Source organism: Eucyclogobius newberryi, unplaced genomic scaffold (genome assembly GCF_026437365.1).
Source record: "Eucyclogobius newberryi isolate DKJ021-1_F unplaced genomic scaffold, fEucNew1.0.hap1 SCAF_9, whole genome shotgun sequence".
In the NCBI taxonomy this organism is placed as follows: domain Eukaryota; kingdom Metazoa; phylum Chordata; class Actinopteri; order Gobiiformes; family Gobiidae; genus Eucyclogobius; species Eucyclogobius newberryi.
The window spans coordinates 28,960,596-29,104,774 of record NW_027316532.1 but is presented as its reverse complement, the minus strand read 5'-3'; the positions used below and the strand labels follow the sequence as shown (position 1 = coordinate 29,104,774).

The 144,179-nt window shown below is 40.8% G+C and overlaps 5 protein-coding genes across 16 annotated transcripts; 4 read left to right on the top strand and 1 right to left on the bottom strand.

The window, feature by feature from the left end:
• Nucleotides 1–38,867: 38,867 nt before the first annotated feature.
• Nucleotides 38,868–40,715, bottom strand: fam43a (family with sequence similarity 43 member A). Its single transcript, XM_072438361.1, has one exon. The coding sequence runs from the start codon at nt 40,523–40,525 to the stop codon at nt 39,482–39,484; it is 1,044 nt and encodes a 347-aa protein (XP_072294462.1). The 5' UTR covers nt 40,526–40,715; the 3' UTR covers nt 38,868–39,481.
• Nucleotides 40,716–41,706: 991 nt separating this feature from the next.
• Nucleotides 41,707–45,303, top strand: lsg1 (large 60S subunit nuclear export GTPase 1). Its single transcript, XM_072438599.1, has 14 exons — nt 41,707–41,908; nt 42,081–42,207; nt 42,287–42,407; nt 42,482–42,568; nt 42,674–42,760; nt 43,245–43,305; nt 43,430–43,606; nt 43,698–44,018; nt 44,086–44,187; nt 44,262–44,414; nt 44,498–44,612; nt 44,676–44,755; nt 44,849–45,022; nt 45,097–45,303. The coding sequence occupies exons 1-14, from the start codon at nt 41,810–41,812 to the stop codon at nt 45,274–45,276; spliced, it is 1,884 nt and encodes a 627-aa protein (XP_072294700.1). The 5' UTR covers nt 41,707–41,809; the 3' UTR covers nt 45,277–45,303.
• A 533-nt stretch (nt 45,304–45,836) lies between these two features.
• On the top strand, nt 45,837–51,880 carry tmem44 (transmembrane protein 44). Of its 3 annotated transcripts, none has more exons than XM_072438719.1 (10): nt 45,837–46,200; nt 46,269–46,395; nt 46,462–46,552; nt 46,625–46,776; nt 47,517–47,603; nt 47,684–47,848; nt 48,711–48,845; nt 48,915–48,974; nt 49,055–49,204; nt 51,728–51,880. In XM_072438719.1, exons 1-10 carry the CDS (start codon nt 46,073–46,075, stop codon nt 51,863–51,865), a joined length of 1,233 nt encoding a protein of 410 aa, XP_072294820.1. In that variant the 5' UTR covers nt 45,837–46,072; the 3' UTR covers nt 51,866–51,880. The 3 variants fall into 3 exon arrangements, with proteins under 3 accessions (XP_072294820.1, XP_072294819.1, XP_072294821.1); XM_072438718.1 differs by having other exon boundaries at nt 48,912–48,974; XM_072438720.1 differs by lacking the exon at nt 48,711–48,845 and having other exon boundaries at nt 45,838–46,200.
• Nucleotides 51,881–53,092: 1,212 nt separating this feature from the next.
• On the top strand, nt 53,093–72,080 carry atp13a3 (ATPase 13A3). The gene is made up of 34 exons (XM_072437863.1): nt 53,093–53,272; nt 57,472–57,548; nt 59,725–59,809; nt 59,897–60,070; nt 61,141–61,374; nt 61,474–61,544; nt 61,645–61,728; nt 61,799–61,868; nt 61,942–62,076; nt 62,151–62,223; nt 62,371–62,502; nt 62,578–62,760; nt 63,259–63,416; nt 63,532–63,720; nt 63,853–63,914; nt 64,043–64,193; nt 64,318–64,437; nt 64,518–64,535; nt 64,637–64,790; nt 64,865–64,985; nt 65,105–65,229; nt 65,597–65,757; nt 65,832–65,954; nt 66,027–66,106; nt 66,223–66,265; nt 66,596–66,705; nt 66,790–66,886; nt 66,963–67,035; nt 67,123–67,300; nt 67,389–67,561; nt 67,645–67,733; nt 67,803–67,883; nt 68,443–68,535; nt 69,507–72,080. Exons 3-34 carry the CDS (start codon nt 59,759–59,761, stop codon nt 69,702–69,704), a joined length of 3,804 nt encoding a protein of 1,267 aa, XP_072293964.1. The 5' UTR covers nt 53,093–53,272; nt 57,472–57,548; nt 59,725–59,758; the 3' UTR covers nt 69,705–72,080.
• A 1,679-nt stretch (nt 72,081–73,759) lies between these two features.
• Nucleotides 73,760–97,956, top strand: opa1 (OPA1 mitochondrial dynamin like GTPase). 10 transcript variants are annotated; one of them, XM_072437999.1, is made up of 31 exons: nt 73,760–73,956; nt 74,342–74,666; nt 75,753–75,849; nt 75,922–76,029; nt 76,507–76,560; nt 77,289–77,371; nt 78,279–78,434; nt 79,504–79,557; nt 79,635–79,739; nt 79,828–79,914; nt 79,980–80,093; nt 80,380–80,460; nt 80,540–80,614; nt 80,692–80,763; nt 80,842–80,941; nt 81,021–81,151; nt 81,255–81,327; nt 81,416–81,488; nt 81,583–81,698; nt 82,073–82,137; nt 82,225–82,301; nt 82,989–83,154; nt 83,381–83,533; nt 84,024–84,132; nt 84,233–84,312; nt 84,532–84,672; nt 84,965–85,081; nt 85,153–85,246; nt 85,321–85,431; nt 96,123–96,200; nt 96,282–97,956. In XM_072437999.1, exons 1-30 carry the CDS (start codon nt 73,928–73,930, stop codon nt 96,185–96,187), a joined length of 3,111 nt encoding a protein of 1,036 aa, XP_072294100.1. In that variant the 5' UTR covers nt 73,760–73,927; the 3' UTR covers nt 96,188–96,200; nt 96,282–97,956. The 10 variants fall into 10 exon arrangements, with proteins under 10 accessions (XP_072294100.1, XP_072294101.1, XP_072294097.1 ...); XM_072438000.1 differs by having other exon boundaries at nt 81,416–81,492; nt 81,587–81,698; XM_072437996.1 differs by having other exon boundaries at nt 78,276–78,434.
• Nucleotides 97,957–144,179: the final 46,223 nt, after the last annotated feature.

The following is a 144,179-nucleotide window of genomic DNA, read 5'->3' as shown; positions in this document are numbered from 1 at the left end:
GTGTCAACCCTGGTCTTCATGTATGCTTGCTTGATAAGTCCAAAGCCACAATCAGGGGAGAATTTCGTGTGGCCAGCAATGAGGAAGTGGATGTCCATTGTGTGGTGAAGCTTGTGTCCAACACGCCAGGCAGCATACCACAACATGAAATTGTTTTTGTTTTGGCCACTGCAGTTGTCACAATGAAGATCCACGTATTTTTCTCCAACCCCGAAGTTGTTGAAGAAATGATGCATGTAGCTTATGACTTCATTGCTTCCCTTACTTGACGACATGCCTTCGTCAATCAGGAAATTGACCTGCTTCTGCATCCCTTCACAGGAGACACCAAAAAGGCCACATTTTCGTGGAGTCAGGAAATACATTGGCCCCGGCTGCAGAGGGTTTGAGGGAAAGTGTATCTGTAGTTGACAGAGAGAGAGAAAGGAGATTAGATTAATACATATGACATTTGATTAAGACGTATATGTCTCTATAATTGCTATTCTGCATTTGCACTATTAGTAGTACCTGCTGTGCAAAGTCGAAGCTGTAATGCATCCTGATGTCTTTGCTTGCTGGCGGTGAGGGTCCGAAAGACAGCACATTAGATTCTGTTGTCTGTCTGCAGGCAGCAATCAAAGTGTTGTAAAAAGTCCTCTCACTTTGCACAAGGGCAAGATGATGCACTTGCTTCTGGACAACTTCAGATTTTCTTTCATCTGGGACATTTGCACTTCGTATCAGCTGCTCGTTGTTGCTCTGACACTGCCAACAGAGATCTGTGCGTGGCCTGCAGCTTCTGATGCTGAACTATTACAGCATATTATGCTGTAATAGTTTGAATCACATGTGTAAGATCAGGTATTGACATGGTCAGTATATTCTTTACTATTCTTTCTAACAAACAATGTCAAAGAGTGGGAGAGTAAATGAGATTGAATACTAGTTTTAACACAAAAGCTACAACAAAAGCAGCACATTTCTCTTTGGTGGACAAAACACAGACCAAAGCAGATTTTGGAAATGCAAGACAAATTCAACAGTGAAGTAATTTGTTAAACACTGAAAATCATACATATTTGTATGTAATAGTTCATAGATAAGTTTAGTCTTATTTGCACTTTTGATTCAACTAAGCAAATACAGTACGGTATGAGCCTCCTACTGGAGAACTGCTGCATGTGATGATCTTTCAGCTGCAACACGGTATTTAAACCCAACTGATGCAGTAAGTGGCTTCTCATTTCTGAAACAACCATGTAAAAGACAAATCCCGTGGTCATGAAAAAGATGTCAGTGTGTTAGAAAAGGGTCAATTCATTGGCATCAAGCAGAGAAAACATCTAGGGAGAAGCAGAAACTAATCTACTTCAGGTTTGACCCCCAATGAGAGTGTTTGGGACGAGCTGGAGAAGGCTTTTTGCAGTGGTGAAGAATAATGCAACACTGGATGGAATAAATCTTTTAATATTGCAGAATCTTATTGAAACTATGCCACAGTGAATGTGCTGAAGGCGGTCCTACCAAATATTAGGGCCAATGTCCCTATTTTTCTGAGGCTACTTTTTTTTTTTAACATGATATATATATATATATATATATATATATATATATATATATATATATATATATATATATATCACTGCTCTGAATGTCCTATGGTAAATTCAGTTCTGTTGCCTATTGATTGATTGTTTTTTATGACAATATACCAAAGCATTAACACATTTGCCCATTGTTACAGTATTTCAACTCATAAAGATTGCATTTCCTCTTTATTCTGTGAGTTGCTGACTGCTCTGTAAATTGAACACATTCATGTTATCAATGGAAGAAAATGACATCATGAAAAAAGAAAGAAAAAAGACATTTTGTTAATGGGCACATGTGATGCACATAGTCCCGGAGACATGCCCCTCTCATGGTCAAAACATTCAACCTACATGCCCCCGGTGAGTGAGAGAGGAGGGGCTGCCCTTTTACCATTGCACCGTTCTGCCATTTCAGGTCGTCACGTGCACCAGACACGTGAAAGATTCTCGAGACAATTTGTCATCGGGCACCCCTCAATTTTGACTCTGCTGGTTTTATATATATATATATATATATCATAGATCCTTTTTTTAAGCACCAAAGCTACACTTTTCCCTTCAAACGTATCTATTATTAGAATTTATGAATGATTTTCTCTTGCGGCACCTACAACTGCAACGAGGAGGTAGTGTCTAAAGATAGGAGCCGCAATTGTGTTTGAGTAATGAGGTATTCTGAGTCTCATCCAGAATAGAAGCGGGCACATTCCTACAAAGCAGTGGGGCAGAATCCAGGGGACATAGAATGTACTCTTGACCTGGAAACATGAGCTATTTTGTGCGCTATTCCCAAAAGGTAGAGCAGTCCGTCTTTACCTTCACCAGTCTTAACCAGTCTTCTGAATAACAACACTGAATGCTGCATATTGTAGAACATGAGATTTGTTTAGAGCTTTGATTGTCTGTGTGGTTTTACCTTTTTTGTTTTTTGCTGGAAATGTCCTCAAAGCGCAGGCAGGTTACATATGGGATACATTTTTCGACACAGCAGGAAGTGAACAGATCAGTAAAAAGTAATCACAAGACCTGCAGCGAGGGCCTGACACGTGCACCAGCACACCTCACTCAAACCTCATGCTTTCCGGGAAACATCAGAAAAGAACAGAGGCTTTTCGGGCAGCGGACCAAAAAGTGCACCACTTTTTTGGTTATATTTCTGTAGAGATTTACTTGCCTGGCCAGCTAAACTCATGGTCTCTGTGTTTTCCAATAGATGGATACATGGTGCTTCCAGACTACTGAGCAGGGAATTTACTTTTTTCTTCCTTATCCACGAAGCAAGAACCATATACAGTATTTTGGGGAAATGTAATAACACTAACCCGAACCACAAAGGACAAAACACAAGGGTAAAGTAATACCTGATCAGATTACTTGTTGGTTAGTATTATTTTTTCAATCTTTATTTATTTCCTTCTTTATCCATCCATCCAGCCATCTTCTTCCGCTAATCCAGGGCCGGGCCACAGAGGCAGACGTCTGAGCAGGGACTCCAAGACTTCCCACACCACAGACACCTCCCCAGGGACACGTCCAGGAGGGTACAGACGCCACTTCAGCTGGCTCCTCTCAACATGGAGGAGCAGCGGCTCTACTCTGAGCTCATGCAGTGTGACTGAGCTCTTCAACCTGTCTCTAAGTGAGCACCCTGTGGAGGAAACTCATTTCGACCGCTTGTATCCGCGATCTTGTCCTTTCGGTTACTACCCAAAGCTCATGACCATAGGTGAGGGTAGGAACGTAGACCGACCGGTAAATCAAGAGCTTTGCCTTTCGACTCAGCTCCTTCTTCACCACAACAGTCCGATGCAGCGACTGCATTACTGCAGACACTGCACCGATCCAACTGTCAATCCCTCTCTCACTTGTGAACAAGAACTTTATTTATTTATTTATTTATTTATTTATCTATTTATTTATTTACATACTTATCTGGGTATTGGGGCATTCCTAAAAAGCAAATGTACATTTTGCGTACAATTGCATTTTCCTAAAAGGCAAATTATACATATAAATGCATGAATTAAAATATTAAATAAATGATAAATAAAATTATCCATCTGTGTCCTGAGATGAAAGAAGAAATGTTGCTCTTAAAAATTTAAATAGTACAAGACTTCCTACATCCAATCATTCGCTCACGTTCAGGACACACTGTCAGCAAGGATCAGTGTGTTGTTAACATGTTCACTTCCACTACCACCTCTGTACTTCTTATCTTTACCTGCTTGATGAAAACAAAAAAACTGTGTATCATTTAGATTTGAGCAGAAATATAAGTTCCCTTGGCGTTACTTTTGATGTGAAAATTTTAACAAACGGTAGAAAAATAGCCCCTGTTGCCAACATGGACATCACACTTACTAAGACAATAAAAATAAAAAATAAAAAAGCAATATATATTTGTAAGGGACTTTTTAGTATCTAAAACAGTCTGATCCATACCAGAGGGACAAAAACAGTAGAACTGAGCTACATTAATCCCTTTTGCTTGACTCACGTTCTTCCAATTACTTTCAGAATGCATTTAGAAACTGTTGAAGTAGTTGAAATATTGTGATGTTTTGACTGTTTCCATTCAATAACAGTGTGGCGCTGGAATTGCATAAGTGATCTATGAAACCCCTGTAAAGGTTGTGCATTCTAATCTCTGAAATGCGTGACTTGTAGATGGCGGCCCAGACTAGATTCAGGATTCTTCTTTGATTAGTTCTGGCTTTCCCCCCCATGTTTCCATTGTTTATACGTGAGTCCAGCTGTGTGTTTGGATACAGGTCATCAAATTGTCTACGTCTGACCGTGTTGGGAGCACAATCAAGAATGTCGACATGCATGGCCATTAAGGGACTGCTAAAATGTAATCATATCTTATTTTTGGATGTATAAACACTCACTAAATTGCAGCCACACCACATCACAAGTATTTGTTTCCACTGTATTATATACTCTTTGGCAGCTGAAACGAGCACGCTTTCGACATCTTATACACACTGAATAAGCATATGTTAATGTCATGCATTTCTGGAGCCCCTGACAGCAGGTGTAACAGCTTCAGTGGGCCTGGATAATAGGCAGTTAGTCACCTGACTGATACACACCCAAACATTATTCCTCACATTGATTCGCTTGAGGCAATTTGCACTTAACAGCTTGCAAACAATAAGCTTGTGGGAAGATAAAATAGCTGGCCGCGGTGCAGAATGCAACTATAATATGTGTTATATTAATTTTATTTACCCAGCACCTGGTTAAAATGTAACGGGAATCAGTGCAATATGAATCAGTGCAAAAGGGTCCAAAACAGATTAATTGGATCCTAATTGTTCTTTGCCACTCTTGTTGAATGTTGAAACAACCTTTTTGTCACCCAATCGTCAACAGTATGTGTATATGTTTTATTGTTCTGTAGCATTTACCTTCCAGGGTAAAGAAGATTATCCCAAAACTATAATCCAATACATTACATCAGTTTAAACGTTCTTGAAAATACATAATTTCCCCTTTTTCTCAAACTTTTTATTTTTTATAACATTTTACTTTTTCCAGCTATTTAGCATTAAACTGCATCATCATTAGTTTGCATAATTTTGCATTGTTCATTGTAAACTGCAATATTGATCTAAAACGGCTTAGCAATAAAAACGGTTGCTGTTCAAAACGCTTCATAATGACATTTAAACGTAGCAAGACAAGAGTCCAGCTGCAGACACTAACCCAATAATGCATGAATTAATCAAAATATAACTTTGAGTTATTTAAAGTTCATAAAAGGTGATCTTACATAATCATGCTCATTCTTTGCTCTTATTTTGTCCTCCAAAAACACATATAGAGAAAACACAATGGTATATTTAATTTTAACACATTATTGCACAATGTGTTCTAATCTTGTTGAACTGTATTATGAGTAAATGATTCATGAGACCAGCAGTTTCTTTTGTTCTCGTATCCTGAGCTGCTGCTTCTGCTCCAGTCGAGTCTGACGCCTGTTGATTTCAGACGATTGCATCAGTCACTGCAAGTACATTTATTTTGTTTGGTTTTATTGAGTGTAGCCGGAATAGATCGAGGCAATAAGAATACATACCTGAAGTACACATTTTCAGGCCCATTTCCTCTGTAAAATGCCTGATGAAAACTTTTTATACGTCTTTGTTTGGTGTAGGCTGTTTCATTTTGGATAGCTGTTCCATGTGGACAGAAAAACATCATAATAAAGTCAGCTGGATGGCAAAAAGATGTGACACACTATTTGTAGAATTATATATATTTTTCTAACTTAAAGGGCCATGTGGAATCACAGCTGAAACAGATAAATTGTGTGAGTTAATTGGGACGGTCCAGGGAATGATAATTACTCAAAGCCTTGGGGCGTTGAACTTTGAGTGTGACACAAAATAAATAGGCATTTTATCGCCACAAAAAGTAATAACTCATAAAGTAGTGTCCCAACATTTCAAACTTGATTTTGAAAAGGCTTGAAACTCAATACTGATTTTGATAGCACAGTGAAAAAAATATTGTAGTTGCTTTGGTTCTTTAGTGAGTCCATTGATAGTATCAGAGTTTTGATGTTTTTTTTACACTTTTATGCTTTACACATTTAAATATTTAATAAAAACATGTGATTAATATATCACTAGCCAGTCATAAAGCTAAGGATTGATTCATGCATTACATTTATAACCATTTTTAGCATTTTGGAAGCATTTTTAGCTTTAACCATGTTGTCAACTCACTTTTAAAACTTATTTTCATATTGATAATGTCAGTACGCCCCAAAAAGTAAAAATGTTCTTTCGTTCGTTGTCGTGAATCATGAATACGGCTTGTCTAAATATGTGTGTTTGTTGTCATTTCGTCACGATATTGTCACTGCTCTGGGAACCGTCATGCACTTCCAGTCACAGGACAAACACACTTTGACTGTGGGCGCGCTGTGCTCACCTCCTGCAGGCAACAGAGACGGGGTTCTGGCTGGAATAAAACTCAATGTCAACTACAATTAGTGCGTCTGGGCAGCAAAAATGTTTTGTGGGGGCAGTGAGTTGATTGCCGGCGTGTTGGACCATTGTTTACAACAGGGGTTCTCTAATTTTTTGACGCAAGCCCCTAAGGACCCCTTATCGTTCTCTAAAATGGGGGTTCTAATCGTTCTTCTAACCATGTTCAAAACCAAATTTGGATGAAAGATTAATTTTCTCAAGGTTCTTATTTTATCAAAAAATATTGTGTTTTTGAAACTGTAGTATTCAAGTAATGATTAATTATGTTAATATTTATCAAAGTCAGCTATTCTGTAACAGCAACACTAGTTTTTTGAACCACTCTACAAGAGTAGTTCAAAAATAATGATTTTATATTAGAAGATAACTTTTAAAGGCGACAGGATATGCAAAATCAACTTTAATGAGATTTTGACCATTAGTTTACTCAAAGTTGTAGATTGGTTCATACATGTGTAGGTTTTATACTAGTACAAGTACTGTATGAATGTCCACCCACTTTTGAAGGAGGGGGGGCATTCAAGGTTGATATTGATTAAAGAATTGTCCAAGAATTCAAACATAACACACTGCATAAGTGTGGGTAAGTTTGAATCGTATTTTTAACAGTAGAATGGGGCACCAGCCGGATAATCGGCATTTTTAACAACTATAATCAGATATCTAAATTAATTAATTAATTAGAAATTAATTTGCTCGTTGATCTAAAGGTTTGAGAACGTAACCGTGACATTGACCTCTTTTCTGGAAATGAATGAACACTTTACCAAATGTGGGTTATGAAGATTTAATGACCAAATAATTAAACAGATAAATATGAAGCAGGAATATGCAAATGAGTCGATAACAGATGGAAAACACTAGACATAATGGTTCTAGATCTATCTAGTTGTGTGTTACGAGTTAAGTCTAAGATGATATAATCAGCCAGCCTGTGAAGTGCATTCATACGAACGGAACCAGAAGCTGTGATCCTGAGACGGGCCTGCGTGGGGTCCAAGGGCCTGCGTGTCGTTCGTGTCGCCTCCAGGGCCTGCGTGGGGTCCAAGAGCCTGCGTGGGGTCCAAGAGCCTGCGTGTCGTTGGTGTCGCCTCCAGGCTTCACTCAAGGGGTCACGCTGCAGCTCAGTCCATACGCTGGCCAGAGCAGGGCTGCTCTGGAGATCGGCTCTGACGTTGTCTGGCCAAAGAAGGACTGGATCAGGTTCTGCGATCTGCGTTCTCCTTGGTTCTGAGGCGTTCCCAAATGAAAAGGCCGTCGTGCTGCTCCACCGATGTAGCTGATCTAAAAGGCTGTGGACTTGAAAAGTTGCAAAAGGTCCTTGCTTAATTTTGCATGATGCAGTATCTATCACGTTTTTAAAAAGAGGCACAGGTTTCTTAGTTCCGGGAGGGAACATTAGCTTCTGTCTCTTAGAAAAGTCTTTGTCCCGGAGCTTAGCATTGCTCACACGAGCTAGGCCCGAGGCCTGCTCCCAAGGCCCGGTGTCATGGACCTTGCTGGTGGGACCCTGAAGGGAAGGTGATTGTCTGCTAAAACCGCATAGTCTGTTTAGCGTTTTAGCTTTTGTCTTGGAGAGATAATTACTCTCTGTAATCCAAAAGGATTTGATGAAAAGTTATTTTCAAAGTTCAGAGCGTCTCTGTTGTCGCTATCATGTCCTCCGCTCTCGAGGGCTGTAAAACTCCACACGGACAGCTGATAACACCTTTAGCCCGCATTCCTGTCACCATGGCAACAGGGGGAGGACATCTGCATATCCTACACATGCTGACTAATCCTTTAACTGAGGCTTGATTCCTGTCTTCACCTACCCCATATTGGGACCCATATATTATTTGTCTAAGGACATTGTTAATATGTTCTTACAGTCGGTAACCGCTGTTTTGATTTTGGGCGTTACAAAAATAAATTGAATTGAATTGAAATACCCGGCCTGTCCTTAAAGAAAAATGAAGAGTGATTCATGTAGAGATTTAATGGTTGTCATCCTCACTCTCCAGGTGCAATTCTTGGGGTGGCATTGTTGGTTGTTTTATTTTTATATTTAAGCTTAAATTTCATGTGATTACCATTGCTGTTAACCCTTGATTTACCTATAACATTACTATTAAATACACACCAAATTACTTAGACATTATAGCCATTTTTGTTTATGCTGTTGCAAATAATTACATCAAAGTAAGACAATAAGTGGTGTTACTTTCTCATCGGGGACAATTTTGGTACCCATTTCCCTGAAAGAATTTCTATTAAACCTGATGAGTCAGACAACCTCAGATATTACTCAAATCTAACACAGGATGCACACTGAGCTCAAATGAAACAGGAAATAAGTTGGAAACGAACACTGATTTCTTCACTGACACGTTCAGTCTATTCGACTTTGGTTTCTTGGACATGGTGTGTATGTGTTCTGTCATGAGTCGCTTAGTAGCAAAGAAACATAAGAAAGAGCATTTATTTACATTCATCTGTTTCATCAATGTATTTTATCTCCTTAACACATTGCACAGTATAATCTTCCATAGGTATATGGGCACAACTCTAATACCCATCAAAAATTATGCAACCACATTTTTTTCTCAGCGTGGCAATGATTTGCCAACACTGCCTCAAGTCACTTTTGTTCCCATTTCATCCTAAAACAGTTACACCCAACCCTATGAGTAATCACTTTCTGTGAGCTGCACATTTTCTAAGAAACAAAAGTTGTTTTAAAGGCAATGCAAGGCAAGGGCAAGGCAATTTTATTTGTTTATTTATTTGCACAATTCATACACAAGGCAATTCAAAGTGCTTCACACAACAGGGGAAAAAATGCATTTAAATCACAAAACCTTCATTTCTATTCATTCAATTTAACAATTTTGCTGGCATGAATCATACATTTTGTCCGTGCTTAGAGATCCGCCAGATGGAAAACCAAATCTATTGGACCACACTGGCAGACACTCCAGACACTCTTTCCCATATTTATTTGACATTGCTAGCATGCTAGTATGACAGGTGTCTACGGCAGGGGTCCCCAACCACCGGGCCGGGGACCGGTACTGGTCCGCAACGCGTTTGCTACCGGGCAAATAATAATCTATCAGTGACAGCATCTTCTCCGACGTAACTTTGGCCTGTTCCTCATGACACACTAATAAGCTTGTCTGTGGATATATAATGAAAAGCCTTATAGGAAATTGCCAATGAAATCCATTAAATATAATGGCAAGTATATTATATCTCTGCTCTTGTCCTGCGTGATAACATAACTGATAAGTGCATTATACATGATACGTCATCGCGGATGTGTCGCATCAAACACGCTGCCCAAAAGCAGACCAGCGAAAATGAGTGAAAAACAAAAGAGAATTTTTGCAAAGGGGAAAAGGCCAAGTGAGGACCAGTCGAGGAGCCAGCGGGGATTTGGGAGGACACGTCTCCTGGGCCAGCATTCTGCAACTTTTTACTTTTACAAGAGTCTGAGCGCTACTTCCAGTGTCGTGACAGTAACAAGACAGAATCACGGAGCAGACTGGACTCAAACACACTGCAGGTGTCATTGTCTCCCATCACTCCTAGATGGGACCATCTCATTGCACACAAACACGCGCAGGGCTCCCACTGATTCAGCCTGTGGTGAGTTGTAATTTTTATGCACTTATTTTTGCCATATTTATCTGATGAGCTTCCACCAGTCAGAAGAACAGTGTTACTCCAATTCGGATCTCGCGTCTTTTGAGAACATTTCGCCTTCTGAGCTGAATTGAATGGAAGCATAAGCCCCGCCCACTTCCGTGCAAGTTAACCTGACAGCGACATAACCATAACCTGGCACACCGGTCCGTGAAAATAAAACCTACATTATTCCGGTCCGTGGTGCAAAAATGGTTGGGGACCCCTGGTCTACGGGATGTGCACATCGCTTTTAAATTGATTCTTGACCGTCCCTAGACGTCAACGCTGCCTCTGCACATGTCTGTGCTGACAGTATATATCTTTTACGACCACTCTCCCGTCGACGCCTCCATCTTTTGTGTGGCGCTTTTGTATCTTTAACGAAGGACCCGGTCTGGTCTGCCATCGCCCTAGATTTAGCTTTCACTAAACTAATTCACCCTGGAGAGACACAGAGACCACGAGAAAGGACTGTTTAGCAAGCTTTATTACGTGAGTCATTTGGCGCTCAGACCCCGGCAGAAGACGTTGCGATCATGGGCACTCCATGATCTATTTGTGTTAGATGTCTCCCCCCGGAGCCTGGAGACAGGTGGTGGTAGATGTGAAGAGAAGGTAGAGGATGAGGGGAATGCAGAGGAGGAGCTGGGGAGGTGGTGGGTCGCAGTACGGTTTGAGCGGTCGAGCCATCTGCCTGAGGGCTTAAATGTGACCGCCTGGTGCTGATTGGGAGCGGGGGAGGAGCGACTTGAGAGCGTTGATTGGGGATGAGGAGCAGGTGCTAGGGCCATGGTACAGACGCCCCCTCACCTTTCACCCTCCTTCTTGGCCGGGAAAAACTGCATAACCTCTTTGGGATAAGCGCAGAAACCTGGGAGAGTCCATGGTGAAGTGAGGGATCTGACTCTCACAGACGGAAAGGCGGACGCCGCTTGAGTGCGATGATGGCGCTGGGGAGAGGGTGGCCTTGACGTAGATGGGTGGAGTTAGGTCTTCCAGGCTGAATTTACGCAGGCTTCATTTGTCCTAGACAAAACTCGACCAAAGCTTTTAGTATTAAAACTTGCTCTTGATCTGTTGCCAACTGACAAACAATGCAAAAACATAATAAAAACAATAGTTACCAGTAAGTTAAGTTAAATAAGTGGGATAAAACACTATAGTGCAGCAGCCTTGATTGAGGAAAAAAGCTAAGGCATTTACCTTAAAATGTATTTAAAAGACCAAAGACAGGGGAGTGGCTTTAACATCTCCTCCATTTAACCACACCCCTTCACAAGTCCATTCAAATGAGTCAAATTTTTTAGGTTTAGCATATTAAACCAGTTGACAAAAGATATTGAGAGGACTGAACATGACCAATCTGTGTCCCCTGAAATGAGCTAACCATGTTCAAATCAAATACAGCATTGGCAGATTTATTTTTATTTTCGAAAGTATTTTGGTTCTCAAGACAATTATCCAAATAGAAAGCAGAAAGAGCCTCACGTGAGCCGATCATTTGAGTTGTTAGTCCTTAAGATTTAACCTACCTAAGCCAAGAACCTGCAGCCAAACATGTTAGGGTTACCCAGGTTTAGTTGTGATTGTAGTTTATTTTCCTCTGAGGGCCATATTCAAATCCAGGCAAGTAGCGGAGGGCCGGCCCGCGATCATTGGGGTGAAAAAATAATAATAATAAAATATATATTTTCTGTCAAATATAGGCTATTGAATCTATTATTTAATTAATTTCATGTCAAGGATACAAGTGCAAACAGATGTTACAGTTAAAAAATTGAAACTAAAATCTTTCTAGGGGCCGGATTAAAACATGCCGAGGGCCACATGCCCCTGGGGCTACAAATGCTAAGGGCAAAAAAAAAAAAACATTTAATTTTTTTTTTTTAATATTACTTGGCGGGCCGGATTACAAAGACAATCGGGCTGTATCTAGCCCACGGGCCGTGGTTTGCCCACCCCTGTTGTAGTTCCTTTTTTTAAACCAGTAAGAGCGCAGGATACACACAATTCCTTTAAGAATCACATTTTGGCATGGCAGCCAATTTGTACAATATTTTGACCTGAATCGCAAGTTACACAAATAAAGCTATTTCACAATACATTCCAGAGGGCTGTCTCAGCACACGTGTTGCAAAAGGCAGATTGCCCACTCAAACAGCCTCCAAACCCACAGATCTGACACACATTTGAAAGTGTTAGAGAAATACTCTATATATACATATATTTATAAATAAATGAGCAAATATGAGCAGCTGTGATTCAGTCTCCCCTGTAACTTATGCAGTGTATCTGTGTTTGAGAAGACAAACAGGTGAGAAATTACAGGTGTGAAATCCAATTGCTGGTGCTTTGAGGTGCTTTGAGGTTGGTTTCAGGTCAACGTCTTGTGGTCATGATCTTTCTGAGTCTTTATTCCTGGAGCGGTGTGAAAGTCAGGGCTGGGCTAAAAATAACACACCTGCTTCAACTGCGGTGGCTCAGTGCGGTCAAGATTAGACTCCCTGCAAGGACGCACTCTGGACAGTGAATGTGATTGGAAATAATCTGGAGAGGGTGATTAGTGGAGCTGGTGCATAAGCTTTCACTTTCTCTTTTTACATAATGTAGAAATGTAGCTCATGGGCCTTAAAGTACACTGTGTAACTTTTCGGGGGAGGCTCTACTAGCGTTTGATCTCCACAAACTTGCAGGAGGGTGCGGCTTCTTGGGTGTGCACGTGCCATCTAAATGACACATTCTGCACATACGGCACATTCTAATTGGTTTTGTCACTGTCAATAACCACAGCAAAAAATGGGCAATCCTTATTGAGTCATACAAATTACTTAGTCAGTCTTTTATGACGATAGTGTGTTGTTAATCTACGTGCCAAAAATAATTTATCATTGTCCTTTACCAAAAAAATGTATAAAGCAGTGTTTAATTGACGTATAACATTGCTACGAATGAAGTGTCCAGATGAATGCTGCAGTCCAGTCCTTTTTGGCAAACTCTCTGCAAGATTTCTACAGTGTTGGTTGTTTCTGTAAATTCACTCATACTTTCAAACAGCAGTAAATAGTATATATATATATGCAGGTACAGAGAACACTTTGCACATGAAATAAAAGTTGTTGTGTTTCTTTTGGCATTAACTTGATTTTTAAGTTAATGCCAACCCCTTGTCCCCGCCCACAGCTCTGTACTTTGATGTGATTTTTTTCAGACATACCCATCAAAAAAACAAACAGATTGCTGGCTACAGTGAACTGTATACAGACTGGGACAGACAGTGCTAATGATGCCTGACTTCCACCGCTCAGAACCTCGTCTGCTCATCTGTGTGTTAAGTGAACAACGCTCTTTCTTGGATCGCTGTCAGTGATTCAAAGTAAACACAGGACTCCACTTCCCCTGCTGGCTCCGCTCCATCATCTGTTCTCGCTTCTCCAGTTCATGCAAATATTATCAAAGGTGTTCCTTGAATTAATCCCGGCCCATCAGTCAATTATATTCAAGGGGTATTGTTTAACTTGCACAAAAGTGGACTTTTTGGAAAGTTTGGGTGAAAGCGGCGCCTTTGTGGACTGGTCTGTGTCTGGGTCAGCTGATCTGGACAGCATTCAGTGGGGCAAAACTGTTATTCAGTCATGAATAATAACCAATGAGACGTGTGGAGATAAGAAACAAATGGAAGGTCAGATGGAGTCGCAGAAACAGGCACTGGCCCAGAGCAGACTTCTGTGTTGGACTTCCTGTTTACAGCCCTGGAAAAGCTATTTTTGTCCCTGATGTTTGAAGCAGGCCTTCAACTGAACAATAGGACAAAGCAAAAAGCACGAGACTCTGAGGGATTGATGCACCAGTTACTGAGAGCTGGTGTTAAAGAAGACATATTACGCTTTTGTCTTCTATGGTAATTTTCTGAATCCTAATTTTATATTTTTGACATTTGAACTCAAAATATTTATCTAAAATGACTTGACAAGTCAGCTGACTCCCATTTGAAAACCACAGCTACAGTTCTTTCTTTTTTTTGAGTCAAACCTTGTGTATTACCCATTGAGTGGGTGAATGAGAAGGGAACACACAAGACCTTGATTTTTGCCATTGATTCTTTTGTCATTTCAGTCAGTGGTCAGATAATTTACATAATGATTGATTTTTTTCGCTATGCTGCAGAATACTATGTGTGTCCCTGATTAGGATAAAATAAAATGGCAGAACAAACTAAGTAAAGAGCAGTGGGTGTGTTTTGGGCATCAGTGAAATGAGGGTTGGGAAGTAAAGGCATAAGTTGGAAGATCAATCATATGTTTGTACAGTTCGTACATGTTCGGGAATTCAGTTTGTGGGAATCTTTGTACTATTAAATGTATTTATTATTTCTTAAGAAATAATATGTGTTATTTATAAAGTTATTCTGCAATAAAGAATCCCCAAAACATGGAACTGACCACAAAGCCGCATCCAGCCTTGTTCCCACTGCACACACAGCTCCTCCTGCTCTGGATTCTGCCGACTGTATTTTTAACCAGCGTTTTGTGATGTATGTTTTCAAAGCTGAGCAGCGGCTTCTCCAACACAAATGCAGCAAAAGCCTGTTTCTGTTTCCAGCCGCTCAGATAAGACAGGTGTTTGAGCAGGAGCCTTGTGCGAAACAACAATGAGGCCCAGGCAGCTAAAGACATGACAACATTCTCACTGGTGTTTTATTATGTAGGTTTTGACATACCGTTCAATATAGAAATGCAATCAAGTGGTACTTTTACACAAATAATGGCATTTGGGATATGGGTTTTTGTTTTATATACATTTAATGGTTCTTGTTTTTTCATGGTATCTATATGTTATGCCATGATATTCTAGAAGCTGAAGTTCACATTCATTTATCAATGATACAGATTTGGTGATCTCACACAGCTCAGCTGAAATGATAACCTTTCGGTCATTAAATGAGAAGTTTGTGTGTCTGTTTGTTGAGGGAAATACTTATGAGGTGAGGTGAGGTGAGGGAAGGCAAGGCAAGGCAAGGCAAGTTTATTTGTAGAGCACACTTCATACGCAATGCAATTCAAAGTGCTTCACACAACAGGAAAAATGCATTCAAATCACAAAGAAATTACAGAAATCACAAAACAGTTTAAGAAATAAATGAGAAGAGTGCAAAGAAGAAAAATCCTTCCAGTCATTTGCACAGCTAAACAAAACTGATTTTAGCTTAGATTTGAACATTGTCAGAGTAGAAGTCTGTCTCACATCTTCAGGAAGACTGTTCCAGATTTTAGCTGTATAAAACTGAAACACAGATTCCCCGTGTTTAGTCCTGACTCTGGCACCAGCAGGAGGCCGGTCCCTGATAATTGTGATAGGACAGATTTTCGTTGCGTATCAGCTGACCAATCGGCAGCATGTAGAGGTTGAACAGAAGGGGTCCCAGGACTGACCCTTGGGGCACCCCACAGGTCAGGAGCATGTGGTCTGAGACACAGCTACCAATTTCACTGAAGTACTTCCTGTCTTCCAGATAGGACCTTACCCAGATTAGGGCAGTGCCAGTGATGCCCACCCAGTCCTCTAGTCTCTGTAAGAGGATCCCATGATTGACAGTGTCAAAAGCAGCACTCAGATCTAACAGAATTAGGACTGAGGTTTTGCCCGTGAGTTGATCTGTATAATGTTAATTTGAGCAAAACAACACATGACGAAAAATAGGCAAAAAAAAACACTATTTCTGCCCATAATTCTGCCACTCAATCTGAACTTTGAGGAGCATTTTTCAGTGTCAGGTCAAGTGTTTCCTTCTTGCCTTGATCTGAATCTTGATTGACGTCATGGACATATTTCTGGTCACCTGGGTAAAAGTAATTATAATATTGAACATAAATAAGGCTACTAAGGCTGCTTATGCATCAACATACACTCATGCAACTGTGTGCACATAAGTAGCTGCACAAGAAAATACTCAAGAGGGCATTGCCCGTCCAACATATCACTGTCCCACATCCCAAGTGCACTCAAGAGTTTGTTCTCAAGGACTAAAGCTCCTCATTGTGTGTTTGCCTTCACCATCCTAATTCTCATAGGCAGCTCTCGACGCACACAAACGCTCCTGACCTACTTTTGTCTTCTATATTTCCCTGCTTTCATTCATCATCAGGTCTCATTCAAAGCTTCTGCATGTTCAAGTGGACTCAGACTTTATTCAACAATCTAGCTAGTGTTATTATATGTGTCTGAAACCTTCTATGCTTCATGAAGATGTTTTTTTTCCTGGATTTTTTGCAAAGAATGTAACAAAAAATCAGGTGACCCAGTTTTTATAACTTTTGTATTATAACTGTAAATTGAATGAAATATACAATTGAAGGAAATATACAGGCCATGTTTATATCATGCAGGGGGACATTCCAGGCAAAGCATTTCAAGAGACAATTAAGCAGATGACTGACTGTCCTTACACAGCCCACCTTTAAGCAGGCTGTGTATTCTTGTATAATTGTATTGTCATCTTTCATTGTTTTTATGTATTGTGGGGAATCTATAACGTTCCCCTTGCATTAAATTGCCCCTTGCTTGGTGTGGATAATATCTGAGAAAAATTTGCTTCTCATGTATCGTTACCCTTTCCAGAGAAATGCTATTGATGTCAGTCTCATTCATCAGGCAAAATACCTACTTTCTTCTTCAAACGTCACCTTGAAACTATTTGATGTTGTGTATATTCTAATTTTTCTTGCATTAAATGTCAGCCACATCACAGTGAACATGCAGGCACTGTGCAAATGACTTCCAGTGAGAATAGTTAGGCATAAAATCCTCAGATTAAAAGAGGACGATATCCATTTAATTAATTCAGGTTAATTTAAGAATAACAAAAAGCTTACACTGACTTTATTCACCCTGAAAAGACTCAGAGGAAGACAATATCTGTTAGAAGTTAATGAAACATAAAGAATTGTAATTGATGATATGAAATAAGTTTGGCACTTCGACCCAGGCGGGGAATGGTGAGTGATGTGCAGGAGGTGCAGAGCAGGATGTGAGATGGAGCTCATCAGTGACCGGAAGTACATTTTCCATTCATTTTTCCCATAAGGGTTCCAAGTCCAAAACAAATACGGCAATATATAATGTTTGAACGTTTGTTTGGGGCTCGTCAGCTCTTGTGGTGTGACGAGCAAAAGATCTATCATTTTAAAAATTTGTTTCTGAAACCTTATTATAGTTATTAAAACATTTTGCCACATAGCTGGTTAGCCTCCGTTGTGCCCTTAATGCTTTAACAATGTGTTTTACTTTTTACTCTTGCAGACCATTTTTAAACCAGTACTTCCAAACTACTTTTATTTCAGTAACAAAATTTACAACTGCGTGTTTATTGGCAGAGATGAGGGAACGAGCCTCCATTGTGCCCTCAATGCTTTAACAATGTATTTTACTTTTTACTCTTACAGACCATTTTTAAACCGGTACTTCCAAACTACTTTTATTTAGTAACAAAATTGACAACTGCGTGTTGATTGGCAGAGATGAGGGAACGTAGCTTAAGCAGGTGAATCGTTCTTGGCTGGAACGCCGCTATAGCTTCATACAAACAAACAGCGAATTTTGTTACGTTAATTTGATTTATTCATTGAAAATAGTACAAATACTTGCCGTTCATATGGAGGAAGATGTATGAAAACAACTAATGCAGTGAGAAAAGCATTGTGGTGACTATGGCTAGCATACGTAAACATCCTTTCAGATCTATAGCATCACAAGGGTTTATCATAGAAACGTCTGATGCTCTGCCAGATATGAAGAGCCTGACCATAGGAATGTTTCAAAAATCTAAACAGGCGACTTCAATCGAGCTGAACCTGTTTGAACACAATGATGCATACTTCCTTACTCCCTTATTCTCGACATTATAAAGAACTTCAGAGGGATGCAGGTAGGAGAATTTAATCTCTGTCAGCTCTGTCAGCAGTGGGGACCAATTATTTAGACCTGTAGTGGTCAATAAAAACAGAGCTATACTGTATCAAATGTATCTCCATCAAATTGTACTGTAAAGCTAGAAAATTGTTAACTTTAATTGTGCTTCGGTCCAGGCCTAAAGGGGCCCTCGACACCCGCGACACCTGAAGGGGATTGATGACGATTATGAGTTGCTGGAATGAAGTTTTATCTGACTACCTTTCTTTGCACCGGCCGCTCCTCTCACTCTTGTCTTTGAAGTACCTGTACTGGAGACGTGTCAGTTCCTCACAGGGCCGAGGCGGTTGGCTGGACCGGCTGGGAGGTGGTTGCATGTGAATATTTTAAGAGGCTTTGGCTTTGCCGGGGCAGCCAAGAGTTTTTTTTTTTTATTATACTTTACAAAGACGTTTGGATCTGGAACCATATCCTGTCCCCAGAATTTATGATGAGTACGATTTCAGGTGGGTTCAGCAATCAGAGAAATGCATGTTCTGTTTGTTTTAAAACAAACACATGGGTTCTCGAAAACTAAATAATAACACAGAGGATTCAGAAACAGAATAAACAAGCAAAGCACTAAACCATTTTTTTTTTTAATGTTGGGGTGCACGGTGGCAAAGGCGGTTAGCGCTCTTGCCCCCCAAGAAGGAGATCGTGGGTTCGATTCCCGGACCAGACCTACATCACATGATCTCTCTGGGTGGAGTCTGCATGTCCTCCCCGTGTTACTGTGGGTTCTCTCCGGGCTCTCCGGCTTCCTCCAAAGACATGCATGTGTTAGGTAAAAATTGGTGACTCTAAATTGGCCCTAGTGAATGAATGTGAGAGTGAACTGTCTGTAATGTCTATGTCTCTGTGTTAAACCTGCGACAAGTTGGCCACTGTCCAGGGTGTACCCCGCCTAAGGCCCGAAGTCACTGGGATAGGCTCCAGTCACCCGCGACCCCGAAAGGGAACAAGCGGTAGAAAATGGATGTTGAATCAAGTTATGCATTTTGTTTTGAACGATACGAGAATATTTGAGAGGGTCTTCTGCATTTGAGAGACACATTCTGCAAATTAGTAGCTGTCTTGATCGTCTCAAATAAGGACAGTTGTTTGACGCACTACAGAAAGTAGGGATGACTGGTGAGGTGAGGTTTGGCTGCAGAAATTCACATGGTCTTTGCCACAGGCTTCACCAGGATGCACCTGAAACGACATGCCCTTGACTTGTATTAACATTAGGGCTGTCAAAGTTAACACATTTACTCACGCAATTAATCATAGAAACAATAATCAGGTTTGTCTGCAGTCACTGTAGGCAACAAGATCAAATAACCTTTTAACCCTGCCTCCTCCGTGGCATCCCAGCAAACTCTAGTTCCCACATCGTTCTGAACATTGAGTTTCTCCAAAGTTGCATGAGAGAAGGATAATTATATTGTACTTTGTATTGTGTATTGCGTCAGTTGGATCGCAAACAAGGGGTGAAGTCAGGGGACAGTTGACAGGTTACATCCTTGAGCATTTATTTGCATAGTATAATTCGTTGATAATACTGCAAAGCTAATAACATTCACGCTAGCAATATGCTATGGCATATTTATGGCATAGTGCACTCCCTTATGCCTTTGGAGTTTATTCTAGCAGTTTAATACAGTTTATGAGGAAGAATTACACCGTAGGAACTGCAAAACCCATAGAAACGTCTTTGTGTTGTATCTTTATTTACTTTATCATCTAGGAGCTATTTTTGCCAAGTGAGCACAGGTATTGTGTAAACAAACGGTTCAAATAATTTTCTGAAAAATGCACAGTTGCAGTAACTTTTTCCAAATCATATCTGCACCAAAAACACATAACACATCTTACATTATTGTTTTGTAGTTTGTACCCGATCACACATAACGAAACATGCATCGTAACGTCTGAGGCTGAATGAACAACAGAAAAACCTCGAATACCGGTGAAACCAGCATCGTCTATTTCTGTTGACACATAAACAAGACGATCAGTGGTGACTTTGGTGGAGCACAACCGGATCCAGGAGGCGTCAGTTGAGCTCAGGGCAAACAAGCACCAGCTGAATCCAGTCACTCTCACCAACCTGCTGCACTTGCCCAACTGCATTTCTCTGTGTGAACTGTGCAGCGCTGAGTCAACTACTGTCTAAATGAGATCAGCGTGTAAATATGCATGCATGATTTAAGTTTATAGAGACAGAAACAACCGCCAAAGGATAGTTACTGTAGGTTAATTTGAAACTGGGATTGATCGTTGTTGTGTACACTTTTTACATGGGCAGGAATTTGTCGTTTCCAATGTGAAATAGACTCAAGTGACAAGAATTGAAGACTGAATGACTCAACCCGCTGCATCTTTGAAGAAGTGTAACTCTTTGTTTGCAGACACACCTGTATTTGTTTGTTTTGTGTGTGTTTTCAGGTGCAGAAACAGAGCAGAACAGGAGATTGGGAATACAGAAGAGGAAACAGGAAGGAAATGACGGCGGTTTCCCTGAACCGCTAAACTGTTACTCTCTCTCCTCTGTGTCCGGGATGGAAAATCACACACACACACACGCACATGCACACGCACGCACACACACACACACACACACACACACTCACAGGCCTGCGGTGTTGTTGTGGCTGAAAAACAGGATTGGAGACACAGGAAGGTCCCTCTCAATACAGCTGGTCAATTGAAAAAAATAGGAAGCAAGTGGGTTGGCTGGATAATGAGTGTTTGACAAATACTGATCAACTTAAATCAACTAAGTGTTCCAATATAATGCTTCATCTCTTGTCCGAGACGTGTAATAATGCAAGACTCATCTTCTCCGTGTGAAGCTTGGGGGGGAAGTATATTGCGTTTCAAAAGCTTATTGTTCGGTTTTGTTACATGTTAACAATAATACTTTTTGTTCCATTTGTGTTTTATTTCATTCTCATACAAAATATTCATTGCTAATATTTGTTTTATATATAACTGTTCTAGTACGTTTGATTATTACTGACAAATGTATTTTGATCTCTACGTTGCCTGTCATTGTCATGGAAAACAACAAAATGAGGTTTAGAGCATCAGTCACAGCATTCAGCTAAGGTTTAGGTAACACTTTATTGTCTCTTTATTGTAGAGAAATGTTCCCTCTGTGTCTCTCCATCTACAGAAATGGAACTAGAAATGATAGTCATTAGTTGCAGAAATGACTTATTACTTTTTCTGTGATTTGTGTAACTTCTAGGTTTATCAAGTTAGTATCAAAGTATGTGGAATATGACCGAAACGTCTATGACAACCAATTAAAGTTACTCCACCTCAGTAATTAATTTATGGCTCTGTAATTTCACTTTTGTTCCAGTTGGTAACCTCTCCCTCTCAATAATTTTTTTTTTAGATTCTCTCCTTCTAAAACTGCAGTATCAGAGCATTTTTTTACACAGTGAACAAGAGGAGAGTAAAATATGTGGAGCAGGAGGAAGTCAGTCCTTCCACACTGATAACCCACAGGGCAGCGAGCTGGAGAGTGTCGACACAAACACCGCCGCGGACGCCAAAACATGACGTGATTAGATCAAGCAAACCTCTGTCACGTTTTCTATTGTTTTGACTCATCAGCTTTTTCAAATTATTGTTATATTTTTACATTTCAGGAGCTGTGGTGCAAACACGATTAAGTGGATGCAAAAACATAGGAGAGGAATGTCCCAGGAAGGTCAGAGGTCAGGTTAAGAATGTCACTGGCATGTTTGTTATCACATATTTGCAGCTGCTTATCTCCAGAGCATTTATGAATGTGTTTTTTTTTAAAAGTAGGTACTAAAATCTTTCCTTTGTAAGGACAATTCATAAAATTCTAATATAGCATTTGACACATTTTTAAAACAATTTTAAGTGGTGAAATGTAAATTTAAATATATTTTTTATGACAATGTAATAAATGTGTAATTGTCTGGACTGCTCATTACCTCAATACTCCCCCCAAAACTTTTTTCTGCTGTTTGCAGTCTCATCAGAACTTTTTAAAGATGAGATGCTGCAGACAAATATCTAAATATATAATATAAATATGAAACGTTTTTGATTCAACTCAAGGGCAACAAGCATGTACTGGTATTATGTATTACTTTGAACATATTCCAAGCCTGGATGAATCTTAATTTGCTCTAAAAAACTACAAATGGAAAACAGTTGGTTTGTTATTTGAATTGTCCTACATTGGGTACATTTAATTGGTCAAAATAAAAAAAAATAAAAACTGTTCCAGATTTTAACTGAAAGAAAATGAAAAACAGATTCCCCAATTCCCCATGTTTAGTCCTGACTCTGGGGCACCAGCAGGAGGTCGGTCCATGTTTAGTCCTGACTCTGGGGCACCAGCAGGAGGTCGGTCCATGTTTAGTCCTGACTCTGGCACCAGCAGGAGGTCGGTCCATGTTTAGTCCTGACTCTGGGGCACCAGCAGGAGGTCGGTCCATGTTTAGTCCTGACTCTGAGCACCAGCAGGAGGTCGGTCCATGTTTAGTCCTGACACTGGCACCAGCAGGAGGCCGGCCCATGTTTAGTCCTGACACTGGCACCAGCAGGAGGCCGGTCCATGTTTAGTCCTGACACTGGCACCAGCAGGAGGCCGGTCCATGTTTAGTCCTGACTCTGAGCACCAGCAGGAGGCCGGTCCATGTTTAGTCCTGACACTGGCACCAGCAGGAGGCCGGCCCATGTTTAGTCCTGACACTGGCACCAGCAGGAGGCCGGTCCATGTTTAGTCCTGACTCTGAGCACCAGCAGGAGGCCGGTCCATGTTTAGTCCTGACTCTGACACCAGCAGGAGGCCGATCCATGTTTAGTCCTGACACTGGCACCAGCAGGAGGTCGGCCCATGTTTAGTCCTGACTCTGACACCAGCAGGAGGCCGGTCCATGTTTAGTCCTGACTCTGGGGCACCAGCAGGAGGCCGGCCCATGTTTAGTCCTGACTCTGGCTCCAGCAGGAGGTTGGTCCCTGAGGTCCTCAGAGTCTGAGATGGTTCATATGGCACTAACATGTCCGAGATGTACTTTGGTGCTAGGCCATGGAGAGACTTGTACACAAGCAGAGCTGCTTTAAAGTCTATTCTCTGAGCCACAGGAGCCAGTGCAGAGACCTGAGAACAGGACTAATGTGATCGCACTTCCTGGTTGTGGTTAGGACTCGAGCAGCAGCGTTCTGGATGAACTGCTCAAAACCTTTACGGAGTCTGTCACAATGAATGTGCTCAAAAATAAGACCTGGAACAACGCAAAAAAAAACTTTTGACTCTTCAGCCTTTTTCAAAAATAGTGAAGTAAAAGTATGTTTGTGTGTTACTGGTCACCGCTGGCTGTGAATAATAGGAAGTAACCTTACATTGTCAGAACATTATTGCCTTACAGCGCAGAGGTCATAAAAACACTGAGGGCAGGATCAACTTCAGTCATGGTGCAGGATGACACACTAATTCCATGGTGACAACGAAAAGGGGGCGGAGTCTGGGATTAGCGCGTGGCAGCGGCAGAGGCAGTCGTCGAGGCACGTTGCTGTTTCGTGCACTTGTGCCTTAAGAGGCTTTGGAAGGGGATGAGCCTCCATCTGGACCGGTTCAGAGCAAACAGTGAGCATAAGAAAGGAATAACGATGTGATGCCGCAATAAGGAGCTAATGGAGGATCAGTGTATGGTGTCTGGGGTTTGCTTTGGAAATACTCAGCTGGAAGCACAAGAAAACAACAACAACAACATCACAGACCCTGTCCAAACTATGCTGCCACTTTATGATCACAAAATACGACAGGGCAATGAGCCAATGAGCTGGTCTGTTTCGCACGTGTCATGGAAATAAACTAATCTGATTGAACGATTCTGTTTTAGGTGACCGGACTCACTGTTCGTAAAGAATCGAAGAAGTCGCCTTCTTTCCCTTCATGGCGATGTTAATGCTTCGCTTAGTGTTCCACGGTATCTAGCTCCATGGAGACAAGCAGGTGGCACCACTAGGCCAAGTCACAGGTCAGATCTATGGAGAGAGAGGTGTTTTTTTCAAAGCAATATAATCACTGAATAAATCCAATAGATGTTCATTGTCATACTGTCGACATTCCAAAGCAGTAACACAGAGACAAGCTGATGGAACTCCCACTAGAAAAGTCACACAATGTACCTTATAAAATATGAGGAAATTAAAAAAATAACTTGCAATTCTAGGCTTGATTCTGATATACTGTTATGTCAACATCATTTCCACATTCTTAACATATTGTACTGATGCTGATACTGACCACACCTTTTGCAGAAGAGTGATCTGACCTGTCTTACTGTTACTTTGTATTGACAGCTCATATACAGATGAAATACCTGCACACACTCCATTGTGAATTATAGCACGTGTTGTCTGACAGAGCAGACGCCTTGTCACTGGTCTCACGGTGATAACATACAGCGCTCACCCACACGCAACTGCAAGAGAAACTGTTGCAACATAATAGTGCAAAAGTTATCTATGCTTTTGTGATTTTTATTTACAGTTTCAGTTTATTCTTTTGTATAGTCTTTTGCTAGATTTGTATGGTGAGTGTGTTGGAGAGTACGGCAGTGGCAGAGGAGTTATTTGAGTCACTTTTTCACACAATTGTACTTTCATTAATTTGAACGAACGTTTCAGTTACTTTTCCCACTGTAAGTAAATCTACAAGTGGCAAAAACGTCCTGTAAACAATATTGAATCCTTTGAACATTTGTGTTTCTTGCATCACTCCTTCATATATGACTTAAAGGCGGTATGGACGATTTTTCGGCGATTTGAGAACGCAGGCAGAAGTGCGCATGCGCACTCCCCCGTGTGGACTGATACAACACACACATGCGTTTGTTTATTAGCGCAACGGAGCGCATCGCATCGCTCGTCTCCCGTAGATTTCTGTCCACTTCTGCGTCAGCTCGAACTGTCTTTCTCCGTCTTCATTTTGCCCCGTACACTGAGGGAACTATATTATGATAGATCCATGCGCTTAGGCACGCGGAAACGTGGGTACGAACCGCACGCGGCTGCAGGTGAGCGGTAGGTGCGTTTTATGATTGATACGTGGCAGGGCAAATGATTTATCCACGCCACGAGGAAATATGATGAAAAATTTTGCTGAAAAAAAACGTCCATTCCACCTTTAACATTAAACATTATTGCTGATTATTTCATGTTTTGTCCTTTCAATTACATCAATTTCAACTTATAATTCTTATGTGTTACGCTTCCTCAAATGTGTTTCACTCTTACTCTCACTCTTGAGTAATTTCTTGGATCACTACTTTATACTTCTTCATGAGTATTTTTGAAGTTACTTTTATCTTCTTTGATTACAGTCAATAGTGATACCTGATTAAGAACGAGGCCGGAAGACTGTTTGAATGTCAATTACTCAATCAGTACTACTTTTAGTCAATTGTATTTCAACATCAACCTATCCGGGCACTGATTTTTACTAAAACCTAGTACATGGCATATATGATTTTAAGGTTAAAATTTGTGCATTGTACCTGATCAAAATTAATAAATCCAAACATTGAATTTGAGTATGATACAACCATTATATTGTTTACCGCAGCAGAAACTTGCATTAAACACCCTCTGTAAAAATGTGAAGGGCTCAAGGTGAAGAGCTGACATCAGAGGAGCCTCAAATACCTCCAGACGGTTTCACAGTTCTCTGATGGTACTGGATCTACTGCTACACTCATGCTCATCTGTTTATTAAGACTTTAAATCTTTGCATTTTCAGGGCCATGAGGAAAAAATACTTTGATAATAAACTGATGGTGGTAGCAATTGGGAGAAACAGCACAGCCCTATAGTTTCATGACTATTTTGGACATTTCAGAAGCAAAAATACTAGTTCAGTGACTCCTAATTAGTGGCTTCACAGTGACGTAATTTCAGTCCATACCTCTCAATGGGCGATTCTTTGTTTTTGAAAGAAATAATCAAACAGTCAGTGCCTTCTTGCCAGCCAATTATTGTACCTGCCAATTATGCCACTATATTTTAACATTATTGGTAAAAACATAAAGACATTGAATTTCATTTCAGTTTACGCCCACTAATTACATCAATATTTGCCAAAACTTGTGCATTCTTACGGTTCAAAGGCATGTTCTCTACCATAGAATTATCAACCGTTGCTCAGCTCAATTTGAAAATAGTTTAGAATGTTGTAAACGACACGCAAACACAATTCGTTCACGTTCGTCCACATCCACAATGACATTATTCATAGAAGTGTCTTTTCAGGAGTAACTTGACCTCAGCTACATATCGACTGTCAAAGCAGTGTGCATTGATCTGATATTCATACGAGTCACGGCTCTGATCTCTGTAACGGTCGATAGGGCAGTGCCAGGCCTGGACACAATACACTGCAACACATCGATTTGAAGAGAACGTTTGAATATTGTGATGAACAGCAACAAGTTCAGGTTCGAATGGGGCCACCACCAATGGAAATGTTCTTTATTTAAATAGGCACGACACTGAGTTTTGTAAGGAAGTGAATGAGCTGTGCACCGTGGATGTAAATTGCAAAACGTAGCAATAAAAATGTATGTTTTCTTGAATTTTTACAGGTTCTTACAATGACGTTCAATGCTATACATCTTTGAGGCGCTCTAGTTTTCCATAGCGCACAAGTAAGATGCAAATTCAACTGTAATGTCAGCTATATTTAGGCTTTGGTTCAGACTCAAGAACTTACACGAAATGTCTTTGAACTAAGCCACGATTAATGAGCATAGGCACTACTGCGTGACTGAAAAATACAGAGCGGTTATACCAGTTCAAAGTATTTATTTTTGTACTATTATTCTCATGACAGTATTCAGACAAATGTACATGCCATCCATCAGAAATGTGCTGAAATGTGCCTGTACACGTCTATGTGTTTGGGACATCACATTGTAATTGTCATTTTTTGAGCTTGCAGTTCAAATTTTCCCACTTCACCAATGTATAAATGTGGTTGTGTGTTTGTTGTTTATAGAGTTTGTGTACTTAATCACCTCCATCCAAATGTTACTGAGAGTATCCTCTTGAAAAAACTCAATTATGTTACCTCAAATGACCACACGCGCGAGGAAATACAAACAAAACTCTGCCCCATTTGCGCCATAAGTCACAGTGTTTTCTGCATTCTCTTTCCTTCTCGTTATTATTACATTTCCTCCCCTTGAACGGAAAAGACCGAAATAACCCCGCTGAAGTCTATGGCTCTCCGGGGGCAGGGCTTTTGTGTCAGTGCAAGTGCAAAACAAGAGCGGCGCTGGTTCTGAATGGGGCCTCGGTCGCAGCTCCAATTTCCCGGCCTCACGCTCCGCGGACACACAGCTCATTACACGGGGCAGAGTGTGTGGAGGTGCTGGAGACGGAACTCAGGGAGAGCTAGAGACCGGACCCCTCCTGTCTCCTGTCTCCTGTCTGTGAGTGATGAGGACAGTGATGAAATATCCCGCAACTTCACCTGGAACAGAGAGAGAAACTTGCTGCGCTGCATCAATTTATGTCGGGTTTAAAGGTGCACTACGTGTATCTTTCCCCCTACATGAAGATGTTATTGCATTTCCTGGGATAAATCGGGGTAATCCCTCATTCAGCAGGGAGCTTACAATTCTACCGTTTTCTACCGTTTGCCTGGAATGTGCCGCGGTATGGCATTTAAACGTCCATCGCCGCGTGAACAGGTGACGTCATCATCGGGGTCAAGTTGAAGGTCACATCTGTGGAGCCGCTCACGTTGAGATTTCATGTTTTTTTCCCCACAGTTGGCAGTAATTGAATCGATGACAAGTTTAATGCCATACTGTGGAACATTCCAGGCAAATCTATGACTCGTCACCATGCACAGGCCGGCTTTACACAGAGAGTTCCATGAGGAATTTGGGATGTAGTTTATTCCAGTCCATCCACCATAAACAAATGACTTTTTCTGTACTTAAAGTGCACAGTGTCTTCATGTCTTTCTAATTATTACGTTGCTTGGTGAGGAAGAATGTGCGGTAAAGATACGTCGTAGTTTAAGTCAGTCGAGTGGATTTTTGTAAACAACCGTTGAACTTAAAGAAAATTAAAGAAAGAAGAGCTGAGTTCTAAAACAGAATCATCAATGCGCGATATTACATATAAAATGCAGGGACAATTTACACACAACTTTTCTGACAAGTTAATAAATCATTTAAAAAAATAAATGTATTATTATTTGTCAACTCATAACTATTGTGTAAATTATATGTATTTCGAGCCTTGTTTAGGTTACGGTTGCTAGGTAACAGTTATGGAATTACCGTCTATGTTACATCTGCAGCCCATGTTCAACCAGGAAGTGACATTATAAACTTCACCAAAATGGTCAAATTGGGAAAAAAAATGTTTTTTTTAATCTTAAATATAATCATGTTCACCATGTTTAAGTGAAATGTGTAACATGCTGTTACATTGTGTGCTGAATATATGTATTGTGATGTAGGGTCATATTGTTTGTGTCTGATACATTATTTTTTTCTATCAGATTTATTTATTTGATTTTAACCTTTTTACAATGGGCTGCCACTGTCTTCCTTATACGTGGCGGTCTATACTCTGGAATAATAACAGTTTATCTAATTAAAGCTTGTATTTCTTATGATTGAAGACTTGCTTAATAACACAGCTGAATGTTATAATGATGTACGTCTCCACCTGCCTAAGCACAGTCTCCAGTGATCCCAGGGCCTGTAACAGCACGTCCATGCTATTCCTAGAGTCACCTGTGTGTCATAGGCTTTTCAAGGGAAACACACTCTGATTTAGCATATCCAGTGGTGTAATCAGATCCAAGGCTAGTCCGCTTGTCTGGTGCTCCCTCATCCATTATGGACAAAGAGATTTAGTAGCATAGTTGCTGCAGTGATGCTGTTCAGGAAGTGCCAACAAGAGGATCATTGGAAAACTGTTAAGATAAGATAAGATATTCCTTTATTGTCCCACATGGGGAAATTTCATAAAGTTTTCTATAAACACTCTTTTCTATAAACACAAGTTTCTCTTCTGCAGTTTGCAAACCAATAATGTTTTGAAACTGCTTGAATGTGGGTTATTATGGCTGTCCAGAGATGCTAATAGTACAACCAACTTCAAAATGTTCAATGGACAACCTTTTTTCCACCAAATTCTGCAATGACTTGTACTTTTATTGGCTCGAGCCATTCCATGGAATGGAATGCGACGAGTCTTTGTTATTGCCTGGTTTCTTATTATTATTATTATTCATGGTTTTGCCACAACTCGGGCATTTTGATGAATGTCAAACATGGGGGCATAGACGCGATCGGCTCGGCCGGAACTTGAATGAAATGGAGGTTGCGAGAACGCCCGTCGCAACAGTGCCGACTAGTTCAAAAAAGAAAAACATGAAACGCTTAATCTTTGGCCTAGGCACATGAGACTTGGGACAGTGATAGAGCTACCTTTGACCTCTGACCTTTGACGAGTAAAACACACCTGGCAGCATCGCTGTATGATAAACAGGAAGTCAGCCATGTCGAATCAAAATGGCACCGCCACGCTTGACTTTTCCCCCCCAAAATCTTACTTCTCACGCCTATTGGAATTGATCTACAGAGCTCATATTTCACTCACTAATGCATTTTTAGGGTCTGATTGGAAATAATTAATACCCATGCAACAAATTGACTCTATTGTGTGAAAAACTCAACATTGTCTGATTTGTTTGAAACTCATGGATTATATTCACCTCGAGACGCCATGAAAAAAGTGCATTGCAGATATTGTGTATTTTCACAATTGGCCAGCAGGGATGCAATTAATGCCTTCACTTCCTCTTCCTCTTTTATTTTGAAGGAACATTTCCTCTCGTGCCGTGGTCTTAGCATTAGCGTTAGCATCAGCATGTTGTTGTTGTTGTTGTTGTTGTTGTTTTATGGCGGTTGGCATCCAATTGTTGCATTACCGCCAGACTTTATTTCTCAGACTTTGTCGTAGTCCTCAGACTCTGTCGTAGTCCGTAAAAGTACTCCTTCCATTGCTTTGGTGTTACAAAGCCCATGAGGTCATGATATGTCTTTGTGACTAGAATAGTTGTTGTTGTTTCAGAGACCAACCGGCTTTATTCCAGGGAGACTCTTCTTCATCTTCCTCTCCTTCTTTGACGTTCGGTGCTTCCACCGTACAGCTTTATTCTTTAGGCTTCATTCTATAGGCTTTAATATTTCCACTGATGTCGCTGCTTGGTAGCCGTGCGTCAGCATGTTGTTGTTGTTGTTGTTGTTGTTGTTTTATGGCGGTTGGCATCCAAGTGTTGCATTACCGCCAGACTTTATTCCTCAGACTTTGTCGTAGTCCTCAGACTCTGTCGTAGTCCGTAAAAGTACTCCTTCGTCTTTGTTGTTTTACAAAGCCCATGAGGTCATGGGACGTCTTTGTCGTTTTATCCTTTAGAAGTCCTTCTTCCATCACTTTGGCGTTTCTAGGCCCATGAAGTCCAAGCGCGTTAGAACATCCTCTTGCTCCTCATCCTCGGCTCAGTCTCCAACACCCCCCACCTCTATAAACGTTTACCCAGCCCTGTGCTACTTAAGTAAGCAACCACAGCCTGACACAAACCCTGTGACCATTAGCGGCAGGTCTCAATTGCTATGTTGTTGTTGTTGTTGTTGTTTTATGGCGGTTGGCATCCAAGTTGTTGTTGTTGTTGTTGTTGTTTTATGGCGGTTGACATCCGAGTGTTGCATTACCGCCAGACTTTATTCCTTAGACTTTGTCGTAGTCCTAAAAGTTGTTGTTGTTGTTGTTTTATGGCGGTTGGCATCCGAGTGTTGCATTACCGCCAGACTTTATTCCTTAGACTGTTGTTGCTGTTGTTATTCCTCAGACTCTGTCGTAGTCCGTAAAAGTACTCCTTCCATTGCTTTGGTGTTACAAAGCCCATGAGGTCATGATATGTCTTTGTGACCGGCTTTATTCCAGGGAGACTCTTCTTCACCTTCCTCTCCTTCTTTGACGTTCGGTGCTTCCACCGTACAGCTTTATTCTTCAGGCTTCATTCTATAGGCTTTAATATGTCCACTGACGTCGCCGCTTGGTAGCCGTGCGTCTACGAGACTGGGCGAGGACAGGAGACCACCCCCACCCCCATCTCGTCACTCTGATCACTCTGACTCCCCACAAGCAGACCCCCATCACTCCGACTCCCATTTAGCGCCTTTAGCCTGTTTTCTATATCTGCCCAATCAAGCTCCTTTGTTCCAAGGAATCTCCCTGCAGCTTTAGCAATGATCCTGATCCTTTCAGTTCTGCTTTGAGTCTGAGCAGCACAGTTTACAACATCCACCATAAAGAGTACAAAATCCTCTCTATCCACAACCAGGGTATTCTCACTAATTCTGGAACCTGCACACTTGGGACCTCCACTCTTGAAACCTTCACACTTCTTGGGAGCCACGCTGGCCTCTCTCATTTCGCCCTGGCTGGGAGCAGCGCTGGCTCCTCTCTCTGTATTTACTCTAAACTCGTTACTTGAAACTTTCTTGACTGCATCTGCATAGGATATACCTTGAGAGACCTTTATTTTCTGCACCTCAGCAGCTCTTTTGCTAAACCTGCATCCCCCGTAGGCAGAGCTATGTTCTTCCCCACAGTTACAGCACTTCAGTTTTGCACCCACGTCACACTTCCCATACTCATGATCTCCTGCACATTTACCACACCTTTGCCTCCCTCTACAGACCGCTGCAATATGCCCAAAGCGCTGGCACTTAAAGCAACGCAGGGGCGGCGGAACATATGGCCTGACGCTATAGCACATGTACCCAATGAACACCTTACTAGGCAGGCACCTCCCTTCAAGTGTTACCATTACCGACAAGCTGTCACATCTTACCCCAAACCGGGTCACCTTCAAACGCCTAGCGTCCACCACCGTAACTCCCGTCAAATTCTCCTTAACTTCATCCACAGACGTCGCCGTAGGGACACCTACGATAACTCCTCTGACCGTGTTTCTTTCAGCATTAGACACAAGAATGTCCTTTCCACCCAGACGTTTAGTTCCAATCGCCTTCCGTTGCTGAGCCGCGTCCTTGCACACGACCAGCAGCGAGCCATCTCTAAGGACACTCGCACTCTTGATCACTCCCACAGCTACAGTTAGGCTCTTTGACAATGCCACTGAATTCCACTCCTTAAAGCATCCAAGTGTTGCATTACCGCCAGACTTTATTCCTCAGACTTTTCGTAGTCCTCAGACTGTCGTAGTCCGTAAAAGAACTCCTTCCATTGCTTTGGTGTTACAAAGCCCATGAGGTCATGATATGTCTTTGTGACTAGAATAGTTGTTGTTGTTTCAGAGACCAACCGGCTTTATTCCAGGGAGACTCTTCTTCATCTTCCTCTCCTTCTTTGACGTTCGGTTTGTTGTTTGTTGTTTTAGTTGTTTTATGGCGGTTGGCATCCAAGTGTTGCATTACCGCCAGACTTTATTCCTCAGACTTTGTCGTAGTCCTCAGACTCTGTCGTCGTAGTCCTCAGACTCTGTCGTAGTCCGTAAAAGTACTCCTTCCATTGCTTTGGTGTTACAAAGCCCATGAGGTCATGATATGTCTTTGTGACCGGCTTTATTCCAGGGAGACTCTTCTTCATCTTCCTCTCCTTCTTTGACGTTCGGTGCTTCCACCGTACAGCTTTATTCTTTAGGCTTCATTCTATAGGCTTTAATATTTCCACTGATGTCGCCGCTTGGTAGCCGTGCGTCTACGAGACTGGGCGAGGACAGGAGACCACCCCCACCCCCATCTCGTCACTCTGATCACTCTGACTCCCCACAAGCAGACCCCCATCACTCCGACTCCCATTTAGCGCCTTTAGCCTGTTTTCTATATCTGCCCAATCAAGCTCCTTTGTTCCAAGGAATCTCCCTGCAGCTTTAGCAATGATCCTGATCCTTTCAGTTCTGCTTTGAGTCTGAGCAGCACAGTTTACAACATCCACCATAAAGAGTACAAAATCCTCTCTATCCACAACCAGGGTATTCTCATTAATTCTGGAACCTGCACACATGGGACCTCCACTCTTGAAACCTTCACACTTCTTGGGAGCCACGCTGGCCTCTCTCATTTCGCCCTGGCTGGGAGCAGCGCTGGCTCCTCTCTCTGTATTTACTCTAAACTCGTTACTTGAAACTTTCTTGACTGCATCTGCATAGGATATACCTTGAGAGACCTTTATTTTCTGCACCTCAGCAGCTCTTTTGCTAAACCTGCATCCCCCGTAGGCAGAGCTATGTTCTTCCCCACAGTTACAGCACTTCAGTTTTGCACCCACGTCACACTTCCCATACTCATGATCTCCTGCACATTTACCACACCTTTGCCTCCCTCTACAGACCGCTGCAATATGCCCAAAGCGCTGGCACTTAAAGCAACGCAGGGGCGGCGGAACATATGGCCTGACGCTATAGCACATGTACCCAATGAACACCTTACTAGGCAGGCACCTCCCTTCAAGTGTTACCATTACCGACAAGCTGTCACATCTTACCCCAAACCGGGTCACCTTCAAACGCCTAGCGTCCACCACAGTAACTCCCGTCAAATTCTCCTTAACTTCATCCACAGACGTCGCCGTAGGGACACCTATGATAACTCCTCTGACCGTGTTTCTTTCAGCATTAGACACAAGAATGTCCTTTCCACCCAGACGTTTAGTTCCAATCGCCTTCCGTTGCTGAGCCGCGTCCTTGCACACGACCAGCAGCGAGCCATCTCTAAGGACACTCGCACTCTTGATCACTCCCACAGCTACAGTTAGGCTCTTTGACAATGCCACTGAATTCCACTCTTTAAAGGATGCACTATCCTGTGCAAGCTTTATGATCACCTTACAGTCTCTGCTCTCACCCCGGACATCAATAGCTTCAGCCTCATCCTGCTGCTCATTCCCAGAACCCTCGGACGAGCTAAGGGACTTTTTACGTTTCCGGGCACGTGCAGGCAGAAAAGGCTGCTCCTCCACGCCGTCCAGAACGTCTTCCATCCCCGATCCACTCTCCTCCGCCATCTCCCGTCTCTCCAGACCGGGTGTTGAGCAAGGTCTCCTCACAGTTTTGTCTTCCAGTGCTTTGACAAAGCCCAAGAAGTCATGAGATGCAAAGCCCATGAGGTCATGATATGACTTTGTGACTACGGTGCTTCCACCGTACAGCTTTATTCTTTAGGCTTCATTCTATAGGCTTTAATATTTCCACTGATGTCGCTGCTTGGTAGCCGTGCGTCTACGAGACTGGGCGAGGACAGGAGACCACCCCCACCCCCATCTCGTCACTCTGATCACCCTGACTCCCCAAAAGCAGACCCCCATCACTCCGACTCCCATTTAGCGCCTTTAGCCTGTTTTCTATATCTGCCCAATCAAGCTCCTTTGTTCCAAGGAATCTCCCTGCAGCTTTAGCAATTATCCTGATCCTTTCAGTTCTGCTTTGAGTCTGAGCAGCACAGTTTACAACATCCACCATAAAGAGTACAAAATCCTCTCTATCCACAACCAGGGTATTCTCATTAATTCTGGAACCTGCACACTTGGGACCTCCGCTCTTGAAACCTTCACACTTCTTGGGAGCCACCCTGGCCTTTCTCATTTCGCCTTGGCTGGGAGCAGCGCTGGCTCCTCTCTCTGTATTTACTCTAAACTCGTTACTTGAAACTTTCTTGACTGCATCTGCATAGGATACACCTTGAGAGACCTTTATTTTATGCACCTCAGCAGCTCTTTTGCTAAACCTGCATCCCCCGTAGGCAGAGCTATGTTCTTCCCCGCAGTTACAGCACTTCAGTTTTGCTCCCACGTCACACTTCCCATACTCGTGATCTCCTGCACATTTACCACATCTTTGCCTCCCTCTACAGACCGCTGCAATATGCCCAAAGCGCTGGCACTTAAAGAAACGCAGGGGCGGTGGAACATATGGCCTAACGTCATGGCACATGAACCCAATAAACACCTTACTAGGCAGGCACCTCCCTTCAAGTGTTACCATTACAGACAGGCTGTCACATCTTACCCCAGACCGGGTCACCTTCAACCGCCTAGCGTCCACCACCTTAGCTCCAGTCAAATTCTCCTTAACTTCATCCACAGACGTCGCCGTAGGGACGCCTACGATAACTCCTCTGACCATGTTTCTTTCAGCATCAGACACAAGAATGTCCTTTCCACCCAGACGTTTAGTTCCAATCGCCTTCCGTTGCTGAGCCGCGTCCTTGCACACGACCAGCAGCGAGCCATCTCTAAGGACACTCGCACTCTTGATCACTCCCACAGCTACAGTTAGGCTCTTTGACAATGCCACTGAATTCCACTCCTTAAAGGATGCACTATCCTGTGCAAGCTTTATGATCACCTTACAGTCTCTGCTCTCACTCCGGATATCAATAGCTTCAGCCTCATCCTGCTGCTCATTCCCAGAACCCTCGGACGAGCTAAGGGACTTTTTACGTTTCCGGGCACGTGCAGCCAGAAAAGGCTGCTCCTCCAGAACGTCTTCGACCACCGATCCACTCTCCTCCGCCATTTCCCGTCTCTCCAGACCGGAGACTAGCTCTTCTTCTTCTTCTTCTTCTTTGGTGTTTTATCGTAGTCCTGTCGCATTACTCAAGTGTACGGGGGTACAGGGAGGAGGGGGTTTAAAGAATAATCTAAAGAATAAAGTCTAAAGAATAGAGAGTAAAGAGTAAAGAATAAAGTCTAAAGAATAAAGAATAAAGTCTAAAGAATAAATTCTAAGAGAATGCAGTGTGATCAAAACATGGGCTTGCTCAACACCCGGTCTGGAGAGACGGGAGATGGCGGAGGAGAGTGGATCGGGGATGGAAGACGTTCTGGACGGCGTGGAGGAGCAGCCTTTTCTGCCTGCACGTGCCCGGAAACGTAAAAAGTCCCTTAGCTCGTCCGAGGGTTCTGGGAATGAGCAGCAGGATGAGGCTGAAGCTATTGATATCCGGAGTGAGAGCAGAGACTGTAAGGTGATCATAAAGCTTGCACAGGATAGTGCATCCTTTAAGGAGTGGAATTCAGTGGCATTGTCAAAGAGCCTAACTGTAGCTGTGGGAGTGATCAAGAGTGCGAGTGTCCTTAGAGATGGCTCGCTGCTGGTCGTGTGCAAGGACGCGGCTCAGCAACGGAAGGCGATTGGAACTAAACGTCTGGGTGGAAAGGACATTCTTGTGTCTAATGCTGAAAGAAACACGGTCAGAGGAGTTATCGTAGGCGTCCCTACGGCGACGTCTGTGGATGAAGTTAAGGAGAATTTGACGGGAGTTACGGTGGTGGACGCTAGGCGTTTGAAGGTGACCCGGTTTGGGGTAAGATGTGACAGCTTGTCGTAACGGTAACACTTGAAGGGAAGTGCCTGCCTAGTAAGGTGTTCATTGGGTACATGTGCTATAGCGTCAGGCCATATGTTCCGCCGCCCCTGCGTTGCTTTAAGTGCCAGCGCTTTGGGCATATTGCAGCGGTCTGTAGAGGGAGGCAAAGGTGTGGTAAATGTGCAGGAGACCATGAGTATGGGAAGTGTGACGTGGGTGCAAAACTGAAGTGCTGTAACTGTGGGGAAGAACATAGCTCTGCCTACGGGGGATGCAGGTTTAGCAAAAGAGCTGCTGAGGTGCATAAAATAAAGGTCTCTCAAGGTATAACCTATGCAGATGCAGTCAAAAAAGTTTCAAGTAACGAGTTTAGAGTAAATACAGAGAGAGGAGCCAGCGCTGCTCCCGGCCAGGGCGAAATGAGAAAGGCCAGCGTGGCTCCCAAGAAGTGTGAAGGTTTCAAGAGTGGAGGTCCCAAGTGTGCAGGTTCCAGAATTAATGAGAATACCCTGGTTGTGGATAGAGAGGATTTTGTACTCTTTATGGTGGATGTTGTAAACTGTGCTGCTCAGACTCAAAGCAGAACTGAAAGGATCAGGATCATTGCTAAAGCTGCAGGGAGATTCCATAAAACAACAACAACAACAACAACATGGTCGCGCGGGAAGGCGTTTGCGCGGGTGGCGAGAGCCATCATCCCCGCTACCGCGGCTTTAATTAAAGTTAAAGTTGTTGTGACATTTTAATAATCAAAGGAATAAGATAAGATATAAAATAAAAAATAAAGAGGCCAGTCCACCAATTTTCGAAATGTTGTGCTTGGTTTCTGTGTGACTAATTTCACAGTCACAGACACAGGGTTAAGCAAACCTCTCACCTTTTTACAGCAGCGGGAGAAGAGCGCTGAAAGTGAATTTCAACAAGCCTGCTTATTATGATAACTCTTATCTCTTCCAAAAGCATTTCCAAAAGACACAATAAAAAGGACTTCATTGTGTGAGAGTCTATAGCTGGCTAGTTTACAGAGACATTATTACCACGAATGGAGCTGAATAGAAATCTAGGTCAGGGAGAGAGATCTGCAGCAATGCGTTGACCATAATGAGTTAGCCTGTTGCATATACTGTAGCTTTGGCTGACCACTAATCACATGCTTATGATGTCAGGTCATTATACAAGGGCAGGGCATGTAGAGCGGTGAGGCCTTTTTCTCTTGCTATTATGCACCACAAACTAGACTAATAGAAATTTATATTAAAGTGGATGCTTTTTATAGGCTCATAATCCTACTTTAATCTCTTAAATACATGCATTCATGCAGGAAAGGGCTATTTTTACCTGAAAGCATTAGTCTGCGCTGGTGAAATGTATTCTAACCATACCCTCTCATCTCTGGTTGCTGTTGCCTCCCCCTGCTCATGTCTTATTCAGACCTGTAGTGTGTGAGGAATGCTCCTGCTGTCGTGAAGAGGTGATGGCGGGCAGAAAAAAACATTTTGTGCTATAAATCAGCATCAAGACACACCAAGCACTTGTGTTGTTATGGTCTGTGCAGCATTCTGGAGAAAGCGATGCTGCTTTTACTGAACAGACTTTTGTCTAGGGATGTCACGATGTCAAATTTGAGTGTTATTATAATTGTGAGAAAAACAACACGATTTAACGATTATTCACAATTATTACTAAAACGGTGTCTCGTCTAACACATTACGTTTTGTCTGATAGAGAAAATATAGTAAATGTGACAAAAACTATAACTACTTTATATTTAGATATATTTGTTTAACTATAGATTTAATTAAAACCAGTTCTTACGATTTAATTGTGACAAATAATTTTGATTATCGATTAACTGAATAATCTTGACATCCCTTTGTCAGATCTCACTTTCAGAGCTCATCTTAAAATGACATGTTTGGCAAAATGTGCTAATTTCTCATTTCCAATATGTGTTTTTTCTAAATCTTACAATGTTGAGCTGAATGGCCATGCCCTGAAGACTGCCTGGTCATTGCATCAGGTTATTCATGTGTTCAGCTGATCTGTGGCATCCTTTATCAGCTGGTGTGCTGCATGACCTGTCACAGGCAATAAAACACCTAACTATCTTAAGGGCAGTTAAACGTTGCCTTAATTCGTCATTAGAAGCTCTTTATATGTTCCTTCTGTTTGCGTCAGAGGAGCAGGCCTCCCCTGAGGTCATCAACATGAATGAGTCTATAGTCAACAAAAACAAGAACATGTAAAACATCACACATATCGGAATTAACACCTTTTAGGGTTTCATTAAATGTATTTTATTGTTTCTGAGGTTTACATAACAAACCACATATTTTCTTCTTTAGAAAATAATAAATGTATACTTTATATTTTACATTTTCATATTTGGTCTTTTGCACAGCAAAGATATGACACTTATGTTTCAGACAACATAGCAGACAAACAATGTGGTCAAAAAAATACTTTTACAACAGTGCAAAATCAACAAATTAATTGGTTGTAACGCATCCTGAAAAATGTTGTCTTTAAGAACTACAACAAAAATGTGCATAAAACTGAATGTTTTCAGATCGTAGTAACCAAAAGAAAATGTAAAAGCGGGAAACAGTTGGTAAACAAGCCAGAGGCTGCAACAAATCCTCTTAAATAAAAGAGATGGATTTAGTGTAGTGCGTCCTAATGCGCGCTGGGATTGTGTTGGCCAGCCCGACATGCACTTCAACTCTGCAGCCAAAACTCAACTGTCCAAACATGTGTTTCCCCTGTTTCACTGTGAAGGCACAAACGAGACAAATACTCAAAACGTGAGTGAAAAGGGGCGATATCTCTCGAGGTTCAACACAAACAAAGTGCCAACGAGCGCGTATTAAAAGATACTCAATGTTAATCAAGCGACTGCCTGGACCTTATTTGTTAGTTTGTTATGTTCCTCAAACCCATTCGAGAGGTGATGGGGCTCCTGGTTGCTTTCTATAGAAGAGTCACTGCTAGTGCTTTCCCCGGACAATAGTCGGGTCACCCTGAGGTCCGCTTTCAGAGACTGCACATCGTTCCCTATGCTCATCTCCCCCAAGTCATTGATCATCTGAGTCAGCTCCTGTTTGCCATTGCACTCATTGTCCAAAATGTCCTCGCATTCAAAGTGCATTGACTTCTCCTCCTCCTCTTCCCCCACTAAGTCCTCCGTGATGGAGCCCAACTTGGGCGCGCTGCGGCTGCGCTCCACCGGTGGTTTGTAATAACACTGTCCGTTCAGCAGCTTTCTGAGAGGCACAAGTGGAATAGTCTGCTCTCCGATCAGCTGCTGCTGCTGGTGCCGAGCGTCGTCCCGGCGCTTGAGTCTTTTAAACTCTGCCAAAGCCGTGGCGGAGGTCTGGTACAGCAGCAGAGCCATGGCCTTTGCCTTCTCCGGCTTGGACACCAGCACCGCGTGGCAGCGCAGCATCACCGCCTTGTGCTTCATCTCGTGTCTGTAAATCCAGGCAAAGATCTTCGGCATCCTCGGGTCCGCCACGCAGTAGGTAATCCTGTGTAATAAGTACAGGTGTCCCGGCCTGCGGGCCTTGTCGTCCACATGCACCATGCGGATGCCCTGCGAGCTCACGGTCAGCCTCATCTTGGTGCCGTTCTTCCCCATCTCGCTCTTGGCCCAGATCTTGCTCACGGCCACGTCCGTGCAGCCGTCTCCTTTGGACTGGATGGTGGTGGCGTTCCCCAGGTAGAGCACGGTGTACGTGGGGTCCTCGCTGGTGATGTTGACCTTTTTTCTTTTCGACTTGAACATGCTTCCCACCCGGTTGAGCGCGCTCTCGGGGCACGACTTGGCGAACGAAGTGAGCGCAGAGTAGTTGAGGCTCACCGCATAGCCCTTCTGCTTGGACTGCTTGTCTTCCTCTATCAGGTCAAACTTATTCTTCTTCCAAGGCAGCATTTTGAGATTGCAGTCAACAGCAACAAGGTCTACTGAGAGAGACAGAGACGGGATGTTGTTACTAGTAGATCCAAGGGAGTTTAATGTTTAGTCATGAACTCTATTCTACTCTAAACTACAGACAGAGACGTCGTACTTGGTTTGTCTATCCATTCCACTCTCCATAGCTACTGTCTCCTCCAGTGACATAGTTGAGTCTCGTGCTAGCGCGTGTTGCGCTCTGAATTTATACAGTGGAACAAACCATCTGAAGAACTGAAGGGGGGGAGGAATCTACCAACACGAGAATGGCCAAGAATGGGAAAACAGCCTGCAAATAGACTAGAACCTCACAATAAACAGTTCTACATGACAACGTTTTGTGTACATGGCTTATTATTACTAGTTATTACTACTTCCAGCCCACTATTCTACTGCTACTACTAGTAGTACTACCACCACTATGTTGTAAATGTAGTGTGATGATGATGATGATGATGATGATGATGATGATAATAGTAATAATAAGTAATAATAATAAACATCATGATGATGATGTTTATTATTATTATTATTATTATTATTATTATTATTGTTGTTGTTGTTGTTGTTGTTGCTGTTGTTGTTGTCGTCATAGATAGATGGTGCCGTCATGCTTCCATGTTAGTTGGTCGTTGTCAGATCCATGGTCGTTATCTTTCTGCACTTTAATCTTGCCTGCCATCTACCGGTTAAAAGAAGATGTTCATATACATTTTTTTTCTTTTCTACATACTCTGTACGACTACAGTAGGGGGCGGTAATCTAACACTTGGACCAAAAAAGAAGAATGTAGGAATATAATATAATTTAATTTCTCAATTTGTAACACATAAGTAATGTTTGATAAGACTAACACCTTTATAGGCTAGGTTTGTCTGAAGCTTAGACTGTGTATCTTGTGTTTTGGAGCGTGGGTTTAGGAACCATACTCAACAGTTGTAGTTTCACCCAGACATAATTGAAAGCTGGACAAGACGAATGTACCACAACCATGGATGTATTATATTAACAGCACAGCCTGTGGCAAACACTCCTTTATAACTCTGATCTGATCCATAATTTCAATAGTGGAAATCTGTTTCATTCAGTCACTGTAGTGAGTCTGAATTGCAATGTTTTTAAATTATGCATTTGTGAAACGGCTCAGAACTAAACCTCCGGTAGTTTCTTCCATTTCCGGTTTCACGTCAACAACAGCACTCACGTGTGAGTTTGCGCCGAAAATCAGTTTCTCTATTTTACAGAGATTAAAAGCATATTATAATGGGTAAAAAGAAAGTGGCAAGTGGAGGACTCGGCAGAGCGCTGATAAAAGAGAGACTTCAGTCTGTTCGAGGAAACAGAAGAGGAGACTCTTCATGGGTAAGTCCCTCACCTCTTCTGCTAGCCTTCACTTAGCCTGCACTGCTAATCACGTCTCTTCCTGCTAGAGCTGTTATGTCCAAGTTGACTTGACATGCCTTGTAAAAAAACAGTTAGCAGTACAATAGAGTATAATTATATTAAAAATACACTGATGTAATTGTGTTTTCAGCTTCACACCAGTGAACTCAATGATGGATATGACTGGGGGAGGTTGAATCTGCAGTCAGTGACAGAGCAGAGCTCTATGGATGACTTCCTGGCCACTGCAGAACTTGCAGGAACAGAGTTTGTGGCTGGTAAGAGATATAAGCCACTTACATTTCTAAACTTGGATGGGTAAGTCTTAAAACTATGTCTGTTTCTTCTTTATTACAGAGAAACTCAATATTAAGTTTGTACCAGCTGAGGCAAGAGCAGGAGTGTTAACTTCTGAAGAGAAGACCGAGCTGAAGAAGTTACAGGAAGAAAATCAGCATTTCCTCAGAATTCCTCGCAGGTATATCAATATTTCGGCCTAATAAAATTCAGTGACACAGTACATAAGTGGAGAGTTTTTCTGGTTCATTTCAGACCCCATTGGGATGAAAGTACAAGTCCAGAAGCCCTTCAGACTGCAGAAAAGGACAGTTTCTTGGAGTGGAGACGAGTGCTTGTCCAGTATGTATTGCTTTGTCAATCATTTCTACTTTCTTCCAAAGAAGGGCAACACATTTGTACTATATATTTTAAGTTTTTACTAAAACCGTAAAACTTTTTTTTAAGACTTGAAGAAGAGCAAAAGTTAATCCTCACCCCTTTTGAGAGGAACTTGGAATTTTGGAGACAGCTATGGAGGGTTATAGAAAGGAGGTAAGTCAAACTATGTGACCGTTTGGAAACTTTCCTCATAGATGTTATTATATTTCACAGTTTCAATGGTGGCACCAAATACAGTGGGGGTGCACAAATTTGGGGGAAATATCTTTGTGATATTTCTGACAAATATTGATCACCTTTAGATTTGCCAATTATGCTTCAGCAATAGGATTTTAAACAAGTTGAGGGGAATTGATAAAAAGCTGAAACAGTCTTATGAACAGCCAACCAAATAAAATAATCACATGTATTTCAGAAAATGCTTGTAAATATCCACAAGATGGAATGTTTTGTTTGTGGAGGAAAATATGATTGATTACATATGACTAATTGCATCCATTCAAATTTTGATTTGATTGTGATTAATCTTGCAGCTCTAAATTGCAACATACCATGCCTGATAAAAGCCTGTGCAACAGTCTACCTTCTCATTTTAAAATGTATTATTAGATTAACTGTATGTGTTTCTCTTCTCTAGTGATGTGATAGTTCAAATAGTGGATGCAAGAAACCCCTTGCTGTTTAGATGTCCTGATCTTGTAAGTAACGTTTTATCAATTATTGATAATAAATGTTTTTTAATCCCACATTGATGTTTGTGGAACTCTGTGCGCTAGTTTATGTGAAATCTTACCTAACGTCCACTTTCTCATTCACACATAGGAGTTATATGTAAAGGAGATCTCAGAAGATAAGGTGAACATGCTTATGATCAACAAAGCAGATCTGCTTACCAGGAAGCAGAGGAAAGTCTGGGCTAAGTATTTTGAACGAGAAGGATTAAAAACAGTATTCTGGTCTGCTCTGGCTGAAAGTGAACGGTTAGATGCCGAGGAAAAGGTATGTGGGTTTGTCAGTTAAGAGTAATATTCACAGTTTAACAAATGACTAGTCCCTCAAGAAAACACAGACAATGTTTGCCATTTTACAGGGGATAGTCACTGAGGATGCAGATAAAGAAGAAAGTGACAATGATGAGGAAACACAAGATGAGTTAAAAGAAGTCAAAGAAAAGGATAATGAAGCAGAAATGTACAGTGCAGAAGAGGAAGAGGGGAATGGTGTAAGTGTAGGTGAAGAGGACTGGCAGACCGGCTCAGAAGATGAGCAGGAAGAAGGAGCTTTAATGTCTTCAAATGACTCCTCCTTCCATAACTCCAGCCGACTGCTGCACAAAGAAGAACTTCTGGCTGTGTTTAAGTCGGTTCACAGTGGACTTCAATGTAAAGAAGGACATCTAACTGTCGGATTGGTATGTGGCCTCTGTACACTGCATTAAGGCAAGTGTTGGTCTTTTTTGTAACAATTTGGTTTCCTAGGTGGGATATCCCAATGTAGGAAAGAGTTCTACTATAAATACTATCCTAAGAAACAAAAAGGTTTCTGTTTCAGCTACTCCTGGTCACACCAAGCACTTTCAGGTACACATCTAAATCTCTAAAGTCTTTTAGCTTTCGTGGGTTTTAGCAGGCCTCTGACATATTTTATTTCACAGACGCTGTATGTGGAGCCGGGGCTCTGCCTGTGTGACTGCCCTGGTTTAGTCATGCCTTCATTTGTTTCCACAAAAGCAGACATGATCTGCTGTGGGATTTTACCGATTGACCGAATGAGGGACCATGTCCCTGCTGTGTCCCAAATATCCTTTGTTGTTAGCCCCACCAACGTTAATTATTATTGATTAATGCTATTATTAAGGTTTTGTCCTGAACGCATTTGAACGTATGTCAGACGGTTCCGCGCCATGTACTCGAAGGAACGTACGGTATTAACATCATCCGACCTCGAGAAGACGAAGACCCTGAAAGACCACCAACCTCTGAGGAATTTCTCACAGCTTATGGATGTAAGACTAACAGTTTAAGGAATGAGAAAAGGTCAGTGTTAATTTGAGCCGTGTTCATTTCAGACATGCGAGGCTTTATGACTTCACACGGCCAACCAGATCAGCCAAGATCTGCACGCTACATCCTTAAAGATTATGTCAATGTAAGTCTATATCTCTTCTGAATTATAACAACAGATTGAAATATGGTATTCATATTTTTTCATATTTCTTTTATACTTTTTCTAACCAACCAGGGTAAGCTTTTATACTGCCATCCTCCACCAAATGTAAATCCTGAAGACTTTCAGCCACAGCACAACAACTTTCAGGAAAGGGATCTAGACCCCTGCGACCATTCCTCAATTACAAAGCATAATCCAAAAATTAGAAGGATTGAAAACACTGTGGACAAGAACTTTTTTCATCAGGTAAGTTACATTCACTTGTTTCTTTTGTTTTTTGCTATTGAGTCTCATAAATATGTTACATTTGTATCATTCAGGAAAATGTCCGAGCTTTATCTAAAGGAGTTCAGTCTATCATGGGCTACAAACCAGGAAGTGGTCCTGTTGGACCTGTACAAGCGGGATCAGATGTGGTGGCAGGAAAGCCCTGGAAAAAACACGGGAACAGAAATAAAAAGGAAAAAGTGCGGCGGCTCACCAAGCATCTGGATGCTTAAATTAAATTAAATTAAATTAAAAATGTGAAATTGAAATTGAAAGTTGTTAATTAAAAAAATATTAGAGCTGTCTTTCATAGTATATGCACAATGAAAATGTAACTGCCTTTTAAACTCAAACTAGTATGCATTAGTATACACAACTTATGATCTTGTATCGGTGATCAGTGTTTCCTAACCAGGGGTTAGTGAGCACACCATACTTAAAAAAAGGTGGTATTGAGTGTTTAGTATTTGAAAAATGTTCTTTGTACATTTTGCATCCTTAATGTTTCATTAAAACAAGATAATATAGTTATATTTGGCATTATAGTTAACAAAGGCGGGGTGCTCAAGACAGGAAAAGGGTTTTGAAACTGTTGTAAAACTATAACATTTGTTTCCAGTGTAAACTGTGACATTTTGTATGAATGCATTCAATAATCACAACAATTTATTGTAGCTAAAGGTGAAAAAGAAATAAAATGTAACATTGTGACTCTTATTTTGTCATATATATTGTTTCTCTTTGTCTTGTACACGTAACTTGTGTGACAGTTTGCGTGCCTATTTATTCAATACAAAGGGGCCGGTGTCATCAGCCAAATGGATCATTTATTCATTTAAATTGTGATAAAGCCCAGGCCTATTTCAGACGCGTCTCTGATCCAATCAGATTCTAAGGCCCTGAGTGCAGCTCCTCCCATCCACTGTTACTTTGATGCCATTGCCGCATGGAGCGTGACCTCTTTGATCTCACCCTCTGAACCTGAACACTCGTCTGTTCTCTGAAGGATGACACTTTGCTGTTTTTGATATGAATTCGTTTGCACATTTTTGGGAAGACTCCATCACCTGTTTTACCGAGGACGCGGGAGGCGAACTTTGTGGCGTGATCTCACTTGGTTCCATTTCGGGGCTGCTCCTTTTGCTGGCACACGCTGCGTAAGTGCATTGTGGATTCCAGTGTGTCAGAAATGGTTTGCCTTTACATTTTAGATTTATTTATGAAGGTTGGGGTACGAGAGATGCAGATATCAAGTGCAAAGTGGGAGAGAAGCCACGACTTCCCTCTACAGCCTCTTGGGAAACAGCTGCAGCACAATTGGAGCCATTCTGTCCAGGCAGCTCCACGTCCAGGTGAGTTCAAGTCTGACTGACCGCGGACATGGTGCACGTTTTATAATTCACTTGCTTTGTTTTTAGGTTGTTTTGGCGGCCTTCTCTGCGACCATGGATGCTGTGTCTTTTATCACTCTGTGCATGCCAATATGTCTGTGTAGGAACTCAAAAGCAGGTACTTCTGCCACACGTGTGAAGAGGCAAAGATGACCACTATACATACATTTACATATTGCTCTTGTTCCAGGGACGAGGATCAGAGCAAGACGAAGAAGACAGCATCTCTTTGGAGTCTGTGTGTTGTTTATGGTCACTGGAGGATTTCTTACAGTTGGACTGGATAATCTTGAAATGGAAAAGACTCGTATACAGAGGAGACTTCTGCAGGGCATCATGGAAGTAAGTGCAACAATCAATTAAAAGAGCACTATTTTATTCTCTATACTGTTTGAATTCAGTGTTCAAAATCAGGGGTACATCACTTTGGATGTTGAATTAGATTGAATTAATTCACTAAGGGCAATATTGTCCCAAAGAACTGTTGATGCCACACTTTCACAAGCTCACGTTCACTAGTGGTACAAGTGAATATTGTTAGAATATGCATGTCATCATTGTTTTAATAGATTTGAAAGTGATATTTTAAGGCAAGGCAAGTTCATTTGCATAGCACAATTTGTACACAAAGTAATTCAAAGTTCTTTACATAACAGGAAAATATGTAATTCAAATATTTTTTAAACTGTCATATCGTGTAAAATGTATGATTCTTGAAATACAAATTCAAAGGGCATTTTTTACTCTTTTATAAGATGGCATCTAGAGCTGCTTAATTATGGCAAAAGCTTATCATTTAAATCACAATTATTTCAAACAATTAGTTCTATATGATTAAAACTAAGCCAAGAGAACATATAGATCCAATACAATTTGTCACTTTTGTTTTCAAAGCCACTGTAGTTTAGACGAGGTTTTACAGTGCAGTGCGCACATATTCTGATGAGGGTCATATTTTGAATTGAAAGGCGCAATCATGCAAGTCACATGATCATTGGTCATCATCAAATCTGAAGGTCATTGTACAGATGCCAGATGATTATTAACTCATTGGACTGACTCTTGCCCATGTGCTTCCACAGGACAACGCTGATATACTTGGATATGTTCTTGGAATCCTGTCCTTTGCAATAGCATTTACATCTAGATTGCCAGCACTCTACAGAGCAGTACGTTACAGACCACCCATTGTTTTGTAGCACTTAATAATTGTTTGTGCCTCACTTGACTTTTTCTTTCTTCTGACTAGTGCACAAAACGACAGATGACAAAAGCCCATGCATTTTCCACGGTGCTGTGCTCTCTGGCTGGTTCATGCTATGCCACTGCCTTAATGCTTTACGACCGTGCTTTTCTTCTCAAGACAATGCCATGGTGGCTTTCGGCTGCTTTGTGTTCCATCATGGACATCCTTGTATCCTTTCTAATGTCTAAACCGGATATCTCATTGTGGCGTTCTCACTGTGACCACTAGATATCGCTATACAAAAGTAAGATGTATATTTAGTCGTTTCAGTTGGGTATATTTAACTAAAGAATATTCAAACTTGTATCTGTTGTTTTGCTCACAATGTTAATTTATAGGTGGAAACCATTGAACAGTAGAGTATCAAATGTTCATATTATGATTCTGAGGGGGGGAAATCGAAATGTTATTATTCACAATTACTGAGGCCAAACCGTGAAATCTTTATGAAATCAAACCCTTTGAATTACAAACTAAAGATAATGTGACAAAAACTGACTGATTTAAAAAGTACATTTAGACTTGACACTTTAAAACTATAGTTGTGATTAAAAATGCTTAATATTGCTTCCAAAAGTCAAAATGATTATTTTGTTGTTCCTACAATTACAGTGCATCCAGGAAGTACATTTGCAAAGAATTTAAACAACCCTCTTTTACGTTGCCCTTATGTGCTATGACGAATTTTGAGGCAGATTAATTAATTTTGGAATGAGGCTGTAACATAACAAAATATAGAAAAAGTCAATACTTCCAGTATGCACTGTGTATTGTAACATGGATTATCAAGATTATTAATTAACCTTATCTTGTCATCCATAGGCATAGGTATCAGACTTTTATAAGTATAAAAGGTATTCATGGTGCAGGCAACAAGTTGATTGTTTAACACCAAAGTCGACAATGTTCTCATCCAAATAGTGGTCAGTTCTGGGGCAAATTGGTGAGAGTCGGCTAAAACTATGTAAATGAATGGCTTTGGCCCCTTTTAAACCAGGTGTGACTGTGGAACTTTAACCTACTTTTCCAGATTGTGCTCATTCATTTGTGCAAAAAGCAAAGTTCTGTGGTGTCTCCAAACACAGTTCATCTCCTGCGAAACTCAACCTTCCCTGATAAAGAGAAGCGCCATGAAGAGCGAAGTCACTCAACGCCACATTTGAAAGTAATGATTTCTGCTCCATTCCTTTATTGCATGTGTGATTTGTTGTTGATGTCATTCACGTTTTAGAAGAAAAATGCTGAGAAGTTAACAGATGGATACTTGCATGTGAACTGTCCATCTGAAAGGAAAGTAAGCATCAGCCACACTTATGCAACAGTTTTACAAGGCAAATTTTCCACACCTTGCTTAGTGTAATCTATTTTGTCAAGAGTCCTATTCTGTCAAACTTGAAGAACTTGAAGGGAACAGTGAAAAAGGAGGGTGTCTTTGCCTACAGCTGTGTGCATGGGAAAGATGAAGACCGTTTCTGTTCTTCTGACACATCATTCGACTCTTCTGTCTTCAGCTCAGACCTGGAGGTGAGCATGTTCTATATTCAAATGTTACATCCCTTTTTTTAAATAGCTCATAGTGATGTATCAGTCTTGTTTAGCGTTTTACTGGGAAATAAAAGTTTCTTAACAATTGTGTGCACTATTCATCACTCTTAGCTACTTCTGTCTAAATGTTATCAAGGTTTTACCAAGAATTAAAAAAGTGGTAGAGGTTCTTCTGTGCAAATGTAGTCGCTATTGTCATTATTTTGGCCTGGCGAAATTGTTTTTAAGTTCACAATCCAATATCTTTCTAAATGTTTCATTTGATTCTAATAGCTTTGATAGTTCTTCACTTGTGGGGGGTGTTACTTTTCCCCCAACAGTTTTTCTAAAAAGTAGTCATTCTGTTATGTACATTTTTATTACATAAAAACATGTTCTATTATGTTTTATACAATATTATGTAAAATATTTTATGTCAAAAGGCAAAGTCTAATTTAATCTATAGTGATGAAATAAAGCAGTGAAATGTAAGGTTAAAGGGGTGTTCAAACATTTTCAATTTATATGGAGCAGAGGGCCACAGACCAATGAAGTGAATCATTCAAAATATTGCATTTGACATGCTTTTGATGGGCCTCCACACCTTTTTTAATAAGACTTGAAACATTAAAATTAGGTTGGTATCACAAACATGTTTTAATTTTTCCAATTTTACAGTAAAAAGCAGAACTTTTTGTTTGGGTTAACTTGGCAGGAAGCCTGAGGGCCAACAAAAAAATGGTCTGAGGGCCGCATTTGGCCCCCGGGCCACAGTTAGGACACCCCTGGGTTAGAGTAATAAGAACTCAAAGGAACAGTGTTGTGAATAAGTCTTGGTGCCTATCACATGTTTAAAAGGAAGTAAAGAGGACAGCCTTTTGTACATACAACAGTCTGCATGTTCTTTGCTGAGACATTTCAGTTTGTGGCGGTTGAAGGAAAAATGAGGAATCAACAGTAGTTATAATTTACTCTAGGCAATACATCTTGAACTCAAATTATATTTTAGTTCTTGGCTGCTCAGTTTTAGTTTATATGATCGACTGAGTAAAATTACAAGCCTTTTTAACTATGATACCACAGTGCTTGCACCAGAAAATATCCATATGTCCTATAATATAACAAATGCCTTCAGTACAGAACCAAAACTACTGATAAAGCAGTCAGACAGCTTCTTGGCCAACATTCTCCCCGTTGCTAGTTAACATGAACCAAAACAAAGAGTTACATCGGACTCAAATGTTTAACCAAAAGCTCTTGACGTGACCGTGAGTCAAAGCAGCTCTTTTTGTATAACTGTTCATGTGGCCAAAAGTGCTGGAGGAGAATACTCTTGACAAGAAAATATAAAATCTGAACCAACATATTGACTTGTGATTGTCCTCAGAGGAAAAGTTGGAGAGCGCCCAGACACGGAGCAGGGAAGGAATTGTTTGTGATTTGCCATGTGCCCCAATTGTTCTTTTGTAGAAGATTTTTTGATTAAATACTTAGAGGGCTGGGTCTGTCTGCTTAGGAAGTTTGTAAAATGGATATATAAGAGTGTAGACTGCTATTTTAGGACATGTTTATGCTCTCCTGTGCTGTCCCAGAGGCTTAAGAGTTTGCCACCAAATGTATCACCCACTCTTTCTAATGATCTGACTCAACATGAATCATCAACATTTTTTGCTGTTGTACTACAATCTTAGGTTTTTATTAGTCATCATTAGATGTTCCAAATATTGCATGTATACTTTTTTTCAACCAGTATTCAAAATTGCACTACTCCTGGCTTTTCAGTGGATTCCATAACACTGTATATGCTCAAAACAAAAAATATGAAACAAACGGATCTTGCAGGGCTGTAATTCACATTGAAGCAGGAGTCATAGCCAAATGCAAAAGCCTTTTGTTATTGGAAATGTTCTGTGTAATTTTAATTGAAACTCAAAAGACTAGTTTTAACTGTCAGTCCCAAAGAAATTCTGTCAAACCATCTGGCGCCTCAGGAGGGGGAAACAGAGCTTCACCAACAGTTTATGGTGCTGGTGGAGACCTGCCGACCTCAAGTGGGGATGTTGTCGGACTGTGGAAGGAATACTTTGAGGACCTCCTTATCCCACTGCCATGTGGACTCGGAGGCTAACTTGTCCATCACCCCAAGTTGAAGTCACTGAGGTTGTTGGGAAACTCCTCGGTGACGGGGCTTGGGGGGTGGATGAGATTTGCCCTGAGTACCTTAAGTCTCTGAGATTGGAGGGACTATGTCTCTCGGCTGACCTGAGAATGCCTTTGGATCACCTTGGAGGGGTTGGAGGAAGTGTCTGGTGAGAGGGGAGTCAGGGAGTCCCTGCTTAGACTGCTGACCCTGCGACCCGGCCCCGGATAAGCGGAAGAAGGTGCATGGATGATCAAACTACTAGTTTTAACAACTTTTAACAAGTGACTGCTCTAAAGTACTAACTAACTAACTTAAGTAATGCTGGACTCAAATTCTTCAGTTTTTTTCCTGTTTTGAAATGGTGATTCTTTATCTTCTAGTGGGATTTTGAAGAGCCAATTATCAAGTGTTGTGAACCTGCTGCAATACAACTCAAGGAAGATGGGTTTCCATTGCAAGAGTGGCAAAGTATCCCTTTAACTAATGAACTTGGGACTGATGATAAACTATGTCAATAAAAGTGTAAATCTGGAATGTTTATTGGTTAATTAAATTGAAAAAAGAGAACTCTCATTATAAAATAAAACAAACAATATAGTATTCCTGCTGTCTGCTTTGGTTACTGAGTCATATCCTGCATTTTCATACTTCTCGGGTTATCAGGGCTGGACTGGGAAAAGAGCTGGAGCTGATAAGGGGCAGACTGGACGACCACTGCTATCTTTTAGACCGTTGGCACCATAATGCCATTGTCGCACACAAGTGCATTCGTAACCTAGGAGGACTTCCTAGAGACTGATTATTGAACAATAAACATTAGAGAGGATAAAGCACACGCCACACCTAAATTCCTCCCGGTGACATATCAAAATAAACTACATCGAATAAACAAAGCAGTAAAAATAACAGCGACTGAAATTATACTTACAAATGTGTTTAACTATTTAAAAAAACTGTCAGCCCAAAGATTGCTTACTTTATGCCATTTCCATTGTAGACACATGATAAATCTGTCTTTTTATTGTATTTAGAAAAAGCATACTTTAATAGTCACATTTCTTTTATGTTTTAGTCTATAAAAGATAAATGCTGACCCAGCAGGGCTTTGGTGTCTAGGGGCCTCCCTCATCTGTCCCTTCTGAGACCAGACAAAGAAAGCCCACTTGTGTTGTCTGGTACTGTTCTGTTTGCAGAGGAGCAGAACAGTTGGATTAGGACATCTGAAGCTGCAGTGTGGACTGAAGCTTTGTTTTTCTTTGGATATACGTCAGTGATGGCTCCACTGCAGTGGACACAAGTCACTGAATAACCTGAGCCAGCCATTTCAATCACCTTGTCAAGGACAAATAATTTACTACCTACCCATGCCATTATGTTTTTTAGAAAATCTAGATTAGTAAATGAGTCTACCGTGAAAACATTGAGATTACTAATTCTGTTTAACCTATATACGTCATAATCACTAACTCTGATTAGACGTTTAATTTACTCATCTTCATTCCAAGGATCAAAAAGATGTGTTAAAGTACTGGATTTGGGTTTGGCTCCTCCAGGGACCTGACCTTATCTGAGACTGGACCAAGAGGCTCCAGTGAGTGTCCCGTTGACCACATTTGGGTCGTCCATGTGGCGTATCTGAGTCTGTTATCATCCATGGTTCTCATGAGTGAACATAACGTTAATACACCTTGCGTGGCGCTCTCGTGATGTCACTTCCTGCAGTCAAACAGCCAGTTCAGTCCAGTTCACTGTTGTAGTTCAGTCTGTCCCACCGAGCTGTCAACACGCTCAGCTCAGCCGCTGCGACAAAATTTACCCCTTAAACTTGGTCCATTCGCTACTTCAACGACGCCTTCTTCCAGATAACGGTGGCTTCAGTGTCATAATGACTCGGAGGTGATCTTCGGTGTGTCCAGGTGGTTCTGGTGAGTGCACATCTGAGTATTTGTGAGCGGAAGATGTCATGTTGTACATTACCTCTGCTGCTGCTGTCATCATCTCCATGTGCTACATGGCGAGGCTAGCGCTAAGGCGGAACGTGGAGCCCTTTTATGTCCCCCAGGCGCTGCCTCTGAACACGAGTCAGGCTTGTTTCGATTATTCAGCTCCTAGAAACCCGTTAGATGTGAAATATGACAAGAAACATGGACGATTTAATAAACTAGAGGCTTTAGTGGGCTAACAATGACACGGGGCTATGGCTAAGTCGTTAGCTCAGTTCAATAATTTCCATATACAGCTCTTCCCGGATGCTTAGATTAGAAGCCGCGTGTCAGTGGATATGTTTACGTGCACAACAAAAACTCCATCGTTATCTGATTACTGGAGTTATCAGATTATTACAATGACCTGTGAACGGTTTCATCTGATGTGAGTAATCGGATTTCTGTCCGATTGTTCACACCTGTGCAGGTTTTTGACATGGACAATGATTCAAAAACAGGGCAAACTATTTTGGCAAAGGCAAAATTAAAGAATATTTTAAAGATTGATCGTTATTTCAAAATGATTGCACTTTGCCTTCCAGACATAACAGCTTCTCTAAAAACAGACATTGGTTAAATTGCATGTTTTTGATAAGCAGATTTCTTTTGAGCATGTAAAACACACATACACCATAAATCAGGGTAGAAGTATTTATCTGATTTTACTGACCATGTTAATGTACCGGTGTTACAATTTGTCCTCCAGCCTTTATACATGTTATCTATGGGTTTCAGCTTCCTGTTATGGGGAACATTTCAATATATAGGAATTTTTGTTTAAGATAATTGCTATGGCAGCTAATTGTTAATCATTCTGACACCCTTGGACACTAAATTGGGTGGACGATATTGACTAAAACAAAAGTATCTGTTTTTTGTTTCTCCATGTCTTTAAACATAATAGTTAAGGTTGAATTACCAGACAAATGTGAAATGTCTGTAAATTGAATCTCAAAAATAAATCACCTTTAACCCTTTTTATTATTACAAACCTTGTACTAAATATTCAAATCATAGATATCTTTAAAACGATTAATGTTATCTAAATTAATTATCATGTATTGCCCACCTCTGACTTCAGCCCTGTGTCAAATATACTTTGTAGGCAAATAAGCTACAATAACTAATATATTGTGTCTGTATTTTTAATATTCAATAGCAGCACCTGACAATTTGTTGTTGTAGTAGTAGTAGTAGTAGTAGTAGTAGTAGTGGTGGAGGTGGTGGTGAAGTCGTTTGATTCATTTTAATTTACAGTTCACTTTACCTGCTGCCTGTTTCTTCACAGTAAAGGGTCTTATTTCATATATTTTTCTCCTACACAAAGTCACAACTTTAATATATCTAAAATTTAAAAAGTTCCACTGTTGTGTAGAAGACTTTGAGACCAGCCCACAGAGCTTCTGCAGCGAGGAAAGGCCTACAGTATGAAATAGGAGTTCTGCCTGTGTTGATTTCAGAGTCCACATGTGAAATATCCTGACATGGTTATATAGCCCTGTCCGCATAGCTCCCATATTTGCCTGGGGAGACTCAAAGCGGAGAGGTGCGCTTTGTTGTGCTGGTCTAGAGGTTTACCTTGAACAAGAGAAGGGACAAGTCCATGACTCACATCAGAGGAGGTTACGCTAAAGCATTTGATGAAAAATAAAGTAGAGACAACTGTGAAACTTGACACTGTAATGCAAAGCTTGGAACACTAAGAGAAGCTGACACAGCTATGTTTGTCATCCAAGATGGAAAATCGATAACTCTCAAGCAGAGGTTTGGGCAGGTTTTCAGTCAAAATTCAGTTGCTTTGTGGGAATTTGTCAGCTTTTACATCTGGAGTTGTATCATGAATTGGGATGTCAGGATTATGAGGTTAATTGATATTGCCATGTTACAATATCATTGTAAGAACTAAGAAAAATAATAATTGTGACCATTTTAGAACCAAAACATTTTTTAATTTGAATAAAAATGTATAGTCCAAAAATACATCAAAATGTACTTTTTATCTGGCTTTTAAAAACTTTATAAAATGTGAATTAGTAAAGTTGGTGACAAACTTGAGGCATAGTAAGGTGTTACAGTGGGATTAAAAGAAAATGGAAAAATGTCAGTTTGGTCATAATCTCTGTAATCATGAATAATCTTTAAATCAACATGTTTTTGCTCACAATAAAACACTAAAATGTTATGATTGTAACGTCTCATGAAATTCAGCTGGTGTAATTCATGTTCCAAGTTTCTAGATCAATCCTGTGCTTAACAGTGAGATCTAGAGGCCAGTTTAGTTTAATTCTTCAACATATAGATCATTCATATATTGTTTTAAAAACTAGTTTTACATACTACGTGTTACAGTATGTTTTTCACTCAAGGATGTGGGTAAAATGAAGTGGATAAAGAGAACTGGTGTTGTACAGTGTTCAATTCTCAGAGGAGACACTGTTAATCCAGAATCACATGCGTTGACTTATACCCCTCACACTTTTAGTCAATAGGATTGTTTTTCCACAGTTTCTGCCCTCTTTCCTCTCGAAGGTATTTTCTCAGGCCTGAGTTGTAGATAGATAGATAGATAGATCTATCTTAATATTAATATTAATATTAATATTACTATTACTATTACTATTACTATTACTATTACTATTACTATTAATAATAATAATAATAATAATAATAATAATAATAATAATAATAATAATAATAATAATAATAATAATAATAATAATAATAATAATAATAATATGGCAAGAAGCCATTGTGAGTGACTGCGTAATGCATGGTTATACAGTTGCCATGATCACTGAATGACAAACACGTATGATGACATCACACCCGTTATGACCAGGCATCACAATATATATACTTTATATTGTGATGACCAGGCATCACAATATATATGCTATATTGTGATGCCTGGTCATGTCACGACATAAAGCATATAACGTGACCTGCTTTCAATTCTTTTCTGGTTTGACGACAATGAAACATAAACACAGTATATACAGTATAGCGTAAAATACTTTGTCGACGTACCACTACGGGGTTGCAGTAAATGGACCTTTTCAGTTGGCTGTCAACTGCCATGAAAAGTAACACCACAACAACAGAAAGCAGTTTGTGTGATGGAGGTGGACCCACAGGGATAAAAGTGGTCACTCTCACTCACTTGTACTGTTTCGCCATGGAGATCTCTGAAATCTGACAAACTCTGAAATGTAAACTAATGTGGAAACTATTACACACACACAATCACACAAAAATATCCACTAAAAGGACCTTGAAAGACGAAAATCAGACAAGAAATGCGACTCATGAAATGATCCAAACAACATGATCATTGATTGCCAAACACTGCATACGCTACAATTAATAGAACTAGTTCTAGTAGTTCTGGACAGTTGCTATGATCATTGCATGATGGAAACCCTACAAGTATTAGAAGTTCTAGAACTACAAAATACTACTACGTCTTCTTTGGGGTTTTATGCAGGTTGGTATCCAAGTGGTACATTACCGCCACCTACTGTAGATGTACATCTTAGACTTTAGACTTGACTCTTTAGACTTCGAGGCCCCTGCCTCCCTTGCAACAACACTGAGGCGTTTGATTTGACCTTCTTCACCACTGAACCAGAGCTGTGCTGCAGAAAAAAATAGATTACCGGTATTGCTTGTGTTCCTCCCACCATCCAAAGACATGCATGTGTTGGGTGAATTTGGCCCTAGTGAATGAATTTGAGAGAGAATGTTGTCTTTCTGTCTCTGTGTTAAACCTGCGATGAGCTGGCCCCTGTCCAGCCTAAGGCCCAAAGCCACAGGGATAGGCTCCAGTCACCCGCGACCCCTAACGGAAACAAGCGGTGAAGAATGAATGTTTGTACTTGGTTTGTGGCATTGTTGCTTATTAATACAACGGCAGACTAATCAAATTTGAAACAATGCAGCTTTAGGCTGGCTCTATAAATATAACTGAGGTCATGCTGACTCCAGGAGGCCTCATATGGGGCTTTCTCACTGGCTACATTTTGTGTATGTTGTGCTTATTTCTGTTTGCAAATGTCAATTACACAGATGAGCGTTGACCGCTTTACATAAGGATTTTTTAATACTTTGAAACATAGTTGAACTCATTCTGTTTTTGTCAGGGTTCCAGGTTGGTGTGGTGAGAGAGCTAACTGCAGGGAGAAGGACCGCCTGGGGCATTGTGCACCTGGCTTTCAAGGTACGGCAGCGCTAACAGACCATCAAATTCTCCTCAGCAGAAGTGAAACTGACCTGAAAGGACTGTAATGTTTAAGACTTATGTGCTAGTCACTGTTTGTCCATTACGAACACCCTGTTCAAGCACAAGGGTGTCCACCAGTGCACGTCGCACCAGGACACACTAAGCCATTGGTCGATGATCGACTTTGTTGTCGTGTCACCTGACCTTCAGCCAGATGTCTTGGACATTGAGGTGAAGAGAGAAACGGAGCTGATCACCACCTGGTGGTGAGTTGGAAGAGGAATCTTGACAGACTTTTCAGGTCCAAGTGCATTGTGAGAGTCTGTTGGAGCCCTCTGTCTATGAGGTCTTCAACTCCCACCTCCGGGAAAGCTTCTGCCAGATCCCGGGGGAGGTTGGACATAGAGTCTGAGTGGAACATGTTCTCAGCTTCCATTGTTGATGCAGCAGCTCAGAATTGGTCGACTTGCGTCTCTGGTGCCTGTTGTGGGAGACGTTGGAAGTAAGGGTTGCTGCCAAGGCTAAAGGGGAGACTGATGGGGCCATATTGGCCTCTAGGACTGCCGAGGCAGCTGACATGTATCAGCAGGATGGAGGAAGTGTCTGAGGTGGGGAAGTCTGAGAGTCCCTGCTTGAATTGCTGCCCTGGCCGACTCGGCCCGTATAAGTGATTGAAGGATTGGATGGATGGATAATTTATATTATCCTGAATAACGAGTACAATGTAGTAGCTCTATCTACAGCTTCACCTTGTAATTGGGAGTCTTTCATTTCCTTTTACTGACTGTAAAGAACTTGAAAACATTGGTTTAACCACACTTTTTGAGGTTAGCACAAGGTTTAAAGACCCCATCTATGTACAGTTTGGCCTTCATGTTATTTGAATTTGCACAGTAAAGGCAGCATTCTCAAGAAAGGCTGTATTCATCATACTTCATGTTGGTATTTCCAGTTATAGCAGAGACTTATGTGGGAGTTTTCTGGTGCACTGCAGCTAACGCCGGTCAGGGGCTGCTTGTGTAAAATAGAAGGAAAGGGTTTGGTCCACAGTGTGCCAGAGAGAAAGTCTAGCCTGGTGCAGTTGGTAGATAAGATCAAAATGTGGCAGGAGCACTTTTTGTCACATTGCCTTAAACGCAGAGGCTTTAGTGGTCATTGTGTTATAGTGCTCTGAACAGCACTAGTCGCTGTTTTAAAAAAAAAAAAAAAAAATCAAATTTGGACTTGCAATAGAAAAGTTTGCTCAATACAACATTTTTAAGTACAATAACGGTGACATACTTGGAGTGGGCGTTCACATGCCAACTCTTTCATCGTGGACATGCAGCAACACGCTTAAGCCAACATCAACAGACATACATTGATGGAAAAGAAATGCCTTTTACTTCTACATGAAGTCACTGCACTCTGTAGTTTCTACTGTCAACAAGAACAAAACAAAAAAAACAACAATTTAGTTTTGTGATCTTATAGGCTGTCTTGGGACCTTTTTTAAGGTTTTAAAAGATCTTGGATTACAGTTAAGGTTACAGTTGGGTCAGTGTGACACCGGGTGTATCACTGTACAAGGGCTTGCCCAAAGTGACCGCACAGGCTTTCTTTGGCAGCTGTCTCATTCTGGGGACAACTGTGCGTAAGTGGGGCTGGTTTGGTATTGAGTCACACAGATCTGATGACTTGATGTGGGAGTTTAAATCTCTCCTGGTCAAGCAGCTGTCTCTGAACATGAATCAGAAATAAATATATATACATTTCAAATTCCATACAACTCTGGCAATATTAAACAAAGCAAATTTAAAATGTCAGTGATGGTTGTTGTGATGGTCAAAAGAAAGGAAGGATTATACTGTTTTGAAGACCCACCCTGATAACTTGTATCAGACTCAGACTTTCCTGTAGATTGAAGTGTGAAACTGTATACTACTTTTCAAGATTATCCTTCCTCCTTTAATAGCCTTTTAATCATTATTATCTTAACATTTATAAAAACAACTCTAATCAAAACATGTGGTCACTGTAATGCTTTAAAATTAATCCTGACTTATGTGGTTTGAGTGACCTTTTTAAGATAAGATAAGATAAGATAATCCTTTATTGTCCCACATGGGGAAATTTCATTGGTGCAAAGTAGGTATATTAATCATTTGTAGTGACATTGGCTCTTGTATTGCAGTCACTCGGGAGGGGACTTGACATACGGCAGCATCATGGAGAAGGAAAGCTTAAAGCTACTCAACAAAGGAGAAGAGGATGAGATGGTGCGTATCTAGTCTTTATGTCCCAGTCATTGTTTTTCTTGTTTTACTTTCTTTCACAAATATTGCTTTTGTGTGTTTTTTTTTCAGGAGCTGCACGGCTATCGCTTGTGTCGTTGGCGACTGGCACTTGTTGGCCTTGGAGTGCTGTGTACGGGGGGCTTCCTCCTCCTGTTGCTGTATTGGATGCCAGAGTGGTGCGTCAAATCCACCTGCACCCGGACCACGGCGCGGGATGCCGAAGTGGTGCTGTTACAGACCACGGTATATATAGTGTTGATTAAAGGCGCTGTTAGGACCAGGCTTTCATTTTTCAAGTAAGATGACATTTACGTGAGCAAAGTATTTCACACAGATTTTGAGAACTATTAAAGCCTCCCCTGTCTATATTTAGAAACTTGCCATATAAGGGTCCGCTAACCCTGTCATTAATCATTACCTCTGAAATGTGCTCATAAACTTTACTGTCATGTCCTGAGAATAGTGTTTCAGTACACTATTGTCTGTTTTTATTTAATTTTGTTGTTCTTCTAACCCGTGATTGAAGTGGGAGTGTTCAAATAATTCCTCTTTCTTTCACTTCCTAACCCTGGGTGGCTGCATGAGTTTGCGTGCGTGTGTTTGCATTCTTTTGTCCTTTGTTTATTATTCTAGATTGTAAAATTCAGATTATGTAGTGAGTCAAAATAACAATAGAGAAAGTGATATATTATAACAAGGGCTATTCATTTCCTGAACATAAGTAAGACACATTTTTAATCATTGCCATCTAACAAAACAATAGGAAAATTGTGGTACTGGTGCACTGTTCTGGGAGGAGATGAGGAATGTTACTGACAATTATTTCTATGCTATGTATATTGGGCCCAAGCCAGGTTATTCTTGTTTGGCTTTTACCCAGAGAAACATGCATGTACAAAATGTGATTTATTTTATTTTTATATACAGACATAAGCATTGACTGCTAAAATATGCATTTGATTTTATTGGATCATATGTACTGAAGGATAAACAGAAGGCCAGAGCCCTTTAATTTTCGAAATATTCAAGCCTTTATGTTATTCTGTGAAGTCAGATTAAGCGTTTGCAGGTTTTGCAAGTAAAGCCTGTCAAGATTAATTTAGCTTTGTCTCAACAAACGTCTAAAATACTTTCAAAAGTTTCAGCTCATGCAATCCTACACCTGTGTTAAATCCGTCTATACGGTTCAAAAAAATTACTTGTAAGTCTTGTGCTTGACACTTTTGATGATTATTTTAATAAAGTAATCTTTAGGCCTACTGCTCTAATCATTTTACTTCTATTTGATCACATGTATGTTTTGGCTCTGTTAGGATGAGTTCCGACGCTGGTTCTTGGCCAAGGTACGAGTGATGCTTGCCCCGGGGAGCAACCCCTTCCACAGCCTGGAGACCCAGACCACCTCCACTTCCTCTCCCTCCTCCCCCTCCCGTCCCTTCTCGTCCCCCATGTCTCCCCCTTTGGCCAACGGACACACACCTCATCCCTCCGATGGCAGCCCTGCTCAGGAGCTTGTCAAAAGATATGCTGACTACCAACCTTCACAGGTACTCAAAGTCTTCCACGAATAATAATTAGGGAGCAAAAATGAAATGAAATGTACTATTTGTTAAAAATGTGTCCCTTCTTTGTACTTTTTTCCACAGATCCGTTATTTTACCTTCCATAGCACAAAGTATTATTGGAGCGATGCAAAGCAGAACTTTGAGTTTTTAAAGTAAGTCTTTTCAAATAACAAACCACAATGCAGTGGTGCAGAGCTGCTGTAAACATTAGTTTTGCATTGAATATTACGTAATGCATTATTACTGTTATAGTGGCCTGGAGGATCTGCAGCTCAGCTGCTCTAAAGTCCACTCAGAACATAGTCGGGGCTTAAATCAGAACCAGCAGGAGTACAGGTGAGCTTTGAATTTCTCTAAAATCTTATCAATTAAGAATTTCAAATGAACCATCTGTCTGTTTCAATAGGAGACTGTTCTTTGGAATGAATGACATTGCAGTGAAAGTGCCTTCTGTTTTCAAGCTGCTCATCAAAGAGGTTTAGAAACATTTCTCTTTGTCCTTAGTTTGAGTTTGCTTTTTAATACTTGCTGGGAATCGTCTTTTTATAGGTTCTCAATCCTTTCTACATCTTTCAACTCTTCAGTGTGATCTTGTGGAGTGCTGATGAGTATTACTTCTATGCTATGGCCATTGTTTTGATGTCAGTCATATCCATAGCTACCTCTCTGTACACCATCAAAAAGGTTTGTTTGCACTGGAATGTTCAATGATTTTCATATTTTTCATCAGTTTTAATACATTTATTTTACTTGTTCAGCAATACATCATGCTTCATGATATGGTGGCAGCTCACAGTATTGTCCGTGTATCCGTTTGCAGAGCCAACAATGGTAAGTGTTTATTTTTAAATGTGGTTACAGTTGTTTTTGCTATTGTAGCTTAATTAACTGTATATGGGTTTAGAAGTGATGGGGCATTAAAGTAGAAAGATTTCATTGATTTTCAGTTTTTGCATTTAAATTTGGTTTCTGTGGTAGATATTGATGAGGTTTTATCTACTGACCTTGTGCCTGGTGATGTGATGGTCATCCCCAGTAATGGGACAATCATGCCTTGTGATGCTGTGCTAATCAGCGGCACCTGCATTGTCAATGAAAGCATGCTCACAGGTAAGCAATGGCACTGGATAAAATGGGACCAATCATACGGCTCGAATCTCAATTCTTAATATTTTGTTTTTTTAGGTGAAAGTGTTCCAGTGACTAAGACCAACCTTCCAAATCCATTGGGGTCTGGGGACAGGTTGGATTCTGAATGTGCTTTCAACACAGAGGAGCACAAGAGACACACACTCTTCTGTGGCACCGACATTATCCAGACACGCTTCTACACAGGCGAACTGGTGAAGGCAGTGGTGGTTCGTACGGGTCAGTACGGTCGTCAAGAGAATTATATAATATATATATGACATCCAAACACACAAAGTAGGCTATACACAGAATTGTAAAGTAGCCTTATTTGTAATGTTTTAATTTATTTTCAGGTTATAGGCCCAGATATATTAATAAAGTAGGCCAACAAATGGGAATCTACTTACAAAAGTTACTAAAACTGCCCTGTAGACTAACACTGATGTTACACAAAAATGTGTAAATCCTGAGACACTTGACAATTAAAAGTCTTCATTTGAGAATGGGTGGCTGTTACTATACTTTTATTGATGAGCACCTGCCTGTAAGATATTTGTAGACCCTGCACAGTGCTCACTTGCTTTTTTTTTTTTTTTTTTGTGGCTTTTGAAGGGTGTATCACCCCATATCACCTGGAAAGGCTGAAAACAAAACAAAGTTAATGTCATTACTCATAGGTGTGGAACATAAATGTATACACAAGCTACATATATTCAATTTTGTAATATTTTTCAGGTTTCAGCACAGCCAAAGGCCAACTTGTGCGTTCCATCCTTTACCCAAAACCCACTGACTTCAAGCTGTATCGAGATGCCTACCTCTTCCTCTTGTGTCTAGTTGGTGTGGCAGGAATTGGTTTTATCTACACCATTATCCTCAGTGTCATGAAAAAGGTAACTCAAATATTCTTAATCAGACAGAATCTTCCACTACAAAATAGTGCCTGACTCATGCATGAAGGAGATACAGGTTGCCCTTTTAATCTCAAAGTCCTTGTATGTTCCTTAGGTTCCTGCTGGTACTATAGTAATTGAGTCCTTGGACATCATCACCATCACCGTGCCACCTGCGCTGCCAGCTGCGATGACAGCCGGTATTATGTATGCTCGGAGACGTCTCAAACAGATTGGAATATTCTGCATTAGTCCACAGAGAATAAATATCTGTGGGCAGATCAACCTGGTCTGCTTTGACAAGGTGAGCTTTACAGTATTGAGTTTTTATTTTATAATCATATTTGCCGTCTGCTGTAGCTAGTTTTTTTGAAAATCTGTCTTTGCTTTTTTTCATGGTTTTGTTGTAATATTTTTGAATGATTTGTTTTTACAGACTGGAACTCTGACTGAAGATGGTTTAGATCTCTGGGGAGTGCAGCGAGTAGAGAATGGCCGGTAAACTAGTTTGCTTGCTCTTCAGAACCCATGGATAATTATTTCTTTTTTTTTTTTGGCTTTTTATTAGAATTAGAATTATATTTGTCTTTATGTCTACTACACGTTTGCTTTTGACAATGTTCTAGTTTTCACCTCTCGGAGGAAACTGCCTATAAGGAGAATCTTGTCAAGTCTCAGTTTGTGGCCTGCATGGCCACCTGCCATTCACTTACCAAAATAGAGGGCCAGCTGTCAGGGGACCCACTGGACCTCAAAATGTTTGAAGCTACTGGCTGGGTAAGCTAACACATTTGCTTATCATGACAATGAAGTATATCCAACATCCCTCTACAACTTCTATAAAACTAAATTTGACAAACCTCCAATGCGTTTGATTGTTTTTGTTTCTTTTTTGGTTCAGATCCTCGAAGAGGCCACTGAAGAGGAAACATCCCTCCACAACCGTATTATGCCCACAGTAGTTCGTCCTCCAAAACAACTGTTGCCCCAAGACGTCTCCATATCAGCTGAGCAAGACATGGTGCAAACCCTGTTTATATGAAATCATTGGAGTTTACAGCATTGCAGAGTCTGACTGATTGTTTTTGTGTTTCTTTTCAGGAACTTTATGAGCTTTCTGTAAGGGTTTATTTGGCTTAAAGAAGTCTTGCTCATATGTCATGATTTTTTTCCAACAGCTCATAAAATATGTTTTTTAATTGTATTTTGTGTGTGTACAGCCCGCGTATGAGATTGGTGTTGTGCGTCAGTTTCCCTTCTCATCGGCCCTGCAGAGGATGAGTGTAGTTGTCCGTTTGTTGGGGGAGAAGCGAATGGACGCATATATGAAAGGAGCTCCAGAAGTTGTAGCTAGTCTTTGCAAAAAAGATACAGGTTACTGGCTTTTCTGTACTCATCCGTTTTTATAGACAACTGAATATCTTTTAAACCCCTGCCTTTCTTTCCAGTACCAGCTAATTTTGCAGACATTTTGGAGGATTACACCAAAGAAGGTTTTAGGGTCATAGCTCTGGCTCATCGTCGCCTTGAATCAAAACTTTCCTGGCACAAGGTTCAAAATATCAACAGGTATTGTCCAGTGCATGTAGTGTTTTTTATAAATTATATGTAATTTTCTAACTAGGTTTATTTTTTTAACACCAGCACAAATTTAAAAAAGAAATCTAAAAATACATCTTTTGTTTTAGGGATCATATCGAGAAAAATATGGAGTTCCTTGGGTTAATCATCATGCAAAACAAACTTAAGACTGAAACCCCGGGAGTGCTGAAAGACCTCCAGCAAGCCCATATTCGCACAGTTATGGTGACAGGTGAGGACCTTTTATAGTGACCCTAGTTTGTTATATACTACATGTGACATTTCTATTACTTCTGTGAATGTGTCTGAATTTACAAAGTCTGCTGGTCAGAGAGTTTGTATGCACAGAAAGACAATGAAAATGCAGCACAAAGGCAAACTCTTGATTACACGTAGAATAATTAGATAATTCTTTCAAATACCACTGTTACCGGTACACTGAAAATCTATTTCTGATTTACATGCAGCAAATGATCATATTTCATTATTGATTTGATCTGATTCCTCCAATATTCAGATTTTTCTATCCATGTAAATGTAACCAATGATTAATTATTTATGTCTTTGTATATATGTTTCATTTTCAAATCAAATTCCAGGTGATAACATGCTGACAGCCATCTCTGTAGCCCGGGACTGTGGGATGATTCCTCCTCAGGACACAGTCATCATTGCAGATGCCCTTTCTCCCCATGACGGACAGTCAGCTAGAATCAAATGGAGATACGCTGACAGACCATGTAAATCAACTCGACTGGAGGTGAGCCAAAAATACATGTAATGTGTACAACTGTGCAACACAAATCACACAATGTAAACCCATCTCATCTCCAGGAGATAAACATTAGTCTGGAGGATGTGTGCCACGGGAACAAAACCCAAGAACAGTTCCATTTTGCCATGAATGGAAAGTCTTTTGCTGTCATAGCTGAACACTTCCCTGACATGCTTCAAAAGGTATGAGATCACCCTGAAGAAGACGGCATCAGTGCAAACTTTTGTAAAGTAAAGACTTTTCTCTCTTAATAGTTGGTCTTACATGGGACAGTATTTGCCAGAATGGCACCAGACCAGAAAACTCAACTCATTGAGACACTACAAGGTGTAGAGTAAGTCTAAATATTTCTGTTCCCTAAAAAAAAATGTTTTTAATTTTCTTATGTTAACAACAATGCAGTAATAGCATCATTTGTGAAAAAGTGATTGGAACATGGCTCTCTTTCAGTTACTACGTTGGTATGTGTGGAGACGGAGCCAATGACTGTGGGGTATGTTTTTTTTCTCTTAAGATTGTATTTCATTATTCTATGTAGGGATGTCACGATGTATGAAATCTTGTTCGAAGAAACCTCACAATTTTACGATTATTCACAATTTCAGAAAAACTGTGAATTTCTTAATTCATTTTTATCCACATTTTTTTATTTGTCAAAGCCTTATAAAATCAAACTTTCTGATAAAAAAAGGCTAATTCGGTCTTCAGCCAAATAAATAATATATGAATATAAAGACGTATTATTGCTCCTAAAATGTTTTCATTTACACATGTTTTAGTTCCCATGATTATGGATTATGGCTGAATTATTTTTCTCATCTAGGCTCTGAAGAGGGCACATGGCGGCATCTCGTTGTCAGAGCTTGAGGCTTCCGTAGCCTCCCCCTTCACCTCCAGAACACCAAACATTTCCTGTGTCCCCAGCCTCATCAGGTGGGTGCATGGTAAACCTATAACTAAATTGGTTTGCATGGACATTGGTTGTATTCTACTCACCATCCGCTTTCAATTTGTCAGGGAAGGACGAGCTGCTCTCATCACCTCCTTTTGTGTATTTAAGTTTATGGCCCTCTACAGCATCATCCAGTATATTAGTGTTACTCTTCTCTATTCCGTAAGGACTCCTATCATCTCCTGTTTTGCTTGTAAATATTACCAAGCCAAACCATAACATGCAACATCCATTTTAGATTTCCAGTAACCTTGGGGACTTTCAGTTCCTCTTCATTGACATTGCCATCATCCTCCTGATTGTTTTTACCAGTAAGTACAAAAGACTTAAAAAGACAACAACTTTCAATCATGCCCGAGACAATGATATTCAAATAGTTGTTTGTTTCTTTGTTCTAGTGAGTTTGAATCCAGCCTGGACAGAGTTGGTGTCTCGACGTCCTCCTTCAGGTTTGATCTCGGTGCCTCTGCTCTTCTCTGTGCTGGCCCAGATCATTATTTGCTTGGGCTTCCAAACAGTTGCATTCCTCTGGGTCAAAGAGCAGCCCTGGTACACTGTTTGGTCCCCAATGTCAGAGTAAGAGACTTCGATTGCTGTGTATTTCTAATGTATGAACAATTGGACAAGTCGGACCACAATTAATATCTCCTTTTTCCTTATCCAGTGTCTGCAACAAGTCGAGTCATTTTTCGGACCTCAATCACACAGAAATTGATGAACACAATATAAAAAATTTTGAGAACACCAGCGTTTTTTACGTTTCGTCCTTCCAATATCTTATTGTTGCGATTGTCTTCTCAAAGGGCAAACCATTTAGACAACCAAGCTACAAGAATTGTAAGACATATTTCAATCAGTGGGTGAAACACTGAAATGTTTTGTTTTTTAAGTTTTGTTTTGTTGTTTTTTTAATCCCACAGGGCCTTTTGTTGTATCCACATTGGTCTTGTATATTTTCCTATTTTTCATCATGTTCTATCCAATTGATACGATCGATGAGTTCCTTGAGGTAATTATACTCCAGCCTATATGGATAAATGCTGATGCAAGTCTTTTAATTGTTCATTGTCATGTACAGATTGTCTGCGTCCCTTTTGACTGGAGAATTAAACTTTTGCTGGTCATTGGGGTAAATGCGGTCGTTTCTGTCATAATGGAGGTAAGTTGTGCTTGTAAAACACAGTATCGCCATTGAAAAATGTTTCATGTGCAGTGTTTGTTTTCTCATGCAGTGTTTTCATCTTTTATAATCACAATTGACAGCTGGAACAGTTTGTTGTTAAAATAAATGTTTTAGTGACTGCAATAACGTGGTTGGTTGTAAAAGACTGCATCGCTGCAGCTTTTACTCATTTTATAATTTGTTAATAGTTTTCAATCTTTTTACTGTGACTATACAAACATTGTAAATAATGTTGACCAGCCACACTCGGTGGAGCTGTATCTATTTCTTCCAGTGAGATGTCTGCACTTGCACAAATGCTTAGTAATCACCGCGCTGACTAACCTTCAAAGCACTCAACAAATAATTACTGAATTGAAACTCTTTATGATCAGAACATACACATCTGAATCTATTGAATCTATTTGCAAAAGTAAACATTTGCAAACTTTTGGCCTCAGCAAAGCCATTTCATAATCAAATACAAGAAAATGTACAGTATAATCATAATCGCCTCTCTGTAATTCTTTGCCCTGCACACTGCGCTATTTCATAGAGCTTCATCCTTGACATCGTCTTATGGAAGCTTGTGTTCAGCCGAGACAGACAGAGCAGCTTTGGCGTCATTCCTGCCGCCCCGACACCACAGGTGACACCACAGAAACTCTGACAATCTTTTTCTCCCCTCTGTCACTTCCTCTCCTAACGGACAACTGCACCTTTAAGTTTAACATCTCACCTCTCAAAGCTGCATGTGCAAAGTGTCTCTTGTGACTCCTCAAGGCTCCTTTCTAGAAATGTATATTTAACTTAGAATTATTAAATTACAAAAAGAATATCTAAAAGCCTCCTATGGACAGGTGTTGAAAATTAGCTTATTTTGCTATAACACTTAAAACATTGCATCTGGTTCGTCCATATGGCTGGCTATGTCCATATTAAATGAATAAAAATATACAATGTTAGTAGTGGGGATGGGAAAATGTGAGATAGAATTGTCAGAATATTGCACACATGTGGAACATCTGATATTTTTTATATATATATATATATATATATATATATATATATATATATATATATATATATATATATATATATATATATAATTTTTTTTTTTTTTTTGTGCTGGTGAGTTACGCCTACAATGACTCCAAACATGTTAAACAAAACATGAATCAAATGCAACCGCACAATTTTTTTTAATTATTATTATTATTGTTATAAAGGTAACTTTTTTCCAACTTTAACATTAACACAATTCTATTTTTATACTAAAATTTGGAAAAATTTGACTCCTAAATGGGTCCTGCAAATTATTACTATTTGTTGCAAATGTCCAAGTACACCATTTAATTGTTATTTATTCTTTCAGTTTTTTTGTCTCCATGAGCTTGTTTTGGAGATGCTAAATGCATTCTCAGATTTGCTTTTGCAGTGCATGTTTGGTTACCCTGATTAAGCTTCAAAAATACAAGCGTAATTTTAAAGTTTTTTGTATTGGCAAAACCACACACTTTGTACTTAAATAGTCTTATGTTCCAAAAGGCTGTTAACTTGATAATTGTGAATGTTTCTCTTCTAGTTGTTCCATTTCCTTTTTATGAATGATCTTTTCAGGGGATGTTTGACCTGCGAGCTTACAAGTGTTTGGCTCGACTCTGCTGCCCTCATAAGCGCATACCCAAGGCCCGGTACATGCACCTCGCTCAGGAGCTCAGTGTGGACCCGGACTGGCCTCCTAAACCCACCACCACCACCGAAGCCAAGCCCTATCCAGAAAGTGGCTCCAACTTTCACATTGGAAAAACCTTGTGACGGTTAATCATATTTATTCCCCTTGCAAAGGCGTTCTGTAAAAAGGCAACAACTTTGCCTTGTTGCTTTAAGATATTGTTAGTCTTGAGATTATCCAAAATGTACACCTTTAAACTAAAGCCAAACCTCATTTCATTCATAACTGATTTTAAAAGCCCATATTCTTGATAAGAAAGTGTTAAATAGCTAGTCATATTTTTAAAAATTATACCTTTAATATTAAGGGTGAAAATGTCTTGTCTCATTTTTTGGAACATTTTATAAAATGTAATAAATGTTCAATACCCCACTGGAATGCTGTCCATGTCTGATCCTGATGGCCAGTAAAAGAGGGAGAAATTGGAAGGGCTGGTGCAAATTGAAGAACATTGCATAGCTCGCCGATGCGTCTATACTAAATGTACATGTTAAAAGCAGCAGGGACTGAATATTCTTCAAAGTCAACAGACCTATTACTGCAATGCAATGACTTATTGAAAAATCTTTCTAACCTGCATTACTGTGAATCAGCATCTCTTCAAGCTAATAATCACCCTATTGTTGGTGAAGAGGCTGATTTCACTGAAGATTTTGCCTTTGAAATAATTATTCAAAGGGCATGACACAATGGATGTAATGTCTAAATTCCATTCTTATTAGGCAGATTAGTCTCAGTTAGATCGATAGCACAAATACTTGTACTTCAATGATAGTAGATATTTATTTAGCTAGGTTTCTCCAATTTGGTGACAAATATATTTTTTACCTTTTTTTTTCTTTTTTTTTTTTAATGTCTTATTACATACATAAGCCATGCACTGTGACAGCAGCAGCAGAAAAGTATGTAGAATAATATGGGAAAACAACATTATTTTTGTTAGATATCGCATCAGAGCATGCATCTGCTTGTGGACTTTAGTGTGCATGATCGCATTTGCATTAAAGTGTCCTAAATCTCCATGTCAGCAGAGCTTATACTGTCAATGCCATCATTTTTCAAAAAAAATCTTCCTATGGAAGAATAAATGGATAATATGAATTGAGCATGTTAAAGTGTATTTCAATGACTAGCTGGTCTAGGCCAAGTTCATATAAGTGTAACTGTACATTTTATTGATTGGTTAATTTTACAAAAGTTCTTTTAGTCTGCAACTTTCGGGCATTTGATAGTGACTGCTCTATATCATTTGTCATGTAAAATGTTTTAGTTTTGTCAACTCAAATGCATTGTTGGCTCCCAGGTTAATAATTACTGCATTGTAGTCTGTTTTTCATATTGGTGACTTCTGGTCATCTTTGTTATTGTGAGCTCCAAAATGGCATTTGGCAATGAGTTGAAGACATGTTATACATTAATAAATGTATTTTATTTCCAAAGACCTTAATGTTGACAACAAAGAAAAATAAATAATGATTGTTAAGCAGTAGAAGTTGAAAATATATAGTTGCTTTCTATCTGTAACTATATGAACATATCTAATGTGAAAGGATTATACAAATTGTATTATTTTTAATGACAAAGAGCTGGATGAATTTTACTTTTGGTACTGTAATGGTTACATGGTTGAACTTATATTGTGTTCTTTCAATTTGATATTACATTAAATCAGATGTTTGGGCCTTTTTAACACTGGGCATTGATGAACCAATTTATTCAGGTCGACAACAAAAATTTGGCAAACTGAAAATATGATCTGCATCAATTATGAACTTGTATGTTGTGGCAATGACAATGGTTTTTGATTGAAAATGTAAAGGGACTACAGGCCTATAGCCCCTTTGATTTAGCACAAAGCAGCAATTCATAAAATTGCGTGTACATAGTTGGGTCTATGTTCTTCCATTGTGTTAATGCAAATCAAGAATGTAATTGTTAAATGAGCATTATTTTGTTAGCAAGTTGATTAAACAATATTGCTGCCAGAATTCTCTTATTTTAATCTGCTGTGAATCTTTTCATCGCTTCTTTAATACTTTTAAAAGTCAAATCAAAACAATGTTATTGTTGTGTAAAGAGGTTCTGGGCTTGTTTTGTAGTGTCATAGTGTTACTCGCACTCTTAGTATGGCATTTAGTCTAACTTCCACAGAATTATAGAGCTTTAAGTACCGGTAGTTGTTTCCTCAGGGGAAAGTTTAGTGGCTTTTACAAAAATTACAAAAGTAAACTAAACGGGTGACCTAAATACCTAAATCCCTCTCAAAATTGTTAAGAACAATTATTCTATTGTGCTTCTGTTGTCTTCTCAACTCCTCATACCAATATTTTATTGGCAAATGTGTACATTTATGACAAATTTTATACGTTATAATTTATTTTGTATTTATTTTTCCTCATTTCTAAGAACTGTATTTTCGATTGATCTTGATCTCATGATTTTTCAATAAATGTTCTTTATGTTTTTTAAGTCTTTGTGTTTCACTCATTCATTCAGATTTAAGTAAATGGGGAGTAGATGTAGGTTGTAAAGCAGGGCTATTCAACATAAGGCCCGGAGGCCAAATCAGGCCCTCCCAGTGATTTAATTTGGCTCACAACCCATCTTCCAAATATTAAAACAGGTCAAATAATCTTGTTAACTGGTTTAATTCTAGGTTAACACCTGGTTTGGTCTCTGTTTAGTTCTGCTTTAGACCTGTTTTGATTCTGGGTTAGTCCTGGTTCAGACCTAGTTGGTACTAGTTTAGTCCTAGTTTTATTTTGGTTCAGTATTGGATGGGCAATTTTGCAAAGCAATGTTGGTAAAGAATTTTGGTATTTCTCAGTAGTAGTTATTTTATTTTATAAACTAAATTTATTGAACCAGGAGGTGGACAATATTTTGGGTTTACCTTCACCTACTGTAGTTATACGTCTAACTTCTTCAAGAGAAAGAGCAGGAGAGAAAACACTAAAAGGAGAAAGAGATCTCCGACTCTTAGAATCTAACTTTTGAACTTACTCTGCTATTCTCTGCATGGTCCTAGAATATATTTATTATTATATAAACATGTTTTTTGTAACGTTCCACGGGTCGCATTTCTTGTTTGATTTTCCTCATTCAAGATTATTTTTGTAGATATGTTTCATGTGATTCCTGCTATTACTTTTGGTATTCCTTGGTATCTTTTGGGATTTCTCGTCAAAGTTGTATTTTTTCCTATCTTTAAGAGTGATGGAAATGTAGTAGTAGTTACTTCTAAAACTACATCTAGTACGTTTAGTGTTTTTGTCATTCAATGATCATGGTAGTATTCATTTTGGTGTTTTGTCGGTTTTGTATTTTTTCAGGATGACAAATTAAATGTTTCCCTATTAGTTTACATAGCAGTTTGTCTGAACTCTGAACTCTGACCTCGTCATGCAACGATCATGGCACATGGAACTACAGGAACTACAAAGTAGTTACTATTACTTTGTAATGCATGTATGCAGTGTTTTCATCGGTCAGTGATCGTGATATATTTGTTCAGACTGACAAATTAAAAGTCTCCCTATTAGTACCAGTTAGTACTGGTACTCTAGAAGATCTTTATTATAGAAACATGTTTTTTGGACCGTTTCACAGATCACATTTCATGTCTGATTTTCGTCATAATAAGAAAGAGAAAGAGACAGAAGAGAAAAGAAGAGAACGAGAGCCCAGAGAGAGAGAGAGAGAAAAGACCATGGGATCAAAGCGGATGGAAATGCTTGTTGTTGTTGTTGTTGTTGTTGTTGTTGTTGTTGTTTATGGCGGTTGGCATCCAAGTGTTGCATTGCCGCCAGACTTTATTCTTCAGACTTTGTTGTATTCTTTAGAAGTTCTTCTTCCATTGCTTTGGTGTTTCAGGCTGGTATCCAAGTGTTACATTACCGCCAGACTTTTTTACTTCAGACTGTATTCTAATGCTTTATATCGTCATAAAATCGTCAGTAAACGCAGCATTTCAGTTGGCTGCCAATCGCCATTAAAAGTAACACAACAACGACAATTTCTTAAAATTGCCTTTCTCCTATCGATTTGGATCAATAAAAGCCTCTTTATAACTCATTACCTGTATAATCAGTGTTAGTAGGAACCATTGTACAAGACTGTCGGTTTTGTCCGTACTCATATTGGGATAGCACCGGGTTACCGGAAGTGCAGTAGCTGTGTCCTTGCTAGCTAACTGGCTAGTTTGCTGCCCCGATAGGCAAATGTGTACGAATTGTAAAGATGATTTGTATTATACCTGAATAGAGCTGAATAACATTTGCATACACTCACATTGGATAACGGCGACATGTTTCGCGTCGGAAGTAAAGTTGCTTGGTAAGTGATTAAACACAAAACGTGATTTGAATGTGGTCATTTTGACAGATGAGAACAGTTAACTGTGTCTCGGCTTAAGATGACATCTGTGCTCAGCTTTAGCCTATTAACAATCAAAAATAATGTTTAAAAAAACATAAAAACGACTAGTTTGCTAAATCGGTGTACTGAAATCTAAGCAACGTCGCATTTGTTTTAGCTTGCTAACTGTTTATTAGCTATTTGGCTAGTTACATTTCTAAGGTGCGTTGAAACCAGTGTTCGCATATAATACTAATTCAGCTGTACGTTAAGGAAGTTTCCTTTTCAGATAATGGATTAGATTAATAGAATGTCTTTATTGGTCTGTAAATGACTGGTGTGTAATAGAGCCTTTCTTTGGCAGCATGGCCTGCAGGGACCTGGTCTCCACAAACATGGGAGTGAGATTTCGAGTCCCACTGCAGAAGCTGCACCCTCTGTCCCGGGCCATCCACCATCGATATTCAGCAAACACAAATCCTCAGCGTTCCCCACATCGCACAGCAGCCCGTCACTTTACCTCAATGTCGAGGCTTCCTATGCGACCACCCAAACCTCCTCCAGGCTCTGGGGGTCGCAACCACCAGCAGCACCGGGGCTTTTGGGTGGCGCGCCTGGCCGCGAGGCTGCTCAAGCTCAGATACATTCTTCTTGGCACAGCGGCGGGAGGAGGATACACGGCCAAAAAGGTTTGACCTCATTGTCATCATTAGATGATTTTCCCCAATGTGAAGCACATACGTAGTAGAGGCACTTGACTTTTGAGCTGTCATGCGATAATTATGCCAGAATGTATTCATAATAAATCAGTTATAACAATTACTTAGGCCTTTGCAAGCATTTCATATATTTTTTTTAATGAATATATAACATTCTCTGTAGTGTGATTCTTCTGTCACGTAAAGCTCTCACTACAAACTGGCCAGTTTTATTATTGTGATAAAATGATTGTTATCACATAAATTCTTATATTATTTTTGCTCCTTCAATAATTATGCTGCCCACCTAATATACTTTTTTACATTCATATTCAGCTCTCACGCTGCCCAACAAGTTAACCAGAATGGTAAATTAGAGATCCAGTAGGTTTGAATGAAACTGCCCGTTTAAATCATTTTGATAAATTGGTAAAGGGTCACTTTTCCGACTTCACTGCAATCAGGGCAATAGTAATAATACAACAAATGAAACAATATTTTTTTCTAACACAAGGATATTAATTAACTGATAGTTCAGTTGATCTGCAGACTTAAAGGTGGTATGGACGATTTTTTCAGCAAATTTTTTATCATATTTCCTCGTGGCGTGGATAAATCATTAGTCCTGCCACGTATCAATCATAAAACGCACCTACCGCTCACCTGCAGCCTCACCTGCAGGCTCGTCCCCACGTTTCCACGTGCCTAAGCGCATGGATCTATCATAATATAGTTCCCTCAGTGTACGGGACAAAATGAAGACGGAGAAAGACGGTTCGAGCTGACGCAGAAGTGGACAGAAATCTACGGGAGACGAGAGATGCGATGCGCTCCGTTGCGCTAATAAACAAACGCACGTGTGTGTTGTATCAGTCCGCACGGGGGAGTGCGCATGCGCACTTCCGCCTGCGTTCTCAAATCGCCGAAAAACCGCCTTTAACCCGAGACTGCAGATTTGAAGGGGTGAAGTTGAATATGTGTGGAGGAGAATTATGAGTGCAGTGGGAAGAGAGTTGCTAGCCAAGTGAATGTGAGGAAATCCACAAAGGAGTTTGAATGTTATATCTTTGTATCTAGACCTATGATGAATGGAAGGACATGTTTCCCGATCTTAGTGAATACAATTGGGTTATCCCTGATTTCGTCTGGGAGCTAAGTGAACAAATAGATCTTGGTAAGTTCTCAACAATCACCATGAATGTGTTGTAGTCAAGCTTCTCCTAAAATGCAGTTTTTCTTTTTTCAGATAAAATTACCAAAGCCCTACCGGAGATTGAAGAAATTGCAAAATTGCTACCTGATTTTGACAAAATAGGAGAAAACTTCACTTTTCTGAAAAGTCTCCTGTCATCTGGTGAGTCAAGTGTTTAATAGAACATGTTGGTGCTTTTTCAGATATTCTATTTATTATTGTAGTATATTACTGCACATTCAATACACAACTATTCTCATACATAGAACATCTAAACTGAAAATGTGGTGAAACATCTGCAGTCTGATTATTTTGCGTTTCTGACATCACAATGTGCAATAATATCACGTGCATGCTGCTCTTGACAATTATTTCTAATGCTCAGAACTGTGACTGCTTTGTATTATGTATGCCTATTGCGCAGACTTCTTTCTTCACACGTTTGGCCACAAAATCACACATCCAATTCTAATCCATTCTGATACTGTATGGATCTGCAGAGTTTTCATACATCATTGAGCTTTGTCCCTGCTTTGATCACCATCCCCATGCTTCTGTCTTTATGATTTTTGTTTTTATCTTGTGTTCTTCCTTCCTTCTCCCCCTGCCCTCTTCTCCTCATGCTCCACATTTTCACAGGTGTGAATTTGGGTAGTCAAGTCAAAGGAGCTTCTGGTCTGCATCTGTTGTTAGGTGTGTAAACCCTGCTCAGCGCCTCTCACCTCATTTTAACCATCATACAGCCATAAGAGCACCAATATCCACTCTTGATTTGTGTTAGTAGAAAGGTGGCTTGTCTTGCATCACTTTGAAATCAATGTATTGATTGTATTAATGAAACATTCATTCATTCTTTACAGCTTGATCCTGTTAGGGGTCGCGGGTGACTGGAGCATATCCCAGTGACTTTGGGCCTTAGGCAGGGTACACCCTGGACAGGGGCCAGCTAGTTGCTGGGTTTTTATTAATGCAGCTATTTTATTTAAATAAAGGTACAAGTTTAGGGCTTAAGAAAACCGTGTGTGTGAAACGCAAAACGAATATAGCGTTGGTTTGTACAAAACCTTTCCTCTCTAATGTGTTTTCTGCCTCCTTTGACTTCTACCCTTTTTCTATCCTGGCTTTAAAAACACTTTACAGAACTGTTTTTAAAAAGCAAATTTACAACACACTCCTTTAGTCATTGTGCTGTGGTGAAGCCAACTTTGTTGGATTAGTTAAACTAATCCAGGCTAAATGGCACTGTGCTCTTAGTGAATCATTAAAATAACAAGTGTTTCATCGCTGTTACAAGAACTGCATGTTTATAATCATGCAAAATAAATACAATTTACTAACAAATCTTGGCCAACTTAACTTAATTAGCACATACAGATTGTTATCAACATAATTTATCATTTTTGTTTCCCATTTGTTTTTAGAAACTACAAGTGATCCACAATTGAAAGCCACAGATACTCCAATTACCGTCACGCAAGAGTCTAGTGAGAAACAATACAAAAAGGTAAGTGTTTGCTTTGTTTTGATGTATTACTTTCCTCTTTTCTATACTTCCTCTTGTATAGTGTGTATTCATGACATACGGATGTGATAATACATTATACATTTTTATGCAGTAATTTTTGTCAGCTATGCATAACCTATGAAAATGTCATTAGTCCTTGTGTTCATTATTTTTCACTTGCTTTTTCCCTGCTCTTTTTGTCAAGTCACCTACATACCATTTATATGTTCACATAAATGTTGTTCTTTGTCATGTTCAGTACATCACACAAACGTTATTGTGAATGATTAAACATTTCATCACATTTACTTAACTCAGCAATGCCTTGCTTTTTTGCAATCAATATCGCCAACATGACATTACACCATAGTTGGTGATGAATTTGTTATTGATCCCTTCACCCTGGAAGAAGTAAAAATTTCCATAATTTTATTGTCATGTTGGGGACTGAAAAAGATTCCTGCTGCACATTATGCTATGAGCTTACTCCTACAGCGTTAAGTTCATTTAGGCTACTTGCTCTTGCTTTACTTATTCTTAATCTACACATTCAAAAACACAAACCTATAAATAATAATGTTTTCACTTGGTGTTGATGAGTAGATTATGTCAGTCGGTTCTTTATCGTTCTCAGTTTGCATTTTTGTGTAGACTTCTGTTTTGGACTGTCCTAGCTGAGCAAAACTGAGAGAGCTTTGGCGCTGTGATGAGGATGATGATGAGAAGGCTTGAAAGTAACTGTCTAAACTTAAGAGTAAACCGTGATTAGGGCGACTGTTAAGAGCGCCTGTGACTGATCAGGGCTCTATTGGCAGCGTTGGCCTGGGTGGAAGAGCAGCTCTGGAGTGTGTTGGTGTTGTTGTTGTTGCTGCTCCTGCCTCTGTCTCACTATGACGTGCCCCAGCAGGGTCTGCTTGGGGAGCTCATTCTTATTCAGCAGCAGATTCAGCGGCACGAGGAAGAGGTCCGGCGGGCCGCTGAAGCCAGTAATACGCCCCCCCCTCCACCTGAGCCAGCTCCCATTCCACCTCCGAGCCCCAGTCCCCCTCAACAGAAGCGCAAGGTGAAGGCCCTGTCTCACTTAGATGCCCCACCAAAAGTTAGAAAAAGACAATCACTCTTGTGTGATAAATCATTGTTTTTGCGTAGAAAGAGCAACTTAACACTTGCCTGAACGCTCTTTCATGGGCTTTTCTAGCTCTGCTGATTAACTGTGTTTAATATAGTAAACAAAAAAAGCTTCTGTTAGGTTGCTCTTTAGCAAAAGGAATTTAACAGAAAAGACACAGCACTGACATTTACAAGCATTAAACTAAACCTTAGCTGCATTACAGTTGCAGATACAAATACTTATTCCCATGCATTGGTTTTACAATACGTTTTACATGTATGACTTTATCACATGTAACTCCTCAGTTAAAAAGCACTTTAGTCCCTGTCAGAGTCGGACTGATTGCTTTGTCACTGTCAGTGGTGGGCCTGCATGGGGCCTTGTTGCAGGCAGGCATATCAAGCCATGCTGTATTTAAAGTGGAACTACTGCACGGAGTTGGGTTACAGCTTGCTGCATGTTGTGAGTCGCACATACAATGAAAAGGACAAAGCCATTAACATCACTTAACACACAGAAACACACACACAAACACACGCACTACACGTGTTATACAGTAGCTCATCCCTCATAATTCATGTTGACCTGAGTATGTAGTTAAGTGTCATTGGTTTGATTGTTTTGTGTGGATTCCCTTTTCTGTGATTAATCCTTTGTTCATGTGTCGGTTCTTTCACTATCGCATCATTCACTCTGAACCATTGTAATTCAGTAGTGGCATTAGAAACATACTTTGAAATCAATTAATCATTTATTTTGGGGGATAATCGAGCCTCAGCCCTAAAGGAGTGATTTGTGCTTGCATTTGTTGATCTAATTGAATTGTTGTAGTAAATAATGATTCTATAGTTATGTACCGGAAATGATGTTCTTGTGATTGTTTTCACACGTTTCCTGACTTTGATCCTCTATAATCCAGTTTGCACGCATTGAACCTGCCGCTGCCGTTGGGATTTCATGCTTGAAAGTGACATTTAGTCTGATTTCTAAGCTTTAGTAATGTTTGTTTGCACGTTTCTAGTCATCAGACAAAGAAAAGGTTGACCAGCTTCAGGAAGAGCTCCTCCGCACTCAGGTAAAAAAAAAAAAAGTAGATTTTGTAGCTTGTATGTACTCACAATGTTGCTGATATTTGTTTATTCTGGTCAATAGATGAAGTATCAGCGCATGTTAGAACGACTTGAAAAAGAAAACAAAGAGTTGAGAAAAGTAGTTTTACAAAAGGATGACAAAGGAATACACCAGAGAAAAGTCAAGGTAAAAAATATAATTTTGATTTATTGTGCCTTTTCTCTGATTCATTATGTGGCCATGTTGACGTACTTTCGCATCTCCCTTCCTGCAGAAATCCCTTATTGACTTGTATTCTGAAGTCCTGGATATCTTATCTGATTACGACTCAAATTATAACACTCAAGACCATCTACCAAGAGTAAGTACACTTAAGAAACTCCAGAACAGTTTGTAGTATTTAACATGCTGCTTCTGTCATTTCAGGTGGTTGTAGTTGGGGATCAGAGCGCTGGGAAGACGAGTGTATTGGAGATGATTGCTCAGGCGAGGATCTTTCCTCGAGGCTCTGGAGAAATGATGACACGCTCTCCTGTTAAGGTTTGTTTATTCACATGCATGAATTGTTGGGCGCGTGTGCAGCTTCTCAGATGGCGATGTGAAGCAGAGTGGACCAGTGTAGAACAGCCAATCCGCTCTCATTGCAAAACAGAACATTTGTTCTGGGTGTGTGAATTGCTTAATAATTGGGTGAAGCACACAAAAACTGGATGTGGAAACAAAGTGATGCTTTTACGATGTACTTCATGGGGGGAAAACGTAATTTCAATGTCAGGTACCCCACCTTCAAGCTTATCTGTGATTAAATGTTTAAATTGTTTTGTAGGTTACACTAAGTGAAGGCCCACATCACGTGGCAATGTTCAAGGACAGCGGGCGGGAGTTTGATCTCAACAAGGAGGAGGATGTGAGTACACTGCATGTTTCTTATGAACACTTATTATAATTCTATTTTTGAATGTTGAATTGTGGTTCTTGTTCAAAAGCTGGCTGCTTTGAGGCATGAAATTGAGCTCAGGATGAGGAAGAGCGTAAAAGAGGGACAGACTGTTAGCTCTGAGGTTTGGAGCATGTCCTTTTTCAGTCTTTCATTTAAAAGCTCTTTTTTAAAACTCTAACCCTGACTCTTGTGATCCAGACAATATCCTTAAGTGTCAAAGGCCCTGGTATCCAAAGAATGGTGCTTGTTGACCTGCCAGGTGTCATTAGTGTAAGTAAAACATCTCTAATCTATATAACGTATAATAACTGAGAGGTATTTGCATTTCATTCCATGTTTTAATTTCAGACTGTGACTAGTGGAATGGCATCCGATACTAAGGAAACTATTTTTAGCATCAGCAAAGCTTACATGCAGAATCCAAACGCAATCATCCTATGTATTCAGGGTAATTATTATTTTTTTTAACTGTTTATGTGCTGTTCTACAGTCTCAAACCTTTAACTTGACCTCTGATTTGTTGTTAGATGGCAGTGTGGATGCAGAGCGGAGCATTGTAACAGACCTCGTTAGCCAGATGGACCCTCAGGGCAAGAGGACCATATTTGTCCTCACTAAGGTGGACCTGGCTGAAAAGAATCTGGCCAGTCCAAATAGGGTAAGACGTCAGACTGCTTTCCATATTGCTCACCACCAGAGGGAGCCCCACACCTGCAGTTTGACTTGTGTGGCTGATGCATTTTCTCTTTTTTTTTTTACAGATTCAACAAATTGTAGAGGGAAAGTTGTTTCCTATGAAGGCCCTGGGCTATTTTGCAGTAGTAACAGGAAAAGGTGATTTTATCTTTTATACACAATGATGTTTAAATAGTTGTCTCTGTTACCAACACTTGTTCCATATTCAATTGTTGCATCTTTATAGGAAGTAGTGCTGAAAGTATAGACTCGATTAAAGACTACGAGGAAGACTTTTTCCAGAATTCCAGATTACTCAGGCAAGTTCATCAGATTCATTGATTTTTATTTATGTATGTGGTGTAAAAACAAATCATATACAGCTGGATAATAATGACTTGTATATCTGAGTAGGGAGGGGATGTTAAAGGCTCACCAAGTCACAACAAAGAACCTAAGTCTGGCGGTGTCAGACTGCTTTTGGAAGATGGTGAGTGAGTCCGTGGAGCAGCAGGCTGACGTCTTCAAAGGTGTGTATAGTCCCTGTTTTATTTCTCGTTTGGTACCAGCCTCCATGTAAAGGACTCTATATTAAAGTATAAAGGTCCCTTGCACAACAGATGAGATTTATGGCCATGAGACTGCAACTCCCAAAGGCCCATTGTGTGTCTGATCGATCCAATGTATCAAATCACACAACCACCTTCCATCCTCCGTGTGCAGTGCCTTTGTGGCCCAACGAACCAGCAATTAGCCTAATCTGGGCTGTGGGTTGGGATTCATACCGTACTGGACACTTGAGGGGTTTTGTGCTGCGGGTTTATCTCTAATAGGAAACTTAACCGTTTTGTTTTTTAATAGCATATCTATATTTATTTTTTTTCTTCTTCCTTTTCTTCACTAGCATCCCGCTTCAATCTTGAGACTGAATGGAAGAATAACTACCCACGTCTCAGAGAATTGGATCGTGTAAGGCAAAGATCTTTCAAAACGTACATGCAGATGTTTAGTTTCCACATTGTTTGCATTGTTTTCCATATCTATTTGTGTCCATAGAACGAGCTGTACGAGAAGGCTAAAAATGAAATCCTGGATGAAGTAATTAGTTTAAGTCAAGTGACACCACAACTCTGGTAGGTAGATATTACATCACGATCACTTCCAAATATATGAGTTCTAGTTGTTTGCAACCTTTATATTTAAAGTCTTGAAATGGACATCAACACTTTTTTAGATGAACAAATAAAGCATATATTGCATATTTGCTGTGACTTTGCAGTGCAGGTCATCATAATTGAAATGGTGTTCTGGGCCTTGGCGCCATGAATGTGTATGAACGTGTCGTTTTACTTTTTAAATAAGATGTATGCATGGTGCTGTGGCCATCCCCAGTGAGCGTGCCATCAGTTGTCTGAGATCAATACAAGGATGAATGGCCCATGGATGGGAACAGGGTGGCCCTGTTAGCCCTCAAGCAGCTAGCCTGCAATATTGGAGATCGCACTTATTGACAGCAAAGAGTGTGAGCTTGAACAAAAGAGTCTAATGAAATATGAGCATGTGTTTATGATAAATGAGGGACACAGCACTGCTCTTCTCCCCTGTGGCCCGCGTGTTTTGTTCTATTGTCGCTCTATTGCAACTGTTAACTGTTAAAAAGCTGCAATTTACTGTCAAATGCATACTCTCCTAGACTACATGTTTTTATACAATTGTATGTGGTTATTCTCAAACCATCAAGATTTGTTATTGTGCTACATAACTTTCATTTTTTTAAGATCTTCGTTTGATAAATTAAATCAATATGTGGATCTTTTCAGGGAGTCAATACTACAAAAGAAACTGTGGGAGCGAGTTTCAACCCATGTGATTGAAAACATTTACCTTCCCGCTGCCCAAACTATGGACTCTGGCACCTTCAACACCACTGTAGATATAAAGCTGAAACAGTGGACTGACAAGCAGCTTCCACACAAAGCTCTAGAGGTAATTGTAATCTATCGTTCTTTGGGATTTATGTTTTTGATTTTGGGGATTTCGTTTGATAATATCTAAATGACAGACAAAAGCATTGTCTTTAATACAATTCCATTTCTGTCTCTAGATAATGCATATTATTCCAGCAATACCTTTTTTGCACTTGTTGAGCTTGTCCATTCATGAACGATTCAGAAGTTGAATGACTTTCTTTACTACTTTGTGCCTCCTTTAGGTTGCCTGGGAAACGCTGCAGGAAGAGTTTGCCCGCTTCATGGCTGAATACAAAGGCAAAGACCAGGACGACATTTTTGACAAGCTGAAGGAGGCTGTCAAGGATGAGAGCATTAAGAGGCACAAGTGGAACGAAAGAGCCATGGACAGCCTGGTAAATATAATGGAGCCTCTTCCTGTGCACAAATGTATTAACCACTGTACTTGTGTAGGTAAGTGTTTATATGCTCTATTTAGTTTACATTCCACAATTTGAAATTTAGCGTTACGATTTATTGTGAAAAGACACAATCGGGATTTTGAGATCCTTCATGATTATTGACACCACGACCACATCTCAGAGCCATTTTTAGCAATTAAAACAAATACATCTGCCACTTGCTGCGGTGAATTGCCACACTAAGCTGTTTTGGATCCATTAACAATGAACAAAGTGTAAAGTAATGGTCCATATGTCATATAGTTTAACAATAAAGACCAGAAAGTATTTTTTGATGTATAGATTGAGTTGAAATCGCATAGTTTTGGTTTGTTATTTTTTTTGTACCCGTGTTTATCTATATAGTGACCTAGATATATCATCCCTAGTTAAGCTCTTTGTATATTACATCTGTGTCACTGAACATTGTGGATGTGTTTGTCAGCGAGTGATCCAACACAATGCACTGGAGGACCGCTCCATAACGGACAAGCCTCAGTGGGACGCAGCCATTCAGTTCATGGAGGAAACCCTGCAGTCCCGACTTAAAGACAGTATGTCAACTATGTCCTACGTTGGACAGTATTTCGTCTGATACGTACTTAACTGCCTGCTCATTCTCATCCTTTGCTTTCACACATCTTTTACTTGCAGCGGACTCGGTAATCAGAGGCATGGTTGGTCCAGACTGGAAAGAGCGGTGGATGAGCTGGACGAACCGCAGCCCAGACCAGGTGAGGTCTTTCTATAAATACACAAATAAAACGGTAGTGAGTTTGATTCCTGACTCCTCCAACAATTTACTGCATGTCCTTCCTTCTCTCTCATCCCCCGTTTCACTCTGCACTTTCCTGTCAATAAAGCCTACGAACCGCAATCAAAAATAATGAAATAATACACAAATAAAACTACAATGAAATAGTATTGTTTGTTTGTCTTTACTCTCTCTGCAGCATATCCGAAATGAAACCAAAAATGAGCTGGAGCGCTTGCTGAAACTTCACGATGAACACACAGCGTACTTGGCGAATGATGAGGTGACAACGGTCCGAAAAAACCTGGAGGCTCGCAACGTGGAAGTGGATCCTATCCTGGTGAGAGGGTCTTTAAATTGTCTCACAGTTATGGTCAGTGTATTTGTCAATCTTAATACAAATATTTTAAAATCTAACTTGATCTCGGTTCAATCGATATCGCAATCAGAAAATGAAGATAAAACTTGCACGCCCAATAGTTTAGACTTCTACAAAGCAGTTCATATTTCTTCTTCTCTCAAACATTAATGCTCCTTGACGTTACATAATATATGAAAAATTCCCACACTATCGCTGCTTATTTTTTGTATTTTAAAAGGTTTGTTCTGACTAATCTTTTGCTCCTAAACAGATCAAGGACACATGGCACCAGCTTTACCGGCGGCACTTTTTACAGAAGGCACTGTCACACTGTAATCTGTGCAAGAGAGGGTTTTACTATTACCAGAGACACTTTGTCGACTCTGAGGTAAACCAATCGTTTAGATGAATGTCCTTCCCTATCGTCGCTCTGTTTGAAAGTGTGCTTTTTTACCACAGCTGGAGTGCAACGATGTGGTTCTTTTTTGGAGAATCCAGAGGATGTTGGGAATTACTGCCAATACTCTCCGACAGCAGCTCACAAACACAGAAGGTCAGTGTTTCCGTCGGAATAATACGAGTTTGAGAATTTAACTGATTTCTGTGCTTGTTTTGGCCTCTCTTCAGTGCGGCGGTTAGAGAAAAATGTCAAGGAAGTGTTGGAGGACTTCGGGGAAGACCCTGAGAAGAAAAGTCATCTCATCGTCGGCCGCCGGGTCCAGCTGGCCGAGGACCTCAGTAAGAACCTTTTTTTAATTTGGATTTGGGAATGATCGATGGGGTCATTTGACTTTTTGATTAGCAGTTTGACTTCACTTCATTTATCTGCCAGTAGATGTCACTATTTACAATATAAGCACATGGCAAACAGTATTAATTTATGCAGTGTGATTTTAGTGGGTAAGACTGAAATAAAACGGTAAGAAACTCAATTTATTGCACCTTTTCGTAGAATTTCTTACTGGTCTCAGATGTTTTGTGATGCCTTGCCACAAATGCTAACGCAGAATATTGGGCGGGAGGTATTTACTCGCTCAGTCGATGGTATTCGTCAACCAAAATGTGTGTTGTCTGCTAATTAATTTGGATTTATATTACATGACACAAGGCATGAAGTGAATTAGTAGCTGATTTAGGAGGGAATCTTTGGTTTGATCATGCCTTTTTACATATAAAGACAGTTTTCGCTCCTGTGTCGTCATAGTCTTGTGACTGCAGTTTGGGTCACATGCAGCTTCTTAATAGTTTTGAGAGCTTTTCACACGCCTCCGCTTTATTCGACTAAGGATTTATTTCGTCGACTACAGCCCTTGTGGGACATGTACGCTACGCTAGTATTTGGAACAATATGTCTTGATCATAAGTTTTAAGTTGGCTCATTTTGGACCACCTGTACCTTAGAACTCTTACTCTTTCTATAGGGTTTTGTGACTCTTTAATGCATGTGTTTTGGGCACATTGATTCACTTATTTAAGAATGATAGTATTTGCACACCCAAAGATAAAGAGTTATAACTGAAATATTCAATTTTCTGACTTTGCTGAATGAATTATGAACTACTTTGAACTGCCCCCTCTTCTCCAGCGTCCAGGGTTCATTTAGCTTCAGGCCCAAACTCACCCTCGGAAAGCCAATACATTCTAAATACGACTTGTTCTAGCTCGCCGCCTTCTCTGTTTTGCATCTCTCTTTTTGCCCGCCTGTCAGTGTCACCTGTATCCGGCTGACCTCCACCTCTACTGCCGACCTTTTAAGACAAATAAAATCACTTTCTCATAATCTTAGAGGAGGAAAAGTGTGAATAATGGGGCAGCAGGTTTTTAAAGAGCAGAAGTGTGCTACTAGTCCCAGTGCAATGTCAAAGCTCTGATGACCCTGTGTGTGAGAGCTCAGGTTACTCTTACAGTTCAGGTGTGTGTGTGTGTGTGTGTGTGTGTGTGTGTGTGTGTGTGTGTGTGTGTGTGTGTGTGTGTGTCAGTGAAAGCAGTGTTAATGAATGGTGCTCTGTGGAGAGAGAGAGAGTGTTTTTGTGAGCAGGTCGGCATGTGCCAGACCAGCTGTATGGCACTGCGCCGTCTGGAGCTCAGCCCAGGTCTAATGCGCCGCCACAGGCTTCTGAGGGGACCTCTGGGATGCTGCTTGGCTGCTTTGCCTCTCTTCATAGAAAACCGTTTGAATGGGTTCTGCCGGAAAAGGCGCGGTAGTGCTTTGGTTTGAGAGGCAAAGGAGTATTGAATATCACTTAGAGTTCACCGTCGGGAACATACATTTTGACTGGACCATAAATTCTGAATGGCGCGAGTAAGAAGTGAAAGTCTTTTACTTTCAATCAGCTAAAATCCTATATTGACTTTTCATATTAGTTGTGATACAATCTTTAGCAGGTGAATGGTAAACAAACGTTCTCTGCTAGGGCTGTTGAACTAAAACGGCTTCAACCGATTGATTTACTAAATGACTAATAGGTCAACACCATTTTTATCAGAGATTAAGGCTTTTTACAGGACAAGTAGAAAGGAGAAAGCGTGGAGTGAAATAGTAGAAGTTTTGGGAGTGACTCATGAGTTTAATCTACCTTTTGCTATTACTTTTCTGTATAAATTGTTGATTTTACATGAAGTCTTGTGCAGTTGTGGACTTGTGAGTCAGATACATGGTCAGATAATCGAGATACTGAGAGGTTTTGAGAGCTTCTGCTGGTTTAGAGCCATTGTCCCATTTTCAGGGTATGTCTCTTGTTGCTTAAGAAGTTCTTTAGTTGACTTTATACTTTATAGCCCTAAAGTATTCCAGTGTGATGGAGTTAAACTTGTTAGTATAAGATGCTCTCTGCTGCTGTGCGAGGTGCATGTTTGTGCTCGCTGTTTTTTAAGTGGATGTGGTGCACAATAGTTCTCGCTTTGCCTGGGCTTGCTGATCTTTTATTTGCTGCTGCGTGTGAGCCGCCTCCTCAGCGATTAGTGCAAGCTCAGTCCCAACTGCACCTCTGTTTGTTGTGGAGGAGGATGTACTAAATGTCTCAGGTGTGTTCAGGAACAAACTCATTCTGGACTGTACTTTACTAATTAATGACTGTTGCTGGACTTCTTTGTATGCATAAGTATTAAGTGCCTCTCCAGTCCTTGGTGTTTACTTTATGCATGTACAGTGTGCTCAGACATATTCCTAGTGCCCTGTAGGGGTGGGAGAATATCCCTACTCAGATAATGTCATGTGATTCAAACAGAAATGTGTTAAAACAACAGAAATGTCATAAAACACATTTCTTTGCACAGATATGACCTTATACACTTATTTGAAAGTTTACAACATTACTTTTTAATTTTTAAGCACGCTTTTTTGATTTTTTTTTAAAATATAAATACTCGATATTCAAGTGGATTACAGACCCCCGTAAAATATGACTGTTCCGAAAGCTCCCACTCTCCTGTGGCCCAGTTAAAAGTTTATTTTCCCACAGAGGATGAAACCTCATGTCCTCTGCTTAGGCCAAATGATCCATTCTCTCTGTGGGAGCGCCACATAAACACCAGATCCACTGTTGTCACACTGCTGGCACAGGCTCCGCTCAGTGTTTTATCTCATCTTGTCCTTTAATATCATGTGTATGTGGCTTCTGACTTAACAGATCCATCTATTGTCTATTGTGGTCTGTCCAAAGGCTGTGGGATCAGTCCCATGTTTTATCAATAGCCACTGATGTTTCCCATTTGGTCCTTCATTGATGACATTTGTTCCAGTTGTTTCATATTACTTTAACCACCTCCAGTTCTCCATGTACTTCACCCTCCCTTTTAGCAGATTGTCCTGTGTTAAAGCATGACTGATGTGAAAAGCATGTCACAGCCCTCTTTGTGCTTTTGCGTTCGCTTCCTTTGTGTCTTTTCTTAAAAGTTAAACTGTCGTCCTTCACATTGTTTAGCCATCTGCTTTTAAGACAGTCCATTCAATCAAATAAATGTATAGAGAGAGTTTTAATTACAGTTATAAACAATGAATGGGTCACTGAAGGAACAAGTGGTTTACATGTATTTTGTCATTGTAACATTTGAGATCTAACCGTACTAGATCGCAATTATTGACTTTTTTAGGAAGAAATTGTAGTAATTCATATGTTAATGGCACTAGATAGTTATTTTGCTTTGTCTTTGTTTATGTGCCTTGTTATCAGTACAAGCATTAGGTTTATTCATGTTTTATAAGAAGCTGAAAAGGTGCATTTAACGCCACTGACTGTAGTTGTACGTCTTCAAAGTATGTGTTTTATGCTATACTAAGGAGAGGTGAAAGAGAGAGCTTATAAGATGTGTATATATCTTTATATACACATCTTATAAGCGGACCGGATATAGTTATACCAGTTTTTTTAATATTTATTTTTACTAACATGAGGAAATCATTATTCTGACCAGGTCTTTACCATTGTAGACATGATAATTGTGTTTAATCTCACGCGTTGGCTTTTAGATAATGTACAATACGACGGCGTTCAATGATGCTGAGATCGATGAATAAAGAAGACACGATTGTAAAGTCAGAGTGTGGGAAACTGGATTGAGAACAGTAGCTGGGTTTGAGTGAAGCTTCTGTTCAGTTTTTTCCAGCACAATGAAGCCGCAAGAGACCGCTTTCCCTGATCCTCCTGTCACTCAGAGACACACAACAGCACACGCAACGGCACACACACACACTCAATGCACACGAAGTCCGAGCATCAGTTTTGAACGATGATGTAATGGAACAATCTAAACCCGAGACTGTGATCTAAAGCTCTGTAATACGTCTCAGATCTACTGCAGCGTCGTCGTCGGTGATCATCTCTTTTTGATTGCCTTTATCGTGCTTTTTGCAACAATAAAGGTGCTCTGTGTCTGTCGGTTGATCCACCAGCTGCTCGTCTCCGTGGAGATGTTGCTGCTTTGTCTGGAATGTTCCTTCGTTTAGCATTAGATATAACAATAACGTGTTTCATCCACATCTCTCAACACGAAAGCGGTCTCATTGCACGATATCTATAGCGAATCACAGAATTGTAGATGTGCTAAAATTCCATCATATTCAAAAAACATGAATTATAAAGGGTATCATTTCTTCTTGTTGGAAAAGTTTATAATTTGATCGATTGTGACGATACAAGATCACAATATTTCAGTTATGGTTACATCTAACATTTTTACTTGTCAAAACTGTCTTCAAAAACATGTGTTCTTCTGCAAATTTAAAGCCTCTGAATAAAACAGAAACGCAAATCGCTTACATAGTGCTCTTTTTATTGTTGCGCAAGAATGATAAAAAGCCAATAAAACATAATAAAGGTGCAATGGTAAAAAAAAAAAATCATAGACCTATAATAAAGCTTTAGATCCATGTTCCAACCCTTTTTTTGAGCCTTCGACACTCTTTAGGTTGAACAAACACTACGGCACAGCACTTACTAAAACCGTGCCAAATTAGTATTAAAAAAATATGGCATAAAATGTGAATAATGTCTGCGCCGCTGTCTGGTTCTTTTAAATCTGGCAATGGTAATTGTTTTGCTTTTACAGGAGTTCAGGTTCAGGACACTCCCCCAAAATAACGAACGATTCAATGAAATCCACGTGAATCTGTTGACTCCAAGGTCATACCTGGTTCATACCTCATAGCACACCTTTTTTTTAAAAAACAAATTACGCCGAGGCCACTTTGGACACGGTGCGATTGTAACCAGACAAAACACAATTACATTTTTACGAACCTCTAACTTTCAATACACTCGTCTAGACTGTAGCTCTTAATGAAGTTTAAGAAACAAGGAAGCTTTGTTCACGTTGTCCGTCCAAGTGAAGCGGCTGCAGCGGCTCTAGCGTCCGGCCTGAACAGACGCATTGTTTTGGTGTAGCGTCCAGGTGTGTTTTTGCCGTCTCCTCGCTGTAATATGAATGTGATCGCGGTGTGTGGTGTCCCAACGCAGCTGGAGAGAAGAATTCCCCCGAGGGCAGAGCGAGTGAGACATACCAGGCTCAACTCCGCTTTGGTGTATTCAAAGTATTCTATTTTCTCCTGTTTGCCGTCCCGATATCGATAACCAGATGATATTTTTGTAATCCATCCGAAAGTTATCAAAACGTGCCTGTAAATGTCTCAAGCTTTGCACAATAAGTGAATGAAATGTTAATTTAATGACAGAAATAATGCAGAAATATCTCCTTATACTTTTGAATTGGGTTTGTTCTTCCATTTGGATCAACTTTTTTAATGCCTTTTGGCTTTCATTATTGACAATATACTTGATATTTTGCTCGGGGGCCATATATGGACATTTTGACAACCTTGTGAATGTTGTTTTTGAAGTTATGCAAAATTTGAACATCGCAGATGTTGTTTGTAGAGTAAAAGAAATTACACATAAAAATAAAAACTGAATACAGTCACGTTGTAAACTTTCAAATTATGGTAAAAGGTGATAGTTCAGCACATTTCTGACTATTCTCTGCATACTGCCAAAAACATCGAGAGCCATTTTTGTCAACACCGCCCACCCCCCATTCCAATATTACTGATTCTGCTTCCCGTAAAAGAGACTTCCAAAAGTGGATTCAGATCGACTCCACATCTCTCTGTAGACGCGTCCTGCAGCGACCATGAGTCCTCCTCCCGTGTGCAACACCTGTGGCTGAGCCCGCACCAGGGATTATGACCGGATCTGTGCTTAAAACAGTCCTGACAGGTCCACATCCCCGGGCCCATGCGGCGACCCAAGATTGATTGCCACTTAGCCTCAGCGCGGCGCTCGGTCTGAGTGCAAAAGGTGAGCGCTGGAGAACGTCAGGCTGCCTGCGTCGCTGATGACTCGCCTGATTTACAGCAACGGCTCTTAATGTTCTGTCACTGCTTAAAGAGCCAAATGGGAACTGCTGCTGCCGCCGCTGCTGCCGCTGCCGCCGCCGCCGCCGCTGCTGCCGCTTGGAGTTGTGGCGGCCGATGTTGACAAAAATGAATGTATCGATATTTTTTTCGAGTATCCCGATAACAATATTCAGACGGTGTTATGTCAATCCAACCTAAATGTGTGACAATGTGTTAGTGGCGGTTTAATTATGTTGCAAATGGGAAATGTAGGTAAAATGAATCACAAAATTGCAGAAATATCCTCTTTTTATACCCTTATTTGAAAGTATACAATTTCACTTTTTCTTTCTTTTTTCAGCTCTTGTAAATTGTCAGAATTGTACTAAAACATGTCTGTAAATGTTGAGGTTAATCACATTTTGAAAGACTACATTGATAGTCGTCCTAGTATAGACTATAGATAGATATAGGATAATCACAAACATTTTTAAATCACCCATGTCGTCTTGGACAGTTGAAATATTCAGTGTTCATGTTCTCCCAGTAGTTTGCTTGGTTTATTAAGTCTGAAGCACTAATTCAGCTGAAGTCATCGGGTCTAAAAGCACATTGTCACACAGACCTCATTTTTATAACCCAGCACTAAAAATGTGTCTCCTCAAAAGTGAAACAGTCACGGTCAATAAAGCCCAAACTACAAAGCCGTGCACACCTGGGACTCTTCTCTACATATTTATGTTTTTGTTTAGTCTGGCCTTGGTCTGACCTTACGGTTTAACCTGTTTAGTCCCAGTCGCAAACATGACTCTCGCTGGCTTTTCTGTCCTCTCCCGAGCATCTGTTTTGTAGATACTGGCTTTGGCCTGATTCATGGAAATGTCACTGACACAACATTTGGGGCCGTCAACATCCCCGCTCCCCCAGTGTCCAGGTCTCCCAAGTCTTCATTTTCATAGCGTGTGAGCAATTCAGATGGTGATAAATCAAGCCGCGCACTCTGTTTGTTACATTTAGAGAATGCCTTTTGAAACGGGACACAACTGGAAGAGTTAAACATGACATTCACTGTAAACTGCAGCCGGGGCAAACGCAACCTCTCGTGAATTATGAGGTGTCGTGACAGAAATGAAACTCTTCACACACATATTGCCTCTCCAATGACTGTCTAGTGAACTGTGACCGGTTGTGCAAAGAAACTACTGTCTCAAACTTGGCACTAGCTTCATCTGTTGAAATCTTTCTGTTGCCACTTTTTCATAATCCAGTCTTCCTAACGGTTCCCTCCCTTTCACGTTTAGTTAAGTAGTGTGACCACTGGCCAACATCCTCGGGGAAAGGATTATTTTTTTCTTGGGCTTCTCTGTCCTCTCCTTCTCATCTTGTACATAGTTTCACTTTCCTTCTGAGCGAGCTGCTTGTCCACTACTGCCACGCACTTTCACAGTCTAATTACAAGTCAATTAAAGGCTTTCTGGCTCAGCTCTCCTTCTGCCAGTGCTGTGCTGTGGCAGGCTTAGCGGACTACAGAGCAACAGTGAATGAGATATAATTTCATGTGGAGATCAGCCGAGAGTCGGCCTTAAAGAGAGGATTGTGGAGGACAGGCCCCCCTCATTCACTTTATGGGCCGGAATCCCTCCACCCAGAGCAAGCCGCACAACAGCTAGCATCTTAAACAGGAGGCCTCTGGGATAGAGGCCAGAGGATTATGGAAATATTCATGACCAGATAAAGGAGTGAACGGTTGAATGAATGTGTTTTGGGGCTCATCTCTTAGGTAAACAGGTTCCTAAATGGACTTTTAGATTGCTGCTCCCACTGCTCTGTCAGGAATGGTCACTGTCCCCTGTTGTGGCCACTGTCTTTTGGTAGTGAACAGATGGTGCAAAGGGAAGTGGAAATCTGTTTCTCACAGTTTTCACTTTCAGACACAGAATATTAAAGCCACTGTTCCCATTCATTCCGGGCCTCATGGGGTCATAAAAGCCACTCAAGCTCATTTAAAAGTGATTAAAATCCTTATGCAAGAAAAACTTAATAAACGTCTCCTCGTGTGTTGTGGGAAGAATATAAATAATGACCCAACTCCATGCACTGTGTTAGGGTTAGGCTCACACGCTCTTTGATCAAAATCATTTAGTACACTATAGAGTATAAACACTCTACAGGTATCAGTATGACGGCTCCTGAGAAGATGATGCTTTTTGTATTTTGCTTCTAACAGAAAAATAAAGACCAGGCATAACCCTGAACCGTGGTGAGATGTTGACTGCTGCTCAGACAAACTGCCTTTGCCCTCATCGTTAGTCACATTTCCTGGTTCCTGGTATTCTACAGTTGGCATTAAGCGTATGCGACGCATCATGTGGTGTACTTTTTAACAAGCTCAAAGGGGAAGACCATCAGCCACTTTTAAACCTGGTTCAACTTTGAAGCCCGATCTCGGGGATTTCCCACATTTATAACCCTGACAGTAGGTCCCTCCTCTGCTCAACACACACACACACACACACACACACTTGATGCCTCTAATCCCTCTGCGATTGGCCTGAGCTGAGTGGAATTGGCCTGTGGTGGCAGCACACAGCCTCCGCAGATGCACTCGTCCCTTTGAGCCGTGCCCTGCGGTGGGCTGAGCTGGAATGGTGTAGTGTGGAGTTATGTTTCATTCAGCCTCACACCTGCTGCACAGAGTTGTCAGCGTGCCCCCGACAGGCCCCCTTAATGCCTCCATTAGGTGTTGTAATCTCCCCCCAAACGCCTTGCCATTTTGCCTGAGTGTGTTAACAGAGTATCAAAGGAGACTTTTTTTTTTTTTTTTTTCCCTTGCCACCTGCCTGCGGCGAAGAACTTGTCACTTTTATATAGCTTCTACTGGCATTGGGTCCACAATGTGCTCTGCATCAAGGAACCATTTACTCAATTCACACACATTTCTATCAATGCAACCAGATACTGTAAGCAAGATGGGTTAAGTATGCACTGGTGTGGGTATCAAACTTCTAACCAACCGGTCAGTGGGTGCCTGAGCATTATTGACATTATACAGAGTGTGTGAGAAGTTTAAAAGAACTGCATAGATCAGGATTTTCAATAAGTGATTGTGTCTTTTTTCACTGAGAAATCTTGACCATTCAGAAGATGGAAAATTCAGAAGATATTGTTTTAAATTGCTAACTCTTACGGCAACAGTCCTAATTCCTCATTGCTTAAACCCCCTGGATATGTACGCGTCGTCCCTCTCTGCTCTGTACTAAAGTTTCAGCTCGTGCCTGCGTTCCCCACAATCCCTTTTGCTTTTCATCCATCAGGAAAAGGATACCTCTCTGCAGCCATGCTCCCATCAAAGGCGCTCGTCCTGAACCCCCGCATGAAATATTTAGTTTCCCTCCAAGCACGCATGCACTTATCACCTTTATGCCACTCTGAAATGGACACGTTAGACATTGTTGCCCTCAGCTTTACTTGCCGCCATCACTCATCTCCACGGCCTTTTATCGCCGGTCTCCTCGTAGGAAAACACCTGACAAAAGGGTCGCCTATGGATCTCGTGTGGTCGATTGATCAACAGAGCGCGCTGCGGGTTTGTTCTTCAGAGCCCCTGTTTGAGTTTGTGCTCGTGGGAGATCCAAACAGATTAGCAGGGTTGACAGTGAAGCCGTAGCTCTAGCCCAGTCTGAGGCTTGCAGCTGGTATTGGGATTCCTCGCTTCCTTTTTCTTTTTTTTCCTTCCTTGGCCCGCGACTTCCTTCAGCCACTGTTTATCCAGCGATTAAGACTACTTTAGGCGGCTTGTGCGTCTCGTGTGACGGTACAAGTCCGGCAGGAATGGGCCGCTCTTCACAGCCAGTGCCGGGGACAATGGCGGCGTAATGGTGAAAGGAAGCCACTGTTTTTCCAGTAGATTTTCTTTCATGTGCGATGTTGTTGTTATGGTATCTCCCCGTGTCCATTAGCTATGTGCCCGGGAGCCGTGGGGAAGAGAGGCTGCGATCTTTTGATGTGGTCTGAGCAAACTGGGACAGCCTTCATCATCAAATGTGTGAAGAGGGTCTGCCTTGAGCTTCGGCTGTCACTGTCGGTGCGCACCATCTGGCGTTTTGTCCTGTAGGGATTTCTACCTTCAAACTCTTTTATTTTAAAGCTGGGGTTCCCGGGCTTTTGAGAATGATGCTGCCTCAATTTAAGTCTGGAGTGGAAATCAAAACTTTAATTGAATTTGTGTTCGGGATGTCAGTTAATCGATAAGACAAATCATAAAACCCCCAAAAAATAATAATCATGAGAATTGTAGGCAGCAACAATTGGTCATCTCAGTTCAGTCTATACTCGGAACAAGTCAAACTACATGTTGACTTGTTGACTAACCCTAAGTCATTTTTATCTGGCTGTTTATGTGACAATCGAATTATTTCTCATTGTCACCGTCAATAACTGTAAACGTGATGTTCCTTCTCACAGTAATCGTGAAATGTGTTCTCGCGACATCTTCTGATTCGATACAGATGACGAGGATGAAAAGGAAATATCCTGTAACCTTCATTGTGTACAAAAATGTATGTATGTATGTATTGATTTTTGTTTCGTTTCCTTGCAGAAAAAGTTCGAGAGATCCAGGAGAAACTTGAAGCTTTTATAGAAGCACTCCACAAGGAAAAATGAGCAAACATAAAAGGTACGCGACAAATGAATACAGAAAGTCAATAAATTAACACTAAATTGCTTGTTGTCTTTCTTTCTTTTTCCCCCCCAACAGATCATTTGAAGGTAAATCTGGATCGCCGGACACACCGCACTGAGCAAAGACGACAAAGGCTGTAAATGACTGACATACGTCCCTGACCCTTGACCCATCTCTCGGCTGATTTTTAACCCCCGTCTTCTCCAACACACACGTGGGAACAAGCAATGGAATCTCTCCATTTACGCCATCTGAAGTCAGTCTAACGAACAAGTCGGACTTGTGCACAGAAGCCCAAACACCGTCACTTTAAGCATCGCGTAATCAAGACGGCAAACGGCTGCTCTTCTCTTGATTGTCCGCGTAGAACTGTATTTCACGAGGTGTTGGCACTGTTTGGATTGATGGGTGAAATTATGCTGAATTTGGTTTTAGTTATTTCCTAATATATTCGGTGACAAATTGTAAATACATTTTGCATCCGGAGCACTTGGGTTTTCCCTGTTTAGTTTGAGTTCATACCCGTTACGGACGTTAACTAGGTAAAAACATGGGTAAAAAATGTCCCGTTTAACCTCATGCACTTTTTACTTTGTCATCCTAATTTTCTCTGGACTTAATCAGAGAAGTGCGCTGGAACTTTTCTGTGTGAGGGCCCACCGCCTCCTGGTCTCCACAGAGATGTAATTGCTTTGCCTGGAATGTTCCACAGTATGGCATTAAATGTATTTATCTTGCATTTATTCAATTACATTTGATTTTATTGCTCAAAAATACCTGCAGTCTTACTGCGAGCGGGTCGTGTCTGACCACAGATCTGACCTGTAACTTGGCCTGTCACCAGCTTGTCTCCATGGTGATAGATCATTTTGTAGAACATGTTTGTAGATGCCTAAACTACAGATACAACAACCCTTTTCCACGCAAGGCAGGATACTTTTTGACATAGCAAAGGCTTCCATTATTTAAACAAGCTAGCACTAATTGATATTTCGATTCAATTGCGATGGATTGTGCTGCCCTGGCATTAACATCTCCATGGAGACCAGAGGTTGTCGGACTCTCCAAAAGAAAAGTTGCATAATGCACCTTTTAATATACGTGTAAGTTTCCAAACGCACTCAGATGGCTTGGCTGTAGTGAACTGAATGACCAAAATCAATGTCACACATTGTCACACGTTTGTGACCTCTGCTTGGGCACAACAAGATGAATAGGACTGTGGCATTACTTGGGTTAGTATATTTCATCACTACGTCTTGTATTCCACTCTTCTTGGGTGGTTTCTTTTGCCAAACGCCTCTCATTTAAGACATTTTAAAGGGATGAATGTGGTGAATGCTCTTGTCCAGTACTTTCTCCAGTGCCAGACGTGTCCGCGCTCTGCTCTTTCATCCTCCCACCTCAGACATACAGCCTCTTTGTACTTTCTTTGTACCTAAACTTCTCAAATGTCCCATGTTCACATTTCCCCTGCTCTGCTCTAAAAAAATCCACACGATTGAACAAGGCAGATTCTGTATTAGGCCATGTGTACAATATAGTATAAACACAGTATATCTACTGTGCTTTGTTGTACAGATATAGAGAAATAATAGCTGTATGTATCATGTACAGCAGTGTATGCACATGTAACATGAACATGGCTTGAAAAACCTTGTTTTAAGATGTAAAAAATGTTTGCATGTTTCCCCCCCCCCCAAATGTGCTTTATTTATTAAATTGTGTTTAAAAATAAAATAAATGATATAATTTTTTTATTGTAAGTTGTTCATTATCTAAAGTTTGAGGGTTGAGCATTACAGTGCCATCACAAACTGGTAACACAAAATAATTGTGACTAGTCTTTGACTATTGAAATAACTGGAATTGTTTACATACTTTAAAACATGATATAGATCTATTTTTATAATGAAAACGGCAACATCATTAAATCAAAGCTTCATGTGACAGTGGCATGCGGTCAGGGCAATCAAGGCAGTCAGTGATTGGCCAATAAAATCTAAAATTATTGTGTGTCACAACTATATGAATTGTCCTGTAATATATTGGCTTGGCTGATGTCTTTTTGTGGTGGTAAATGGTCACATTTTTATAGTGCTTTTTTTACCATCAAGGCACTTTACATCAGCCAGTCTCCAGATCTGACCGCTCTCCCAGCGCGTTATTGCCGGGCGAGAGATTTGGACCAGCTTTCTGCTACTGGGCCATGTTTAGAGATTCAGAAGTCTGATTATGGTCTCTTATGACGCCCTAACGTGTGCAGAGGAGCAGCGCCAGGTTTCAACAAACAGACTTAAAAACTATCTTTTAGATGGCTACAAACACAAACTTGTTTGTCTCTAAGTCTCTGTTCACAACATTTTAAGTTGTGTAATGAATTGGTCAGTGAATTGAGATTTTAATCCCACAATTATCTTGATAATTGTTTGGCTCAGTAGTATAGGTTTTCTAAGCCCACCTTCTGTCATGAGATGTAGTGGTTTTCAACCTTTTCACACTCTGTGCCACCATGTTAAATATTTTTTATCCCACGTAGGCATCAGTGATTCTGTCACAGCATAAAATGTATTTAACGGGGCTAAAACTTGGACTAAATAATAGCCAAACTGGATATAAACCAGATCTAAAGGCAAAAGATACACACAATTCAAGCAATTAAAATAAAATGTCTAAAATGGCAGAGTGCCACCAAAAGAAGTCCAAGTAGTATTCTAATAATGGACAGAGTGAAATATCTTCTCTGCTTCAGGTGTGCAAACAACTTCAGAGCGTTCCCCGTTACAGCCGCATTGGCCCGTGGACCTCAAACAAGCAGCGGCCCACGGCAGCTTTGGACCAGACTGATGAATGTGTCCAAGAGGTCTTCCAGTGCTGAACGTCCTCTTTCACGGCGCCTCGGACCCCTCACTGCAGGCCTGCTGCTGGAGGCCAACCACGGCCACATTCACCTGAGCTCTTTACACTTGGATAACTAGTGAAAGCTATTAGACCTCCCTGTTTGGTTAAAAACAAGACACCGAGTAAAAGTCCCTAATGACTTTGCAGTGCCTATGAATAGAAAGGAGAAAAGTCAACCTCTAGCAGAAGGCTTTTGTGCGATCAGATTGCCACGTTCTGGGAGGAGGGAGACACACTATACGCCATTAGCATCTGCAAAGGCCGTCACGTTGACTAATAGCCAGCACCACAACGGCACAGTGGCTCAGTTTGTGTTTTCCCTCTATTCCCATTATACTGGTGACACAAAGAAGCTCGGACAGACCTGTCAAATGTGCCACAGCAGCCGACGTGCACAAAGCCTCATTTCTCCTCTTTCTTCGGGAAAAAGGCTGATCCTGTTGCTTCATTTTTTATTTTTTTTTAAATCCCCCACCTCAGCGCTCGCACACATAGAGGGTGTGTCCCGGCGGTATATGATAAAAACATTGAAATGGAGTAAGAAAGGGGCAATACATTGTGGGGATGGGCGTGTGACTTGGCAGAGGCAGCGATGTTACCTCTTGTTCTCTGTCTTGTTGTTGGCTCTGCTTTTGTTCTTGACTTTTGGAGGAGGTTGTGAGTGAGACCACTGTCATCTAAACACACATGTCCTTTAATGGCACTGCGTCCTATAATTCCTCCACACACTGTAATGTAATTGCACACTTCTGCTTCAAAGCATAAAACCGTATAGACCTGAAATATTGAGCACCACACACTATTTATCTGTTGGCATTTCATTGTGATCGTTGCCTTTTTGTGTCTCACATTTATAAACTGATATAGGCCAATATTTGGTTTGTGCATACCAGATAACTAAAAAAAAGACTTACCACAGTGCGGGTCTTATAGATTTGTGGTAAAACAGGTTAATTCAAGTTATAGAATTTGAGAAAAATAATGAAAATTGGCCCTACATATCGAACCAAAAATATTGGTGGAGCTCATTAGCCATTGGGTTTCTCTGAATTTTAAATAAGCTGTATCGCGTTAGCAATGAGAAAACCTGTATTTGTCCATCTCTACTTACATTTTAACATTTTGTTTCACGGGCTTTTCCGAAATGTCCATCTAGCTCTAAAGAATCATGCTGTCACAGGAAAACCGTTGAACAATGTAACAGTAAAGCTGTTTGACCGAGTGCCTCATCAGCGCTGCAGTGAACAAGAGCAGATAAATGCACTTGATGTAAATCTAACACTTGCTGCCCTCAAAGACAAACCAGCGTCGTCCAGTCACCACAGATGAATCTTATCACAGCCTTGTTGCGGCAACAGGCTTCCTTCTCTGTTTCAGCCGACAAGCCCTGCACTGTCCCCGGAGCCCACTGCCTTTTGGCCCTTTTGGAATAGTGTCACAATTGGCCTTTGTGTTCATTATGTTAGAGGCATCTTCCCATTTCACTGTGGGGTCCATTCCTGCTCTGAATTAGGCCCATGGGGATTTTAGCCAAGTCACCCAGGTCAGTGACCCTCCTTGTCTCAGGACCAACACACACACACTGAACCCATCTTCTTACTCTGGACGCAATAAATTATGGCAGTTCTTAAATTTAAGAAACTGAAAGCAGCTTGAGTGCGGATGCTCCGGTGGTCCCGGGTGTGTGTGACTCAGCTCCCACAAAGGTGACAGGGCAGAGGACTACTGCATGTTCTCACCCTTCAGGCCTGACGTCTATTTGTGAAGAATCCATAAAATGACCTCACTGTCTCACTGAACGTCAGTAATGAATCAGCCCATTGTGCAGACCATCGGCCACCATCAATAAACCCGACGCACAATCCATATTTTCACGTTGAAGCTTGCACATGTACACTGTCCACTCAAATGGGTCACACACCGCCTCAAAAAACATAAAACGTAATAAGGAAGTTGGCCTGCAATATTTTCACACTTAACTGTCACAGAGGGGATGTAGTAAAAAGTATGCAATGGTGAAACACTCCTTTAAAACCGCACATGACAAGCGCTCCATTGAGACGGTCACAAATGGAAGTCAAACTATGTTGTAGCATCACACAGCTGATGGATGGTGAGGGACTAGGAACATTTGTAAAAGAATAAAAGAATAGAGATATGCAAGTTGCTATGGAAAAGGTGATTGCAGCTCAAACTTGTTTCTTAATCGACTGCTGTCTCAGAGACTGCCGTGTTTTTAGCACATGACGCTTCAGGGTTTGCATGGATTTAGTGGGATTATGTGAGCATTCATAGCAGCCAGTGAGGCCAGCAGGTGAGGCCGCTGCTCAGCTGTCTCAGCCTTTACACAAACAGAGAAAAACGGTTGCCAGATTCTGCTTGTGGTTGCCAGGCTGAAATTGTATCTGTCCACAGTGTTTACGTCAGTCAGGATCTGACAGAGCGCTGCACTTGTTGCGGCACTGGGGAAGACTGAGGGCCGGCTTTCATTGCCTAAGTGGCACACTGAGGCCTCACCAAAAAACGGTCTGGTGACATTACTTGACTCGTTGTCAATGGTATCTTAGCAGGCCTAAAACCTAAAGCAAACAGGCTGCTGCCGACCTCAAAAACAACCAGCCTTATAAAGTAACTAGACAGTGCTCCTTTGTCTCACTGAGGAAATGCTGATCTAATCTTATTTTGTCCAAACTTATGCTTTTAATTAGATCTGCATCTCCAAACCAGCCTATTTTACATGTTTCAGGGATTTAAGATGGGAAACAAGCTAATCAGAATATTGTTGTTGCCAGAATTGTTCAATTCTATCCTTTTTTAAATTTTGTTTTTGAGTTTTCATCCATTTGTTTATTTCCTGTATCTGTTGGTCAATTTGCTTGTCTTTTATTAAATGATAAACTTATTTTTCTAACTGTTTCTGTTTGTTAATTCAAACATTCTGTACAGTCCTGCGAGGCGAATGCTGTCGGGATTTTTGGCTCCACAAAAATACATTTGATTGAATTTACCTTCTATTTTTCTTTAGGGTTATCATACCACATCATTTGTGCCCTACTTGCTGTCCTTCATACACTCATTTGCTATGCATTCATGCCACATTGTCCCTCATCAAAGTCTCAGACCAGAACAGAGGGTCAAAAGATTGTGCTGACCTCAGAGGAGATCAGTGAAAGAAAGTAAAAGCACTAATACTGGTATTGTAACAACATAATCTTAAAGTATTCTTCTAGGCAGCTGGAAAATCAATATTACCGTAATACATCTTGTGAAGCGTGGCAAAATAGATTCATGCCAGCCATTGTTTACATTGTTGGGGGTTATACATTGTGAAACTGAACCAAACTTTTAAAACCAAATCCATCTTGTGTCCTGGTTGCTGTTGTGGGAGCGTGTGTTTGCTCACCTGCTGGTCAGTCATGTCCACGCTGAAAGGCCTGCCCTGCTGACCCTGTGACCTGCAGCAGCCTCCACACGCCTCCTCTCTGGACCAGCAAATATTGGACAAGTCAGTCAAGGTTTCGCTCCGTTACACTCTGTCCACTGACTGTTTGACTGTTGCCGGAGAACAGCTTTGCCACCAACGGACAGCAGCCGGGTCAGGACTTGTCCAAACACGTCTGTGCAGGAAAAGAAATGACCATCTTTTATCTGACTTCAGTCAAGCATTGGCTGCTTTCTTTGTGAACAAAATGAAAAGTCTAATCATGTGTTGCATTATGTTGTGATATAATGGATTCAATGGAGGTTGCACACATACTGTATGGAATTCTTGGCAATATATTTTAATTTGAAACATTATTAGTAATAAACAAGCACTTTAGACTGACATAGAAACAAATATGACGAAAGCCAATGCAAACTGTTCACACACTTTTAACAGCTTGTAAGAAGGACACAAAGGTGATCCCTCTCCAGTTTGCTCAAAGTTGTATTATGATGGATTAACGTATGTTTGGCTTTGGGTGTTATTGTATTGAGGCTTGAGGTTTCAGAAAATTCAGTTTTTATCTACCCTCTATCTCCGCCCACAGCCCAGTCCATAATTGCGATATTATTATTATTATTATTATTTATTTTTTTTAACTACAATATGTAGATAAATATCTTCTTACCACAGTGATATGTCATAATGAGGAGGCGGTGTCTTTCAGTTTTAAACAGGATTTTATCATTTCTATAATTAAGCTGTTCTATCTACATATGTTACAGTTAAATACCCAAAGAGCATAAGATAAGATAAGATAAGATATTGCTTTATTGTCCACACATGGGGAAATTTCATTGTTGCAACGCAGGTAGATACAGAGGAAAAGGACAGATAACTTATAGGAAGTTTAAATATCTCTTCTTAGCTGTGGTATATGTTCTTAACTTACTTGACTTACTAAAAGTAAGTCAAAAGAAAACATGACCTGCTGATCCAAGCACAAAAGGCCTATGTGTGCTTAAAAAGAGAAAATAATTATGCCTAAACTGTTTAAATATAGTTGTTAGATTCATGGTAATGCTATTGGCTTTCTTTCTGCTGACATCGGCTTTAGTGTAGGGGCTTTCGATGTTGTCGTAGTTTTTTGCAAACTATTTGTAAGGATGATGCATTTATATTAGTTTTTTGTATCTCTAAATTGTATTGTAATTAAAAAAGTTCACATGTTTCAACCTCTCCACACATAGATTTATGGCGCTTCTTCCTGTGCATTGTCTGACTTGTGTTTGTGTGATCCTGGGTGCTCAGGAATGTTTGCTCTGCCAACACTGACTGTAGTCCTCCTCGCTCCAGCCTGGAGTGAAATAGACCCTCTGCAGCCCTTTCATGGGCTGGACACGGCCCGTCCCTTTAAGAGGACCAAGGTAAATAATGGCAGGACTTTAATAGGTGGATAATGTGGTCGCAGGGCACAGGCCGCCTGTCCCTGAGCAAACACGTCCACAACCAATTCACAGAAAAGCTATAGCTTCTATCACAAAAACCTGATGATCTGGAATTGCCTAATCTGAATTAGGACTAAATCATTATTGAATGTGTCATAGAAATTCTTACTATTCCCAACAATACTTACTGTGTCATTAATTACTGTAATGTGTTTATCCATAGGTGTCAAAGTATTGTTCTTGCACTCATTCATATGCATTCATATGGCCAGCAATAAACATAAACTGTAATAATAATTCTACATATTCAACATGACAGTTTGTAAACATGCAGCTATTATAGTGTGCATTATTGCATACATTTGTAATATCCAAACAAAGTGTCCTCATGTTTCAATCCAGATGCATCCTCACACACACACCTCTGAGCAGCCGCAGCACGCTCAGGGGTCTCCAGGGGCCAATTAAGACAGTCTACCTACCTTCAGGCATGTGTGCCTCCCACACCTCCAGCCTGCTCCCCGTCATCCCTGCCCCCTCCCCCTGCAGACCCTTTGACCCCTGACACACGACCTCTGTGCTGAATGAGTACACACAGGAGCGTCAGAGCAAGACCCTCGGCCATGACGCACACACAGACCCTGTGGCTGTGCATAGCAAACCCAACAGAGAAAGGCATGGACCAGTGGCCAAAGACAAGGCGTTTCACTACAGTGCCTCCACACTACACGAGCATGCACACATTAACACACAGGGAGTTAGAGGTGAGGGGTGAATGGGGGTCCGCAGGTTAATACAGCCCAAACAGACAACAGCTGCAGGAAGCTCTGGAGCTCAGCTGAGCCCCACAACATTTCAAGATGAAACCACTTTCATTCTTTCAATCTGATGGTTTGTGTCAGATTCTGCTACTGAGTGATACAAACTCAGATTGGAAACAAATCAGTGTTGCTTAAAAATTAGGTATTGGATTTTGTGAAATATAAATATTTCATTATCTTATATACAAAATAAATTGTAAAGTGGAGCTCCTCATCTGCCATGCATTTTTTATGGGTTTCTTTTGATTTTCTCTCTCCTTCATTTATTTAATAATGAATTGGTAATATAATGTTTAATAATACAAAAAATCCCAAATCAGCACTTGGGACACCTAAAATATGGCTGTTGGAATAGATTACTGAGGGTTAACACCCACTGACATAGACAGATATCTGCTACAATTGAACAATTAGATGCTCTGAATCATTTCTGACACACATTTTGGGTAAACTTATCATGAATGTGATTCTTAAAGCAAACATTGTATACCAATGGTTGATGTAATTTCTGTGTAAATTGTTGCTTTCGGGTAGTCAATGTATGATAACATCAAAGAGCTCAACTTAGTGGAGGCAACACTGGAAGGAGGATAAAACCAAACCCCACCAACAAAACTAAGCTCCACCTGAAAGGCCGCCTGGCCCAGTAATACGGGATCATCCGTGGTGTAACTCCTCCTCCTGCCCCCTACAAAGAGACCTGCACATCTGGGACGACCAGGAATGTCCAGCAACAGGCACTGGCCAGTCGCCATGCCAATATGACACAGTGGTCCGGAGCCTTCTGCCCTCTCTCATCCGGACTATATTCTAATAAGACACCTCGGGCCTCACATTGTGTAGGGACATGTCTAAACATGGTGGGAGAGCAGGGGTCAGCCTGGACAATGACCTTGGCCCCAACAGGAGGTTGGGTTTGGGACTGATGGCTGGATGTGTGGGCAGTTCCTCTGTGGCAGGTCCGGTTTGTAATCGGCTCAGCGGCTGGTCTGAGGCCGAACACCGCTCAGTATTGTTCAAATGAGTCTGAAAGACTTGGTGCTCAATGGCCAGGGCAGGCAGGGTCATACTGGCCGCAGTGGTCCACTGCCTTTCAAATGCCTTTGACCAAACCGGTCTCATGTTGCAATGGTTAACCTGCGCTTTTGTCAACATGACATCTTAAAATACCAATGTATCGGGTTCTAAAATTAGGATAAAAACAATGCTTTTCTATTTATTTTTAAGCTTAAGTCAAAACTATTTGACCAATGGGTTGTGGATGTCTACCATATGTTGCCTCAGAACTTAATTAGCAGCTGATAAAAGGCATTAGCCAGCTTCTGATTCACTTGACTCACACAGCTGTCTGCAGGCTGCCCTTCATTCCCATTAACTCTATTATGCTTGTCTGGGACTCTAATTTCATCAAGCAGCACTCAAACGAGTACATGCACTAATCACATTTTGGACGCAGCTAATACTGATCAATGAGGTGGTCGAGATGAAGTGGTGCAGCAGCACCAGCCGCTGTTCAGATGCATGCCACTGGACTACTTCATACCCAGTAAGATGATTCCTGTTTATGATTTAGTTTATCATAAATTATCATACATGTGAATGGAAGTTTTGAATTGGAACAAGATTGATTACTTTTAGGAATAATAATTAATCTCATATTAAAGGTGTTACAAGATTAAAGATATAAGATTTACTTTGAAGTGTGTTTGCATATTTCCTCAATCTCCATCACAGACGTGACTCAACTGGTCTGAAGTGCTCCTAATGGGAGCTCTTCTGTCACATGCTTCCTTAGCCACCTCAGCCACATCATGTCAAACCCTGCGGACACAGGACCAGCAACACCACACTGAATCCTGGAAAGTCACACTGCACCTAAATTGGTGTGATTTAATGAACACTCTTCATCCCAGAAAGTCCTCTTCTTCACATATAGCATCACATGACATGCGACATCCCAGAATTCTCAGCACTGGTTACCTTGCAGGCTAATAGGACCTGCCAATGGAATTAGCTTCTTTCCCTGAAAAGAGAGCAATTAGCTTCAATTGGAGGCTACAGTGCTGGAACCTCAGCCCCTGGAGACTTCGGTGGTCCAGACATTTAATCATCATGTGACCTAGTTGCTGGTTCTGATAAATGGGCCAAGGAAAGGAAAGTGCTGGCCAGTCATTAATCTACAGTCAGATGGGGACAGGCACACACGGTTGCCGCCAATTTAATTGGCCACTTATTTTAGCACGAGCGTAAAGCTAAAGTGAGATGGAGATTGATGCTCCTCTGTTGATCCATAATTCGGCCTCCTGGGTACTAATACTCACAAAACAAACAGAATAATAGAATGTGGGAAGAGTGGCTGTCTCTGAGGAGATATCTATAGGGCTGTTCACAACTCCACAGGTCATGAACATTTGACTGAACACTGTTCAGTTAAAAATTAGACAATTCTGCTTGAACTCACAGAAATAAAACTTGGAATTCTTCAGCATTCTTCAAAGCCTTCTCTAGTGTATATAATGGGATTGTCAAGTGTGACGTCCTCACATCTTAAGGTCCATATACAAACAGCAGAAACAGGGTTTTTGTCTGAACTTCCTGACAAAATTGTATTTGACACGGTCAAATACAATTTTTAGACACGTCAAATATGTGTGTTCCAAAGGCTATGGTTTAAGACACGTAAAAATATCTTTCTGATCAGTACACAGCTGTGACGGCTCTTGCCCCATGCCATGTATGTGGTCAGTGGACAACTCTAAACTTTGATTATTATAACTAGATCCACAGATTGAGATTGACTCTTGGATTAAAGTCGAAACACTTTGTTTTTCTAAAAACATGATGACAACAACTTAATCTTTTTCTACAATGGAACACTTCTGGACAAATGAGGAATTACACTAAATTATGACCATATTATAATAAACCCTGGAGCAGGTAAAATTTGCATTATTTTGCAAATAATTCACTACAATCCCATATAGTGACCACTATATGGGATTATAGATCACCACTTCACAGCCCCAATATTTTACATCTTCAGTGATCCATAATATAGAAGAGATCTCCTCTCCTCTTATCTCCTCAGTGCTGTGTCCAATCAGGTTGTAGCAGGGGTCAGCAGTCATTCAGATGGACGCTTGCCTGATGGATGATGGCAACTGGTGGGCTGAGCGAACAGTGATAAGGAGCATATCTTGACAGAAGCTTCCTCTGAAAACCCACACTCAGAGTCCCACTGTCGACAGAGCGAGATGGATAGGTGTTTGGGTGGATGGAGACGTGAATGAAGAGGAGACGGACAAGCAGATGCAGAGGCCGAACAAGGCAAGGCCTGTCCTTGTGTGTTATCAGTTCATCTTGTGACCTGCACTTAATGTCCTCCGGCTTGACAGAAACAAGCCTTTCTTGCCTTTTTAACGAAAGATTACATGGTCCATAGTAGTTGTGACTTAAATTAAGGCCATGCTAACCATTCTTATGAAACTATGTAACTATTGTGTTAAATATCTGAATGACACATGACCATCTAGCACATGATTCCTGTGGAATGCCTTTTGATGGGAATATGAGAATATGATATGTAGCCTATGTGTGATAGCTTGATCAGTATGATCAATGGAAGCGTGCTTGGCTGTTCAACCTAATTCGAGCTAATTGGGACTTTTCACACATATGTCCAGAGTAGAATGCTTTCTATAATGAGTGCGGCGTCCTTTACTCTCTAAGATGTGACCAGCAACAGGAGGCTGGTCCGGCTGACCTGCCCGCTCCCCTGTGGTCAGTGCTGAGCCGGACACTGCTCCAGCCTGAACTGTTTGAATAGCAGTTCATCTCTTGCTCTCTGCAGGACTCCTGGTTTCTCTGAGGTCCAGGCCTGACCCCATAGAAGAGGCGCAGGCCACAGAGTCAACACCAGTGATGCGGCTGCCACACCAGCAGCTGCCCTTCGACCGCCAAAGCCCGCTTCTCTGACCCGGCTCATGCCTTGGCCGGGCTCCCTGTGGTGAGTCAAGGGTCAGTCTCCCGAAGGGTCATTGAAGAGTGGCTACTGACCGATGAAAAAATGGCTTGTGGTGTGCCAGGGGGTCACGGTGGCAGTGAATGTGCAGGGAGCTGCACCCCTGTGGCCACTACCTAATTTGGCAGGATGCTGGTACACCAGCGACAGACGCCAGGGCAACAATGGCTTTGCACTGGTAAACAATAATGTTTGTCCAAGGTCTCTTTCTTGGGGCCAATCTGAAGCTCACAAAGCCCATCTGGTATCAATAAGATGTCCTGAGATTCTATTCACCACATCAGTCTTCATTTTGCCTGCCCTTTCAGTAGTGCTCCTCTTAGGAGGCCCAATACCCAGAGTTGGTTAACACTTCTGAAGTGACAGATGCTATAGATCTTAAGTTTCTAAAGAAAAGCGCGCTTGAAACTGTGTTTTGTTCGATTCAGAATCTTAAGCTTTTCTGTATTGTGTATTGTGGATGTGAAAAATGTCTATCTCATAATATCTTAATATTGTTAGACTTGAGTGTCACTGTTATGCCATTACATCAGATAGATATTTTTGGGTCATAAGGGGTCATTTAAACCATTGGAGACAGCCACAACATGTATTAATAATAAACCTGAAACAAATGTATTGTTACAGGGTTTGTGCTGTGTGTTATAATACTGTAACCGCCACAGAGGGTCTTAGTCATCCTGGTCATTACATAAAAGAAAGCACCTGGCCTCGTTTATTTTGGAGTTCTAGTCTCTATTTGAATCCCTTTCTTGGTCCAATAGAGAAGCAGAACCATAACAGCTTCATTTTGTTGGACCTTCTTTCCTCAAAGTTCCACACACATAAAGGCGCTTTATTCATGCTCAGCTGAGGCCATATGACTCATGTCTTTATAGGGAGGAGAGTGGGAGGAAGTTTGGAACTAGATGACCAGTGAGTATTTTGTTCCCAGTGTTGGGACTGGTACGGGGTGAATAGTCTGGTGGCTAATGAATGACACGAGAGGCAGAGAGGGAGCGTGAGAGTGGAGGAAGTTAGCACAGTGAGCAGCAGACACAGGCCAGGACTCCCGGGCTCTCTGGCTCTCCGCTTTGGGACAGGAAGTGGAATTGTTTGTGAGCAGCACGTGTGATCCACAGGCCAGCACACTGAGGTCAGGCAGGAAGTGGTCAGGCGTGGGCTCTGACCTCTGGGTAACGGCCGAAGAGCCTCAGGGGGAGCTGCTGCCACGTTCTGTGTGCACATTCAGACTTAATCATATCTTAGGCAGAGCTTAAAAAGTATCTTCTGCCACAGATTTGACCTATTGCAAAGCAATATCATGTAGACAAGTAAGTGGCAGACCATCCACCAAAAAAGTTGCATAGTGCACCTTTAAAATTGAAGAGAAATGGTTTTGAACCTTGTTTGATAATAACTTCAGAGATACATGGTGTTTGAGTCTATCCAGACCTGTTGTTCATTACTCAGAGGGGGAAGAGTCTTGTACTCAAGTGGAGTAACGTTACTCTAAAACATTATTACTCACGTAAAAAAGTGTCTGGAGAAACTACTTGTGTATCTAAAGTAAATATTTGTTGGAATCATTTCTTATTGTCAGAATAAAGCTTTTCACAAGACTTACCTACAGTAAATATTTTTTTCTCCTGTAATAGTTCTGTTACTTCAAGCTAAAATTGGTATTGTGGCAAAAAATTACTCAAAAAGTAGTCAATACAATATTATCACAAGTTACTAAAGTTAATATTACCTGCCTGTGGATTTAATGTACAACATTTGTATTTTCAACTTTGCCAATTCATTCCAAGCATCTCAGTTATTTACTAATGAGTTTATGAGTGTTTTTCACAACTTTCAGAGGCAAGAACGAAGTTTTGCCACCACGGTAATGCAACTTGCAAGCTAACAGTGCTCAGGTTTGATGAGGATAATGCTATATTCATGGTCATCAGTTTCCTGTTTATAAGCGATATTTTGAGATTTTTGCCCATTCAAAAAATATAATATTTTGTTGAACAGATGAAAAACTTGCTAATATATCACCAGACGATATAACAGTCATCATAGAAGAAATCCGAATCACTCAGTTGATGTGAAATATAAAAGTTATTTATTGTAGCATGGACTGCCCACCTGTTTTAACACTAATGTGAAAATTGTTGTTTTGAATTGTTAATTGCTATGGCAATGGTGCTAAATATAGACAGCACACAGCGATCTCTTTTTGACTCTAAAAAAAATTCTTGTTCAACAGTCTATCTGTAGTGGGGACGAACACATTTGACTTTATTAGGGCCACATAAAATCTGGTAGGAGCCGCTTTGATTCATTTCAGTTGACCCCAGTCATGCAGACACTGTGCTAATGAGGACTTACTCATTACTTACTCACATACATCCTATAGGCAACAGGACATATTAGATGGGATGAGGGGTTTCGGGGGCCATCAGCCAGGTTCCCAGGACACCCTCCATAACTACTTGAGACAGAAAGAGACATTCCTAAAAAACATGACAAAAACCTGGGGCCGCAAGTCAGAGAGAGATGCATTGAGATCCCAAGCAGGTAGCCAAGGCAGAGAAGCCAAATTGTCCTTTGTGCCACAAGAGCCATTGAGAAGGAACAGGATGCTGTCTGCAGGACATCCCAGACCCCTCGGCGCTGCATTGTAGTCTGTGCATTTTCTCTGCTTTTACTTTTATGCATCCATGTCTGGTCCGATGTTGACTTTGGGCAAAAGATTGACAAGGGAGGACCTGGCTTGTCTTGGACGTAAGACTCTCCTCTTCGTCAAATGACAGTGAAAGAGCACTTCATAGACAAACTCAATTAGCCAGCATGGAGATTTGAAGGAGGTGTCTTGTGCCACAATGGGACCTCTATTTTGACGTATGGCTGTGGTGAATGCGTGGCAAACACATACTTTTGTTGGGTTTGAGACAGTGGCAGACATGTTCAATAAAGTCTGAGACTGTGGGTCACAAAGAGACCTTGGGCCTCATTTGGAAACTGAGACTAACATGGATAAATTACAAAATGATTTCTTTAATTATTTTTTAAACATTATTCCAAAATACAACTTTATTTTGCTTAATTTGATGAAACAGTGAATGGGGGAGAGTTGTGCTTGAATTCTTAACCTTGAGGCAGCTTTAGTGACTTTCCCACGTTGATGTGCAGATGTGGGTGTTTTGTTGCTGGATGTTGAGTTGAGAGCGAGTCCAGCTGGTGATTTTTCAAGGTCATGTTTCACTACTGCCTGTTATTGCTCTAAAGCCTAATAAATACATTTGGTTTATAGTAGCAGTCACAAAGGTATATATTTTTTGTCAGCACTAGCCTTACCAGTGTAATTAACATGGACATTCTGACATGGTAGATTCATATTTTAGATGTTTGGATGCTGGAAGTACTTTCTGGTTAAAGATGTAGGAAGGGGGTGCAGATTGTGAAGGAGGGGCGCTAGCTGTGTTCATTCCCATGACAACAAGGCTAAAACATGCCCAGTGCGTCCATATAAGGGCCCGCTGGGCTGGGACCTGCTTAACAATAACTTTAATGTCATAGCTCAGTGACTACTCTTTGTTCCCGGGGCGGCGCACTGCGACCCACACAAAAACTCAAAGGCAAAATGGATTAGAAAATGAGAGAAAAGATGACTGAATCAAACTCAGTGGATTGGAGGAGATTAGTGGAAAGGATTAGGGCCAAAATGACACACTAATTACTTTCTGATGCGGTAAAGGATGGGCCACTGTTTCAAGTTTACTTATTACGCAGCTGTTTGGTGTGGCAGTTCTGAACATTTTCTTACCACTAAACCATTTCATTCTAACAACGTTTAATTCAAATTGTATAAATCCTGGCTAAATCTACCATCACTGAACTGGACACACTAGTGGACTTGGTTAAATTTGTCTTGTGGGCTTCAGGTGCCACTCATTAACCCCGATTAGTGGGGCTTAGTTTGGACACAGTGTCTGATGTAATGAAGGAGAAAATTCAATAGTGAGAGTGGAGTAACAGTGTTACTGTGGCTGTGGCTGGATGTAGACTTTATTTGGGTCCAGACACACTTAAACACACACTTAAACACGCTGACATTCTGAAGTTATCACATTATTACATGGCACGTAAACAGCAGAGTGAGTAATCTGATTTTGTTATTATCGTTCACGCATGTCCATGTATTAATATCAGCAAGGGAAATACAGTTAAATGGTAAACGACAAAGACAAGACAAAATGTGAAAGATCGAATAACACTAAATAAGCTATTAGTTACTTTGACTTCCACCACTGTTATTGTCTGGATTATGAGATTATGAAATGATTGAAATGGCATTTAAACAGCAAGATCTGAGAAGCCTAAACTGATTTTGTTATGATCTGTCACACTGGCTCATATGCTAATGAGGACAATACAGCTAAAATTCAAAGTAATGTAGCAAAGACCAAAAAAAAGTAGTAAAAAACAAACTCGACACCTGCCGTTTTGGATATGGGTTGGATTTCTAATGTGCATGTAAACACGTGCCAATAATCAGATCTAATTATTCGGTTATACGGATGCTCAATTTATTCTGGCCATGCAACTTATTCTATTCCAAAAGACTTTAGTTAATTCCAATTATATTAATGTACCCCACATAAATGTCCATATTTCTTTCTCACACAAACTTATCTATCCCTACAGTATAGTGTTTTGTAAGGCTTTTATATGGTTAACAGCCCACATTCTCTCTATACTTAATTAAACTGTCATAAATACATACTCACAGTCAATACATATAAGCCTATTTCAAGCATACTTAAAGGCTGAATGAATTGAGTTATTGTGTAAACAGCAACCTCATTCAAACATTGTATTGCATTCAGCCCAAATTTAACACTAATTCCTTATCAATGTGTTCAGAACAACCCTAGCAGTCGTGGTATTGTTGTACCTCTTCCGAACTTAAGACACACAACAGTGACGCACTCAGGCCTGCAATGTGACTCAGTGACTTCCACTTGTGTTGACCAAATGTCCCTCTCTTTCTCCTAATTATTTGTCCAAACTGGAGTCAAGGAGAAGGCCTTGTGTGGAGTTTGCTCTGCTCTCCAGGTCTCCAATTGGCCCAGAAAGACTCACGGAAGGACAGTATAGAGACAAAGAAGGGAGGCCAGGGGCAGAAAAACAAAAAACAACGAGAGGCAGTGGCGTCCTGACTGGGATGGGGGGCGCGCACACCTCCTCCTGTCCTTCACAAACAACGCTGCGCTGTTTTCCGAGCTCCGAGCGTCTCTGTGGAAACCTGCAACTTCTTTTGGTTTATTTCATTGGTCGCTCCCTCCTTGGACACAGGCTGACATCCCCCCGGGTTCCCCAGCACTCCCCCTCTACCCCATTTACATCCTCCCCTCTTTGCAGGGCTAAAACAAAGGGCAGCGCTGAAAGGACTCTGAGGTAGGTAAATGTATTCAGTGACACCGGCCGGATGATTCCATTCTGGGCCAGCGCTGTAACATTTGTTTCCGAGCTTGTCTGAAGGCAGGGACAGCGTGTTGGCTCTTTTGTCCCACGTGCCCTCTGCGCAGCCCTGCAGTTAATGGTGGTCTTGTCCTGGGCCGCTCGACCAGAAACCCACGGCCCACATCGGACGGGCCGACACAGGGACATGGGACAGGATGCATAACAACTGTGTGTGTGGAATGTGCTCTGGTAAACTGTGTGAGGGCAAACTGAACCACTCCGTTAGTCCCATCTTCATCTTGTCTAATGATCAGGGCTGAGAATGAAGTGGACACTATGTGATTCAATGTACTCTAAAAATAACTTCTATTCAATGTTTTGTTCATATGGCATAAATACATTTAGGTATATTACTTTAAATTGAATATAATGTTCTCAATAGACTTGATAAAAAGTCAATAACAAACAACTACAATTTATTTCTTATCAACTCTTTGTTTTGTTTGTTTGTTTTTTTATTAAATGTTTCATTATTATAATAACCACACACAAAAAATCTTCCTAATTGAATTTCCTCCTGAATTGGCCCAGATCTGGACTGAATAAACCACAGATGCGGCAGAGTGGATGAACGGGCTTCCTTAGAGGTTCAGGACGTCCTGCTGTTCTCTATCGGCGCAGGGCCCCCCAGCATTTAGCCGTGAGAGTCCGGCTCTTTCACTGCTGAGGGCCCAAAAGAGCATCTTCACTTCTGTTCTGTCACTCTCTCCGGGAGACGAGTGGCCATTGGAGACGAGGACTATACCACACTTGACTTTGGTAATATGTGCTGCACAAGAAGATTCAGTCACTTTGACAATGTTTGAATTATTGTTTAAACTTCAATTATGTGTTAAAAACAGATTATCACTGCTTTTATATTGGGCTATATAATATTATTCAAGTAAAAAAAATGCAATTAAGTTAAGAGTTTACTGTTTCAAATAATTTTAATCAGGATTATAGGCAAATAACATAGCTTTTTTTCTTAAACCTCAGCTCAATAGTAGAAGTAAAATCAGATTTGTACATTTTTATTTATACAGAAAATTGTTTGTATTTACATTTAAAAAATGCTATGAATTTTCTTTCTTTTTTCAATTTTTAAATAAACATACCACGATGAACAGGAATGATAATAAAGGACAAAGCAAAAGACAAGCTCAAGAAACTTAAGGTAAACGTCCCATTCGGTCCAAAGTCTGTCAGGTTTCAATTCCAGTTCAAATCAACTGTGCATGTGATTTCTATATTTCATCTTGCATTTTACGTCAATGATAATGTCAGTCCAGTCCTTGATTGTTGATGCAGTTTGGGACATACATTCTTTTTCTGCTGCTTTTCTTTCCAGGGCATATGCTCCAAAGATATAACAAACAATCTACAAACTTAGAAACACTGCGTGAGTTCCTAAAAGCTTGTTCCCGCCAAAAAAATAGCTCTTTGTGTCGATACGTCTCCAAATCTCCTACTCACCACGTTCCCCCTGAGTTTGGCGACTTGCTCTTGTACGCGGGGCCACCTCTGCTAACTGTGTTCAGGGGATTAGGGGCTCCTTGACGGCTCCTTCAAAGTTAGACCCAGCATGGCAGCCTCGATTATGACCTTTAGATGTTTTCAAAATGAGACTCCGATGAATACCGGCTTTTTTTCCCAGGGCCAACTTGAACCACACGTCAGACAAAAATGAATGCATAATCCAAAGAGCCACAAAGGCAGGAGTGTAGACCATCCTGGAGTGTTGTGCTTGCTTGCTGAGAGTGGCTTTATATTTCATTGCCTGCTTTGAGGTCGGGAGTGCTATAATAATGATTAGAAACTTTAAAGACTAGATCAAAGTGCGGACCAGGAAGCTTAGTCCGTGCAGTCATTGTAGGGCAATTGTGTGGGTTTCTTGATGGGAAATTCTTGTGAAAAGAATGCTGGACTTCAGTTATGTGGGGTCCACTTACATGTCATAAGAACAAGATGTGAAGTTTGACCACCTCAAAATGCCCCGCCACCCACTTTACTCTGCCTTTATGTTCTGTGTGGTAACAGAGGATCTCTTATAGGCGATAAGTACTTAGGAGTTGGGACTGTAGGGCTGTACGACTGTCACATGACCTGCACACATGTAAAAAAAAACAACACTAAGATCTAACATGAAGGAAAAGTATTGTAACTCAAACTGAAATATCAGAGCTTTGCATTTAAGCAGTACCAAGCAACTTTTCTGTAAGAGGGAATTCTGACCAAAGGTATACAAAACTTACCGTCTTTATTTAAAACCTGGAAAATCCGAACATGCTTCATAAATGAGATCCTAAACCGGTAATGGGCTCGGTAACGTCTCCTGTTTGTCTCCGGATAAGTTTGGTAAGATAAGAGACAGGAAGAAAAGTTACATAGCGCACCTTTAAATGGCAATGAATCAAAAATATGGCTTGATTATGAAGTGATGTAAACTCTGGATTATGTCAATATTAGTACAAAATATTGAAGTAAGACATATTTTGAACTTGTAACACCATTGAATCAGTGGTGCAAGAAGTACTCCGTTTTGTAAAAGTAAAAGTATACATACATGCATAAAGAATTACTCAAGTAAAAGTATCACATTCAAAATCCACTTAAGTAAAAGTAAAAAGTATTCACTGTAAAACTACTTGAGGAAAGCACAGATATCTGAAAATGTTAAACATCTACTTAACTAAACTTTTTGAAGTCCCTGTTTACAAATGCACTAAAGAGTAAAGTATTTCACATAGATTTTGAGGGATTTTGGTCAACAAACATCAAGTTGAACCAAATAATGCAGGTTGTTACCATGAGCGGGCTAAAAATAACTCAATGTGAAGAACTTTCTCATTTTCAGTGCAGTTACAAAAAATATGTGGAGTAAAAAGTACAGAATCTTGGTTTCAAATATAGTGAAGTAAAAGTATCCACTGTCAAAACGACTTAAGTAAAGTACAGATAACTCAAAATGTTACTTTAGTACTGTACTTTTACATTTGTACTTTGTTATTTTCTGCATTGAATGAATACAAACATGATAATCATAAATACATAGTAGATTTCCGTGTAATTTTAGCATTCCTTTTCGAATGCTCCACAGGATTGTCTCAAAGCCAGACGGGAGACCAGAAAAGCCCCTGAGATTGTTAAGCAGCAGCTCTGTCTCCCCCGGGCGACTCCCACTCATGCTCGGTGTGTCTGTTCATCACATGCCACATACGCACAGATGGGCCCTTGGGGACATGTGCTCATCTCATGGGTTTGAAGACTCCAGTGAGAGATGATGGTAACTCAAGTACGGGGTTTAGAGCCAGGAGTTCCCCCGAGCACGTGGCCCTGTACACCTCAGGCCTCGGGTGTGTTTTGTCTCCTCTGGGAATGGCAGCAAAGTGAAACAGCAATGCTTGGCTTTCACTGAGAGATGTGGTCAGTTTGTAAAGTTCAGTCAAATGATCGTGTTATAATATAACACGATCATTTGACTGAACTTTAGAAGGGAGCAGCGGTGGATAAAGTAAGTCAAGTATAAATTATAGTGCAAGAAATGTATCTAGAAAGAGTAAAAAAGTCTGTCTGAGTTAATTAGTTAATGCTAATTGTAAGGACAAGACATTAAATAATTTACAAAATATGATATTTGGTCAAAATAAATAACATCTGAAGGAGCGGTGCAAGAAGCAAATGTTAAAATCATTTAATTTTGTCATTATAAAGCTTTTGTCACTTATATAATTACTCACAGCGGGAAGAGGAACCACTGGAGTACTGGAGTAAGAGTATTGTTACTTCAAACTAAATATGATTTAAGTATGAGTAAATGTCTGAAAACTACTCCAAAGTACAAAGTACAAAGTACTCAAAGTACAATTTATTTAAAAGGTGTTGCAGGGAATAGGCTATATATCAAATATTCTGTTCATTTACATTAAAATAGCCAACACACATGACAGATATGTCAATCAAGTATTGATTTATTTGACTGTTGATCATTAATAGAAAACTCAATTTGCTCTGTCCTGAAGCCCACAGGCTCGTGTGTTTCTTGTCCACTGGAGGGCGATGTTGTCTCTGCATGTCCACGGTCTACGTCAGTCACAGGAAACACAAAAAGTCCTCTGTCCAGATCAGGTAAAACTGTAATCATGTTTTAGTACTATTGTCCACAAGGAGTGTTAAACCAATAGTGCCGGACTTGTAACTTTTCTATCGAAACTAGCCCTTTGGAAATGTGGTTTATTATGTTGCATCTTTACTACAAATCATTTGTAAAGAATTGTAGATTACATTTTAGTTTATTCCCACAGACAACCATCAAAATACTGCGTGAATGGTTAAGAAAGAGTTAGACTCTCCACGTCTCTGGTTGATACATTTGCAAAGGTTATGCCCTTATCCCACTGCTTTCTGCAAATATCATTACGTATGCACGCACTCCAGCCTGAGCACTATGGCCCTCTGTCTCTTCACAGATGTGGACTCCCATCAAAGTGGTCTTCCCGGGACAGGAGAGCCCTCCACAGCGGTGCAGACTCGTGTGAAGTCAGGAGGCCCATGTTTGCTCCAGAGATTACATTACCACACTTGAAGCCTGCAGCTTGCTCCCAGTCCCACCTCCTGAGGTGCAGCACTTCTGCTGATGCTGCAGGTCTGGCACAGCCCTGTATTCAGCCCTGTGGGGACTTCACAGTGAGTCATCTTTCTCTGTGGCATGCATGGGGTGAATGTTGACTCAGATGGGACGAGCAAACAGAACCAGTGGTGAAGACATGTGTGTGCCCCATTCGCATGTAGGACAGGCCCAGTGGATTAGGCTAATGTTCGTCCAGGAGGGAGGTGTTGCATAGCTGGCTTTCCCTTGACAGGAGGTGATGGATTAGGGCTTTGTCAGGACCCATGTCTTGCCCAAGGGACCCAGCGATGAGAGAAAGAGACGGACAGAGAGAATATCAGGGCCCAAGGACAGCACAATCCCAGATCAGCTACATGTTGACAAGGGATTAGCCCCTTTTTGGTGTGTTGATGCAAAGTTTTGCAGCAGATAGAAGGTGCACAAGGTATGATGTGACGAGCCTTGAGATCTCGACAGCTTGTGACGGACGACGCTTGTTGTTTCTTGTCTCACAGGTGAAATAGTACTTATACTGTAACTACTGATGTGCAAACAATCTGTCTATTTACTTTGGTCCAAACCTAATGGAGGAACATCATTTTGAATAGAAGTAATTACAGAATAATAATGCCAATAAAGTTTAACATGAACTCAAATCTTCATGTATAAATCATAATATCATATAAAATGTATTTCGACTTGTGGTTTAACAACAACCATAAATTGTCACACCAGTGAAGATAGAGTTGCAGTAAACGCTGGTGAGTGCACGACTCCATTGGAAGTGGTGTGGCAGATCTCACCCACATTTGACTCTATTGCTCATAATGTGGAAAGCAGATTGTGTGTTTTTATGGTTTCCCTTTGAAATCCGGCACACTTGACCCCTCCCTCCTCCATCTGTGATTTTTACTGCAAGCTCCAGGTTATTTCTGGAAACCTCCTTTTCTCCTCAGCTTGTTTAAGACGCCTGTCAAAGTGTGCCTCTGTTTACTTTTGCCATTTGGGACAAACAGTTAAGTGAGGCGATTAGGGATTGCCTCGTGATCTGATAACCAAACACAAACAACTACTTGATGTAGTCCTGTCAGTCCTGAAGTAAAGGCAATTGGGAACCTTAGCAATTGGTACTGTCGCAGTGTTCGAGAATAATGAGTCAATTAGCAAAAATGATCTGTTATGTTAAAATTCTGTTTTTACAATTGCCGTTTTAAAGACTAATTAAGGTTTCCAATTTTAGCAGCTGCCTCTTGTTTTTTTTCCTTTCTTTTTTTCAAATAAACTCTGCTTTCTCTGAGTTTCTGTGCATGATAATAATTAGACTGCACCAAATTAAATTAGTTTGACTCCAAAGACACGATGGGAGCTACAAAGAGGTTAAATTTCGTGCCACTGAAGCTTTTAACATAATGCAACGTTCTGATCTTCAAGACAGCTTTGTGATAAGTGAAAGTGTTGTGGACGCATCAGTTACAAAATGTCCTCTCTGCAGTTCATATGTAGTGCTCACAGTCTATTAGCTTTACATGTTGAGCTGAAGGCAGGAGGAGGAGGAGGAGGAGGAGGAGGAGGAGGAGTGAGACGTGACTGTGAGATAGTGACTGACATGTGGCGGGCCGGCGCTGATCCATCTCCTGACGAACTTGTCGCCTCACCACGCTCCGTGTGTCAGGGCCTGGCAGGCTCGGTGTCAGTGTGGGCGGCCTCCTGACACGCGCTCGCTCCGTCTGGGCTCACACGCATTCCCACATCAATACGCTCACACAGGGACCTGCACCGAGCCCAGGCAGGACCAGGGGACAAAAAACACTCACAACTGAACGCGAGCCTCCGCTTTTATGTGCCGCTCCGAACCCTGACGCTCTCATAAAGTGTTACTTGGCTATTACCTTGTTTGTTTTGTTAATTTATTAGCAATTACTGAAACTAGTATGCAAAGTAAGTATTTTCTTTTTTTTCTTTCATCATAGAAAAGCTACTAAATGCTCTCTGAATGTTACAATGGCTAATACCGGCACACTTCTACAATCCTGGGCTGACAGATTTGCTATAAATGATTTAAACCTGATGTAATGACACAGACCTGTGAGCAGACATCACCTTTGGGGCAGAATTAGTCTGAAATGAACACTATAAATATTAGATGAACTGCATGTTTTGCACAGGCGTCACTTCTGAACGTCATTCTGTAATTGCCGCTGTGAAATGTTCGACTGTGGCGGTGCTGGCAGAAAAGGCTCCTTGGATTTATTGGCTTAAATTTACTCACTACAACTTCACTCCGGCGTTCAAGCATTTGGTTCCAGCGTGTTGTGGACGGCTGCAATCACTGGCCAGGTTGGCGGAAAAGTGGCACAGTTTGGCATGAATTTGAAATGTCTGTAGTGTCAGTTGTGGAGCCGGAAAAAGACAGTAGTATCCTTACTCGAGCCGTTGTTTTTGCTACAAATTGCATTACTAGGACTGCATAAATTCAGTGGGAAATAGTCATTCATATTCACTAGCCGTGTGTCTTCACATAACAGATGTCCATTTGCCGACACACTACATATTCATCCAGTGCATTCCTGCAGGTGTGTGTCTCTGTGTGATGCAGGCACACAGCATGAGGACAGAGGGAGGAGGGGCAGGTCTTTAGAGAAAAAAGCCCCCCCCCCGGATGCTCTCTGTGGGTTTAGGTGGAGGACATTTAAACACCATTCAGTCTTAACCAGGACCCCCCAAAGACGCCCCAAATTCCAAATTCTGGGGATGACTACCTGCCCAGGAGCCCTTCTCTGCCCATCTGTCGCCCTTAGCATCCTCCTCTTCACCGCTGCTCCCGCCCACGCACAAGCGCACCCCAGTGGATGATTGCTGAGTCGGCCGGCATCACGCTGACAGTGCAGAAAGCCCGGAGCACGTGGAGGCGGGGGGTTTGTGGGCGCGTGCAAGGGGGTGTGTAGTGGGAGGCTGTGGGCTGCCGGTGCATCTGGGCGAGTGGGAGTGAGTCGGTGGACGAGGGGGCTTTCGGAGGAGTTGATGGATGTGTTCGAGTAGGTGTTTGTGTGAGTAGGCAAATACTTGTGTAGGAGGGATTCAGTGGGTGTCTGTGGGTGCCAGTGCATTGTGGGTGTGGGCCCATAAAATCAATTCCTATTAATTGTTTTTAAAATATATGACCCTAAAAAACAAGCAAACACTTAAAGATCTATCTGTTTGAGTACAATGGATTTAACAATGTATTGGCTTATAAATCATTTACAGATATTTTGTGTTAAGGTCATGTTTAAGGACTGTTTCAGGTACCTTTTCTATTTTGAAATTATACCCATTGCAATGTTATAGTGAATGCAATATATAATTACATGTAAACCAATTCATCAAACATATATTTTTTCATCCTAAATAGCTTTGGAAAGACTTGAGACACAGTTAAACAATATTGTTGAGTACAAAGAAACATTGTGTCGTGAATCACACAAGTATTTCTCACTGTCTTTATGACAAATGTCTCAGTCTTTTAACAGGATCCTGCTACATAAACCTGGTTGTCCAGCAGTGAGAATCTAGCCCGGTTCACTCTGTGAGTGGGATGACTTCGCTAAAAGCCCTTTCTGGCAGGCAGGCACACTGCCGGCTGCCTCCATGAGGCCCGCAGGCGTGGGAACGAGCGGCTCTGATAATAAGCAGCGTTTGGCCCTGCTAACCTCTGCAGGCTTGGCTTGGACGAGTTGTCTCTTACTCCCAGCCTTGTTTTCTCTCCCTTTTCTCTGTCAGCAAAGGAGTCACTGAAGGGGAGGTCAGCCAGACCCGCAGCTGCACCTCTGAGCTTCTACACTGTTTATTTGGGCAGGCCCAACCAAAATAAGCTCCAGCCAGCCATTGCTCCTGAGAACTGAGGCCACCGGCGCGGCACATTTCATCCCAAGAACAGGGAAAGTGCTTTGACCATAAAAGCGGCTCACAGTACAGTTACTACACAACAGCTGTTCATTCTGTAGGGAGGAAGTGAGCTACAGATGTGAGCGGGATGGGTCAGGCTCTCACACCTACTCCTGATGGCTTTCTGACGTGTGCTCTGCTTCAGTCTCTCTCTTGAACATTAAGCGAAACAGTGTGAAGAGTACAACACCAGAATCTGTTGTTTTTTGTTGTTGTTAGATACTATTTCCATTGTAACCTTTTTTGTTTATGGTCTGTGTAAAACCAGTGCAGTTACATATCTTAGCTGTTATTCTTCACTGAGCTTTTAGCGCTCGCATAAGCCTCACAGTGGCTTTGATTGTGACCACATCTCCTTGTTATCAGTCAGGTGGTCTTTACGGCAAGTCAGGAGGTCTTTATTTCTAAAAAATAACAAAGCTTTTAAGTTTTACTCATCACTTTGTCACGCCCCACCCTCACAAATGTGTAATGGGTCACCTGGCTTGTGCAGAGGTACGTATGTGTGCCCCAGGTCACACTGCGCCTCATCACTGTCAGCTCCACACCTCAAAGCCCCTCCAGCCGTCACTCAACTCTGTTTGCTCTGGCATCTCTCATCTGTTCTGGGTTGTAAAAGTTGACAGAGTAACTAGCTGCCCTGCTTATCTTGTTCTTCCCGCTCAGCCCGCCCACTGCATCCACACTGCTAGAGTAGCTCACTGTTGCTCAAACCTAAAACCCTCACCTGTGTTTAACCTGCCTCCTTTCTGACCTCTCTTCAGCCCCTGAACATTTCTGATGACATCTTTCTGTCACCAACTTCCACCCCATTTTTTTAGGGAGACTCCGTCGATCAGCACCTGAGTTAAAAGCCCTGTGTGTCTTGGTGCCTGGTAACAGGCAATGCAGCTGGCCTGGGGTCTGGGAGGAGAAGTTGTCTGTCAGACTTACTACATCATCGAGTTCTCTTTATGAGCTCTGAACTTAGAGATGATCCGATATGGAGTGTTTTGGGGCATATACTGATATTGGATATTTGTCTTGCTGGTATGGCCAATAATTGCTTTTTCCTGATTCTTATAGTATATTATAGTGTAAGATTTTAAAAGGCCCCTAAATGTATGTCATGTTCTGGGAAAGTTCATAAATTAACTTTTAATGTGATAAAATGTATTTATCTGGAATACAAATTAAAGTGTATTGCCCAACTGTGTAAACATACAGCCATATATTTTTACTGACTTATTGAAACCGCACATCCCAGCCAGAAGTAACATATAAGCCATACGTTTACAGTTTTTATTGTTACTCAATATGAAAAACTAACCGTATTTACTATGCACATATTTATATTTACATAAATCAGCAAAAGCAATTAGCACCCGAATTATCCTCAAGATATTGTCTCTCCCTAGAGCCCTTGGATATGCATATTATGCCACAAGATTTAGTTTGTCTTGAAACAGTCCACAGATGTAACTGTATCTGCCACATGTCCGTTCCAACAGGATGCTCCCATCTCCAGAGGGGGCCTTAATTCATGACAATTACCTCCAGCGTCCTCTGAATTTAAATTGCAAAAATGCCGACCGCCTTGTGCCACTCCTTAGCTGTTCAGCCCTCCCTTCCCTCCGCTCCGAGGACACATCCTTCTGCGTTTGACAGGCAGTGGGTGACTCTTGACAGCTCACATTGATCTCCTGGCTGGGAAAGAAGGAGCTTTGACAATAGAGAACATGTGTCCATTTTGGGGCAAGCCTTAACTTGTCTGACCCCCTCATTTGGGAAACACGCACACAAATGCCACCCTTAAGTTCAAAACATGCGTATATTCGGCTCAACTGTACGTTTTCTTGGCACGACTTGCAAGAACAAAAGTTTGACATGTTTTTCATCCACATTTGAATAAAAACATTTGTCTTTCATTGGGCGGCCATGGCTCTCGCTGTAAATGCTGGATTAGATCATTGGATTTTTTGGGTTCCTTTAAGGCGCCTGAATGAAGAAACTCGCTGCCTGTGTGTGATTAGGTGCTGTTGCTTTTATGTGAACTTTGTTAGTTATGAAGAGATGAATCCTTGTATTGTCTGTGGAAACATTGCGACTGCATTAATTAGAAAGATTACAATGTGAGATGTGAAGTAATATTTTAGTATTATTTATTATTTCAGCCCTTCTTGGTTGTGTAGTTGAAATGACCTTAAATGACCTTAAGATTAAAAACAATTCAATCAGAATCTCAATTTGAATGGTTGCAAGTCACAACAGTGCAGCTGCACGGTGCTAAATCTAGGGCCTTAAAAGCATTTAATTATACAAAGTGTTGCATTTCAAATATTTGTGTATTTGTTGTAGCAATGTTGTAGCAAAGTATGTTTTATTATTAAATTACTGTATTAGATGTCTTTATGGGAGTATAGTTCTAATATTACATTAAAATGTACATAAAATGTCCCATAACTATATTCTAATGGTTGTTTATAAATTCAGATTACAGTTAAAGTCTTTGTAAATATATATTGGTATTCAACACATACTGATTTATTATGTTGGTGGTTAGCCCTTTTCTTTCAACTGTAAATTCAGTTTTAATTTGGTGGCATAACAATTCACTTTGGCTGCATTAAAAAGTATTTAAAAGTTCTTAAATTTCACTTGAACGAAGCTGAAATTATTTACATTTCTACTTTGTCATATGACCTGGGTTTTTACTTTGTCTAAAACTTTATCTCCCTGTCGTTTATACTTCTACATACAAGTTTGTAAAGTAAGTGATTTGTAATTTTGAGTAGTTAAGCAGTGAATACTCCATTTCTCACATTTAATTAAATTGCAACCATTTTGGCAATTGCAGTATTAGTAAGAATCACAATTACTACTATGTTAATGTTAAACAAAGCAAGATATTTTCCAAAATCCACCGTCTCTATTTTCAACGTTATTTTTCATTCTTCTTGACCTCAGTTTGAAGCCAGTGATGGAGAACTTTTGAGCGAAAGTTTGTTTTATTTCTCCATCTTTATTTATCTGTATAGAAGCAGCGACATGACGAGTTTATAAAGCTGTGATTAAAAAAGCCCCTACACCAAGTTAAAACAGTGCGCTTGTGTAACTCCAGTTTGTGCTTCTGAAAGGAAAGTTATTTATCGCTCCTCACTTTTGACATGTAGCCTACACATGCGGGTGAAAGGGGTCAGACCTGCTCGCCAGCGTTGACGTCTGTGAAGTACCTGTTAAATTAGTTGCTCAATGCTTCAGGACGGAAGGCGATGAAGTCAAGGCTACGATTCAACACACGGGGCCCACAGACTATCGTAAATGTGTCGCTTAGAGAACGCAGCTGCACCTTTGTGGTCATTTCATTTTAGGTAAAGCTTAATAAAGGTTGATGACAATTTTGTGCTAAAGTAGAGCAGTAGAATAAGTAGAGCTGAAGTTTATTAAAAGGTGTGAAAGGGCGTGGCATGGCGCTGGCAAAAGCTCTTGAAACTGTCGGGGGCGATACGGTAGTAAAAAATCTAATTGTGATCTCATCGCTGTGACGATACGCTATTTTGGTCGTGTCTTCATGTCGTGATTCTCTATTTCGCCATTTTATGCAGCGGTCTGCTCAAACAAGACTCTTTTCACAACCCCTCTTCCTATTGGTCAGCCACTGCATGGCTCTGAGTGAGTGACAGCTGGATTTAACCAATCACAGAGTACGTGTGAGCTTTCAGAAGAAGCTGTGGACTTTATTTACCAGCAATGGAAAAAATACATTGTGTACATACCGGTATATCACAAATTAATTGAAATGTGATCTGGCTCCAATATTTTTTTTGTTTTTTGCCTTATCACACACTAATATGATCTTATTTTCTTTTATTTTCTTTTTATAGAGATGTAGAATATCTTCATATGTCTCCTAAAAAATATTTTCTTAATTTACTAATACAAGTTTTGGTTGACTGAGACACCGTGAAGCAGTTGGTTGGCTAAATGTCAAACAGTCCTAATAAGGGCAGGAGATATTGATTCTCATATTCTCATAACGATGGTCAGATGATATTACGGTGTGTCAATCCAACAGAAACATGTCTTTAAATGTATTAGTTAAGGTTTAATTATAAGACAAATGTGAAATGTGTGTAATAATTGATCACAAAAGTGCAGAAATATCACATATTATTTTCAACATAAATGTTTACATTTTTATTTTATTCAGCACCGTAAATTATATACTTTATATAAAAATGTTGCATATTTTCAAAACAATATGATCTAAAGTTCGATTGCTCTAGGGCGGCACGATATTAGAATTTTTGTGTGATGTGACTGTTACTGTTCGAAAGTGCTCGATATTATTGCAATATTGGATATACTTTTTGACACAATAATATTGATTACAAAACACGAACTAATGAATTAGACTGAATAAGGAAATAATAAATCAAATCAAATATCGATACTTTTGCGATATATTGTGCAGCCTTCAGCCTAAACATCAGACACCAAACATCTCTTACCAGAGTTGAGGTTATATTGATTGACGACATGCTCTTTGCGTCACTCACAGCCGCAGTCTGAAGTGTGGAGACTGAAGCACACATGTGTGAAGATGAATCTCAGCTCTGATTCATGTTTCACAGCTTGGATGATCCTCGAATTAGCATGTGCTGAGGTCAGCCGTTTGAGGTTACTGAAAAATCCTAACACTGTTTTCAGTTTGGCTCAGAGCATGTTCAGTCACATGTGTTCTTTCTACATTGATTCACAAAATACTGTTCACATCTTTAAAGCATCTGGAAAAGCACAATCTAAAACAATTGCGTGTGTGTGTGTGTGTGTGTGTGTGTGTGTGTGTTCGTTCGTTTTGGGGGGATATTTGGTATTAAACTAGAAAATAGATTAAAAAAAAAAATTGGTTCAAATAGGAATACTGATCTAAAATGGCTTAATAAACATGCTAACTTCCTGTTAAGAACTGCAGAACTGACCCCCCTCTCTCTCATAAGCCACATTGACACATAGTTCCCAGTAAATTGCCATGTGCAGATTACCAGAACACTGACCGCCATCACACACGCCATGCCAGAACTGCTCTGGCAAAATGCTACAGAAATTCTATAGTGACATCTCACCTTAACAAGCAGAAGATTTTTGTGTTTTTAATGTTGAGAAATGGCTCCGTGACATTTTGGAAAACTATATGTATGACCTGATATTTATATATATATATATATATATATATATATATATATATATATATATATATATATATATATATATATATATATATATATATATATATATATATATATATAAATTAGTACAGAGCAGTGGGTGGGGGTAGGGGGTAGGTGAAAACATGAATTTTCTAAATGCAGGACAATACAGAATTATTTTTAGCTAATGATGAAAAACACGGTTATAAAATGTCTAAAAAGCACACAAACTATTACATATGTATTCTTTGACTTGAAAATTGTTATAATAAAACAAATATTTAATATAAGTTTATTTTTTTATTCATGCCTTATTATTATTATTTATATTTTGCCATTATATTGTTGTTTCATGTTGCACTTTATCACAGAATAAAGTTCCTCGTTTGTGAATCTTTTTATTCACTGACAATGGCAATAAACCTTTTTCTGATTCTGATAATAGTACTTTTTATCTGACATTGAAGTTGCTTGTATTCGTGTTTGTGCCATGTTCTCTGTAGATGTGCACAGATGGCAGGCAGAGTACTTGTACTTCCTGTAGCTGCTCAGGGGTGACGGACTGGCTCAGAGAGACATTCTCCAGCTCCTCTCTTCCATGGGTAAACAGGGAGATGTTCACGTCTCTACTTTTACCTGAACGTTCTGCTCTGGTTTGCGCCTGTACGTGCTTTGATGTGCTGTGCAAGGTCAGCCCCTTCCACGGCTCGCTTTTGACCCCGGAGTGCCGCGCTGAATGGCTTCCCCTGTCTATAGTTCCTCCTGGGAAAAAAAAACACACACAGTCTCTACAACAGAGCGTCTTGTTGTTGGTCCGCGCAAAGGCATTCCCACCTGTGACTGGGGTCGTGTGTATCGGCCTCTCCAGCTGTAGATCTAATGTCACCTGGGGCCTGCTGACTAGGAAGCACAGTCTAATATGCTCCACATGTGTTATATCCTGTCTGAGCAGAGCGGGGGGGTGTGTGACAACGGGACAGCTGCACAGCGGTAACCATTTTGGACTTTATGGGGTTTTGGGAAGCAGAAATTAAAATCGGGAGTTCAATTAAGGGCGCCGTGCTGCATTTTTACGTGTGAAAAATGTGAAAAACAAAACTGAATCATTTCAAACTCTTTGCAACTGTCCACATACGTACACATTGCTCACTTGCCTAAAGCATTCCAGCATCCAAAATATTGACCATAATGAGTTTAAATGTGCTTTTTCACAACTCCCTGAGCCCATAGTGTATTTGCATAGAAAGCAATCTGGTCTCATTTTCACTCGACTAGATGCTTTTACAGTGTCTCTGGACTAGGGCATGGTGGATTTTTCTTTATGCATGCAAAAATTTTAGTACAGGCCCTTTAGTACTGTATTAAATTACAAAAATGTTAAAATTAGAAATGGAGTGGGCAATATTGACAAAAATGAATAGCTGAATATTTTTGGTATCCCAATGTAAATCCTGGTGTCTTTAAATGTATTAGTTGAGGTTTAATTATCAGACAAATGTGAGATGTCAAATAACAAACGTGCAGAATTATCCCCTTTTACCCTTATTCGAATGTTACAGCATATTGAATGTTTGCATATCTTCAAAACAAAATTATCCAAATTTAAATATATTGCCCAAACCCAAAACGTCAATCTGTCCCTAAAATCCTGGAGAAAAGCCACTTTTCTAATTCACAATCTTAAAACAAAAATATCACTAACATCTGTAAAAATATATGTTAGGGCTATGGCAGGATAGAAGTAATTGTTTGAAATACCGGTATTCGTGATTTAAGTTAGTAGCCAAATATTTATTATTGTTGACTGGGATTGGTAGAATACATTTTGTGGTGTGTATTTTATGATGGGGCTTTTTTAATTTAGTTCAGTTCAATTCAACCACACCGTATGCATTGTATTTGTCTACAAAGTTTGAAACATGCAGTGTAAAAGTTAGAATGAGAGACCTCGCTATTAACTTCTCCTTTATCTCTAATTAACTCTCTGGTGGTTACTGACTGACCCTTTTACACCTGGGTGGATATGCCTCAGCTTTTAGTAGCCCCAAAAAGGGATAACAGCTCTTTTGATTTAAATCCACTTAAATTCTCCAACTTAACTACCAGGGAAAGAGTTTAGACTGCCTGCGCTCCTACAGTGTGCGCTGCGTATTTCAGGAGTTAAAAGCACATTATTGTGTCCTCAGGGAGTGACGTGGTAATACCAGCTTGACTACCTGGGATTGACTTCATATCCCCACCTCAGCCACCAAAATAACCTCGCTTTGAGGTTTGAAATTAATTACCAATTTGCAAAGTCCATAACTTTATCTGAAGCTCTGTCTTAAGCTGTGATCTAAAGTGCTGTGCCAATTTAGACGAGTGACCAAGTAACTTTAGTGTTAATTAGGAAATGGTACCTGGCTAATTAAGAAAATAATTGGAAAAGAAATGAGTCTGACTTTTTGGATAAATCCTGAATAAAATCCACATAACAAGCGCCTTTCACATGTACTCTTAATTAGTGAAGGCTCTTTTGTCTAAAGTCTGTGTGTCTTATTATGAAATTATTGGGAGGATTGTGCTTTTTCCACGATCAAGGACTGAAGCGGCCGTTCTGCCTGTGCAGTGATTAAAGGGGCTCGTGTGCTTTTGGGAGCCACATGCCGCTCTTGTGCAGAGCCTGGTCTCCCGAGGAGAGGTTAAAGACGAGGATCAGCACCTCCCTGGGAGCGGCTGACTTGCTCTATGCCTCTGTGTCATCCATCCTGGAGCCTAATCAAGTTATCATATCAACAAATCTCCCATCAGGGGCCCCTCGGCTGACATCACCAAAGACACCCACAGGAGGGCAACAAATTTAGAGCAGCAGGATGTTGCTAAGAGAAGTGCTTAGGCACCTGTAAAGGTCTCTCGGCTGCCCACGGAAAGGGCACTCCCGCTGGGCATCACAGTGTTCTTTGGCCCCCGGTCAGGCGTCAAGCACAAGAGCAGCAAAGCTGACGCCATAGTTAACCATACATACAATAGGACAAGAACACAATAGAAGCACTATATCACCAAGACTGCCAATAAATTTAAAGGCAACCCACAAACAATTAGTTGAAAGGGCAGAAGGGTTTCATGGACATCAGATCCAGCTCTGCAGGCCAATGGAGACAACCTGTCCACCCACGTGTACGTGGCAGCTGGTCTTTCTGTCCAAAGGATTCTGCACAGACTTCTGTGGATCATGGGCTGACCTCTAAAGGTATCCCCCAAAATACACCACATGCTGGGCTATTCCTGCAGTCACAGGATGGTTTATTACTTGTTTAATTTGGGGAAAGTTTTTCTTTGTGCCTTTATAGCCGTCACTTCACGGGACACTCCACGGGACACTCCATGTATCAACCAGCTGTTTTGTGTTGTTTTATGATGTCAGTGCCAAACCTTTGCAATTGTGATTACTAAATGAACCTGTTCTTTGTTTTGCTAACAAGATTTGACTAAAGGTCTTGGTTCTTGACAGTGTACTTTGGATCAGACTTACAAAACGAAAATTTAAAAAACTTTTTGACTTTATAATATCATCGTATTGATCAGCTGAGTTATGTAGTTTCCCCAAAACTATGATTTGAGTGGGGCATATTTCCACAATAGCCAAACAAATGGTTCTTGGGGCAATCAGAGCTCAACATCTTCAACTAACATTGCATGTTGATGGAGTTACTTAAACATCTTGGCAAGGGATAAACAGTTTCAAATAGATGACAGATCACGCTCTTCTCCATTTGGCCACATCAACCTTTTAAAACCACATTAAAAACACAGAATGAACAGGTTGTATTCATTAGCAGTTCTTTGCAAAACATGCATTAAAATGCCCAAAATAAATTGTTTTAAAAGTCTGACTTGAGTTGAATAAGTTCATTGAGTGTTGCCTGCCCATATTGTGCCTTTAAAGAAACAAAAACCTTAAGTACAGCCTCTTAGCATTCACTCAGTCTGCTGCATCTATAAATCACTTATTTGAACACGACTGCTCTCCACCACTGACCACCTCGACCCATTGGCCGTAGCCAGACCTGTGTCCGGCCAGGCCCTGACCCGTGAACCTTGGCCGGAGCCCTTGGGCCAATGGGGCGAGGCCATCCCAGCTACGACCCCGGCAGCTAGGGCTACCTGCTGCTCAGGCATAAAGCAATTGGACACAGCCATCAGAATGATGGAGCACAACAAATTCTCCACGCTGACCACTCCAATGGCTACTGACCACTCTGCCCAGTTTTGGCCTTAGCCCCTCCAGAACCCAGCAAAATGGTTCTTTTGATATTTCAGCACAAATGCCTTTTTGTTTTTTTGCCTCACCATCCATAATGTGTTAAACTTAAAAGTGCAGCAATTTGAGCACTGAAAGAAAGTATCAGGAAGACCTTTTGTGCCAGTTGTGTGTCTGTCACGTTTACATACACACCAGGAAAGGAAAAAGGCCTAATTCAATTCAACAAGATTTTCAGAATGCATGCAAACCCAGGAACTACAATTGCTTGATTAAAATCTTCCAGATCCCATAAACACATCTGGAGAACTCTGCGTGTATTCAGATTCCCACTGCATTAAGTATGCGATAACGCAGCAGGAGCAGACCAGGAGAGTCATTCCACTGCACAGGCCAGTAAAGCGAGGTTATATGTATGATAGCTGTGTTTATTAGCAATTATAGCTACAAAGTTGTACGGCTAACAGTAAATTACTAGACACCCTGAACGCCCACAGTGTATTTGGTTCTTTGGCCTTCATTTAGACCGGAACAAGAAAGGTCTGAAATCGGAAAAGTCGGATGAAGAGCACACTCGGATCTGTGCATGTAAACAGTGACTGCTGCATAAATACACTCCGACTGTTAGAAGAGGAATTCATCTCCACGGGACAACAATTAGACATGTGTTTAGAAGAGGTACTCACAATTTTAGATCAGCAAAGACCCAATGTATGGTCCCTCCACTGCGGACGAGCTTGTGTTGTTTTAATGTTTTGGTCTGCTACGTTAAAAGCAGCACTTATAGCTTCCATTCCCAGCTATTCGGCTCTTTGACCTGCACGCCGACTGGGACGTGTGTGGTCTGATCGGTTATCTGGAGAAAAGGGGTGAAAATCTGATCAAAACCGTGTTTATATACACTAGTGCTATACTCTATGACTCTTTAGGCCCTCTTAAACACTTGAAAGATGAAACCATTTCTTTGTACAGTCTTTCATTTACATATTTGCAATTATTCTGGCTATGGGATTTGCCAATTCATTTACATCAGGTGCGTGGTCTTTGGCCCAAAGTCAAGCTCCTGCTGATGTCCTGAATTAGTTTCTCTATGTTGTTAATGGCACACGGTTCACACTGCTCAGATAATTACCAATGTTAGCCCAGACTAAGAAAGACTCGGCTGGATGCTAACCACATGAGTCCTGCGCTGCTGTCAGGACTAAAAGGAAGCCCTGAGCTCGCCTGCTTGAGTCTGAGTAAACAAAAAGGTATTTTGAGGCATTGAGTGCATTCATACAGGTGTCCCTCCCCCCAAAACAAGCACACTCACCTGACCCCCTCCAAATCAGCACAATCGGGATCCCTCGTGCCCTGTGGAGTTTAAATGCAAACAAATGCACCCAACTGACAGGGAGCTTAGGCACATGACTTGTCCTACAGCCTTATTTAATGCCATAAGGAATATCACTATGGCAATTTAATTGAATGACCTGAATTGTAAAAACAAACATTTGTATTTTTAATGTTAATGCTTTGTCCATTTTTTCCCTCCATGACCTATTACAGTGATTTATATATTACTGGTATATTATTTGAGGACCTCATTGAAAAAGATATGACACACCTCAAGAGGCTGTTTCTCTTATTTATTATAACATTTTCTAACTTACAATTTGTTCACTCGTGCACCAGTGAAGTGATGAGAGCGTGAAGGAGACTTATGTTTCATTTATATTATTTGTGCAAGTTTATGAACATGATCTATATGTCTATACATCTCACAAACACACTCTCATTCATGCACCAGAGTACACCAGAGTACATGGACACTGGAGACTCAACCACATATGCACTACAACCACTGCAGTGCCTGGTGTTCCATCCAGTCCTAAGGCCACAGCTTCTGAGCTCAGACGAGATGCTGCCATTTGCACTCAGTGAAGTGTTGGTTTTGGGAGACCAAATAGAGAATTACAATATTACATTTGACTGAAACCTGATGCATTGACTATTTTTTACAATCAGAAAGGATATAAAGTATTTTTGATATTCATGAGATTATTAATCTGTTTAGATTTGCTAATCAGAAAGTTGCCGTTAGAGAAGACAATATTTAAGCAGATCATCATTTTATGTTTTGCTCATTGTAAACCACAATATTGATCTAAAATGGTTTAATAAACGTAATGGGATCAATGACTTCAAAACTGCAGAGCCTCTTCATAGTGACTATGCAGAGTCGTTTAGGGCATAAGTGAGAACAGGACTTTACTGAGCACTCAAGCCTCAAATACAGCATCATACAGGATTACTCAAAACCATCCAAATACAACTGTGAATAAGATAATGATGAGGAAACGCTGCTGTAAGGTTAAACGCTCATTCAAGTTTTTTTTATCTGTGTCAATCCAATACAATTTAGTTTTTGTTTAATTATGATACAATTAGTCATTTGCTTTGGAGAATGTCATAATTCATCTTTTGAAATAATTTAATCTCTCTGTTTACAGTCAAAAGTCATAGGACTCTTGTATTGTTGAGTTAAAGTAATGAATAAAATCCCTTAGCACAAAAATGTGGGTTCTACTAAAGTTCATGGGGTGACCTAACTATGAAATTAGCCATTGTGGTATTTTTCTATAACCTCAGGGTTTGGTTCAAAGCTCATTCAGTGTGGGCCAGTAGATCCCATTACTCATCTCTGCAGAAGTTTAGTTTGGGGTCTTGACACTTTTAAAAAGGTTGAAGGCTCAGTACAATGTCCACTATGTGCTTTGCTGTGGACGCTGGACACCCGGCTGGTCTCTGAAGAGGAAGGCAGGAGGTGGGCGTGGTATTATGTCCTAATAGGCAAAGCTGCGCAGACACTCGCTGCATCTGGCTGCTTTTGACAACAGTGGAGAATTTCATACAAGAATTGAGCGCCAAACATTCAGGGCGACTCGAGCAAGACAAAGATGGATGATTGCAGGGTCACAGGTTTCCTTTGGCCAACTAGTCCAGCTTCTTATCTCTGACCCTCTCTGGCCAATTGATTTGATGTGGGGCATTAGTCATCAACTAAACTCAGGTCAGCACTTTCTTCTCGGACCCTGGCCCACGGGCAAAGTATTTTCAGCCTTCATGTATGTGCCACTGTATGAAGATGGATGGACCGCTCACAGAAGTATGTTGCCACTGGCCAACTACGTCCAAGAGATAAAGAGGTCATCTTGAAGGGAAAGTGAAGCTTTTATTACCACATTTTGGATAAACCTTTGAACTACATGGATTTAAAACTGGGCTTATTTTTTATTTTAGAATTACCTGTGACAATTACTAATTCGTTCATTCATTTTCCATCGCTTGTTCCTGTTAGGGAAAGTCACTGGGATAGAAGACTGGAGCCTATCCCAGTGAAAACCAGGACCAAACCAGAACCAAACCAGGACCAAACCAGAACCAAACCAGAACTAAACCAACACCAAACCAGGACCAAACCAGAACCAAACCAAAATCAAACCAGAACCAAACCAGGACCAAACCAGGACCAAACCAGGACCAAACCAGGACTAAACCAGGACCAAACCAGGACCAAACCAGGACCAAACCAGGACCAAACCAGGACTAAACCAGGACCAAACCAGGACCAAACCAGGACTAAACCAGGACCAAACCAGAACCAAACCAGAACCAAACCAGGACCAAACCAGGACCAAACCGGGACCAAACCGGGACTAAACCAGGACCAAACCAGGACCAAACCAGGACCAAACCAGGACTAAACCAGGACCAAACCAGAACCAAACCAGAACCAAACCAGAACCAAACCAGGACCAAACCAGAACCAAACCAGGACCAAACCAGGACCAAACCAGTACCAAACCAGGACCAAACCAGGACTAAACCAGGACCAAAGCAGAACCAAACCAGAACCAAACCAGAACCAAACCAGGACCAAACCAGAACCAAACCAGGACCAAACCAGGACCAAACCAGGACCAAACCAGAACCAAACCAGGACCAAACCAGGACCAAACCAAAACCAAACCAGGACCAAAGCAGAACCAAACCAGGACCAAACCAGGAGCAAACCAGAACCAAACCAAAACCAAACCAGGACCAAAGCAGAACCAAACCAGGACCAAACCAGGACCAAACCAAAACCAAACCAGGACCAAAGCAGAACCAAACCAGGACCAAACCAGGAGCAAACCAGGACCAAACCAGGAGCAAACCAGAACCAAACCAGGACCAAACCAAAACCAAAGCAGGACCAAAGCAGAACCAAACCAGGACCAAACCAGGACCAAACCAAAACCAAAGCAGGACCAAAGCAGAACCAAACCAGGAGCAAACCAGGACCAAACCAAAACCAAACCAGGACCAAAGCAGAACCAAACCAGGACCAAACCAGGACCAAACCAAAACCAAACCAGGACCAAAGCAGAACCAAACCAGGACCAAACCAGGAGCAAACCAGGACCAAACCAGGACCAAACCAGAACCAAACCAGGACCAAACCAGGAGCAAACCAGGACCAAACCAGGACCAAACCAGAACCAAACCAGGACCAAACCAGGAGCAAACCAGGACCAAACCAGGACCAAACCAGAACCAAACCAGGACCAAACCAGAACCAAACCAGAACCAAACCAGGACCAAACCAGGACCAAACCAGGACCAAACCAACACCAAACCAACCAATAGATTGATAGAGTCCTTCCTTGAATTGGGGGCTGTATACTTGTGATCTTCATTCCAAACCCCTTTTTTATTTAGCAAATACAATTGGCTGAGTACTTTTTTAACCAATGTAAAAATCTCTCTCTTTTTCACAATTATCTCTTATGTAATCAAACTAAATTAGACAAGATTATTCACTCTAGTATGAAATCAGGCATTCCAGTGGTTTGGAATGGCGCTGGACAAAATGTCTAATTAGAGCAGTGGGAGTCAACATGTCGTCCTCCCCGACAGTCGCCATGGTGTCCTGCAGAGCATAGCCATTAGAGCGCTGGACGAGGGGAGCCAAAGAGGATGTCTGCACCCCAGGAACCTAATCCGGTACCAGTGGCTCTGCTATGGGAAGAAAGCTGTCCCCCAGTTCCTGAGCTCCCACAGGTTCTGGCAGGTGCCTCCGCGAGCCCTCACAATTGGACTACAGTTTGGCTACTTTTGTGGCTGAATTAAGCTGAAAGAAGCATTAGCTCAAATGGATAAGACAGCAGGGGTAGCTTTTTCGGCTTGGTTAACTTTATTGTTTCATTTTTGTAGTCTCATTATAATCCCGACTTAGTTCCCAAGTTCTTTTCATACAAGATAAACAGAAAAAAAAGGTTTGAATAACTCTGCATGTGCCGACAAATTGGTTAACTCACACAATCAGTCAGCCGTTTATTTCAACTTAGTGAGTTTATGGTAAAGGAGTTGTAAAAAGGTATATTTTATACACTACACTAGTTCATCAAACTAGTGAAATATCAAGCATTTTTATCGAAGATGAGTTAAAGCCAGATTTTAGAACCATAATAGCAAATACATACCGGTAATCATCTTAACTTGCTCTACTTTTTGTATGGAATAATTGCTGTTTCTTCCAATTGTTGGGTTTCAGAGGATGACAAAACATTGATTCTAGCCTGTATTATATAATGAGAATGAAAGGCCGGAATAACTATTCATCATGCAGAGTTTTTGTTATTATACAGTGAGGTCAACTTCACTAGTAAATTACTATCATATAATTTGTCAGTGTGTGCTTTTTACTGACTCCCGTATACAGGTAAATTGTGAAGCCAAGAAACGTCGGCAATGTGAACTATTTGAAGGTTCACTTTACTCATGATCTTTCTCCTCAGCTCTCCACACAAGAGCATCTGGCCAGAGCTAAGTGCAATTTGCAGCTTCACTTTTAATCTCGGTTTTGGAAGCAACCCTCTTCTTATCAGTAAGCTCTAAGCTACGGCCAGAGACTGAAAATAATTGTGTGCTAAGCAGAGTGGAATTAATGGCTTGCAGTGAAACCTGTAGTCTTGGTTGGCTTAGCCCAGCTCCGATCCCCTGATCCTGCTTGTTACAGGAGCTTGGCCATTGTAGATGGTGAGATGATTGTGTGCTTTCAGCCTCTTGCCGCTGCCTCTTTTGTCTTTGGGGGGAGCGCAAAGATCTCTGCTTTTGTCTGTGCTCACGTTCTTTTCAGCCAGTATCACAGCTGGCTCTTTTAACGCAGTTCGGACACGGGGGACACACGGGGGACACGGGACAACCCCCCAAGAGGCTTTACTGTAAACACAAACTTATCGCTAACACATGCCACTGACAGTAATGTTGTACATGTGTTGAACTGTTGATGGTTTCCACTCAATGAGTTAGCTCATTTTTTATGTTAGCGATTCCTCAATTCCACTGATCTTAACCATCGCTAAAAAGAGCTATTCAATCTCTTTTGATTAATTAAAAAGCATTTAACTCCAGGGTGTCACAAGACATTGCATTAGTATTGTATTGTATTGCATTAGTTAAAAATTGCATCTTACTTTTTCCTTCTTGCAACATTTTCGCATCCTTGTCATAACAGCATCACCTGTTTAATTACACTCTTTTTATCTCCAGGCTAATATTCTGCTCTTCAAGTGACATCCCACATAAATGAGATTAGGCCTGTAGTCCTTTAGTTGTTTAGTCAATTAATCAAACAAATTATTTATTTGTTACTTAATTATTTTATTAGATTTATAAGGATTTACATATGCACAACAGCAGGAAAGAGAATACATTGAGTGACTTTTTCTAGAGATCTGGGAGTGACTGGACAGTTGTATCTGCCTTTTCACTTATGGAGAACTTGTTTACTGGTACTTCTCTCTATCTATAGTTGTTTTTGCATCATATTATTACTTTTTTGAGAGCCCAAGCCTGCGCCATGCCCACTTTTAGTCAATGAATCAATCCAGCTAAATGAGATGTAGTGTAAAACAAATGCATCAGGTCGTGGTGGCCCTCCTCACTATGTGTTGTCCAGCCATCTGCTCGCTTTAAATGCACCGACTCATTCAGCTTCACAAACACTACTATTATACGGCCGAACAATTACCCTAAACAGCCTGGTAATGGTTTTATGGTGTCTAGAATGAAGGCCTGGAAAATAAAACTACAGGATCCCCACAAAAACCTTACATGGCTGTAAATATGTATTAACCAGAAAATGGGCCTTGTGTGGGATCATTTAGAGGAGACAAAGACGGCCCTGCGAACAATGAGACGAGATGCAGGAGAAAGAGGGATTCTACTTAGCTAATGACTCGTCCCTTACAAATGTAAAGATCAGGGTCTTTAGGAAGAGCGGTCGTCCCGAATCCCGATGGACTTTAAAGTTAGGTCTGAAAAACCATGTCCACTGTTCATTGTGGTCATGTTAATGCACTTCAGCGATATCTCCAAGGGCTTTTACCGGGAGTTTATGTGAAGGGGCATTGAGTAAGGGAAAATGGTGGTAAACTGGACTCTTTAAGTGTCCACTCTGAAGGAATTTCACTGAAAAGCACTCCTTTAAAATCAAACTTTTACCTTAGGGTCCTTCAGCATCAAGAGCCATGACACTTCACATTATAGTGGTGTAAGTTGTAGCTATTTGGAGAAAGTAATAGAGAATCCCTTGAGTCAAATGAGCAACATGTAGATACTCGACATACAAGAGTTACTCAATGTGCTTGAAAAGCTTTGTTACAGCAAGAGCCTGCTCACCAACTATCAAGTGTAATATATGGTTGTAGTCAATACTATTACCTGAAAAACGATTTAAATAACCTATTACTGAAAATATGTATCATTGTTCTTATTGCAATTTAGGGTACTTAACTTTTTCATCAATGCTACTAATATTTTGTCTGGAAACTCCAGAATGATGTCTGGTCACTATTTTCATCTCCACAAGTTTAAATTAGATTGACATGTGGATTAGCCAATCAGGGGCAGACATGGCACGTCTGCACGTATGAAGACAAACATGGCTGCTTACAAGGAAAAATATAATATAAAACTGTTGTGAAACTGTGAGAAGTTTGATTTTGTTCTAAATGAAAGTTGACCAATGAACTCGGTCGTTTCCCATCATGCATCATGGAAATAAATACATCTGATAGCACACTTCTGTTTGAGTTTGACAAAGGGAGAAGTGACCAGACTCACTCTTTTCTAAGTAGCAAACTGATATATCCACTGGAACCAGAATTACTTTTACTCTTTTAAGGATTTCCCCCCCCTATTTTGTTATTTAGCTGTAAATGTGTGTTCATCACATTGACAAGTAATTCGTTTCAACATAACTTCAGCAACAGTCTGCTTTTTGTTAAAGAATACAGAGAATGGCCGTCATTACATAAACAAATTCCTATCTATAAGCACATTGCAGGACTGAGCAATTAATCAAATGTTTATCAGGATTCAGTCATTTCTAATTATCAATGATCTGCTTTGTAAAGTAAAAGCATGTGGTTTGGAGCAGAGTTTAGAATTTGGAGGAAGAAATTTGACAACTTTCTGCACCGTTTAAAAGTATTTCTTGTTTATGTCCGTGAAATTAAGATTGAAAGCAGTTTTTAAAAAAAAATTGTAATAAAATCGCAAAAGCGGCATCAAACAGTATAAGGAAAACAATCTTGATTAATTTTTTATCATAACGCCCAGTAGTGCAAACCAAATCCATTGTGTACAGTAGTTTACAAACAATCCTGCCAGTAAAATATTCCCATCCTGGTTCAAATCGCTTCATTACCACAGCTTGAATGTTTAAATTGGGGGGATATCAGTGTTTTTTGTGTTGGCGAAGATGAGGACTTGAAGATTATACTGCCGATTGAAATGTAAAACAGCTATCGCAATTACCCATAACCTCAGCGCGAACCTAGCCTGAAACAATGCAACTAGTTTCAAAGGCTGTGAGGCAGACGCATCCCTGAGAGGCATGGCAAGATAACAACAAAGAATCATTAAAGGTAAAGGGAAGGGAAAAGATGCGTTTTTCATCTTTTCCTTTAGCGACGAGAGCAGTAGAGCCCCCCCTTTAAACAACACCTTTTGAGTCAATGTAAAACTGTTTAAGATTAATTAGGTGAAGCCGCTTTGGCAGGTTCTCTTTTGTAAACAGTTCATTACAAAACAATTCATTCTTGGGTGATATTGTGTTTCAGAATTAAGTCCTAATTAAAAAGTCAGTGTCATCGTCTCATAAGAGGTGTTATAATTTGCCTCGGATTGCATATCAAATGTTCTCTATGGGCAAATCTTGTATAGTTTTGTTAGTCTTTTGTTGAGATTTCACTACATGGTATTGACGTGTTGTTTTTAACATGTGACAAATAAATCTATCTTTTTAATCTTGATTTGACCAAATACCATTAAACATGATTAATTGTAATTTAAGATACTGTGCCTGTTCAAATAAAAAGTCACCACTTGGATTTGACTAAGCAAATACAACAGGTACGAACGAGCCTCCTACTGGATAACTGCTCCATGTGTGATTGATCTTTCAACTGCAACACGGTATTTAAACCCAACTGATGCAGTAAGTGGCTTCTCATTTCTGAAACAACCATGTGGAAAGACAAATCCCGTGGTCATGGAAAAGATGTCAGTGGGTTTGAGAAGGGTCAAATCATTGGCATCAAGCAGAGAAAACGTCTGAGGAGAAGCAGAAACTAATCTACTCCAGATCTGAACCCCAGTGAGAGTGTTTGAGCTGGAGAAGGCTTTTTGCAGTGGTGAAGAATAATGCAACTGGATGGAAACACATCTTTTAACATTGCAGAAGCTAGTAACATTGTAGAACCAAATATTAGAGCCTGTGTCCCTATATTTCTGTGATGACTTTTTTTTTTTTAGACAGGCAGTGTAACTCAGTACTTCCATTCACAACAGAACAAACAAAGTCTTGTTACTTAAGTGCGACACACTGGAAATAGTGATACATTGTTAGATACAAAAAATGGCGGAATTAGATTGTATTTAGTTTTTGGGTAATAAACTCATTCAGATACTAATACTGTTCACTTTACCAAATGCACTGTCTGTATGTGATACTGTCATTATAATGTCTTCAGATTCATGTCTTCAGATTCACACTGCACAGTTCTGTTTTGTTCTAAGTTTCATCTGGTTCTTCTAGATCTTTTGTGGTTTAGTCCTCTGTGAGCTGCCACGTTTACCATTCTCTCCGAGCTTTGAAAGGTCTGTTCAGCCTTTGGACCAGGCAGGATTTAGCCCATATTTGCATGTTAATGTCTGCAACACAATCCAGTACAGAGAAAGAGATATGGGATCAGAGCAACTGCTACCTTTTAAAAAGCCTGATGTGTCGGCCTTTTTTCTTGGGAGGTCTTTTAACTGCTGGAATTAACAAAGTGCACTAGTTCGACCAGTGTGTGTTGTGCGGGCTGAGGGGGGCATAGCTAATCTGCTTCTCATTGATAGTCCCAGATGGATAGGTTTCTCCCAGTGTTTTGATGTTTGCGGCTGCCTGGTTAATTCCACTTTTTAATCACCCCTTGTGTCAGTGCAGGGACCCCAGCCTGCCCTCGGCCCACTTGAGTGCGACCCCGCTCCCTCTTCAGGACGGTTAACACAGACAGAATCAGTATGAAGGGCAGATGTGGGACATGAGCCAATCTGCCATCTCGATCCTCTCTGTCAACACGCTGCTTTCTCTGCCTCTCATGAAGCACTGCTGCCCTTTGTCCAGGCTAGTTGGTAAACTGCGTTCACTATGGATGGTCACAAGGACTTGCTTCATGTTGGATTGTCTGTTACCGTTTGCACTTTGTTTTTCCTGCATGTTGGGGCTTTCTGTGCTTGTGGCTGAAAAAGAAGGGTTCTTTACATTAGTGTTTGCATTGATTTGCATGCTGCACTGAAGATAGGCCTTAATGAAGAAGGGTTTAAGTATATTTACGTTCTACTGTGAATTGTTCACTTCATTGATCAGTTGATAACAAGAGAGTTCGTGTTAACTGGGGACCAGTAATAAAAACATGATTGTTTGGACTAACCCTAACCTGATGCCTCAAATGTGGTCAAGTTAGACAAGACTTCTATAACTATTTAGTTGATCTAAGGAAAAGTTAACCACGGTGTCCGTATCATGGTCAGGAAATCCAGGGCTGAAAAAGTTTATTTGAGGAGGTGCTTGAAAAACACCAGAGCTTGTTTCTACAAACTTAAGTTTAGTCAAGGTTAGTTAACAAGTTAACATGTTAGTCACTAATAGCTTGTGTTGGCAAATCTTTTTACATATCAATGTCAAAAGCCATGTTCCTACAAAACTCCTCCTTCTTAGCTTATCATGGCCCTTAAATTTTGTATCAACTGCCTTTGTATTTTTATGTTAATTACAGGGCTCATTGTTGTGATTCTTAAATAAACCCGATCATTCGCACTAACACATCGGGGTCATACATTTACGTGAGGCAAGTCACCTGATGTATTTCGCTGAGCGGCATAAGGGCCTTGTTCAGCTACAGATTGATGTTCCCTGCGCATAGCAACGCACTCCTTCATTAACCCTTATTGAAGAGCACCAAGGCAAAGAAGGTCTGTGTACCAGAGTCAAAACATGCCTGTTACTACTGCAAAAAAGATTAATTCTTAGCTAAAACGAAGGCACACTTCTGCCTTTACCCTTCAGGTGTGAGGCTGATTAACACCTCTTTAGCCAGTGGCACACAGTCGTAAACTGCATGTATGCTCAAACTCCCTGTGAAGCAGCAGGGGCTCTGATCAGTGATCTCTCACGACGACCACGCTGCATCAGCTGACCTGAATGTTATAGTAACGTGACAAGCAGCAGTCTGTGCGATAACAACTGTGATGATGGGCCAAGTCCTGTGACCTGAGAGGCTGCTTTATGGTTTCCCTCTGGCTAAGCTCTGGTCTAATTGTGACCAAAGGCATTCTGTTCTGGT

Excerpts from the sequence above, each read along its gene's own strand:
- fam43a (XM_072438361.1), bottom strand. The coding sequence starts at position 40,525 with ATGCTGCCTTGGAAGAAGAATAAGTTTGACCTGATAGAGGAAGACAAG.
- atp13a3 (XM_072437863.1), top strand. The coding sequence starts at position 59,759 with ATGGAGAAGGAAAGCTTAAAGCTACTCAACAAAGGAGAAGAGGATGAG. Across the intron at positions 61,869-61,941 it reads TCAAGCTGCTCATCAAAGAG|GTTCTCAATCCTTTCTACAT; the intron begins GTTTAGAAACAT and ends GTCTTTTTATAG. Across the intron at positions 67,036-67,122 it reads CCTCCTGATTGTTTTTACCA|TGAGTTTGAATCCAGCCTGG; the intron begins GTAAGTACAAAA and ends TCTTTGTTCTAG.
- opa1 (XM_072437996.1), top strand. The coding sequence starts at position 73,928 with ATGTTTCGCGTCGGAAGTAAAGTTGCTTG. Across the intron at positions 79,915-79,979 it reads CTCAAGACCATCTACCAAGA|GTGGTTGTAGTTGGGGATCA; the intron begins GTAAGTACACTT and ends CTGTCATTTCAG. Across the intron at positions 83,155-83,380 it reads TTCCACACAAAGCTCTAGAG|GTTGCCTGGGAAACGCTGCA; the intron begins GTAATTGTAATC and ends TGCCTCCTTTAG.
- lsg1 (XM_072438599.1), top strand. The coding sequence starts at position 41,810 with ATGGGTAAAAAGAAAGTGGCAAGTGGAGGACTCGGCAGAGCGCTGATA. Across the intron at positions 41,909-42,080 it reads GAAGAGGAGACTCTTCATGG|CTTCACACCAGTGAACTCAA; the intron begins GTAAGTCCCTCA and ends TTGTGTTTTCAG. Across the intron at positions 44,019-44,085 it reads GACATCTAACTGTCGGATTG|GTGGGATATCCCAATGTAGG; the intron begins GTATGTGGCCTC and ends TTGGTTTCCTAG.
- tmem44 (XM_072438718.1), top strand. The coding sequence starts at position 46,073 with ATGAATTCGTTTGCACATTTTTGGGAAGACTCCATCACCTGTTTTACC. Across the intron at positions 46,777-47,516 it reads TTCTGCAGGGCATCATGGAA|GACAACGCTGATATACTTGG; the intron begins GTAAGTGCAACA and ends GTGCTTCCACAG. Across the intron at positions 47,604-47,683 it reads TGCCAGCACTCTACAGAGCA|TGCACAAAACGACAGATGAC; the intron begins GTACGTTACAGA and ends TCTTCTGACTAG.